General features: G+C 32.1%; 5 protein-coding genes and 1 long non-coding RNA gene across 9 annotated transcripts in view; 4 read left to right on the forward strand and 2 right to left on the reverse strand.

The window, feature by feature from the left end:
• The window catches only part of LOC145324233 (uncharacterized), a 5,133-nt gene extending 3,082 nt beyond the window's left edge, over positions 1 to 2,051 (reverse strand). Inside the window, exons 1-3 of one of the 2 annotated variants that reach the window (XM_080166852.1) lie at positions 1,553 to 2,051; positions 1,379 to 1,482; positions 396 to 853 (exon numbers count right to left, since the gene is read on the reverse strand). In XM_080166852.1, coding sequence (XP_080022978.1) covers positions 606 to 853; positions 1,379 to 1,482; positions 1,553 to 1,770 — 570 coding nt within the window. In that variant the 5' untranslated portion in view covers positions 1,771 to 2,051 and the 3' untranslated portion in view covers positions 396 to 605. Of the gene's footprint in view, positions 1 to 251; positions 854 to 1,378; positions 1,485 to 1,552 lie in introns of those variants that run through there. The other variant, XM_080166853.1, reaches the window with a different exon arrangement.
• On the forward strand, positions 1,381 to 2,613 carry LOC145324477 (uncharacterized). The gene is made up of 5 exons (XR_013881279.1): positions 1,381 to 1,505; positions 1,810 to 1,876; positions 2,109 to 2,169; positions 2,373 to 2,560; positions 2,601 to 2,613. It is a non-coding gene; the product is annotated as an uncharacterized LOC145324477 (long non-coding RNA).
• LOC145324234 (uncharacterized) lies at positions 2,610 to 4,138 on the forward strand. Its single transcript, XM_080166854.1, has 2 exons — positions 2,610 to 2,730; positions 2,995 to 4,138. The coding sequence occupies exons 1-2, from the start codon at positions 2,619 to 2,621 to the stop codon at positions 4,050 to 4,052; spliced, it is 1,170 nt and encodes a 389-aa protein (XP_080022980.1). The 5' UTR covers positions 2,610 to 2,618; the 3' UTR covers positions 4,053 to 4,138.
• Positions 4,139 to 37,125: 32,987 nt separating this feature from the next.
• Positions 37,126 to 116,220, forward strand: LOC145325161 (uncharacterized). The gene is made up of 18 exons (XM_080168021.1): positions 37,126 to 37,317; positions 44,891 to 44,958; positions 47,789 to 47,839; positions 57,891 to 57,946; positions 61,218 to 61,308; positions 61,557 to 61,650; positions 66,002 to 66,092; positions 77,189 to 77,257; positions 84,618 to 84,666; positions 88,238 to 88,295; positions 88,566 to 88,648; positions 89,025 to 89,080; positions 89,443 to 89,510; positions 92,293 to 92,527; positions 95,839 to 95,898; positions 97,747 to 97,882; positions 100,387 to 100,449; positions 114,248 to 116,220. The coding sequence occupies exons 1-18, from the start codon at positions 37,297 to 37,299 to the stop codon at positions 114,273 to 114,275; spliced, it is 1,377 nt and encodes a 458-aa protein (XP_080024147.1). The 5' UTR covers positions 37,126 to 37,296; the 3' UTR covers positions 114,276 to 116,220.
• LOC145325159 (uncharacterized) lies at positions 77,545 to 81,987 on the reverse strand. 3 transcript variants are annotated; one of them, XM_080168018.1, is made up of 2 exons: positions 81,912 to 81,987; positions 77,545 to 81,873 (listed from the first exon to the last, which is right to left on the reverse strand). In XM_080168018.1, exon 2 carries the CDS (start codon positions 81,369 to 81,371, stop codon positions 78,117 to 78,119), a length of 3,255 nt encoding a protein of 1,084 aa, XP_080024144.1. In that variant the 5' UTR covers positions 81,372 to 81,873; positions 81,912 to 81,987; the 3' UTR covers positions 77,545 to 78,116. The 3 variants fall into 3 exon arrangements, with proteins under 3 accessions (XP_080024144.1, XP_080024145.1, XP_080024146.1); XM_080168019.1 differs by having other exon boundaries at positions 77,545 to 81,862; positions 81,912 to 81,970; XM_080168020.1 differs by having other exon boundaries at positions 77,545 to 81,862; positions 81,893 to 81,937.
• On the forward strand, positions 102,599 to 106,952 carry LOC145324026 (uncharacterized). The gene is made up of 7 exons (XM_080166659.1): positions 102,599 to 102,644; positions 103,570 to 104,068; positions 105,059 to 105,314; positions 105,495 to 105,618; positions 106,045 to 106,108; positions 106,359 to 106,563; positions 106,701 to 106,952. Exons 1-7 carry the CDS (start codon positions 102,599 to 102,601, stop codon positions 106,902 to 106,904), a joined length of 1,398 nt encoding a protein of 465 aa, XP_080022785.1. The 3' UTR covers positions 106,905 to 106,952.
• Positions 116,221 to 144,179: the final 27,959 nt, after the last annotated feature.

The raw sequence follows: 144,179 nt of genomic DNA on the forward strand, positions 1-144,179 counted from the left end.
TACCTACGATAGGACGCTTAAATTTTTGTTAAAAGAGAAATACCTAACTAGATAAAATTCTTTTAACAACTTCTAATTATCTTAAGTATTTTAGAACTTTAACTATAGTTAAACTAAAATGTGTATAAGTTTTTTACATTAACAAAGTTAATCACGTGATTAATATCTGAGCTAAAAAAAGTAGAGTTTTTATCTTAGGACACTCGAGGACAAATATATCTAACTTAAGTAGCCAAAATATTTATTTTTACCTCAAGAACAAACAAAGACATGTGAGCGACAAAGTCGCTACATTAACTTTGGAACTCTCCAACGCAATGTCGATGTTCTCATTTTCCGGCTGGCCGATAAGATTCTTGAATGAGGACGAGCTCATGATTTTTAACTTTGCGAATCTGAAAAATAAAGAAAACCTCAGAATTTTTTATTAAAATATACATATAACACATTTCTTAATAATATGGTTCTACAATAAAGTTTTATAATAACTTCCTTAAAAACTAAAGATAAATAGAACAAATGAAGGCCTTTCAGAATAAGATAAAAATATAATTCTACTAGTAAATAGACTACATAATTTTATAAGGTAAAATTAACAGAACATTCTAAGTAAGGGGTACTTCTACAAAGTTACTATTTTGCAGCGAATTAGAAGTAGTTTTTTGTCCTAACAGTTCTGCCGCAACGGTGGACAAGGGATTTGAGTAGCCAGATGAACCCTGGGAAACAGTAGCTGCGCTTTGACCGTTTACATCGTTTCTTTCGTTAGAATCAGTAACAGAGCTGGCATTCGTAGACGTAATCAAGCGGTCATGGGTAGAACTCGAACGTTTATAACGGCAGCAAGCAATCACTAAAAAAAATAAAAGATATGGGGACATTTTTCTTTATAATATATAAAAAAAATAAACAATTTAAACACGAGTACTTCTAGCCATCACTAAAAATTGCGGGCGATTGTTGTATTTTTCAAGCATGATGTAAGAATCAGATAAAGGGTTACCAACTTTAATTTTCTTTTTATAAATTAATAAAAAAAAGCAGAAACAATATTTCTTTTTCTTTGAAATATAGATAAAGTTATTCTTTTTGGCAACAAAGTTTTTTTTTGAGTAAAAATGAAATTAACCAAAATAAATCTTTTATAACCCTGTCATAAACTTGAACTTGGAAGGCAAAAGGGTTGCCAAAACATATTATGTAATTAATTATTAATGTATATATATGATAAATGTTATATGTTTTTTCTAACTTTGAATGAAAAAGACTTAAAAGTGATAATGAAAATTTAAGACTTAGAAAAAACTTTCGTGAAATATAAAACTATTCAAACATGGCAACCTGTAAAACCTTATCAAAAGGGGAACTATTATTTTACCTGCTAAGCTTACAATAAGAGCCAAAAGAATAAGGACGGTGATTCCAAGGACAATCACAATCACATCACGCACGCAGTACAAATCGTTGAAGCAGGACATCAGACTGAATAATAAATATAAAAAAAAGTAAATCTATATAATTTTTCTATTTATTTTTAAAATCTTCAACTAACCTTTCCCAAAAACTTTTCTCCTCTAGAACATCCAAATTTTTCAAAGAGATATCAACCATTGTAGTTGTTTCAGGGGTACTGGGGGCATGAGTAACCACAGACGTAGTAGACAGAGTTGATGTACTTGACGTGTCACTTAAAATCTCAGGAATTTCCTCTATCACCTCTGAATCACCCCATTGAGAACGACTAATCACAAAGTTTGAAAGCATATCCATTTTCTCTAAAAGCCAATAATGAACTGTTTTTTTTTTTAGAGCTACGAGAAGATCTGGATAAGTGTGCAGACCCAGCTGTGATCTCAAGGCTTCTAGCAACTGCTATGTAAGTTAAAATAATTTTTCATTTTTATGACTAATACCTTTTTTATGCATAAAATAGAAAAATCAAGCAAGAACAAAAAGAAAATAAAATAAAGGAAAGACAAAAAAAAATTCTTTTCTAATTGAATGACAGAAACACCTTTTACAGCTTTCCAATATTGCTCTCTATATTAAAAATCAAAATACATATCACATGGATACAGGGATAATAAATTAATATTATTTTTTTTTAGTGACACATACCCCAATGAAGAAATGAGGAAACACATTCTATTTACAAAGAACAGAAATGATGTAAGTCTTAATTTTTTAATAAAAAAAAATATTTTATTGATCCCTCATCTACAGAAGAAAAGTGTATGTATATCATATTACTGGATCCAAAAAAAAAGACAAATTGTAATTAATTGGGATGTAAAACGACTTAGAAGATCACTATATCAATTAACACTTTATATAGAGATAAAAGGATAAATAAATATGTTTTCCTTTTTTAGGTAACAACTCTTCTTGCAATCGGGCTGGAAGCTAACTCCATACTCGTCGTGGAGTATTCAGAAGAAGGTACCTACTTCTTCAATCCAGACGACTTCATCGATCAAGATGATGTTGATGAATTGAGAGACAAACTAAAAGTTGAGGAAAACAAATGGATGTCTGCCCTGAAAAATCATTTACTGGAGATGCAAGGAAGTCAACAAATATTATTTGTTGCTAATTCCAAGATCATCAATGTAACCTCCATGACACATCCTGGAGGACGGAGGCTGTCGAGAAACAGGGGGAAAGCTGGAAAGAATACAGTGATGTTACAGGCTCTTTTTAAAGCACAACAAAACAAAGCTATACAAACAGGTGCAGTTTATATTTTCAAGTTCCTTTCTCCCTGACTATTTAGTACTGAAATAGTTTTTTTTTAACAAACATAAAAAAATATATGCAACTAAAACTAAAATTTATTATAATAAGATAAAATAAATATGGACATATCACACTCTAGAAAAAAAAAGATATAAAAAACAAGCAGAATCCATATGAATCATTCATGTAAAAAAAAATTAACATTTTCTAAACTATAAAGAAAATATAATAAAGGTTGCGTGAATTTTTTTCTTTTAGATGCCAGTTCTACAACAAATGAAAACATGATAATTGAAGAAAATAATGCACAAGAAATTGGAAACCCCGAGACCAACAATTTAGCTGTAAATGTAAGACATGGACATGTACCTGAAAACGGTACCAATCTTCAACAGCCAGTAAACAGACCAGAATTCTTAAATAACATTTCTGAAGGATATCGATTCCTGGTAGCTGACAGAACTCTATACCTGAACAGGCTTTTTGAAAACATGTTAAATAAGTTCTCGATAGAACCAAATACCTTCACAGAGACTGCATATGATATGCCCCCTCTTATATGCGACCTCCATATTGGAATGACCAGCAATCGTGTCATACACATCATCAAATGCAACAAACGCTATATTGGAGTCAATATTATTCGGAATTTTACCCTAGATCGATGTATCATTGATGGAGAGGGTAAACCATTAGAAACCATTGAAGTTACTAAAGATGATGATTACCCATGTCTATGTACAGAAACAGAGGAAGAGGATGTTAAAACTATACATGAGATGTGTGCAGTAATCAAAGTGGAGATTGGAAAAGCCAAAATTCTTGCTACAAAACCACCTCCAGCAGTACACAATATGAGTATTGGACCCAGAAACGTTGATACAATCGCCAAGATCAATGTATGTCCAAGAAGGAAGCTTACTAATGTAACCGCTATGGACTCACTTGAAAGCTTGATAAATATTTTAAGTCACTTCTCCATTGTTTATATCCTACCAAACAAATTGGAAAGAACACCATTAAGTTACATATTGAGTCAAGCCAATGCTATGGTATATATTGGGCGTTTCTGGGAAATTAATCATTTGAGCAGATGCATTGCTAACGAACAGGTATATAACCTGGAGGACGTACAGATATACCTAAAGTCAGCCACCACAACAATACAACAACTGCTTAGTTCCCTACGTTTTGGTCTTGTTGTCCTTACCACTAGAAATGGTGACGTGATCATGAACATCACTGACATCATCAATGCAACAGTTCAAGCTATCAGGATGAGTGGACAATCAATAGTTCTTGACAGTCTAGCTTAAACAATTATCATCAAGGTATGACTTAAAAAAATTTTTTTTTAATTATTTTTTTTCCTATTAATAGAGTGCATGTTAGGACAAAAACCGGTCCTAAATAAGGGCAGGACAAGAAAAATTGTAGAGAAGCTATGTACCTAACATAAAGAAAATTTTATTGCTAAACACTCCACATCACACACACACCCAGGGGAATATTTTCCTGGATAAATATACAGACAGAATTAGGTAAAGAAAAATCATAAGATAAAAATGTCTTTACAAAAACTGAAATCTATTTTTTTTAGGATAAACACAGACATCCAACTACTACGCGAGAAAATAGAAAACAAATAAGAACACTGAAAAACAAGAAAAGAAAATCAAACATATATTCTACAATTGTATTACATAAGATATCTAGCGCTCTAAAAGCTTTTCATTTTATAGTTTTTTTTACTATCATGACCTAAATTTAACCTGGATTTTACAAGCTAAAAGCTATGATGTCATAGCCAAAATTTAGTATAAAAAGGGCAAATCTCAAGACTTTTGTATCAGTCTTGGGAAGATTGTTCACTACTCAGCTTCTAGCTCTAATCCAGGTTAGCACTATAATTTAGGTTCAATAAGGTTTTTCTATTCAGTAGAGTGTAAAGGAGTTCTTAAGCAGATTTCATACTTTGCCATTTTCTTGCTTGAGTTTTCTTTAAATTTTCTAAGTACCATATTTTTCTTCTATTATTCCTGAAACTTAGAGAAATTTTAATATACATTTTTCCTTAAAGATTCTAAGTATCAAAACACTTGTATTTATTTTTAGTTCATAATTTACTTTAAAGGCCTAAGAATAAAAAGAACTTAGAAATATTTTATCTTACATTCTCCTTAAATATTCTAAGAGTCAAAACACTTGTATTTACTTTTAGTTCATAGTTTACTTTAAAGGCCTAAGAGTAAAAAGAACTTAGAAATATTTTATCTTACATTCTCCTTAAATATTCTAAGAGTCAAAACACTTGTACTTATTTTTAGTTCATAGTTTACTTTAAAGGCCTAAGAATAAAAAGAACTTAGAAAATATTTTATCTTACATTCTCCTTAAATATTCTAAGAGTCAAAACACTTGTATTTATTTTTAGTTCCTAATTTACTTTAAGCCCTAAGAACAAAAAGAACTTAGAAATATTTTATCTTACATTCTCTTTAAAGATTCTAAGTGTCAAAACACTTGTATTTATTTCTTAGCTTATACTTTACCTTAGAGTCTTAAGCATACATAAAAACTTAGAAACAATTTCAATTTAAAATTTTCTTTAAGCCTAAAATACCAAAAGACTTGGTGTAAATATAATATTCTAAATCTAAGAATATAGTCTTTAAGTAGTAATCATTTTATACAGTATATGCTCTGGTTATATTTACCAGGTATCTTATCCATTGTAATAATATTACTAATTAGTATATACTTGTGTGCTTGAATTTCTTATTTTTTTTGTAATATATATATTTTACTTTCTAATCAGATGTTTGCTTTGTATAACTGTAAGAAGTAAAATAAAAGAAAAGGAAACTTAATCAAATTTTACCTTTGTTGATTATTCATTTATTTCTTTGTCTCTACTAATACATAGTGGTACATTCTTGTATTTTCTTATCCATTTTAAACTTGGTAAAAACTTGAAATTTGCTTTGATCTGTTTGTTTGGTCTGTACTGCACCTCTCCCGTCTCCGAGCCGCCTTATTTAACACCTTAATAAAGAAAAAGAATATTAGAAAATTACAGTCTTAAAACTTTGGTGGCAGGGAAGTTTATTTACATCTAAGGACTTTTTTTTTCTACTGCTCAGGGATAATACTCCACTGAACCAACGAGCTATTTACCCGATAATTAAAGTATAAAGAGAAATTATTTGACAACACCTTAACATAGATTTTTCTTTTTCTCTGAGTAGAAATAAAATAGAATTTTCCCTATCTTGTTTGATAAAGGAACAAACCGTTTTTACAGCAATGATATTAGAATCGTAGCAATTCTATTTTCATTCTATAGTAAGTTTACATTAACTTCATAGTTAGGTATGCAATAATAATACATAGAAGTGTAGCAACTCTATATTTCATACTATAGTTATTAATTTTACATTAACTTCTGAATAGTTGATCCTTCCCCTTTTATATCAAAAATATATTTATTCATGTTATAAGATCATTTCAATTATAAGATCTCGATTAACGCGATTGAGTTCTCCTTATAATGGAAGTTTTATTTGGATACCTGGTTTTAAATATTGTTGATTATGCTACTTCGAGAAACATTGTCCCTGTTTATTGTGCTCTATTATAAACCACAGCTTGTTGTAAACATTTCATAACATAACACCAACATTTACAGTTGAACCTAGTGGTCATGTGATGACTTACAATTTAGTAAATGTTGACAGAGTAGCATTTAGAAAGTGTCATTATAGTATAACTTTTTGGTCTACTTAGCAGGAAGTGAGGGAGAGAACAACTGACTATAAATGAACCTACATAAAAACTTTTAACGAAATTTAGGAATTTTAAGGAATTTTACTTATAATTATTGAAGGTATTGGGGGATTTATGTATCGTCTGTTGTCCTAGTGTAGTATACCTCATGATTTGCCCTGCTATAAGCCAAAGCCTAAAACGCATTTCTGTATATGAATATCATATTCTAAAAATATATCAAATATTTTTGTTGATATAATTACAACGCCAAAGTTTAGTATTGATTTCAACATTCTTTTTCATTGAATTTGAAATCTGATAAGGTGGCCTTTGTGTCGTTTTACCTCTCTCATTCTATTTATTTATCTGTCTATCTATTTTGCTCTCTTTCTTTCATTATGTTATAATTTTTTTCTTTTCTTTTACACTAATTATATTTTTGTATACTATCTCTTTTTTATGCCCATTTTTTCAGTCATTTTTTTTTCGTTCGCTTTTTTTATTATACTAAGCTTTAATTTCTGTTTAAGTCTTAACTTTGCTTTTAATGAGAATGGATAACTGGTTCAATAATTATGAAAGCGACGCTTTAATACATTTTGAGTTGATAAATATTCTAAGCTCCCCTGTTTTGGGTGATAATATCGTTATTATCTTTTTTTTAAACTAACACAATTTCTTTTTAATATCCTTCAATGCGTTATAGAGTGAGTTTGGTTGTATATCCTAAGTACGCCCTTATGTTCATACATAAATAGATGTAAAATATGCACTGTAAAAAATGAACAATTTTTCAGGGAATTTTTTTTTTGTATATTTAGAGTCTGGCCGAACGTCCGTAATCGACAGTCTACCTATTTTTATGTCATATGAAGTCCCCTCCCCCCCCCCCCCTCAAAAAAATAGGCATGTTTCATGTTATTGTTAAGTTTCTTGAATTACTACAATTAGAATAGACTAAAACATTTTAGAAAGTTGTGGACGTTTTAGAGACATTAAGGAACATACCTACAAATAAAATTTCAATGGAAAGTTACTTCAAAGCAAAAAACAAAGCTTTGGTGAGATTTTTAAGGACAAATAATCTCAAAATTACTACATACATCTTAATGATAAAAATAAATATTTGCAAATTTTTTAAGAGTGTATTAAAAATGTTGTGTGTTTATTTTTCAATCTAGTATAACAAAGCATTCTATCAGCTAAATCTCTAACCTTCAAAAACTTTAGTGGTTCTAAATGTTGGTTAACAAAACAGGGTTGACAATTTAAACAAATAAAATAGAAAGCATGCCACCCTGTGTGATACTTTTCCTCAAAGTATCTGTTGAGCACTGAAACCTACCTATTTTGGTAGTATATTAAAAATAATTGAAATAGGTATTTTTTTCCTACGTCCAACCGCTGCGAGGTGTATAAATGCGGTGCCCAAAAAGATCTAACTATTACAGACTGACTGACAGACTGAGTAGCTTCCAGCAATAAATAGTAAATACAATAATTGAGATCTGGCAACGCTAATAAAATTAATATACAATATACCATCCTTAAAATAAACATACATGTAGATTTATATTTATTTTTTAACACAAAATAAAGCATGTTCTGTATAGCTTTGGTTTTGGTTGTGTGTATTTATGTTCAGTAAGATCTCGTAGACGACTGGAACGATTTCACTTAGTATTGATTCTGGGCAGGTATTGGGCTATTTTTGGCCTAGAAATCACATTATCTGACCATTAGAGTAAAACATCGAGGGAGAAAGGGTTGAATAACTGTATCTCCCCATTGCAATGTTCTTGTGTCGTCGCTCAATGGGTAAAGGAAAATCAACCAATAGTGTAGCTTGCGCTTATATTGAAACATTTTAGTAGCAGACGAAAGAGGTCATTGAAAAAGTTAGGGAGGTAGTAATCTTTCTATACATCTTACTATAGATCTGTTATCTGACCTAAAGTAAAAAAAACACAAATACTAACCCTATTCCTTTCTTTTTATTTATTTAAAATAGTTTTTGTGCTTGTTTATGTATTTTCAGGGAAACCGATTAAACTTTATCTTGGATGTAAAGTTTATCTTTTTTCTTAGTATTGTCACTTCTCTTACCTTAACCATGATGTGCAGTTTGAAGAGTAGCTTGGCTACTAAAATCAGATGAAAAGGCAGAAGTTTTTTTCTATTGTATTGTTATACAAGGCAAAGGATTAGGTGTGTATTCACTTCCGCATATTGTCACGTCCACAAAGTGTTCCATAATCGCAAGATTACACAATCTAGAAAGGTTTAATGTTGATTGTAAAGTTAGGTAAGTTAAATGGAAGGGACAGTTTAAGCTTGAGTAATAATTTTCGTTTGTGATGATTTTATACATGAAAATTTTGCGGAATTTATGGCTAACCAAAGGATTATGTCACCACTAATCTAATATCAAGGTTTGTACACTCAAGTTTGGTTTGAAATATTGCGCTTTTAAATCAGTAGTCACAGCTAATTATGGATGGATTTAATAGCATAGCTACTTAACAAATGCAAACAATTTAAAAACAAAAAAGCAATTTTTAAAATAGGAAAACTACATTTATGAAAAGCATCTTTATTGGCTTCTTTATTAATTGTGCCCTGTAAAATTTGTTAGACTTTTTATAATAATCTTGATATTAAAGCATCTAATTTTATCCTTTTTTGTATTCTTTTTTAGTATCGTAGCAACTCTGTAGCTCTGCAAGGACAAACTAAATCTAAAATCCTGATTATAAAAGTTGAATAAATATTTGGTTTTAACAAATCTTTATTTTATACATATAAAGGCTTTGAAAGAAAACTTGTAAAACTCGTGATTATCCAACCCTTTTCTGAATATATACTGTACAAATTCGAAGTCTAGAGTTTACTGTCATCATGCAAAACAGTCTATTTTAACACTGTATATTTTTACTGTATATCATCGTGGATATTTGTTGGCTTGCTATTGCTGCGCTACTAATAAACAAAACAGTCCATGTTATTCTAAAACACAAAACAAATGAATAAATTGTACAGGCTTAAGCTACAGATATTTTGAGTGATCGTTATTTTATTTTTATTTTGGTAAAAAAAACCTAAAGCCTAAGTTATTATCCCTTACATGAAAATGTAGTGAAAGTATGTTTTTTCCGTTAAACCACTCAAAAAAATCTCAAATTTAGATGTTGGGCCTTTTCAAATTGATAGATGGATAATTTATTTAATTTAAAATTCATAACAAGAAGGTAAAACTAAATAGATATTTAGATGATATAGAAAGGGAAAGGAAAGTACTACTAAGTATAACATATGTAAAATTAATCAGGGACAAATGGATAAGACAATGAACAATGATTAAATCTTTGCCTGTATTATCATGTAACGTGCTGCATTCCTGGCTTAAACCATTAGGGGAAAGAAAAGTTAAAGATTTTTGATTTATTGGTTTCCCCCCACCTCCCTGATTTAAACATATTGATGTAATGTAACACGTTTCAAACTTACTTAGATTGACATGAAAATATCCCTTTCATCAATAAATACAAGATAATAATAGTTAGAAGGATGAAAAGCAGCGGCGATTAGCTGCCATATATGGCGGCTGTAGCTGTGTAGGAAAGACATAGCTATCATTTGTTTGAATCAAAAGATTCACACATACAGATTAGAGACACAACTAACCTCTTTTATATATCATCCAAGTAAAACTAATTATATCCCTGCAGACGGACAGACTTCATCACTTGTTGAATGGCTTCACTTTACAAGAAAGTTCAACCAAATAACATTTCGTATATTTAACTCTAATAAATTTAAACAATTTTTAATTAATTTCCATTTTTAAAATCTCCCTTAAAGTAACCTTTTGCCCCCTTCCCCTTTATGTTCTTCCTCAAGATTTCTGGGGTGTCTTTTCAAAACTGTAAAATTCATCTGATTTTAAGCAGTGTTGTTGCCAAACCTTTAAAATCCATACAATAGATACAAAATGAAACCTAAATTTTGAGGGGTATGGTTTTTTTCTATGGATAATTTTTCATAGGAGGGTAGAGGTACCTTCCTCCAAAAATAAATAAGAATCTATACTATATATCGGGCCGTTAGGCTAGCGAGATATTTTGGCAAAAATACAGAGACAGAAACTGATAGACAAACAAGAATCCTGTTACTTTTATTTAAGGATTAAAAAGAGTGCACTTTTCAAATGTTGTTGATCCATAATTTATGTGTAGATTCTTGTCCATTAGGATAACAAACTACAATTGGGCCTTTTTATAAAAAATATTGCTATTCTAGCTTGAATGTATGGACACCTAATTCTAGATACAGATAAATGTAGAATTGTTAAGTAAATATTGTTTCAGATAATATTACAATTAGGTTAAGTCCCCAAAATTAGTTCTCTCTCTCTCTCTCCTTGCTTATATTGGACAGGGATATTTAATCCGATGAAAAACTCATTTGCATCAAGCTTTACCATCAGTCAAAATAAGTGTTCTTGCCTTACACATAAACAAGCAAAAAATAATACATTTTGTTGAAAAAAAATATTTTAAAAGCATTTGTTTTTAAGCTCTTTATAATGACGATAAAAAAGTGACGTCATACAATACAAATGATTAATGAGAGGTCAACACACATAATAAATTACCAATGGCAGGCCAGTATACATTTTAATTGACCAATGGTAAGCCAGTATAACGTCAATTTTTATTGGCACAAAAAAAACTTCTTGTTTTCTATAGCTGAGCTATTTATTTGTCCTCTTCTTAGTTAAGTGTATTTAGATAAGCAAAGCTACTCTTTAACATAAATTGTCTGCACGTCTGTATCAATTTTGTTTCGATCACCTGTCCATGTCTCTATGGCCTACTGAATATATTATTTATAAATTTTATTCTAATTTAGCGTGTCGAATTTAGCTGAGTCAATAAAAGTAAAGGTGTTCAATCAAATTCGCAAATAAGTATGTAAATTTAGTTATTATTACACTAGAAAAAAAGCATGTGCCAGAAAACCAACCGTTTCATTGGGATGTTCCTACAACTTTTACAAGTAATGTCTGATATATCATCTATAGTATGACAATTACCAATTGTAGATGTTTATACATCTATACTATAAATCTATTGTAAATATAGATAGATAGATTGATACACAATATTTAAATATCAGTGTACATTCTCTCCCGCAAAGAACCAAAATATCAGATTAAAAGAACAGCATAATGTTACTACTACAACAGTACAAACAGTCCCCCTCAGTCGTAGTAATAAACGCTTATTCATTTGATATTGTGTCATTTTGCGAACATAAATCACTATGCGAATTTTTTTATATGCGGAAATATATGTAAACCTTGAATTTAGGGACGGGGGGGGGGGGGGGGGGCAAGACATATAGATAATGATAAGATTTAAATTTAATTTTATCGTCTTCATGAAAATAAGATTATGTTTATTAACTTGAAGATTATAAAATCAAATGTGGTAATTTAAAAAGAATAATGATGCCCATAAGTAGCGCAGAAATAATAGCAAGCACAATTAGATAGTTGAAGGAGGTAAAAGTATTAAAGTAAGATCTTATGTGCTGTTTTTATATCAACATAAGTCTGAAAATCCTTTGACTATATACATAATGTTGAAGATATGTATTTTTAAAAGCGAAGCTTTTCTATAATTAGGGTTGGTCCGTACGTCCGTCCGTCCGTACGTCCGTCCGTCCGAGATAGATAGCTGTTATTCGTTAATTTAGGCACGTTAGAATTGTCCTATCGATTTCAAACTTTGCATGATGATTTCTGTAGCAGTTGGGTACGATTTAGTAAGCGTAGCAACTCTATAATTATTACCAGAATGCCCGTACGTTCATTTTAAACATGTTGATTTTGCTACTTTTTTAACAACAAATTTTTATGTGATTTAATTATCCGTTTGATCTGATTTTTTGTCTATTGATTCCTGGGACAACAAAGAACAATATTATAAGCGAAGCAACTCTATAATCCAGTTCTAAAAATGCAAGTATGCCATAAACATTATCCTATATTAAGCAGTTTTTCAACAAATTTACTTACAATTTTGATCGACTCTTATACTTTTATATTCTGATTATTCAGTTCAGACACTATACAAGTGTTAATGTCCGTTTGTCCGACCGTTTTAGTGCTTCGCTTTTATGGATGTTGTCATCCTTGTTAGGATTTAAATACGTTAATGTTAGCTATAAGCAGATGTAAATATTTGTCAAATTCGCTGTCCCTATAGAAGAAGCTTAAGATCTTTGCTCGACTGATTTTTAGCCGGCCCTGTCAGTAAAAGTGTCGTTATACTATCAACATAAGTATGTAGTTATAATCTCATTAGATATGTCGATTTTACATCAGCTCAAACCACTTTTATTATTAATTAAATGTGGCTAATGAACAATATAAAGGAAAGACGATCGAATGTTCGTACAATATATAGAGTAGCTTACACTTAATATATTTCTAAATAAACATCATGTATGTAATAAAATTAGAATCTGTAAGGTGCTAATAAAGAAAACATACCGACTAACATATGCTTTGGATAAAAAAGATATGACACATCTTAAAATTTCTCTTATTGTAATATCATGGTAAAAATAAAATGAAAATTTCCGTATCCTTTACAGATAGAATGACTTCATAAGGGTCCAATGTTTAAGTCCTAAAACAATTTTTTGAAATGTAAACTATTACCTCGTGGTTATAAACTTAATTATATATTAAAAGCATTTGAACGTGTATCTTTAATCAGCAGAACAACAGCACTTCAAAAAGTTGAGAAAAAAGTTGTAAACAGGCCAATTTTAAGTTTACAATATGATCCCCGCCTTCCCCATATTTCAAATATTTTATTTCGATTCTGGAAGGTTATGATACAACATCCCCAAATGAAAAAAGTTTTCCCAGAACCGCCAATGGTGTGCTGGTCTAGGCCAAAAAATTTAAGAGAATTTTTGAGTCGAGCACAATTGCCTAAAGACAATAGACCTTCCAGAAATAAACTAGGGTTTAAACAATGTGGTTTCAATTGTATGTTATGTAAATTTTCGCCTAAATTTGTTAATAATATTGTATCATCTGTAACACATGAAACTATTCCAATTTTATCTTATTTGACTTGTGACTCAGAGAATGTAATTTACTGTATAACATGTACCAAAGACAATGGAAACTGTAAAACACACCCACAATATATTGGACAGACTGGCCGCAAAGCAGTCAAAAGATTTTCTGAGCATAAAAATTCAATTTCACCTAATGCAATCACAGCAGTTGGCCAACATTCTCAGAAAGTGGCCATAATTTCAGTCATTTACAATTTATTCCTTTTGAACAAATTAAAAGCAATAATCCTTGGGTAAGATTAGCCAGAGAAAAATTTTATATTAGAAAACTTGAACCTTTGTTAAATCGCAGAATGTAAATTTGTTATTAAAATGCAGTTGCAATTTTTTTTAAAAAATCACCAGTTATAGAGCAGCTGTGCTACTATAAATACCCTACAAAACTCAAACCTTCCCCCTTCCCCTCTCAATTCACATTATTCCCCTTCATTTTTTGTACAACCATCTTATAGTAAAGTCATACATATTTTTTCTTAGTGAATTTTTAGTACCTAAATAATGCTTTTTATCATATTTTTTTGTTATCAAAGTTAGGTTTAAATGTTTTACCCTTAAAGAATGTTTTATCACATACTTATTTTGTTTGTTTTTTTCCAGGTGCGATTGATAATGAGTATTTTTTACTTAAAATATATTTCGGAATGATGAAATAGACTTTTTCTTTTAAATTGGGTTGAGAAAGATTTATAACTGAATAGTTTTTTTCTAAAACAATATATTAGACATTATTACATTAAAAGCGAGAAAATTGTGCAAAAACTGAATATCGTTTGAAACTCATATGACAGTAATTCGTTCATTAGCTTTTCAAATAATTTAAAATGTAAAATATTAAATAAAGGTATAAGCCCTTACCGAGGTTTTAAGTTACAAATAATTGTCCATATTCACTTTTTTTACTGCGTGAAAAATCACGCAACCTCACGGAGAAAATTGAAATGCATTTAAAAAGTAGGCGGAGATGGAAAATTAAGAGTGATATGGGTTAAGAGGAGAGGGCGGGGGGCGGGGGGTGTCCAGAGAGTTTTTCTAGCGAGTACACTCATCAGGTTCCTAACTTGCATTTCCCCGTCTGGAGCCACTTTCATTCCACGGGCTTACACTAACTCCCATAATCGGGAAAGGGTAATACATGGGGGGATTAGAGGTGTAGTTAGGAGCACACTAAAGGGAAGGGAGGAGAAAAATAGAGAGGTTGTCGGACGGATTGAAAATTTTGTAGTAATCCGTAGTCGCCAAGCAACTTAAAAGCTATGGAAATGTGACATACATTTAAATATTTAAAATAAAATAAATTATATAAACAGAGATTTTATTAAGTGATAAGAAAATATAATTATTAATATAGTTACGGTTATATACGTAGCACAAGTGTTTTTAAAGTTTAATGATCTGTTTCAGTGAAATATTTTTGTGATTTAATTAATTTGGTTTGTATTTTAAATTTTGCTAATTATATTTTATATCTACAGTTTAAAAAGTCAATTAAACTTTGAAAACTAAGGAAATTAGCACAAATGCAACCATAAGTAGCGCAGCCGTAGTTAACATTTTAAAATAAAAATCTTAAATGAATTGTCAAAACGTTACTATAAAAATAAAATTATAGATTTATTTGATTATGTCTATTTTTATCCTATTATATATATTAGTAAGCGTTTTTTTGTCTATCCCGAAGGATCTCGCTAACTGCTGAACCGATATTGTTCTCCTTTACAGTGAAGCTTCTTATAGGTCCTGGGAAGGTTTTAAACTATTTTAGGGGAGGGAGTTTTCACCTCCCTCCCCCCCAAAAATTATTTTTTTAGTCTTATGAAACTCAAATTTAAATTGGCTGATGTCGACTTTTCCCCTCAAACCTTAAGTGGCCCTAGAGGCTTCTAGAGGAGTAGCCGCTGGTTTTTTAAACATTAATAATGTTCTACCTAGTACTTTTTAACAATCTTGGACGTTCGTTTAAGCGTATACTATGTCTATGTTATAAAGTGTCTGCGCTACAAAAATAGTGAATTTCTCATTTCATTTTTGTCAATATTAGATCACTTGAAATTAGAAAAAAGTGTCATTGTCTCTAAAAAGGCTTAAACACTCTAAGTTAAAGAGTACATTTTGAAAATGAATCATAATTGAGACAAATTCTTCTAATTTTGTAAGTGATTAGAATTAAGTCAAAGATTTAATTTAAAGAAACTCTAATTTGATAAGAAAATAAGGAGGCAATAAAGGTTTCTTTAGTTGAAAAAAAAAACATTTTGCCATGTCTTTAAAGATTATTTTTGATGTGAAGAAGCTTAAAATTTCAGTTATAAATGACAAAAAGATAAATATTTGCTTTAAAACACGTATTTTAATGCCTTAAGATTTTAAAAATGTTTTTCGAAGAATTTCTTTAGATACTGTATGTTCGTTTGTCAGTCATAATTACAATTGACACACAAACCAACACACGCTAATTAAAGTCATGTTTTCAAATGTTTCTATTTTTATTTTGCTAGGTACTATGTATCATTCCATTTTTTTATAAAAAAAATTTTATTAAAGGTTTTTTATTGTTTGAAAATGAATATTACGTATTTATAAGTTCACTCACTTCCATAAATGCATTACATAAGAGCCGCCAATTGTTACAACAGCACAAACGGCGGTTTCCTTGATATTACAATTGAACCAAATACTATTATTTTGGTAAAACGTAACTTGTTGTGCTTATTGTAAGTTAGGTTAGGTTACATATAGGTAAAAGAGCCCGTATGGGAAAGGGCTTTAATGTAAAAGTAAAATTGAATAGTTTGTTGGAACTAAAGGCACAACATTAAATTTATCGAATCGTTGAATCATTGTTATGTAAATGCCGAAAAATGATTGCTTCACAAAAAGTTAATTGTCTATTTCCTTAATTTAAACATTCAACTGCTGCTAAAATTAAAACAAGATATTTTATAATAATATTTATAAGTAGACAAGCTAAACTGATAAAAACGGTCAAACGATCGGTTGAACAAATTGAGTTATACAGATGTTGCTTATTGGTTCAGAAAAGAAATAGACATCCATCTCTAACAAAAGCAGAGAAAATCACATACTTACCCTATAGTATGACAAAGACAAATCAAAGGACACAGTGATTTGTAGTTTATATGGACCGCACGACAAACAGAAAGACAAAGTAAATCATATAAGAGCTTTGCTACTAAAAAAGTCTCATTAATGTGTATATAAGACTTGAAGAAGAAAAAAATCCATCATTTATTTATTTATTTTATTTGATCTGCGGCGACAAAAGTGCAAAATTTGTCTCCTTTTCATTGCGTAACTTAGTTACAGAGTTAGGTTCACGAAAGGATAAATGACTACTAGACCTAAATTCCCTGGAGTCACTTTTCAGTCTAGTGCAGTTTGCTAAACAGATTTTTGGTTCAATAAAAACCTTGATTCTAGTAAATTTTACATTAAAATATAGCAGGAAAAAATTTTGAAGGCTGTTATTGGCTAAACTACTGAGCGCTAATGCTATGTTGGATCTTAGCTATTTCAGATCTGTAGACCTTAAAATGATTTGTGAGAAGAAAAAATGTACGTCCATCCATTAGGACACTACAGTCCTTTAAAGTTTCTTTTTTCTCATTATGTTTGATTCAAGTAACATCTTACCACATTCGAAGCTTTTTTTCCTAATTAAGCTATTCTGTGATTAGGATATGCCCCTCCTAAATATAAAATACAGGTTAGATTATTTTAATATACCATATTTGTGATTCGTTGCATGGACGCTACAAGATTTTAAAAAAAGATTCTTGTAACAATAAGGCATGGCAACTAACAGTACATCAGCTAATTTAGGTTTTGTACAAAATTATATTCAAGTAATACACAGTTATTGGTTCTATACCTAGCTCTAATCTAGTTACAGATGAAAGACGTAATTTTTTTACACTCAGATTTTTTTGTCATGTGTACTTTTTTCGGTTTGTTAGATATCTATACATATCTTTTGATTACAGGTTTTTCAAATATATTGTATTGATTTTTTGGGGCAAAAAAAGTTTTATATAAAATTTACTGTTTATTGTGTTAGAAGCAAAATATTAATTAGGGATGTTTCATCTAAAAAACATCCACATCCATACTACTATCTATATATTTCTTTGTTGATTACGATTACTGAATAATGTTTCATTTTCGTTGGAAAAAAAGAAACAGTTCTTCTTAAAAATCTTGTTAAAATCCATAATTCTAGATTACAATTTATGCTTAAAAATAAAATCTTTAATGCCTTTAAGATCCATTAAAAGGCAATTTTTATAGCAATGTAAAATTTTTGACATTAAGTAGCCTATCAAATGTTGTAAACATTTACAGCTTGTTTTCAACCGCAAAATTGGTGAAAAAGTGTTTAAAATGTAAAAATCATTGTAGATTTTTAGTAAACAAGAACAATTGTGTCTTAAAGTAGTTCTATAGTAACAAAAAGAAATGGCATTTCAAATGATATTAAAACAATAAATTATTTACATTGAATGAAAATAGAAAATTTAAATTTTTATAGTTAACAAATCACTGAATAATAGTTTTTGGAAGATTGTTATGATTAAAGTAAATTTACATATGAGACTAAGACTGGCGTACGTACGAACAGAACGTAATTATAGAGTAGCTGCGCTACTAAAAATCAGCTTAGAATTTAAGCAAATAATAGCTTTGTATTTGGGTACTTAGATATGCGTTAGGTTGTCCCATCAATTCTTCATAATTTTGTCGCATTGTCAAATCATCAGAATTGCACAATAATGTATAAACAGCACAATTCAACCTTTCTCTGGCTTATAGCCCTTTTATTTACTTGCTATTGTGTTTTTTTGCGAATATGAAACATTTGAAAATATGCAGAAGCGAAGGCTCACCCATATGTATGTTATGCTAGACATATTTATCTGATATCTTTAGTGGTGAATTTGGAATTTTAGATTTTAAGATTTACAAATAGTCCAAAATTGTTTGTTTTATGCCAGAGCAACATTAAAATGCTGTTTTAGGTTATGTTAAGTATATAGAGATTTATGCCAGGGTTTTGTTTATTTAGAAGCCTAGCTTCTCTGTCTGTGACCAATCTATAAAGTAGATTAGTTACAAATGACTTAGGCTGCTTTCCTAAATTCAAAAATACAAGTTGCTAAATTTTAATACAGATTTGTTATTGATTGACATTTCATTTAAAAAGTTGGACAAAACTATTTTTATGAGCTATATAAATTTACTAGCGGCTTCGCCCCTAGCCTCTAGGGGCTTTGCCCAAGAGGTGATAAAAAAAAATTATTGCGAGAGACCATAAAGGACCATGGAAAATAGCTTAAAACCACCACAGGACCAATAGGTAGATACCCTGAAGAGTAGAATCCGATCGGTTCAGTGGTTACCGAGATCTTAAGGGACAGACAGACAGACGGACGGACAGACGGACAGACGGACAGACAGACATCGTTCTACTTTGTATTATAGATTGTCCATTGTCTTATCCCTTAAGATCCATGAGTTTTGATCATCTCTATAATCTAGATACTTAAGAGAACTTTAGAAATTTAAATGACTTAAGAAAATTTATTTGTATAAAAATTTGAGCCACGCCCCTTGAATACTTGAAATAAAGTTGGTAAGAATTCAATAGAAAATTTAAATTTGTATAAAATAAGGGCAAAACAAGGATAACAAGAGACTAAATACGAAGCTCAACATTGAAACATGAAAAGAGAGAAAACATGAGTGAAACAATTTTAAAGTCCGAATAAAGTTTATATTTTGTTTGTGAGTTAACCCCTTAATCAAATCTTTCTGTATGTATTATTAATACGTTACCCCTTACAGACATTAAACACACCATTTAAGTAGAAAATCTTTGCTTTACAAAATGAATGTTAATTTACGATGGTTATGCTGCTATATTTTATTTACATATGGTGTATTTAATCACATATTTGTTAGGCTAAATACATAATAAAAAAGTTTGGATCATGTCAAACTTAAAAAAAAATTGTACCTATCTTTTTTCGCGTATTTTCTTACGCTGTGTGATTATTAAGTCTTGACTTTTCCATAATATGAGTTTTTTTTTGTGAAATGAGTACCTGTTCGTTTTGACGTTTTGCTGCCAAAAGACATTCCCACTTGTCCATAGGACTTTTTTCGTATATCCGAACTGATCCAAAGGTTTATGTGTAACAAATTATAATTATCCATTACCCCTATTCCTACCCTAATGAGGGTGTTTTCTCACTTGGGTGAAAAATGTTATTTTTGCAAAGTGTTTTATATTCGCGCAAATAATAATAAAATTGGGATAGGGAATAAATGTGGTTGCTTAATTGAGAGACAGCTTATGCTGTAGTAATAAATGGCGTTTCTAGTTTCTTACAAAATGTAGAAAAAAAACAAGATTTTCGGCAGAAATGAATGAATATGGCTAATGAAGTCATTATTACACTTATCTGATGATGGGCGAGTTTTTTACAACTTTTCTTTGACTTCCTTTTAGTTTTTATTGAAGACAAGAAGTTGTTGTTGTTTTAAAATTTATTTCAATGAAACAAATTAAACACATTTAATATATGGTATAATTATCATGTTATGATAATACAATATTGTAAATTATACTATCTAGCTAATGCGAAATAACTGGACATTATTTTTACTAAGCATCAAATAATCAATAAATTTATCAGTTAAGTTACTATTAATTCCAGTGTTATTAAGAATTTTAGAAGCAAATTGAGCAATAAACATTGTCTGAGCAAAACAATTAAAATCATTGAATTTCAATATTTGTTCATCCTTGCTTATTTTTAATGATCTGTCTTTTGCTATAAGTGTTAAAATACTAATTTGAATATATTCATCATTTTGATATACAGGAAAATGTATATTGAACAGATAAAAGTTTTCTTTCAAAAAAATAAAATCTGGTTTACCATCATTGTAGTAGTCATCAAGAAATAAAGCGAGACAATGCGTAAAATAACTAGGGAAGTAGCATTCCATAATTGAATGATCAGTGTCTGCTTTTAGAATAAGACATATTCAGTAAATATAATATGAATGATGAAATTCTATAATATTTACAGCTTATGTCATTTCAAAGCTGCCTTAGTGACAAACATACATTATAACACCGTATTTTTTTTTTTATAATTTTATGAATTGAATTCCGCCCGTCCCTCGCAAAAGCTATAAATTTGACAATATAAAGTCATTAGCAAAGTAGATTATTCTCCCTCTTTTTATAAAAAAGCAAAGCTCTTCTGTAACTTATGTATGTCTTAATTAATGGGAGACCAAGTCTCTAACGTGATTTTTGTTTTTAGCCGGTTTGTTCATTTTTCTTTGCATGAAATGTAATAAGCTACAGACGAAAGAAGCTTAATCTTTTTAATAAAATATATAACAAATGCTTACTATTGCTGTACTACTTCTGGACATGATTATTCTTGTTTTGAAAAAACCAAAAGAATTTATGGTGCTGCTGTTGCTTTGTAATATTAGAATAACAAAGACTTGTCTTTGGAATAAAAGCTGTTGGGAATTCTATCTGTTTAGCAGGGAGGTGGTGCTTTTTAGATAGCTGGACAAAGTGTCTCAAAAATCAGCCTTGCGACGTCGCAAAAATGAAGGATTATCTATCTTTTTTTAGAGGTTTTCTCTCCTACTTCTCCTCTCATCTCCTTCACTTTTATGACGTAACATGACTGATTTTTGAGACACTTTGTCCAGCTACCCTTTTAGCAACGAAGCAAATCTATAACTTACTTTGTCTACCTTTTTACAATCTTTATTTATTCAGTTGTTACCAGAGAGCATTTATAATGCAACTCTCCTGGTCCGTTGGTCTGTTTGTAATGCCCTTGGACACATCATATTTATATTAGAAAATTTGTATTTGCATATTATTTCATAGGTATACCTATTCAACAAATATTTAACCTAACTCTTAAATATGCAATTCTAAGATGTCAAGTCAAGCTCCACACCTCTGGCTTAAAGAGGCAATATGTATGCTAATTTGAAATTTAATGAATACAACTCTAATTTGTCCTTCTTTAAATGTAAACTTATTTACAGTTCATACATTGTTAAATTGTCTCGCCGAGAATTTAATTTCCTTCCTTTAGGTAGGTCTGCTACTCTATAATAAGGGTCTGTCTGTCCGTCAATAGAACTATATATAAATACTGAAGCTACACATTGACATCTACGGGATAGGTGTCAGTATTATAGAATGAAACCACCTCTTAAGATTTAAAATTATAAGTAAAACTTGTCTAGAGGAGAACTCGATCGGTTCAATGGTTAGCTAAAGCTTATTATTTACATAATAGCATATTTTAAATATAATAAATAAGACAAACAGTTTTTATGCACGTATTTGTTCATGTTAACTTTTAAAAACTGCAAAATTGTTTTATATTCTCCTTTGTAAAAGCGACAAAAACTGCCTATTGTCTTAAAATTTAGGCAGAAATAAAGTATTCCTAACTTGGACACTAGGATTAATTGTTTACTTTAAAAGCTGAAATAAAAGCAAATGCCACTTTTCATTTTGTGTCCTGTTTGCTTTTCATTGTTACAAGCCAAGTCTTTTTCTATATTATGGCGGGTTCGTTTTATTGATTTCAAACCTTGCATTTATATTTCTGTAATTGTTAGGTATTAGATAGAAACGTATCAACTCTATAGTTGTTATCAACGGGCCATACGTTCATTAGAAACATTAGCTGTTCTAACATCAAATTGAGATATGATAACTTTATTAGTTTTTATTTTTAAAATGGCGATTTCTATGGAAATTAGGCATTATATTGTTTGTATTTCAGTGTGTTTAAGTCTATACTTGCTTCATTAATTTAAAAGGAGCTAATAAATTTTTACTGTCATTACAGAAATCCAATTAATTTTATAAAATTTAATTTTATACTAGCGGCTTACTTAAATTGATGTCATCCTTGTTTCGTATTTGTTTGTAAGTAAAGATACATTGTCTAAAAGCTAAGATTACACTCAATTCTAAAATTTAATCTCAAAGGGGATTATATTCCAAACTAAATAAAAAAAGATTTTTTAATGGATTTTTATATGAATTTCAGAAGCCTAAGAAAAAAAATATAGGTCGCCAACAGGAATTATGAGGGAAGGGGGGGGGGGGTGAACATTTTTAAAAAGAATATAATTTTTTTATTCAAATGGTGTCAAACAATCATAAATAGCATAAAAACTGACCTGAAATTATATTTCTTAATAGACTCATCCGATCGGACATGCATACACAGACAAACCTCCTGTTACTTGCGTATATACATTCCTGAATTAGACTTTAAAGGGGAGTAAGAGTAAGATATTCTAGATTTACATGCAAGAGAGACAACAAGGATGGAAATATTCAAAATTTAATAAATTTAATTAATTATAACTGGCCAAGTATCGGGTTGTGCTTGTATGTTCGTTGCGATCTCTTAAACGACTGTAATTATTTTTTTAGAAGTTTTTTGCTCCAAGTGGTTGGTCTAACCCTTAAGCAGAAAAACACCCTTCCCCTCATCTTTTTCTCCTTTTGAAGGCATAAATTAAAGGGGGAGGGGGTGGTTACATATACACAAAGTAAAAATTATTATAGCTGCGCTATTTTGAATTTCTACTGCCTTGAGCGTAAAAAATATTTGTAAAATTTTCACCTTGTCACTAATTTATGCCATTCAATTAAAATCCTAGCCTGTCATTGAAGGTGTTTCATCATTTTCGCACAAAATACGTTTACCTAGAACCGCCAAATTAGAACAGCAAACGATTGTCTTATGTCTAATATATGCCATACCGTACTATAAATAGTAAATGATAACAATATAATTATAATTCTTCTTCATGCTTAAATAAAAAAAATTTGTATCGATATTTCTGTGGATATGATCGCACACTCTGTCACTGACATATTCGACACAAAAATTTTATCGGAAATTGTAAATTTGCAAATTGTCACACAAAATTTTCATGGAAGAAGGGATGGTACAATGGCTCAAAAAACAATTTTACTTAGAATTCAGATCATATTGATACCTCCCATAACTATTAGTAGAATTCTGACCCCCCCCCCCCTCTAAAAGGCAAAGATTTAAGACCCATTGTACACTATGCATGTATCTAACAATCTCAATAATTTCATAGACAAAAATATTTATTTGACCATAACTCTTTTTTATTTCAATTCAATGGCCTTGGAAATGCATTGTGATATAATATAGGCAGTTTAAAAATATTGCATTTACTAAGTAAAGAAATAAGATCATATTCAGTGATTTACTGATACTACCTATAACATCATACACCACATCTTTATTTTTTCTTCTCTATTACTAGAAATTGAAATAGTAACTGGACAAAGTCTCAAAAATCAGCCATGTGACGTTATAAAAATGAGGGAGATTATAGGAGACAGTTTTTCCAGTTACATAGAAATATTTTTACTTGTTTACAAAATATTTTCATATGATTTTCAAAATTTTCAAATGTGAAATTTCAACATTTAAAATTAAAAGCTCATGATAAATGAATATTTTAAAATAAACATTTATTTAAACGTGACTTTTTATTGATATGATCAGGGCTCGGTAGTTGTCCATTCGTTGTCGAGTAAGCACTATTTAAAAGAATGGTTGCCTACTTGTGGCTACATAAATATGTTGAAAAAGTAAGTGTTTTTTGGCATCAGAAAGCAATAAAAATATAGTTTTCCTCTCCACTAAAAATGTTACTAAACACAGCTTCGGCTGCCGAGCCCTAGATATGATATCATGCCCAAAATTAATGAATTTGCTATAAATAACATTTATGTACAAATTACATGATGATAGCAGCGCTTAAAAATAATTAAAAATGTTTTTATTAAATTATTAACTTCGCCTCCTGCCTCTAGGAAATGTGGGAAGGTTTATAAGGGCATTTTCTTGTTTGTTAATCTAACCTCTAAATAGCTTAAAACCTGCAGAGTATTCGAGATGCAACAAAATAGAGAATTATCCTATATAAAGTTTTCACTTAGTTTTGAAGGTGTTGAATTGACCTACATTCAAAGTTTACATACTATGGCAAACTTTTTTTTTTAAATCCATGCGAATGTTTTTAAATCTTTGCATACACAGAGAGTATTGCAGTTAGGAATTTGATACAACTTCTAGTTTTGCAACCTTCACTATCAGCATCAAGTGATCTAAAGGGATAAGACAATGGCTTATAAACTGATGTATTCCCCCAATGATGGTACACAAAATTACCCATTCTGCACATTAAAATTAGTGATTGAAACTTTTAAACACTCGAGTTAATGAATCAAGCAATCAAAATTAAAAAATTCCCTAAAGTTTTTAAGCCAACGAATAAGAAAACGTTATCATAACTTTAGGGACTAGTGTAATAAACAGCCCCTTTCTCTCTGCCTATATCAGTGATATATTGTGTATTACTATAGTCATAATTTCAACGTACAACTATTCGACATAAACTATTGAAATTGTTGATATAATGGTGTCCGATAAGTTAACATAATCATATTCATAACCCACTCTGTTATGCATTTTATCAATAGTGTGGATTAAATTCCGCACATTACATTATCAAATTATCACAATTGCATTTTATTTAAATTGCAAAATTGATCTTACATTAACATCAATTTATTTACATGATTTGTGTATTTTTAGTTTATTAAACACTATACAATTGTGATGATATGCAGAAGTGATTTCATACCTCTTACACTCATTCATAGATTTTTTACGGCGTAGATTTTCTTCGATTGTTTTAATTTTTTTAGTTTGTCAATCCATTTTTGAAAAGTATGTCATTTAAGGAGGGTGTAGACATTGAACTGGGAATAAAACTGTTACCCAACGTTTTGATAACATGTTCTCTAATTCTTTAGCTAAAAATCAATGGATACTTTAAATTGAATTTAGATTTGTTGGTTAAAACTAGTAGTGTACCAACTTTTCAATCATTAATCAAAATCCAAAGATCATATAATCGTATATAATATCATAACAAATATGCTAAAACAAGGAAGGTGTTATAGCTACGTTACTTACAATTGTTATTGTCCTTATTTTGTTAAAAGAATTCTCGCTTTGAACGCAATTGTAAAAAAGAAAACATTCACATGTGTTATACATGATTCAATTTGCACAACTGGGCAAATATGTGCAAAAAATAATATGCAAAAATATATACAGGCGTAAAAGACGTTTTATTGATACTCTTCCCAATTAAAAAGAGTAAACTGAGTTACTAATATTATGATTTATATAATGATACAATTTTCAGTGAAAATTGTAAGGAATTTAAAACAAATATGATGTTAGCTTTTTTGCTTCGCCACTAATGCGCAGTTATTGTCTTTGATTTTTGAACAAAAACAATAATCAATAAATCTTAATTTTAAAATCTATAGTACATTAAAAACAAAATTATATGGGCCCTATTTTTTGTCCATTTTAATTTATGAGCTTATTCAAATAAAGAGCTCTTTATTCAAATAAACTAAGAACAGTGCCGAATATTTTTATCTTCGTTTTTTCGCTTTTTCTCAATAGAGTTGTGGACGTTCTATCATTCTCTTACACATCTAGTTTTCTTTACAAAATAGCCCAAAACCTGTCCATCTAGCTTAACAAATACATCAAGCTACTTTCGTCTAAGGATGTTCTTAAAATTAGGACATTGCAAGAGATTTTTCTGTCAAAAATAAATAAATAAACAGATTAAAATGTTGTATAAAAACTGGCCTTGATTGGTCTTTTAGACTTAGCGTAGTAACATATTTTCAAGCTCACAATGTTTGTTTTAAGTGGAAACAAAAATAAACTTAATTGACTTCCCTAAAATCTGCAAATATCTAAACTTAAATTATTTCAATAAGAGCAACTTTGGAGAGGAAAAAAACGTTGAACTTTATCATTTCAAGTTTAAAAATTAAAATAATATTTATTTTAGAAAACATTTTTGTTTTTCACATTTATGTAAATATTTATTTTTGCAATAGATTTATTTTAAATGTTTTATTTAAAATTTTAAATATTTTGATCTAATTAAAATGTTTAGCATAGAGGGGCTTTATTTTTTTCGGTGAGGGGGGGGGGGAGATTATAATATGTAACCTTGCTAAAAAAAATAGCTTTAAAAGTAACAACAAAAATGATGAACAAATTGGTGATGCTATTTTAAGATACTATTGACACCAGTGGTGTGCACAGAGTTTTGCCTGGGAGGTGTATTTCTTGACATCCCCTTCCGAAACTCTTGATTGACAATCACACACACACATCCGGCTACTTGATTCTTGAACATGTTAAAATGAAAAAGATTTACAATGTCAAATATTGAGCAAATTATCGACAACATTTCCATCACTGTGACAAAAAGCGAGGGGTCAAAATACTTCTGGATAAATGTCCCTGGAAAACATAATAAAATCAGGGTTGTAAAATAGGTTTAGTTTTTAAGTTCAAGAACGATTAATATTTAAAAATTAAAGAGTGTTGTTCATCAAAGTAACATCTAATATAAGCAATTAAGTAACTAGACAAAGTGTCTCAAAAATCAGCCATGCGACGTCATAAAAATGAGGGATTATCCATCTCTATTAAAGTAGTTTTCTTTCTCAGCTCCCTCATTTTTATGACGTCACATGGCTGATTCTTGAGACTTTTTGTCCGGTTATGTGACTAATGTTGTTAAATTTTTCAACAAGAAAGACATCTTACACTTTTTATACTTAAATTATATGATAGCTGCTCTATAAAGAATGTAAACACTTTTTTCTACAACCTTGAATGTTAATATTGTATAAAAAATGCTAGACAAATTTAGACTGATTGGAATTTTTGTGTGTCGAGTTTTTAACACTTTAGCTAAGTTGGGAAAAAACTATTTTATTTAATTCGATAATTTTATCATATATAAATACATTTTTAAATCTAACAAGGACCAATTTCTTTGATAAATGCCATTACAGGGATCCAAAGGGATAAGACAATGGCCGAAACTTTTGGACACTTTACTAGATAAACCATCCAATCAAAGTTCAGTAAAAGTCCTCAAAGCTGTCGAGAAAACGTTATTATAAAACTTTGGGGACTAATGTAATAAACAGCCCAATGTCCCCTCCCTCACTGATACGATTACCAACCCAATAGCAAATAAATTTTCTTTTAACCGTATAAGAAGCGCCTTACATAGTTATTACAGATTAAACTACATATGCATTTAAACAATTGAGTAGCTCCGCTCGTAATTATAAGACAATGAGTTAAATTCTTTTTACATTTGTATAGATATGAGATACAAGAATTGTAAGGATCAAAAGAAACTTTTACTTTTATCCCCAGAAAGAATTTGTATTGTAAAGAATCATTGGGCTGTGCTCCTGAATTCACAAATCATATCAAGTCAAGCAGCAGGGAATTTGAATTGTTTCAGATACAGTAAAGTGGTTGTTTTAGTATTAGCCTTGATAGAATTTTAAATGGTATCATAAATTGGTGATTTGCAAACAAGATTCTTCTTTCTATTAAGCTTAATAATAGCCCTCTGTTTTAACTAAGATAACTTTAGAACAATTAAGTACACATTCATTTATTCAAACTCCTTACTATTAAAGAAAGAGAGAGAGAGAGAGAACAGAGAACTGCCCTTTGAGCAAATAAACATTTCAACCTGTCTCTACTTCTCACTATTTCTTTAAATCTTGACGTCTGCTGCCTAGAAATGTTTATATAAAGATGGATGGATGGCTAACCCTTTTCAACATTTCTTTTCACAAGTTTTCTAATCCCAGCGCTCACAGTTAATGCCATGTGCTGAAGAAATCACACAACAAACAAATCCTTCCCCCCAAATTTCTCTTCCCACCCTATTTTGTAATCTTTTCAAGATATGAGAGATGTTATTCGCCAGATAACAGAAAACTTTCACAGAGGATTAGTCTGTCACACACACTCTTTAAAATACATCAAAATCATTGAATATAACTGAATAAGAATTGGAGCATCTTGAATCAATTAATTCAAATAATTCAGAACTAGGAAGTTTAAACGATTTTCTTAAAAAATCTTGTTTTCTATATTGAATGAAAAAAATAGGATTAATTTAGAGTTTTATTATTGATTTTATTGTTTTAAATTGGAATGTAGAAGGGAAAGAATAGTTCCTGTTTTAACATGCATTTAGAGATTAAAATTTTAATCAACATTAGCCAACAAGTTTTTTGGTATTTTGACTTGCAACTGCACCAATCCACCTACTCTTCATAAGCTTAATTACAGTAATTTGAACATAATTCATTAAGACATTATATAAAAGTGCCCATTAAGTTCAATTGCTTGTGCAAATATCCATGAAATGCTTTAAAAGTTGATGACTTGCTATTTGAAAAATGAGCAGCTACCATTGATCATCATTTAAAAGACAATACAAATTTAGTGTATGTACTGAGTAAACTTTAGAGGTTGGGAAAAGTAAACTATTTAGCTAGTAAATTATTAGTCCCTAGCCTTGGTGGTCATTTCATTTTGAACTTGGACGGGGAAATGTGTAATTTACTACCTTCCTAACTTAAGTTGTAGCACTTCTATGATTTTAATAGTACTTTTAATTTTGGAGAGGATGCTAATACATTTCCTCCTTGAAATTGATACGGATAGCATAACCAATCTAATCATTCTAAAATATTCTGCGATCCTACCATCTTTTCATAAAGCTTATGAAAAAAATAAAGAAAACTAAGAAAAGATAAAGGAAACAATCAAATGGGTAATTATATAAGATTAGCTGAAATAATATGTGTTGTTAGATGATAACAAGCAACAAGCAATGTAATTGCAAAACATGTTCTATCATTCTCTGTTAATGATCAATTAATTTCAATTCCTATCCTATTTTGCAAGTTGTTTTAAACAACAAAGATCTAGCATTCCATTAATAAGACGTTTTGGCCAAAACAAATCTGTAAAAATATCCAAAAGCAAATACATAAAAAGTTCTTATTGTGTCTGTGTTTTGTTTTGTTGTGTTGAAAATTTATGTGAAACCTAAAATATCTTTGTGTTTCTTAGCTTTTAAAATTTTAGACAAATAATCAAGGATATTTGAGATTTTAAGATTAAGTTTTTAGAGTGAAGGACATTCTCGGTAAATTTAATCTTATTATTACTATAAAAAATATTTAAATTGAATAAGGATTTTGAAGTATATGTAAATGGCGAATTTTGTTATAAGCAACGGAGTATTTACCCCCACCTATGGCCTAAGAAAGGCATAAGATAAACCACCCTCTTAACTATCAACCCCTCCCCCCCCCCTCATATCTCCAAAATAAAATGTCTCTCCTGCCCCCCTGTGGTGATGGGAGAATAAGAAATTGTCGTAGCACACATAATCCATTTCTTGCTGTGCTCTGCCCCTAAACCAATATTGATCATACTTTTGTACAAATTTGTCAGGTCGTGAGTTATATTCTAGTGAGGATTTTGAGTAAATTAATGTGTGCTAAAGCAGATTTTCCAATAAGATTTTTGTTTTATCAAAATAATTAAGATTTTAAAATAAAAATGTTGCTTTAATAGATACATTTTACAATATACCTAATTCAAATATTTAAAATGAATAATTCTTAAATATATATTTACTATGGGGGTAGGGTAAAGCCCTAAACTATCCCGGGATTTATGAAAATTTTCCCTGAAAAAATCTGTTTGATTGTTGATTATATATTAACGAACAAACAAAATAAATTTAACTAAAGTTCAGCTACTAACATATTATTGAACTACAAATATAGGATTAATAGCATCAGCATAGAAATTGATTAATTTTATACCTCAAACAGCTATTACAGAAAATAAAGCCATTTTCATTGCTAGTCTATTTTAAAAATTTAACCGTCTCTTAAGAAATATGACCTTTTTTGAATATTGAAGGTAGAACATCCACTTTAGAGAAGACTGTCCAACTGAAATTCCAACTGTATATGACATGGATATTTCTTGTTGTCACAAGCTATGAAAATCTCACTTACACAATAGATAGGGTGGGAGTGATAGATGTCTATACACTGGTGTGCATACACTTACACAATAGATAGGGTGGGAGTGATAGATGTCTATACACTGGTGTGCATACACTTACACAATAGATAGGGTGGGAGTGATAGATGTCTATACACTGGTGTGCATACACTTACACAATAGATAGGGTGGGAGTGATAGATGTCTATACACTGGTGTGCATACACTTACACAATAGATAGGGTGGGAGTGATAGATGTCTATACACTGGTGTGCATACACTTACACAATAGATAGGGTGGGAGTGATAGATGTCTATACACTGGTGTGCATACACTTACACAATAGATAGGGTGGGAGTGATAGATGTCTATACACTGGTGTGCATACACTTACACAATAGATAGGGTGGGAGTGATAGATGTCTATACACTGGTGTGCATACACTTACACAATAGATAGGGTTGGAGTGATGGATGTCTATACACTGGTGTGCATACACTTACACAATAGATAGGGTGGGAGTGATAGATGTCTATACACTGGTGTGCATACACTTACACAATAGATAGGGTGGGTGTGATAGATGTCTATACACTGGTGTGCATACACTTACACAATAGATAGGGTTGGAGTGATGGATGTCTATACACTGGTGTGCATACACTTACACAATAGATAGGGTGGGAGTGATAGATGTCTATACACTGGTGTGCATACACATACACAATAGATAGGGTGGGAGTGGGATTAAATCATCATAAAATGCATACCGTTTTTCTACTATTAATACATGCCGCGCAATTTGAATTTTAAATATGTGCGCATTTCTTTCACAATCTGTAAATCCGCAAATTTTCAAAATTAAGGCTTTGGAAAAACCGGTTTTTATGGCATAATTTGTCAAAAAAGTAATTTTTAGATATTTAAAACATAAATGTCCCAGATTAGGTTTTCTAAATATATAAAGCATTTTATAAAATATAAATTAAGTTATACAGTAGCTTCACCTTGTAAAATAGGAAAATGGTAAAGAACAAAAACCATTATCTTTTATAAAGAAAGCAAGTAATTGTAAACAACATTTGGTAGAAATGATCTTCCAAAGAACAGGTCCATTAAACAAACAAATCAGAGTACATCAATTCATAGACACTCAGGGATTAGGGATATGAAAGGATCTTGGACAAAGTAGCTTCAGACAAAGTAGCTTCGGACAAAGTAGCTTCAGGACAAAGTAGCCTTCTTAGGAAAGTAGCCTCCACTGTTAATAAAGGTCATGGCCCCCGCGCTCTACCCCCTGGCCTGCCTAGGTTTGTCCTGAAGCTACTTTGTCCGAAGCTACTTTGTCAAAGATCCATATGAAACTAATGGATATAGGATATACGTGGACATATTAAAAGGGGGTAACTTGTCTTCATGTTAGGTAGCTGTTGTAGACTTCCTTTATTGGCCATTTCGTTATCCAGTAGAAGGAAAGGGGAGGGGTACCGTTATTTTAGCCAACTCAGAGTATCACTTTATTAGAGTAAATGAAAATCTAAACAAATGTAGATTAGCCCTATTTATTTAAACTTTGTTTAAAGATTCCTGGTACAATGAGGTATATTTTTAAAAAGATTTACTTTTAAACTCGTAAAGTTAGTTATCAATATTACTGATTTAATATGACAGAATGAATTTGATTTCCATGGCGTTTAGGAAAACTTTTTAACGCGTAGCATCTTCTAGATTTTTTCTTTTAGTAAATTATCCCTGATTCAATTTTATAAATCGTTTGGGATACGAAAGCTTTTTAGATATTAATGCAAGTACATATATCAGATATTGTTTTTTACTAAACTTTTTATCGATAAATTATATTTGGATGAATAATTATTGTATTCTTTATTTATCTATATCTATTAATACTTAATGAAACTCAGGAAGAGAGTGGACACTTGACTGTATAAATTATATTGGTACCCAAAGTTTTAAAATACGAGCTTTTATTCGTTGGCATTAAAACATTGGGTACTTTAATAGTTTTAAAGGGTAATTTCATTTATCATCATTGGGGATGTACATCAATTAATCATCCATTGTCTTATCTCTAAATATTACTGTTGATACTGCAATTGTTAAATAATGCTGTAATATTTAAAAGCTTATCAAAACCTCACGGTTGTGATTAAACCATTTTAAACATTGACGTATCACTGAAGTATAGAATCAGACTCTTAATTGCTCGACCTTTGTCTTATTTAATGTCTACGTTCTGCTGAAGTATAATAAATGAAAAATGCATTTGAACACTTGTTTTTTGACGCAGCTACTTTATGATTCTCAATCCAGCAGTTTGATCGCCTGAATAAAATAATGTGTGACATACAGATAAAACTTTTACGTTTCATTGTTACCTGTAAGAGTATGCATATCAGCTTATAGATGCTATTTTTTTATTAAGTATTTGTCCTTTTAACTTGATTTTGACATAGTGATTCCTTAGACTATTTGTTATAACATTATAAACATAGCAGCTCTATAATTACGTCTCAATATGTAAGTCCTCCATATCTTTTAAGAAGAGGTCATTATTTAGGTTATTAATTGTTATTGCTTGAATTGTTGAACTTTGCTTATATTATAGTTGTCATCCTTTTCTATTTTCATAGTTTTATCCACACACCTGATCATCTGCTAGGCTTCGCCAATAATCAAGGATCTTAAAGGATAAGACAATAGACGATAATTTATGTACATCCTAATATTAATGAACACCCTTCTGTAAAATAAATGTTTTGATATTGCTATTTTGAATCAACCAGATTAATAGAAGTACACAACGTTTTTAGCTAACAAATGAAAGAACGTGTTTTAGAAAGAGCAGACATTCGCCACGCTGTGAAGTATTGATTATTTAAATAAGATTATCTATATTTGTTATCAATATCCTAATTGAACGTTTAAATTGTAACAGAGCAGAATAAAGCTCTTTTATAGTTGTTAAAGGTGGACGGATATAAACACCTGTCGTCCTAGGGGTGTCCGTACGTTACACCTAAAATCACTTAGTCAACATATAGCTCTAATAATACATCAGCTAAAATATACACAATAACAACAAAAAAGGACAGTGGCAATAACTACTATTAATCGAGAAGGTGATTTATTGGTGTTCTGATAACCTTGTCCTTAGATATTAAGAAAAACCTAATCATTAATTGTTAGATAATTTTTTTTATAGTTATTTTGCGGAAGTGGTTGCACACCTTTTATTAAAACGATTAGGCACAATTAATTCATTTGTCATTGGTCAGCTTTAGTGTGCATTCATTTGCGCATTATTATTGCATTATCCAATTATTAGAACATCAAATTTTGATCACATAAGTACAGTTTGCGCATTTTTCTTCATTTTACAACCCCTCAATTTTTTTGCTAACATGCATTTTTAAAAGCAAAGACTGCCTTAACATGTAGCTCTATCCTTTATTTGCTATCATAATTATACTGTTAATAGTACCATGATTCCTGCTACAATTGGGTACAATTTAAGAAGTCTCAAAATTAAATAATGATCTTAATATTATCCTTTATTTATATAAATTTTCTTGACTTTGCTTGTTGAAAATATAACGTACTGCGGATGTGATAATATACCTCCAATTTTAAAGGAAATTAACTAATAAAGTTATTGCCTATCCTTTCATATAATTAATGTTTGTTATTAATTATTTAAAGATTTTGATAGGATTTAATATTATGACTAGCTATAGAAAACATTATACAATTAAGGAAGCTATTTGAATGAATCAAAACTTATCCAAAAAAAGTATAAAAATCTTTCTTTTTTAGGGTATTTTTGATGCAATCCATATTTTTGTTGTAAAAGTTTTGAGTAATGTAAAAAGTTGCAGTAATAAATTATTATATGGGACCCATAAAAGCAAGGCTTGCAGCTGCGACTAAGTTGCTTATTTACAGCCGTTTGGTTTCTTAAATGAATGATTAAGTCATTAGGGTTTGGGCAAAGAGTTCTCTCATTAGTTGGCTTTTAAACTTTGGGCACTTTTAAACAAGCATTGCCCAACTTTTCCACCAATAATTTTAATCTGCAGAATTTTTCAGTTTATCTTCCATTATCATGTCCCTTAAGTTTATCTGGGTGTGGAAATGGATTCACGCTAAAAATCCATCTCTTTTTTAGGGGTTTCCTTTCCCACCTCCCCTCTCATCCTTCGATTTTTGTTACGTCACAAAGATAAAAAGTTATACACTATTACTAGGTTCGCTTAAAGGACGCCTGCAAGAAATACTACGCTTTAACTGCTGAAAGACTGCCACAAGAAGACCCAATACCCCAAATTTAAAGCCTTCAGCTTCAATAACAAAAAAGTTCTAGGCATTTCAAAATAGCATTTTATGTACAATGGAATTTTTGAAAGATTTCCAATGCTCATAAAAGAAAAAACAATATTAAATTACGTTGCCTAGACATAAAATTATAACCTTATCTTTGTCAGAAACTTAGATTGCCTGTAACTGATTACATTTTTACAATAAAAACACCACATTTCATAGTCAAAATCTATGAAAAAAATTCGATTTAAATTGCATTTTTAAACGAAAATCATAGCGGAAACAAAGGGGTAAACTAATACAAGCTTTGCTGTGATTGGTTGTTAAGCTGATTCAGCCTTCTGATTGGCTACAGTACATTCGGTACAACGCAAGTAAAACTTATTTTTTTTTAATGATTTTGACTATTAAAATGGGTATTTTTATTGTAAAAATATAATTAGTTACTGGAAACCTAAATTTATGACAAAAATAAGCTTATAATTTTGTTTCTAGGCCACGTAGTTTAATTTCAAAGTTTTCAACATGAGCATTGCAATTCTTTCAAAATTTCCAGTGTACATAAAATGTCATTTTAAAATGCCTAGAACTTTTTTGTTATAGAAGCTGAAGGCTTCAAATTTGGGGTATTTGGTCTACTTGTGGCAGTCTTTCAGCAGTTAAAGCGTAGTATTTCTTGCAGGCTTCCTTTAAAGACTTGCAGTGTGACTTAAAATATTTAACAACATCATAAAAATATAAGGATGTACTGTACATATTATTATAACCGTTATAAGGACTTTATAAAAACTTGATGATCTTTTAAAGTTTATCTATTTAATAAGTCTCAAAAAATACTATAAAATTAAAAGATAACTAATTTAAATCTTAAATTGCATAAAGCATAACCACACGTTGTTATGTGTTTTGATAATCTAATATTTAGGTTGATGATTATGAGGAGTTTCATCACTACCACATAATATCACATCTGCCAAGTGCTGTATTTTTGAAAAAAATAAACATTATAGGGGGTGCTTAGTTGAGTACAGGGGGAAGAGACAGTTTGAACTGTTGTAATTTAATGTAGCGCTGATAATTTAACGATACATGTGTGGCACTGAATGCACACCACGATTATGATAATAAACATTTTTACAATAAGAGGGGTGGTTCCTGGATAAAATTGTTATTAGGTAGGGTGAAGGGATTTGACAATTGACCTAAAATTTGTATAATTAAGACTTTTACGAAGGTATTGAAATTTTCAAAGCAATTCATTAATTTTAGTTTCACAGCGCTACTTTATAACTAAAGTTTGTCTGAACGTCCGTCTATAAGCGAAGTATGTGATCTACTTATTGCCACGCAACTTTTAAATAAAATGTTATTTAGCATTACATAATTATTCAAGCTTTTTTGTTATAAAATTAACTAATATTGATACAGAATTTTTTGTTGTTTGATCGCCCCTATACGCCTGTCTATAACAAACCATCATTATATAACTTTAGAAGCCAACTGCGCAAATTTCTGGTGTGCATTCACTTTCACAAGTCATCAAAACTGCATATTATTACAACAGCACAAACTGCTCCTTTTCCTTTGTGTATTTCTAAATTAAACAAATACCAACTTTTAATTATTTGCAATTTTGTTTGTTTTTTTTCATAAATAAAACAAGTGTCATTGTGTCTTTTTACATACTTGAAACACATTGTACATGTTATGATATGCGCAAGTGATAAAACACCGACTTTCTTTGTCATGGAGGAAATAACAATTAAGTTTCAAAAAGACACTACAGAATTTTCTTGTAATAAACAAGGATGGCAACCGTAAGAAGCCACACATAAATTTATATGCAACAATTCATTAACAATTAAAATATAAAAAAAACTGGATAAGTAAGACATAAAGTAGATAACCAACATAATCTAACACTTAAAAAGTTTTTAAAAGTTTAAAATTTCATCATCGTAGACTGTCCTTTTAACTTAAAGATAATAATTCACGATATAATATTAATGATTTCTTTTATTTCAGATGTGACTTTTGATAATGATATTATTAATGACATAAAAATGAAAATGGCTAATGAAAATTAAAATGGTTCAACAGTTTTCAATGAAACAGAAAGTGAATGCCGCGTAGTGAGAATAGAGTGATTGATTGATTGTTTATCTTTGGTTCCCGCCTTTTTTCTTTGTTCATTACAATAATGGTTTCTTCATTTATACTCAGGAAAGAAAGATATTTGATTAAGATTACAAAACAGGATATAAAATATAATAAACAAAGATTACAATGTTTTACAGTTTTACTTATATTTTTGATGAAGTGTATAGCAGATAATGCATTAAATTTTCAAAATTTTATTTTTGGGCTGGGACTGATAATTTTTTTCAAGCAATCCATATTTTACAATTTAATTCCACAGAACATTAATTCTACGCTCTTTCCTAACAAACTTCGGCGGATGTATAAGCTCTATGTTTAAAAATGTAACTGCATTACTGACATCAATGGTTCTAACAATGTCCGTCCAGTTAAAAGCTGCGGAAAACAATTTTGTGTGCAAATCTGCAATTCCAGAAAGTTTTCTGGTAAAATCCCATAATTTGCATGTAAACAGTTACATCCTAATCCCCTATTTGGTATGTATTTGTGTCTAGGCTTGGGAAAACCATAGGTGAAATCTTCAATCATAGAGGCTATGATACTTAATTGATGTTAGGTTTTGTCAATGGATATCTAAGATATCCCCTCAGGGTAAAAACATGTAGCAGGGGCTAAAAATTTCTAAAATATTAATAGATGGGTGGTTGTTGACCCACTTGCAAAATATGCCATTTTATAAAAGTTTTCCTCTCCAATTCTGATTGTTCCAAACAAGGCGTGTTGCTTAAAAGATTGAAAACCAATCGGTTGGAAGATGATTAAAGTCCCTCCACAGATTATGACGTCATACGATAGAATGAGAGGCTAGTATACACTGTAATTGACCAATGATAAAATTTATGCTGGCCTATCATTGGTTATTTTATCATATGACGTCATAATCTGTGAAAAGACTTTAATCATCTTCAATCGGCTGTTCTACCTCCCCATCCCTCGAATTAATTAGCAGGTAAAGAGAATCATTGTAGAGTATGTTTGTTTTTAATAGAGAGAATAACTTTTTATGACTGATTTTGTTAATTTATGTACAATCTAAATAAATTATTGACTGACAATTCCTGCTAGAACTGATCTTTATTTTTAAAAAAAGATAAACATAATATCCCTAAACTTTTTGTATACTGCAAACTTTTATATTTGTGGCGAATAATTTTGAGATTTCTAACACACAATACTATAGCAAAGTGTAACAGCAGTTGGCCAAACTTTGAGCAGAAAGTGTGCGTGCAAAAACGCTAAATTTCTCATTATTGTTTGACTATTGTAGTAAAAAAGTATTAATAATGAACAAGTCTAATAGGTTATGTGCTTATTCAATATTAGTTATATTTATTAAGGATAATATTATAATTTGAAGTTTTAAATTAAAATGACTTTCCTCTAAGACATAGTAAAACAAGGATGACAACATCCATAAAAGCGAAGCTCTGAAACGGTAGGACAAACGGACATTATCACTTGTATAATGTCAGAACTGAATAATCAGAATGCGAATGTATAAGAGTCAAATCAAAATTGTAAGTAAATTTGTTGAAAAACTGCTTGATACAGGATAATGATTATGGACATACTTACATTTTTAGGACTTGATTATAGAGTTGCTTCGCTTATAATATTGTACTTTGTTGTCCCAGGAATCAGTATACCAAAAATCAGACCAATCGGATAATTAGGTCACGTACAAATTTGTTGTTAAAAATGTAAAAATCAACATGTTTAAAATGGACGTACGGACACTTTGGTGATGATTATAGAGTTGCTACGCTTTCTAAATCGTACCTAACTATTACAGGAACTACCATGCAAAATTTGAAATCGATAGGACAATTCTAACATGCCTAAATAAACGAAAAAAGCTATTTAAAAAAGTAAAAAAATCAACATGTTTAAAATGGACGTACGGACATTTTGGTAATGATTATAGAGTTGCTACGCTTTCTAAATCGTACCTAACTACTAAAGGAATCACCATGCAAAATTTGAAAGCGATAGGACAATTCTAACATGTCTAAATTAACGAAAAAAGCTATCCGTGACGGACGGACGGACGTACGGACGGACGGACCGACCCTAATTATAGAAAAGCTTCGCTTTTAAAAAGTTGTGATTTGAATATCAGCTGTTTTATAAGGATATAAATTGGTGAGTAAAGTTTTTGCCTAAGTTTTGTTGGTAAAAGTTTGCCTAACAAGTGCATACAATAATCATGCATGCTTAGGAATTGTTCAACAATACAGTTTGTTTCAATAATGATCATTTATAATTCAGTAGAATTGTATTTTTGCTATATAGAAGTAAAATCACCTATTTGTTTAAGCTACTTTTAAATTTATAATTTTGTAGTTATATTTGTATTTATTTATATTTTGCGAATTTTTTGGATATGCTAATTTTTTTTGCACACAATGACTTTTTTAAGCACTCCTGGCGCCACGAATATCTTGTAACCTTCAATTAAAGTTATTATTATTATTATTTGATTCTTTATTTGTCTTAACTATATACATAGAAAGTTAACATATGAATTATAGGAGTTATTATAACAATACTAAATAAGGACTAATCCAAGATATTCTCTTATAAAAAGTGTAAGTTCATTGTGAAGCAGAAGTAAGCAATACAAAGAAGGAAATTTTGCCGTTTAACATAAAAAGTGTACATTTAAATTAGGTCAATACTAATACAACATAATATCTTCTCAAAATATGTCCAATTTATACAAAAAAAATAAAACTTCAGTAAGTTCCAGAAAGAAAAATAATCGTCATCGAGAAGTAAAATATAATATTCATGATAAAAATAATAGGTCAATAGGTACTAATCCTTAATATAAAAATGTGTATAATGGATACACAGCTGAACTTAAAATTGTTAAGGAGGGATAAATAAGTGTGGCCTGTTAAATGAAAACTGCAGAATGCTTTAATGGGCAGATCACCAAAAGCTCCACCTCAAGATTATTGTTAAGGTTGTTTACTGACCCTCTATTGGATGAGGTAATTTTTCTTGAAGGTCTAAACGTCACCATATGAAAAACAGGCTTAAATTCATATGGTTAAAGTTAAGAATCACAAGAAATAATTATCCTCGGGATCATTCTTTTTTTTACTACACTTTATTTATCAATACCCACCTGTAGATTTTACAGGTGAGATGAAGTTAAGGTGAAATACTTAAGTGTGTCTAAAGATTTGGTGTGTTTGTTGTGTAAGTGTAGAGTATAGTATATATATATTACATACGAATTTAAATAAACAAACACTTTTTAAAAATGCCCTCATTTGCAGGTAGTTTTCTTTCTATACTCGAAACATGACATTTATCCCGGGTCAAATTGAAATGTTGTTAATTTTTCATATCCTAATCTATAATTTTTGTTTTTAAACAAAAATTTTCTTTGAAAGGAAATAAATTCAAGTAGATTTGAATTTAATGGGAGCTTTTTTTTCAGTCTTGACTGAAAGATAAAAAATAACACAAGTGTAATTTCAATATTAACTACATTAATAATATTACTGGTGAGCGATTTTGGGACTCCTACTAACAGCCAGCTTGAGTCGAAATTAAATTCCATATTCTGTAGAAATTCTGTGAAGTAGTTTGTTGTAAAGTTTGTGGTGACGGGACAGTCCAGAAAAAAGTGTTGTGTTGTTTCTCTCGGTGCGGGTAGATTCCGGTCCAGCTTACAAAGTGTACATTCTGGAGATTCTAGCCTAAAATTTGAGATATTAGCGTTAAAATAGTTATAATTGTTTATGGATCTAAATGCGAATTCTCGGATATTTATTGGTAAGAAGGAAAAAGTCCATACTTTTTGCCATTTACGCTCTCTCTCTATATCAAATTCTCTTATTTTCGCCCAGTTATACCTATTTAAGTAAGACTTACACTTTTCTATCCTCTGATCATCATTAGATAAGAAGTAACGAAAATGTTTTGACTTTACTTTTGGCTTTAAAAAAAGTGAACTGATTTTAGTTTGGGGTTTTGAAAGTTTACACCTATATAAAGCAATATTGTGCTGAACAAATCCTCGAAGTCTCAAAAATTCCATGTAATTGAAGTTGACCTTTGATTTGATGTTAAAGTTTCTATAATCTAGACATATATTATCAATATTTAACAGGTCTCCAAAACAAATTGACTTAATATCATTTTCATAGCGTACCCATGTTGTTTCTGTAAAAATTGCCCTGCTTACAATTTGTTTTTCACTATTACAAAAGAAATTATTTTTAAAAATTCTCATATCTTTTATGTTATCATGGTTTAGCCAAAATGAATTTGAAAATATTATATATGATTCAATAATTCTAGATAAAATAGGATTAATATTCTTATCTAAATTTTCATTGAAATAAAATGGATCATTTGCTTGACATCTAGTATTTTTTATTTCTAAAGCCCAAGTATCTACTATAGATAAGGATTTTTTATACATTAAAATATCTAAAGAGCGTAAAAAATCTATTACTTTTGGTATTCCTAAACCTCCATTTTCAACACTTGAAAAGATTTTAGATTTTGCAATTGGTCTACTTTGACATAAGAAGGAAATAATGAGATTTTCAATTTGCAAAATTATATCTTCAGATGGAAAGACAACTGCCCCTACATAATTCAGTAAAGGTAACATGAATCCCTTTATAATTGCAATTTTTCCAGGTGTAGTAAGGTAGAAAAGTGCCCAAAAATTTCTAACTTTTGACATTTTAGCGACAATTTTGTTCCAATTATTTTGCATATTAGACAGTTTTGAATCAAAATGTAAACCTAAAATATCAAAATCATCAACCAATTCAATACCAATTAAATCCAATTCCAGAAAAAAATCATTTGATGGCTTCCTTCCTATAATACAAATTTTGGTTTTGTTTACATTAGTTCTTAAATTAGAGACTTGTGCAAAGTAGGTAAGAATTTGAAAAATAGTTTGTAAAGCAATGGCAGTTGGAGTAAATGCAACATTACAATCATCGGCAAATGCTGATTCAGGGTCTGGCTGTGTATCTGTGTCTGTCAATTTAAAAGGTATAGCTCTTGGTATTACAATTTCATTGTTAATTGATAATATAAGTAATAAAGGGGTTAGGGCAATTTTAAAAATGTTAGGACTTGGCCTATCACCTTGCATATAACCAATTAAAGTTAAACAAAACATTTCTGTCATTACAGTGTCAAAAAATAGATGCTTATTAATTTTTAAAGGATTGGTTTGTTGCATTTTATCAAAACAATGACTGTTAAATCCAAAATAAGCGTAGCTATTTTAAATTGGAAAATTGTTGAGATTAATGAAAATTAGAAGAAAATTTCTTAAAACGGTTACAGCTTTGTCTAAAACTTATTTCATGGTCAAAGGAATTTAATAGATAAACATATCTTTTTTTTCTTGTATTCATTCGAAACCGATTAATATCCGGTTGATTAGAACTGGTTCTCATCCAAACGAAAAAATGATGTCTAGCATCGTATTATATCCAGTTTTCTACGAATATAAAAATGTAAGCCTTTTTTTGTACATTTTATATCCGCGGCAAGCTGTTTATAATACGATGCGAGAACGTTGCATATCATAATTTGATCCACTGAAAACAGTAAAAGTGTCTGACCATGACGTCAGAAAAAATTAACAATTGAACAATGAGAGGCCGCTATATATTTTACCATTGTGAATACTGGCTTCTCATTGGTTAATTATTAATTTTTTCTGACGTCATAGTCAGACACTTTTACTGTTTTCGATCCACTTTTTTATCTTAATAATTTGTTTATTATTCATGTGGTTCGCCTTAATTGATGAAATCGACCTTGTTTTTTTTTCTTGAAAAGTGCAAAGCTCACTGAATTGACAAGAATCTTATCGTTCTAATTACCCAATTTTGGACCAATACACGGAAAAAATCAAGTTTTGTTTCAGGGAACAGGTGATAATAAAAAATATAAAAAATCGCCAATTTCTTATGTATTAAATTTTGAGATTATAATTATGATGAAAAAATGTGTGTGTAAGTCATTAATGACATACAAGTCTACATGATATAATATAATCTAAATCTTTTTTTGCTCTACCCCAGATAAAATTTACACTTTAAAATTTTATTTGTCGTCCTATTGACTAATCCTTGAAACCCTGGTTTTATCTAAGTCCTTATCTTTGCTCTATATCGCCTAGCACTACCCATTAATCGCGATTTTTTTAACTAAAATATAAACGAATTATACAAAATTTACTTTATTTCTTTTTTAGATTTTTACTATAAGGTAGAATCAAATATGGTCTTTCGTTTTAATAGTCACATTTGATTATTTATTGAAAAAAAAGATTGATCAACTCCCTAGATATGTAGCTTTAAACCTGACAAGGTATAGAATACAAACAATGAGTGTAAATAAAATAGTATTTTCCATAAGCTAAATGATTAAAAAATTGCAATCCTATTAACTTATAATTGTACCATCCTTGTTTTTCTAACAAGCCTTTTGGTATCTTTTGTTCTATGATCAAGATCTTTTTTACACATTGCAAAAAATGCGGTTCCGTGTGCAGATTTTTCTGCAACCCGAGAATTGGATGTTCATACATTCCGCAAAAATGCAAGGATCTAAAGTGATTAGACAATGGCTGATTGATGTATATCCCTAATGATCATACACAAAATTACACCTTTTGTAGATTACAATTAGTGGTTAAAACGTATGGACACTCAACTTCATGAACCAACCAATCAAAATACAGTAAAAGTCCACAAAGTTGTTAAGCCAACGAATAAGAAAACGTTATTATTAAACTTTGGGGGTTAGTCAAATAAACAACTCAATGTCCCTTCCCTCCCTGATTTTGAAGTCTTTTGTGGAAACAATTTCACACCCCCCCCCCCCCCCCCCCAAGGATTGATAGCAAAGATATGTATGTGGTGGGAGTGGTCATAAATTAGCAAGTTTTAAAATTTAAAACACGAAGGTGTACTTCCATAGAGAAATATATATAAGCGGTATTTAGATAAACTAATTTTTTATTTAAAGAAACAGTATCTGTGTCTCTGAACCGAAAAAATACCAACAAAAAAATATTTTAAAGGGCCATTAATGGACTTCACTGACATAGAAAATTTACAGTGCTCCTAATAATTTTGATAAAATGAAGGGGTTCTTTAAAATATTTAATAATCGAAATGTTTGGAGAGGACCTAAGCATGCACAATAAAACAATAATTTCTTGAAAAATATAAAATAAAAACAAAACTGAAATTGAAATGCAATGATCTAATTGCAGAGAACAAATCTTCAAAGATTTTCAAAATTAAAGATTAGGCGATTTTTCATTTGATTTTTCATAGATTTTTTAGTTTTATAAAAGCCACACCCCTAAATTTCAAAGAACTATGGTTAACAATAACCAGGGGGGTAAAATTATCCTTTCATTTATGTAAAAAAAAGTAGAGGATGTGATGATTACTCTCGAGAAAGGGATGTAATTTACTTAGCTGCTATCGAAGATAGACAGTTGAACTTTCTATTCACCTTCTACTTTATTACTTAAAACTCTTACCTCGCTATTCTAATAATGACTATTTAATATTGATATGATCAAAAAAGTTTCTAACATATTTTTATGAATTATCTTTCGAAATAGTTTTGCTGTGTTTGCTGTCTCAACAGCTGCTGGTTCTGAAGTACGCTGTACGAGAGATCATTTCAAGTAAGTATTCCTATAGTGGTGTAGCTACTGTATAACTAGAAAATGTCCGGACGTCTGTTTATCCGTCTGTCTATACAGTCTTATTTATGTATACAAAGTTATTATATGTTTACCAAGCATAGCTCTTACTTGATCAATTGTATTTTAAACATAACATTTACCTCATATGTCTTAAGATTTTCCTAACTTATTGCTGTAATATAGTTTACTTTTCTATACTGTTTTAAACATTCTTATATAACATAGACGAAGAGAAGACTTGCTCCGACAATTTTTGAGTACGACAAATTAAACCCAAATTTATTTGATTACTTTAGATTATACAAAGTTTATATTTTAACTAGGGATAAAATGAAATGTAATATTCTTATCTTGAACACTGTATCTAAAACTTAAAGGTTTTAATCCCAGAGGGCTTCAAAGGTATAAGGTAAATTTTTCAAAGCATCTGTAAGTTGCAACTATTTAGCTGCACCTGAGACATTCCAGTGGGGGGGGGGGGGGAAGAGAACATTGCACTATAAATTGTACTGGTACCCAAAGTTTTAAAAAACTAAACACATTGTTTTATTCGTTTATAATAAGGGAGTTATTTCAAATATAAATAGAATTAAGATTATATTATTAAAGCCAAAAAGATACATTTATGTAATGATATTTTAAAAATCTTCGAATTCCTAACAAAACATATTATACCTTTATCCATGGCTATGTGTAGAATTTTGTAAATGACTTACCAACTTTTCTAAACAATTGAATTTAAAGTTTGGTAATGATGAGACATTCCAATTTTTCAAAAGAATCCCCCCCGACAATTTTACAAGATGAAAATACACCTGGAGTATCTTTGTTTTATAAAATAGGTAGTAGGTTGTTTGTCTGTTTTCTGTCCATTTAGATCTCTATAACTTCTGGGTTCATAAAATTCTCCTTTTAGGAAAAACTTGATATTTACCTATACTATCACCCTATAAAAAATTTCATTGTGTTTAGGGATAGTATTCCCACCCCCTATATTCCTTTTAGTTATTTGTCTGAAGCTTAAGATCTCAAAAAATGCTGGTTTGATTGGATTGTACTCTTCAGGGAAGTTTTCTTAATGCCTTTGGTTGGTAGTTGTCTATTTTTTTGACCTACCCCTATATGATATGATATTAAGTAATATACAATACAATTCGAAAATGTGCTACTTAAAATCTCAATAAATTGCATCAAAAGCTTTGTTAATGTCAAGCTATCTGAAAGTATGTACTTACAATTCTATTTATTGGTTATGACACTATTACAATAACAGTTGACATCCTTAGTTCTAGTGTGTCTGGTTGTAATTCTAGTCGTCTTTCTAGGTCAATGGATGTAATTTTTAGTAGCGAAGCTACTCTACACAACATACTTGTCGATAAATGTGTCGGTGTTTAAATGGACTTAATGATCCTTGTATAAAATAGTTGCGCTCTTAGCAAAAAGCGACAAAGTCTAAGAAAAGAGGCTACTAAAAAAGCCTAAAACCAAACATAGACATAGAAAAAGCTTTCCTGCATGGCACTTCTCATTCTGCCTCAGACAAAAACATCGTTCCACTTAATATTGAATATATTAATTTTAGATTTTGATTAAATTTAATGAATACATTTGATTTTAAAATATCGAGGGTAGCTTGAGTTTTAGACATTTCAAAAATGAATCATCTAATGCACCAATTACAGTTAGGCGCATCGATGGATAGCTATGTTTTTGTAAAGGTACTTTAATTGTATTAGTTTCTTCCCTAAAGATACTTGCTTTGTTAAATAAAAAAAGTATTTTCTACACATTTTTATCGTTTTTCACTAAAATGTTTATTAGAATTATTAATACAGATAAATACTGTGAAATGATCCTCCCAAGGCTGAATAATCCATCCATGCATCTTACTACATTGCTCTGAAGGCTGGAAAAGCTTGTTTTTTTTTGTGCTACAGGTTTTCAATATTTTATTGACATGATAAATGGTTTGACAGGTTGACGTGTCGTGTTAGGGAGCCAGTTCAATTAAAGTAACCCGATCATGAAATACTGGTGCATCTCAAAAATAGCGCTTGTCTAAAAGTGCTTACACAATATGTGTATTTCACAAACAAATTGTATGTTAACAAGGACAAAATTGTCTATAAAAAGGACATAAACTTTAACCAACACCATTTTAAATGCAAAAATATAGTCATGTTTAGGATACTTCTTCAAAAAATCTCTTAATTTGACATCTTTGACAGTGACATAATTTTTCGTGCATAATTTAAAATTCGCAAATAATGAGTGAGACCAATATCAATAGCATTTCAATTTTGCATCCAGACTTAACAGTTTTGTTACACAGTCTAAATAATATCTTTTTGAGCAGCTAAGCTTTTCTGTAATCCGTCCGTACATCTAATAGTAAAAGTGTTTCAATTATAGTTTACACAGTGAATTAATTAGTGCACCAAATTTAAGTAGCATATTACTATATTGCAGTTTTATATCTATGACAAATTGCTAATGCTTTGCTATATATGAACAAATTTGTTTTTGTTTTCTCTATCTATTCATTATTTGATTGATTGATTGATATCAAAAGGATTTAGTTATTATACTTGATAGACAATGATTTTCATTTCGAGGTTGGTATTTATTTTTAGGAATAAACCTTTTCTCTATTAGGTAGGATATGATCTTTAGAGATAAAAATTATCTTTTCTGTTTTCTGGGGGATTTTAACCATTTTAAAATAAACTTCCAAAAATTGAACACTCTAATGCTATGCCATATTTAATGCTTTATTGACAGTTCATTGATTTGATTTACTTTTCAGTTCTGCTCTGACGTCATCAGCAACATGCAGACCAAGAGACAAAGTTATAAGGTAAGCAAATTATTTATATATAGTTTTAATGGGTATGTATTAATTTGTAGTTCTGTTGATGAAGGTTCGAGTCTATTTGAATATTTGTATTCAACTGATCCTTACTTTTTGGTTCCGATTATTAGGGTAGATAAAGTATAACATCTGTCACGCTCATAGAAAAGAAAACCAATAAAAGACCAATGGTTCTTTTAGGGTCTAATTTTCTATACTTTTAAAACTAACGTACATTTTCTGACAACTGTATATTCGTCACCTAAAACTGGAACAAAATGGGGTCAACACAACTGTGTGTACTTGCAATCCAATATTTAGAACTTTACAAGTATAGATATTACACAAGTACATATACAGATGGGTGTACATTCATTTCCGCATATCATCACATGCGCAATAGGTCTATTATTCGCAAAAAAAGACAATGCATTAATTATATAGTAAGAGGTACGGTATCAAATGATAAAATGATGCTAAATGCAAAAAGCAGTTTTGTCTGTTGATTTAATATGCGTTTCCGGGGATTGAATAATGTAAAGCATGCGAGGAATTGATTGCACACTAGCTACAGAGATATTCTCCGTGCAAAAACTTTACCACATAATCAACATGAGAATATAGGGAATAAAGTTCCTTGATAAAAAAATAACGTCATTTGTTTGTATGTTAAGATATTATTAACCACTAAACTGGTTGAGTTCTTTATTTTACAAAATACTATTTTAGGTTCTGGGATGGTTTTAGTCTTTTTTTTATTTTAAATTCCAATCTTGGGAAGTATTAAGACTAGTTTTCTCCCCCCTTACGAAAGAGTCCCCCGACGCTAGGGGCGTACTGTAATTTATAGGCTGAATAGTAAAATATAACTTATATAAGGCCAGTATAATGATATCCCATGGGATTCTATTAATAAAACATTTCTATAGAATTTAAAAATTTTATAAGGCTAGAATTTTTAACAACATCTAGTAAATCTAACTAAGATAAAATTGTGTTTATAAAATTCATTAAACTAAACAAAACTAATTTATCTAATCATCTTAAAGCCATCAGCTCAGGTTTTAAAATATTTGATGAAATGAAAGCACTTAACAAGAAACAAAATCCAAACTTTTTGCGCCCAAATTTAGAGTGAAATGTTTACAAATGTCCAATCCTTTTAACACTGATTTGGTATTATTGCAAAATCTTTATATAATTCCCGCAAATTTCATATACATAAAACTTCTGCACATATTTGAATATAGTGCATTTTTTTTACAGGACTCGGCTGCCGATTGTTTATAATGAAGCGTTTGATAAAGGAAAAGGCATCCTTTATTGGATGTATTGCGTCGGGCTGCAGACGACATGTTATCGTTTCTGGCATCTTCAATTTAAATTTTCCGCCAAAATAGTATGACAGATGAAAACAGCATTGTACAAACTGTAAATAGAAACAATAGCAAAGCAATGGTTTAAATATCTTCAATCCATATTTCAATTTAGTGTATTCTATCAAAATATTGAGTAGAAACTGTATCAGACTACAAAGTATAAAATTTATCTGTGAATCAAAATAATATCAGTCTACATAACACTCCTAACAGTTGAATATTATTGATGTTTTATCATTATTGTTGTGTTTATATTATTCACCTGTTCTAACTATTTGCATTATATGTGCTATCATGTTTTTAACTATATTATAACATTGTGTCCACAGTTTTTTCCACTGTGACTATCTTATCTATTTATGTTTATAAATATAAGAAGGTGTAAACCCTCTCTTAAGTGACATGTGTATGTCATTAATTATTAACCTGTATAACAACTCATTATTATAACTATTTAGCTATTTAATATTTTGTGTTGTATTAAATAGTTTATGATTACACAGTAATTTTATGTATATGTAGAATGTTCATGATTTTTATTTTAATATGTATGATATCTTTTCCTAAAGTTGAAATATATCATTTAAAACAACAAAAAGGACGGCTGGTTATTTAACTAGAAGCTAATAAAAAAGAGCGAGGAGCAAAAAAGCGGCTGCTATTAACTTTGGGCATTTTAACAGGAATTTTAAATTTCTTTGAATATTTTTGGCGGCTGATTAGCATGTTATAACAGCCGTCTACAGTCATATTGTAGTAAAATTTTCTGGAAAAAACAGCAGCTGACCAAAGCTACGGCTGACGAGCCCTGCAATTTTATGCAAATAAAATAGAGTTTTATTTTGCCGAGGTGTTGAGTATCTAAACATAGTAGTAATTTTATGCCTTTATTGCCTATAAATATACAAAATAACATGGACAATGATGCACATTAGTAGCGCAGCAATGAGAATCTAGCAATATTTTTTTTAGAGATATCGACAAAGTATTGTATGTGCATAAAATGTTTTCAGCAAAATATCAAATAATATTTTTTATTTAATTATTTTTAAAAAATACACTATTTTATAAGTCAACAAAAAAGCAAGTGAGACGAACTGGTGGACTTATGAAATACCCCAGAAAAGAGTAGTTGCACTTACACTTTTATTGAGATAGCAATAATATTCAAATATCTTTCTCTAGATTTATAGGAATTTCGAAATTGGGCGAAAAAGTTTTTTCCTTCTAACTTTTTAGAAATGCCAAAATCATACCTAGAAATAGTAACATTTTAAAACCAGACATAAACAATTTTAACTTTTTGTTATTTAGGTTTTCTTGTTATTTTTCATAACTCTGAACATAAATAAGGATATAAGTAGCTCATCAGCTTAATTGGCCTAGTCCACTAAAATTTCTAAGGCTAGTTCAGGAGTTTGGGTTTCCTTAAGGAATATGTAAGATTTAGGAAACCTTAACTCCTAAAATAGTCTAAGAAGCTTTAAAAGAAAAGTAAATGCAATGCAGTAGAAAATACATTGAATAAGTTATATTATGAAAACAGAATAAAGTTAAAGGAAAGCCTTTTGAACTTAAAACTGGATCGTTATCGGAATTTTCAATGCCTCACTTCCAAAAAGAAAATAATAATCTAATTATGAGATTTATTTTGAGACACTTAATGTCACAAATCTGACCAAAACGGGAAGAAAAAACTTATTATTAAAAAACTGTTAGAAAAAAACTGTCAACACTTTTGTCGGTGTGCATTAACTTCCGCATATATTGAAATCCACATTGTTTAATTTCCAAATAAAACAGGATAGCAAAAATTTCATATGGGCGAATCACCAGTTTCCCTTAAAGTGTCTGGTGTTTGAAATATTTTGTTTTTACCTTAAGCTAGGTTAGTTCTTAATAGTTATTCATGAGCGGAAATGAGAGCACACCCTGGCCCTTTGTCAACTCTTATGTCTAACTTGTGAAAGATTGAGAGCAGGGGAGGGAAATACAGGGATGGGAAATGTACGTTAAATTTGTCACTAAAAAATTCAAAATTATGTATTATTTTGGAAGAAATTCCTCTCAAAGTTTTACAATTTTGGTTATGACTCAATATTTCAATGGGTTATTTTGATATTATGCATTTTACATTTAATAGAGTTAACAGCTATAGACATAACTTGAACATAAGATAAAAGACATTTATCTACAATGCCTAATCCCTGTATTCATGGAATGTAGAGGGGTTGTTAAAAAAAGTTGTCACCTTGTTACAAAATAAATCTACAGAGGAGTTTATAAAAATCCGCCAATTACAATGAAAAGACAATTTTTAAATCTAATTAATCAATCAATTACCTGTAGAGTTTTAATAAAAAGCGATGTTTTAGCAAAAAATAAGGGCAACTTGGCAATACATTTATAAGAACTTTTAGACAAAGGTTGAAAATAAGTTCTGTATATAATTCATTAATCTTTTGGTTACTTTGAATATGCACCATTTCAATCTACAGATGAGTTTATGTCGCGTTGAGTGGTACACTTTAAATACAACTTTTAAGGAGTGCAACTTTTCTCTATAAAAACAAAAGATTTTGACCTTCAGATGGATATGTTGTATAAAAAGATTGAAAATAATGACAGTAATAATTATATGTTGCAAATTAATGAACTTATTCTAACACAGCAGCAATACTTCAAAACGTTAGTTAATTATAGAGCAGAGACATACTACATGAGAAATTTAATTCTAGATGGAATGCCGAATTCTTTGACATATCAAAATGTAAGGCCTTTTAAAAAAAGGAATTACAATTTGATAATAGACAATGAATTGACTAATTGTAGAGAAAAAATTGCAGATAAACTGTGTGATATCCATGCGGAAAATGTGTGTCCAAATGAAATACCAAAAGCTGATTTAAGTGGTCTTTTAAAAACATTTGATCTAAAAATAGATGACATATTTCCAAAAATACAAGATATAATTTCCCCATACAGTTCTTGTGATGAATTTCTTAAAGTTATTAAATCTATGAAAAACAGTTCTAGCCCAGGCCCAACCTCTGAACCGAAAGCCCTATATCTATTTTTATTTCAAAATGTTCCTAAGTTTGCCACAAATGCCTTTAATCAAATTTATGATATTGAAAATATTGATAATTCAGACTTCGCATTTATTAAATTAAAAAATGTTTGTTTTCTTCCTAAAAAAGATTTAGACTCATCAGAGCCTAACAATTTAAGACCAATTTATTTATCAGAAGTAAGTCAAAAAATTTTGGACAAGGCACTTAACAATAAAATATCAAACTACATGACAAAAATAGTACATGCGGATCAATTTGGTTTTATTAAACAAAGGCATATGGCTACTGCAACTATTTCTATAACTGCTATTATGAACTATATAAAAACCAAAGAAATAGATTCCCAATTAGTATTTTTTGATTTGAAAAAAGCATATGATAAAACATTATACGAAGTATCTGATGCAATATTAGGTCATATATTCTCAAAAAACTTTGCCAAAATTTGGGCATCTATTTCAAACGGTGGCAAATTTAGGGTAGTCGTAGATAATTATGTTTCCAAAGTACGTGAAATAAAATTAGGTTTTGCACAAGGAGCACCAAGCAGCGCTAATAAATTTGTTATATATAACCATTTATTTTTTTCATGTTTGAATAGCAATCTGCTATCTCATTTAATGCTAAAAATAAACAAGCAAAATCTTCCAGCAATATTTTTCGCAGATGATGGTTTCAAAGGTCTCAAATTAAAGTCAGAAAATGATGTTCACACCATTTCTAATGTTCTTAAAAAATTAAAATCAACAGTAAATATAGAAGTCAATTTTAAAAAGACAAAAATACTCGTTTATGGAAATAGCCCTGCAAACCTTAATATTTTGGGTGCACCCTGTAGCCATGTAAAACATTTAGGCGTATATCTTTCCTTTGACTTTAAAAATGCATATGAATTAACATACAAGGAATTATTAGAAAAGTTTTCAAACCGTTCTCGACAGATATCTTTCAAATATGGATCAAACATATTTAAAAGAAGAAATGTTTGCCTTGCTTTCATGAATTCATTAGCATTTCATATTTATAGAATTTATAGTCCAAATGAAGCAATGAACAAACAAATTTGGAAACATACATCTAAATTTCTTTGGTCAAGTCCTTCTGGCTATAGATTTAAAGTAGCTAAAAAAAGAATAGAGTTAGATTTTATTGATGGGGGACTTAATATGCTGTTACCAGAACAACAGAGCTTTTCAATCTGGTTAACTAGTTTTTTTAATGTATTAAAACATGCTGAGAAGTACCCAAAATCAAATCTAGCTATAATTCTTGCAAACAAGCATGTTCCAATTTCTTCCATAACTAAAAATTTTGGCTCTAAGACTATTAGAAAGTACAGAACAAAATTCGATTTGCTATATCCAATGCAGGATAAAAAAAACTTCAGAAAACTATGTGTTTTTATGGAAGAATTGGAAAAGAAGCCTTTAACATTTCTTAACTCAACTATCTCAACATCTTATTGGTCTAAAGATATTAAATTTACTAACGCAGAAAATAGAATACTCACTAACTCTAATATTGTTACATTAGCATCAATTATTAAATGCATGCCAATTAAACATAAATTTCTCTATCTTCCTATTATAAACGAAAATTTAATGCAAACCTTGTCTGGACATAACCAATTATATGAGAAAATAGCAAAAATAATTAAAAATATATCAAATGAATTTGAGTTTAATACTTTAGAATGTATTTCTTCAAAACAAAGCAAAAACTCAAATAAAACTATTATGACAATGTCATTTAATTCTCCTTCCATTTTTGCCCTTTATTTTAAGCAAATGCACAAGAAAAAGATTTGGTCAGCACATCCTTCTTTGAATTCACGAAAAATTGACAAAAAATGGTTCCCAGACATGGAAAGTTTTAAATATAGTTTTAATATAATACTTAACTTGCCCATAACTATGTATTTTAAGAGTTTTCTTTTTGAACAATTTACTCGTACATTAGTTAGCTCTAACAAACTTTTTAAATGGAATATTATTGAAAGCAATTTATGCAAATCATGCAAAGTTATAAATGACAGTGAGCATGCAATTTTTGAATGCAAGTTTGCAAAATATTTTGCTCACTGTATGGCCACATTTTTGGATAAAATATATAATAATGAATGTCCTGAATTTATCTTTCTAAAAGAAAATTTTTATTTATTTAATATTTATTATGATTGTTTTAAAGGGGATGACTTCACACAAATAACTTTACTTATACTGATAGCAAAAGATAGGGCTTTAAAAGCAAGCAAGGAAGAATGTATTATAAGATGGAATGAGGATAACTTTTTCTCTCAAACTTTACTGTTAGCACAATTTACCATAAAACTACTTAATTCCATCGGATTAAATTACAGTTTAGTAACTAATTTTATAGATTTTGTTTTAGGATATAAGGACAATACAAAGTATTTTAGCTGTTAGATAACGTCCGATCTCCATTGTTTTAAAAAAAGTAATATGAAATCAATATAAATCAAAATATAACATTATGTTTTAACATGTATATATATAAATATGTTTATAATATGTAATATTATCATATTTAATTTGTCTATGATTTGTTTAATAAGAAAAATAAATCATTTAAAACACACTTCATTGATGTCTGTCTGTAATAATAACAAGACCTATGTTTCATTTTATACATCTATCTCTATCTTATCAACTATCTTTCTTTGAACATGGTTACAAAAAGCAACGCTATTATTGGCATTTTCGACCTTGCTTACATTTTTAACTATTTAACTCTAACTGGTGCCCTTTCATCAGTTCTTTGACTAATTTCTTAAAAAAGTTTTGCTGCAATTTGGCGTTTTACTAATTTAATTCACATTTCATTAAAGAGGTGCAAAATTAAAATTTTTATACATATATGACACAAAAACAAAACCTATTAAAACAAAATTAAATTAGCATAAATAATTTGATATACATATATTCATCAATTTAAATTCAACTAATTAGTAGCAAAGTTATTTTGTAGCTCCATATGTCTGTCTGTTTATCCATTTATTTGGAGGAAAAGTAGTTTTCTTGGCTGCTAGTAGTAATAGATGTCTGATTTTACTAGTAAAGATTTACTTGACTATTAAGACTTTATTTGTGTCTACACTATATATCATATGCTATTCTAGACTGTTTAGATATGGCTATTTTATGAGCTTTGATACTTATGGATGTTGTCATCCTTGTTAATTTAGTTTTCCATCAATTTAATTATCTTCCTAGAATTATATTATGTTTTTTGTATAATTTTGTTAAAATGTGATGACTCCCTTATTTTTTGAATAGTATAATTTAATTTTAATTAAAAATGAATTCATGTGTGCTATGTGTTTTTAGCAGAGCAGCTGGTCTAAAACTTTAGGACACTTTTTTGGAGTACAGCTACTCTTTAAATGGGTTTGTGTTTATACCACTTAAAAGCATTTAATTAGATAGATGAGTATACCTAATTTTCATGTCATTAAGACTGTAATTTTGTACTTTTTAAACTTGACCATCTCTGTATTCCTTCTATGTCCAGAGTACAATTATAATTTGTGTGTGTGTGTGTGTGTTTATGCCAGGAAGTAGCATGTTAGCATAAATTGATAACCTTATTTAGTATGTATGTACAGGGTGAGTCAGAAAAAACTGAGTTTTTCGATTTTCATAAACAACCAGAAGGAATACAGAAAAAATAATTATATGTCCTTGTTCTCTATACAAAACCACATCAAACTTGTAAAAGGTGTTTTTCATTATCTCTAAAAATGTGGCCTCTATGATAGGTGTATGGTGTCAAAAAATGCCTTGTGTGAAAAATGTTGATCAAGAAAAATTAAAATAATTCATCTATTTTGTATAAAAAAATCTTGAAATTTCAATATTTATTTTAAAAAAGATCTAAGAAAAGTACTTTAATGAGTTTTAAAGGTGAAATGCTTTTTGGCTCCTCTCAAAAGCATTTTTAGAATACTGCAATTTGTCATTTTTTCATATTTCTTGATTGTGATGCATGTGGTTTAAAAGAATCTTCTATAATAACGTAGCTTATAGTTAAAAGAAAAAAAACCTTTTTATTTGACAAAAAAATCTCTTAAGATAAAAAAGTTATCAAGGTTTGAATTTTTGAAATATAAATGCCTTTTAGAAACCCTACTCTATTTAAATGAATTTATTAAGATGGATTATAACACACAAGCATAATTTGTCAAAAGGGGGCAGATATATTGGAGATTAAATCCAGTCTTGCACCAAATATAGAGGAAATTCAGGGGGAAAGGGGAGGAACTTAGGTAACAAGATGAAATATTTCCGGTCATGAGCTGGTTTTCCAGTCATGGGGTGGTTAAATCTTAACAATAGATTACAACAAAACGCTTGATTTATAATGTGATAATTTAATTTAAATAAGTTGTATTTTTAAGATGTTAAATATTTACAATCTGTTGAATAAAAATTTTAATTATCAAAAAATATGTTTGTTTACCTTTTTAGAATGGTAGACATTTTTTATTATTAATAAATCTACCTAAAAAGTACAAAATAATGGCCAAAAAAGTCATCACACACACTTTTTGAAATCTTTATGCTCTAAAAAGCGCCGTTGTTTTCAGAGATATTCAAAAACACCTTTTCTAAGTTTAATGTATATTTTTATAGAGAACAAGAACCTATAATTGTTTTTTCCATATTCCTTTTGGTTCTATCAGAAAATCGGAAAACTCAGTTTTTTCTGACTCACCCTGTATGTGTGTGTGTGTGTGTGTGTATTTGTGTAAATGTAATAGGCATTTATATCTAGGCTAACCATTAGATATAAAACAAGAATAATACACTTATAGTAGCGCAGCTACTTTAAATAAGAATATCTCAATCGGTTCAGTGGTTAGTAAGATAGACAAACAAAAAAACCTTCTATTATTTTAAAGGGATAATAATATGTATATAAATATCATAATGAATACTTTTATAATACTGAATGTTATTCTGATAATGACTATATATCTATCTTATAATATCTATTACCTAGACATGTATTAAATAGGCTTACTATTTTACCAATGTCTACTGTAATGTCGAATGTTTTTTGTTTTTTTTGTTCGTGGATTTTTCTTTATTATCGATCTAGGATTTTAGAATAAATATACTACTAGAGTTTTACAGAATGTTGACTTAAATAACAAAGAAACTAGCTTTATGCTTATAAAAAGTACCAGAATGTCTATCTGGCTATCTGTACTGAAGAATTTCGCTAACAACTGAACCGATATGGTTCTCCTTTACAATGCAGCTTATCAATGGTTCAGGAAAGTTTTATTACTTTATAGGGGAGGGTTCCACCACACTCCCAAGTGAAAATATATTCTGGAAAAAATGCCCATCCAACAAAATTTTTAAAAACTAAAGTTAAAAAATAGACAGGGGTCAACTTGTCCCCCTCCACACTCCAAAAGAAACTCTAGTGGCTTCTAGGGGGGTGGGATAGCCTCTAGATGATAATTTATTAGCCATAGGGCATAGAGCCAATGTTAACCATTGAAATTCTATGCTAATTTCGATATAATACCAGGTTTAAAGTTCAACAGGATATAACCTTGTATAAATATTTCAGGCTAGACCCTCCCGGGAATTTAACAGTGGAAACCATGACGCCTCTCTATATATCAGGTAATTAATTTAACATCTAACCACTTCTTTCTTTCTTATATTATACTTTTGTTAGTAGCGCAGGTACTTAGTAAGTTATGTCTTTCCGTCAGTCCGTTCGAGTCACTCATATAAATTTTCAATAGGTCCAATAATTAAGAAAATTATTTAAAATTTGGGAGAGGATGGGGGGGGGGGGAAGAAAACTTTTTTCAGTTGGGCTTCGTCCTATAGTGTGTTGGTGGTTACCCCAACCAGATTAATTTTTTATTAAATTTTTATGAGGGGAGGAGGGGATATTTTTATTTTTTGTGAGGTGGGTTGTCCAACATTCCCAAGAAATAGCTGAAAACCACCGCAGGACCAGTAGCTTTATTCCCTGAAGAGTAGAGCCTAAGCGGTTACCGAGACATTAGAATAAAGCACTAGAGAGAGAAAGGGTTGAATAACTTTATTTTCCAATTAAAATTACCTGTATATACATCAATACTGTAGATCTGTTACCAAGACCTTAAGCTTCAGACAGTTGGACATACTTTTTTTATCGCTTCGCTACTTATGGATAACTAAATATAGTTCTATTTAATAACGTTTTATGCCCTTTTTCATCTGAAAAATATTAATCTTAAAAAATCTAAACATTCTAAAGGCCTAACAAGCTCTTTTATAAATGAAATAGGATCCCAAAAAATGATTTTTAAAAACAAACAAGGATGAGTACATCCATAAATATATATTTTCTCAAACAATTTTGTCCATAAGAAACAACCAGCTATATTTTAGAGGAAAAAAAGAAGTAAAATATGGTACAATAAGAAACTTCATAAAGCTAAAGAGTTTTATTGTTTAGTAACTGAGTATTTTGTGTCAGGCGGACGTACGGAAGATCATAATCATAGAATAGCTATGCTTTTTATCAAGGACACATAATCTGATATTCCTTGTTACTTCTTTGTTTGTCACAAAAGCAATCGTCTTTATATGGTGTCCTTATAAGTTAGTTAAGTTGATTAAGTAGCAAATCTATGGTACAAAGCGCCCCTGAAGACAGCCAACCCTTTAATTTTGCGAAATTTGTCCCAATTTGCATTCCCATCAATTTCGTCCTCCTTTAAGTCACAATATTAGAAATCATTGCCTCCCCGAAAACAAGCGCTTTTAAATAAACACCTTTTTTTAGAGGATTATATTTCTAAATTGGAATTATTGAATCAAAGATTATAAATGCACTTAATTTTGTTTTCCATATAAGGCAGGTATAAGAATAAAGTCATTGTAAACAAGGTTCAGGGTTTATAAAGGATAAGACAATGGAGGTGTACGTAATTAATTATAATAGACAAAAATATCTCTTCTAAAGACTAAAAATAATTGTGTTAAGTCCTAATACTTTAAAGTTTAAACCATTAATAAAATATCCAAAGTTACAAGGCCAACTAATAATATAACTTGTTTATAAAACTTTGGGTACCAGTTTAGATTACGATTCTATGCCCCGTCTTACTCCCTGACAAAATCGTAGACGTGGTTTTTTTTTGTGTGCATTTGTGTCCATTTATCCCTGATCTTTTGACACATGTAGGCTGATTGGCGCCATTTATTTCAGTGGGATTAAGTTACTTTATGCTTTATGCATTAAATAAAATTTGGTGCTTTCACTCTTACCTCAAATGGACCGTAGGGCTCTTCTAAACATTACATAGGCTAACCTAACCTAAAATATGCGAAAAAAATCATTTTTTCATAAATTTAGTGTTGCAAAAACTAGTAATAAAAACTCAAAGAAAAAATATAAATCAAACATTATAATGATTGTTATTTATAATTCTGAAGTTGGTTCAATCAATTTAAATCGAAGATTAACAAATATTTCATAGATTAAACTTGTATAGAAGCTACGCTCAAAAAAATAACTTGCAATAATTGTATTTCACTTTCATATTCTTATTGGATTAAGCGATTAAATGCAAATTTTAGATCTTCTGGGATCATAAGGGATGGAACAATGGACAATAAATTCAAGTAATCTAAATAATTTTTAGAAATATTACAACTTTAGTAGATTATTGGTTGAAAAGTTTGGATAAACTGTTAAAGCCAACAAATGCCAGAACGTGTTCCTTCCCTCTCTGAAGATTTCAAATCCTTTTCAATTAAAATGAAAATATGAAGAGTTAAGAAGTGTCGCCAACTATCTATTATGCTTTGATCTTTTAACCTGTTTAAAAAATGAGATAATTTTTATATAAAACAGAAAAATTAATAAATTCCTATATTACAAAGGATCTAGTTCTATGCATGTTTCTATTTTGACTTTTTTCAGGTTTTAGGCTATTTTGATCACTCTCTTACACCTTTCCCAACATATGTAGAACTAAATAATAACCCCTCCTTCCCCCTACCCGAAAATGTCTTTCAAAAGTAATTGTTTCCATTTAAGTATATGAATGGTGAGTCCTGTGCTACATTTTGTTCTTTATTAAACCCGATCCTTTCCTGTGAACTTTTTTTACTTTAATTAACCTTTTAACCCCTTATCATCTCGCATGGGCGTAGCATGAGTTTTACTTTCTTTTATAACTTTATATTTAATTTCCATCTAAAGAATAAACCTAAATTATGACACACAGAAAACTGTCCCGAATTTGTATTAATTTTGAGGAACAAGACTTAGTGTCGTCATATTTTTCTTTTCCGAAAAAGGGAAGGGGGGAAGAAAATCTCTTCAAAAGAGATGGGGAAAACCCCCTTTTCTCCCATCTCTTTTTTCTTCCCCCCTTCCCTTTTTTTTCCCCCCTTCCCTTTTTCGGGAAAGAAAAATATGACGTAACTGGAGTCTTGTTCCTCAAAATTAATACAAATTCGGGACAGTTTTCTCTGTGTCTATGTTGTCAACATTGAATTACACAGTGTGTCTACTCTATAGGTTGCTTTGTCTGTTAGTCTTGGGAACAACTGCCTACAATTGTCTGATTTATATTAGAAGGCGTATCTGCTCTATAATTCGTTTTGCCTGTCTTTCATATGATTTTAGTGCATTTGTACATTGAGTCGATCTAAGAATTTTCATTTATAACACAGTTCCTAACCCTTTGTAAGTCTTTCATGGCGAACCATGGTATCATAATAGCTAAACATAAGCATACTCAAATATTAGACGTTCTAAATTTTAGAAATATTACAAGATTTTAAATCAATAGGACAATTCTAAAAAGCTCTATTACGACCAATATACTCTCGGACACGTCCTTAAAAGTTGTCCTTTGATATGTCTTGCTATTTATTGTTTTAGTGCAAAAATGCGGAGGTGCTTGCAGTTCAACGTCACAGAGTTGTGTACCGACCAAACAGAGGAAAAGAATTGTTCCTGTCATTATTGGAAGGTATATATATTTTTAGAGTTTAATCGGTTAACGAGATCCTAAGTTTCAGACAGACAGACGGACGGATGAATAGACACTGTTCTGCTTTGTATTAAAGATTTAGAGCAAAATACAAGTGAGCCATGGAGGTTTTTGCTGACATAAAATACAATTGTATCTATTCTTTTTAAAACATATAACCATTTGAAACAAGAACAACAGTGTTCATAGCTAGCGAAGATTACAAATCGTAATGAAATTGTTTTTAGTTGTGGAGTGGAGAGTGGAATTTGCGACAAACAATGTCATCAGCTAGAAATCATGGAGGATGAAGAATGTCATTGTAACTGTCTTGAAGAACAGGTAGACAGATAGATAGATAGATAGACAGCCAGCCAGCCACCCATCCATCCATCCATCCATCCATCCATCCATCCAGACAGACAGACAGACAAATAATGACATCAGCTAGAAATCATGGAGGATGAAGAATGCCATTGTAACTGTCTTGAAGAACAGGTAGACAGATAGATAGATAGACAGACAGACAGACAGACTGACAGAAAAACAATGACCTCAGCTAGAAATCATGGAGGATGAAAAATGCCATTGTAACTGTCTTGAAGAACAGGTAGACAGATAGATAGATAGACAGACAGACAGACAGACAGACAGACAAACAATGTCATCAACTGAAAATTATGGAGGATGAAGAATGTTATTGTAACTGTCTTGAAGAATAGGTAGAAAGACAGACAGAAAGACAGACAGACAAACAGACAGACAGACAGACAGACAGACAGACAGACAGACAGACAGACAAACAGACAGATAGACAGATCAGCTAGAAATCATGGAGGTTAGATAGATAGATAGATAGATAGATAGACAGACAGACAGATGGACAGATAGAGAGACAGACAGACAATCAGACAAAAAGACAGATTTCATATATTTAGATAGATAGATGGATCTATTTCTAAATGTTATCAGTATATAAGCTTTTATAAATACCACACTAAACAATATCCCTTAAAAGTTTATGTGCATTCAAATCCGCTTAGTGTTTTATATTTCTAAAATCACACAATAGCGAAAGTTGGAGTGTTTAATGATAAGTGTAGAACAAGCATAATAAAAAGGAATTTGGGATTATACAATCAACAAGGATGACAACATCCATAAGTAGCGAAGCTCAAAAATTATGAACGGATCTCTGGAAAAAATGTACTATAGAGCAATGTCATACAAAAATCATTAAACTTGATAAAATAGAGAAATCACGAAACTTTTTAAATCACGAAAGCTTAAAAATCTAGGAATCGATCTAGCATCGTTATTAATACACAAATCTGAATGAAACTCGGTGATGTATGTAGAATATAAAATTGATTAATCTCTAAAAATTTCAGCTCTCTATCTTGAAAAGGAGTTGCAAAGATTAAGAAAACTTGAAAATCTAGAAATCGATCTAGCACCCCAAACAACAGACAGATGGACAAAACAATGTTTAGATTAGATGGGTATATGACATAGAAATCTTCACTAAAAATTTCAGCTGTTTATCTTGAATAGGAGCCAAGAAAATCACGTTTCCCACATTTCCATTAATTATGGACAGACGGACGGACGGACATTTGGAATTATAAAGTAGCTTCGCTACTAAAATTGTGATACATGTGCGGAAGTGAATGCACATCCTTAATGTTACAATATATGATTTGCTGTGTTCAGCTTTTGTTAAACTAATATTTAACAAGGATAACATTTATTCCAATGCAATGGCATGGCATAGCAGCTACTCTATAATTGAGATTAGTCTGTGCTAATTAAGTTGACTATCATTATTGGCCATACCAAATGATAATAAACAGTTTTACCACATCTGTGTTTTTAAAATTTTGGTTTGAAAGATTGTATTTTAAAAAGTACACAAATTGTTTAGGTATTTTTATTTCTATAAAGCTTTGAGTACCAGCATAATTTATATTCTAATGCGCTTATCCTCCCTTACAAATTTAAGGACTATCTTTTTAATATAATAAAGAGTAGCTTCGCTACTAATAAGAACTCATTTGTATAGAAAAATTCCCTCATCATTTTAGATATTTCTTTCAGTGTTATAGGGAAAAGTTTTTTTTGTTAATAAAGTGCGGAATCACATTGTTATAAAAAGTATTATTATATTGATTTACGTTGATAAATTGTCACAGCCCTTAAACTATCGATATGTTGAATTATTTTATCAATGACCACTTTGATAAAAGCCATATAGTTGACTTAAACCCTTGAAATTGCATATTGATATTAAGCCAACAGTTTTGACAGCTGATACACAAAAGCTGATAATTTAATGTAAAGGTGATACACAGATTTAACCTAATAATAGAAAAGATGCTCAAATATTTTTTCTATCCCTTAATTCCTGCTATTTTTGCAGACTTTGTATTCTAACTTCCTTGATTGACAGACACACAGAGATTGAAAGGTGTGCATTCAGTTTAGCATATTTTCACCTGAACTAATAATTACAATGCTTTACTTGAAATCAAAGGTATGGGACAGTTTGTGCTGTTGTAACAATTTTCGGATCTGATTATTTAATAAATTAATATATGCGCGGAAATGAATAAACACCCAGAGAAACAGAAAACAATACTAAATCATTTAATTGGCATTTTATATATCTTTTGTTAGCAGGACAGATACTCAATAGTTTTATTAATATGTCTGTCAAACTGTAATTCTCTAGGTATTACACAGTCTCTTTGCAGTTTTTCTAAAAGAATTCAAAAATAATTCAACAAACCAAATTATATTAAAATACACGTATAACATATCAAATACATAGTTTTCATACATTTACTGAATATTTCGTTCTCTATTTTTACTGTATTTCAGTCTACTGTAAAATTTTCTTATGATTTTATGCTCGCGTTATTATGATTTCTCTCGTCCTTGTTTATTTTCTTGTATTTGGAATCAATTGTTGTTGTAAATAGTTATAGACAGACAACAGATATCATATGTTTTCATAGCCCCAATATATCTAGAAATTACAGTAAAGTTTTGTCTTCAGTTGACCTAATAATGAGTTGTAATTATACTGTTTTATATGTTTTGGGAATCCGCTTGATTGCTATAGACATCAAAAGTTTTTATCATTTGATTTCTTTCTTTATATTTTCAAATCTTTGACCCCTTATTTATGTCTACTTAATAGATATAACTTGTTAGATCAATCTTTCCATTGTTCCTTACCTTATGTTTAAAAGATAAACAAAGATAATAACAATCATATAAAAGCAAAGCTCGCCAAATTAGACAGTCTGAAACTAGATATTTTTAAAATTTATTATAAAATTGCATACAATACATGATGCTTTGAATAGACGTATTTACATGGCCAACATCATCCTAATCACAGTTAAATATCATATGCATATTACATAGATTTAAAAATTTACAGTATGTAATGAGAAAAGTATTTTTTATGTACGGAAAATTGCAGGCAAAAATATAGGCTTTTGATCTATAATTTATATCGACTACCCGTACTCTAATCTCTAGTTGAGTTAATCTTTGTTATCAAACATCAAGATTAGGAAGAGATCAAAAAAAACGAAGGGTAAAAGTTTTATTGCTCAAGGGGACAGGTAGTGTTTAAGTAGTTTCTTTCTTGAATACAGGGATAGGACAATGGATTGGAATATTTATTCGTAGGATCTAAGCAAAAGCAATGACTGATAATAATTTAAGGCCTTTAGCAAATAAAATAAAAATTAGAGTGCCTATATATTTAATACAGGAAGTGCCTATACCTGCAGTGTCCTAACCCTTCAGGGCTACCTAGTAACCAATATAACCTTATCTGACATAGAAAACTGGAAATTTAACATTCATAAGATTCATAGGCTTATTCTTACCAGAGGTGAATTCTTTTTAAAAAATCGCCCAACTAATCGATTTTCATGGCAAAATTGTTTTCGTGAAAAACCTCCAAAACATCAAAAATCTACAAAAAATTTAAAATCATAGAAGGGTTATTAAAATAAGATTTTTTTTGTATTTTTTATGTGACTTTGGAGGATTTTTCACGAAAACAATTTTGCCCCACTAAGCGATTAGTGGAGCAAACTTTTTAAAGAATCCACCTCAGGATTTTCAATTTAATGCCCATATCATATTCCTATTTCCCTGGGTTTCTGCACTAATGTACTTCTTATGCACAATACTTCTTTATATGCTTTTGAAAGATTTCAACTTTCTTTATTCATATGCTTTTTATTTGTACTCTCATTTAGTTTGTTTTTGCCTTTTTAAATCTTACATTTTTAGTTTAAAAAGTGCTACACAGAAATAAATTATAAAAATGATCTTGTTACGAGTAAAATGGTGCACTATTTAAAGATTACATTTCCTGAACGTTTTACAAGATTTTCCCTTTTTTACTTTATTGCAGTTTACTGTTTTTTTGGCAAATTGCTTATGTCACATATTTAAAGAGTATACTATGACAAGACAGAGAACTACCTGCCTAGCTTTTCCAAGGACCTTTTTCGTCTGCTAGCAAATTATTTTTTGTTACTTAATATTCCCAACACTAAGACCCAATTAAAAGCGTTACAAGGTCACTGGGATGAGGACATACAGTTTTTAACCCTTTCCCTCTCTAGTGTTTTACTCTAATTATGACAAGAACAAATAATTTCAGAAGCAGTGTGGCCCCGGGAAAGAGTTTAAAATAGACTCGTGTAGCTGTATGTGCCAGGATGTTGATGCTGCCAAAAGCTGTAAAGATTCAGGTATTCAGTTTATTTATGGTTTAACCAGTTAAAAAAGTCAACTAACGACCCCTTCCATAAACTTTCGAAATAATGTATTTTGGTAGCTAATTAGTTTAGGTTAGGTAAAGTAAGGGTTTGGGCATTAGAGCAAGTGCCCTGCAGGTTTAGCTTCCCACAGGGACTAAAAACCCAATTTCAAAACATAAAAATATGGTATGAAGGTCTAACGATCGAATCTTTGATCCTTTTACCGTTTTACAAGTTTAAGTTTAATCTAGAGATTTTAATCTGATATCTGAGTTTGGTTTTAATACCATTAAAAATTAAGGAAAAATGCTGTTCTAATAATTGAAGTCTATGTATTTCTATTATGGAGTAGCTGCGCTACAAATAAACATTATTTGCAAAGGTTAGATATGATCTAAAAATGTTGAATTGACTTATCTGGTGTAATTAAAATTGTGACGTCTTTGATAATGAAGTCCAGACATGCGGCGGGTTTTAGGGACATATTGTAATGTAGAATCGCAACAAGTTATATATCTTATGACATACCTAAGTATGATATATGATAAAGTCTCTGGAACCAGCGAAATATTGCATTTGAATTCCACAACGTTTATAATAAGTGCAATGCATAGTGTTACTTTAAAATAGCAAGCTTTTTTAATAAAACTTTTATGAATTTTTTCTGTTTCCTTTTTAGAATTCTTGCTAAAATTAAAAAGAATATATAAATCAAAGATCAAAGATAAATATACTGCTCTTAAGTGAGTTGCTCATTCTAAGCTTAATTTAACGTCTGAAGGTACGAACGAACACGTCATAATTATAAAGTAGTTGCACTACCAAATACTGATTTATTGATTAAAATCATCAAAAATGTAAAGTCGCTGAGTCTAAGACGCTGTAATATTTAATAAGATGTTATCTCAGATAATGAACTAATCTCACTAGTTAGCAGAATTATCCCGTGTTAAACTAGAAGAAATTCTGTTGACATGCTAAAACAATTATTTTTATATAGATCTGTAATGGCAAAGGTTGACTTTAATCATAGTAATGAATTTAACAACTAGCATTTCAACTTAAACCGAGTACCTAAAAATATGATGACATAATATAAGCACTAAAGCTCAAATGAGTATTAATCATATGATCATATCTTTATGGCAGGAATATCGGCGTAGACTTGCATTTTTTAGCAGTACAGCTAATCTATAAATCGTATATGTTAGTCCATCTTTTTGATCTAGTGGAGTTCACGATAAAATTTTCCTGGAAATGATTATCTCCAAAATTGTAAGGACCTTAAATGGAGCTAACGGCCAAACGGTGGAACAAAATTTTAAAATGAGGCCTACAAAGAAGGCTCCAATAAACTGAAAAAGTTAATATTCAATAATTCACAGTTATCTTGCAGTGCACATAAATGCGCGAAAAATACTTATTTTACGCGTTTTCTCTTTGCATCATTGCTTCTTAGCTATTATAGATTATTTATAGGCCTCCTTATAACGCTTAGCCGTTTGAAGCTAACAGCTTTTAGAGTTCGTGTTCCTAGCTTTTCTTGTCATGTTAATATTTATCCTTGTTTTTAATTAGAAGGTATTTATATCAACATTGTTGTCGCATGTCTCTCAATTGAGGTCAATTAACAATCTTTTCCTGTAAATCAGTCGGTAATCTGTCAACATTGACCTACTCTACTCATGTTTTAATTTCTCTTGAAAGTGATTAAATCTGAATAACACTTTTTGTCTTAATAATTTCTAAACTTAATGAGCTTATAAATATCTTCATTTTTTGTTCTTGATTTCTTGTAAAATAAAGAACACGAAGCTGAGCTTACAATTTGATAAGCGGTCTTGTATTTTGATGGTAAAAGTTAAGGTAAAGCTTCGCTTTGAAAAAGCAGACCAAGTAAATCTTTTTTTCTCTCGCAGATTTTTTTCTTTTGAGAAAAGATTTTGAGGATTTCTTTGATCTAAAATTTCCTTCTGCTATGTAGATCAAAGATTTAGATAAATATTGTAAAAATAGAATAGATAAACTCAGTGATGTCCAGGCTTTTTTATTTTGAGGGGGATGGAATGATGCGTTTTTTTTTTGAAGGTTTGACGGAAAAATCTAATGTTTTTTATATAAATTTTCATGTGGTTTAAATGAGGGATTACAAAGTTTGAAGGGGGTAAACACTAAACACCTCTTTTACCCCTTCCTGAATATAATTTTTGTTAAAGACTAGCTTAAACCCTGCCTTTAAATAATACTAGCTTTCCTGAAAATTAACTCAAAGACACACATACATCACCAATGCAATGGTGGGTGTGCACAGGCTTTTGCCAGGTGGTTGTATACCTTAAGGGAATGAAAAATAGGAAGTCAAGCCTTTTTAATTCCAATTTCAACCTTACAACCCCCTTCTGCACTCTTCGCTTATGTCAATTATTTTTACTAATTCCTTTTTAAAAGCGAAGCTTTTCTATAATTAGGGTCGGTCCGTACGTCCGTCCGTACGTCCGTCTGTCCGTCCGAGATAGATAGCTTTTATTCGTTAATTTAGGCATGTTAGAAATGTCCTATTGCTTTCAAACTTTGCATGATGATTCCTGTAGTGGTTAAGTACGATTTAGACAGCGCACATTGGGGCAAATCAAGCAAAAAGGGGATTTAATTATTTAGTACCCTTAAAATTCATCCCACAAAAATTTTATACTTTTTTGTAGGCAACTTAACAACGAACAAATTTGCTTTTATGTTTTTTTCTGTCATTTGAAAGGAACATGGAGATAAAGGTCATTTAATGAAGGTAGATAGAAAATTACCGGAATAACACCCCACGAAAATAGCCCCCCTTTACCCTATCCATCTATCTATTAATCTCTCTATCCATCCGTCTATCTATTCATCTATCTATCCATCTATCTATCCATCTATATATCCATCTATCTATCCATCTGTCTATCCATCTATCTATCCATCTATCTATCCATCTATCTATCCATCTATCTATCCTTCTATCTATCCATCTTTCTATCCATCTGTCTATCTATCTATCTATCCATCTATCGATCCATCTATCTATCCATCAACTATTTATCTATCTATCCATCTATCCATCCATCTATCTATCCATCTATCTAACCATCTATCTATCCATCTGTCTATCCATCTATCTATCCATCTGTCTATCCATTTACTCATCATCTATCTATCCATCTATCTATCCATCTATCTATCCATCTGTCTATCCATCTATCTATCCATCTATCTATCCATCTATCTATCCATCTATCTATCTATCCATCTTTCTATCCATCTGTCTATCTATCTATCTATCCATCTATCGATCCATCTATCTATCCATCAACTTTTTATCTATCTATCCATCAACTATCCATCTATCCATCCATCTATCTATCCATCTATCTATCCATCTATATATCCATCTATCTATCCATCTGTTTATCCATTTACTCATCCATCTATCTATCCATCTATCTATCCATCTATCTATCCATCTGTCTATCCATCTATCTATCCATCTATCTATCCATCTATCTATCCATTTATCTATCCATCTATCTATCCATCTATCTATCCATCTATCTATCCACCTATCTATCTATCCATCTTTCTATCCATCTGTCTATCTATCTATCTATCCATCTATCGATCCATCTATCGATCCATCTATCTACCCATCAACTATTTATCTATCTATCCATCAACTATCCATCTATCTATCCATCCATCTATCTATCCATCTATCTATCCATCTATCTATCCATCTGTCTATCCATCTATCTATCCATCTGTCTATCCATTTACTCATCCATCTATCTATCGATATATGTATTCATCTACCTATCCATCTAACTATCCATCAAAGTGTTCAAAGTGTCAAATTTGGGGTCATAGAATTCATTTCAGTAGAAGGGGAGAGGATGGTGTAAAGGGGGTGGATGGGGATTCTTATTTTAACAAGCTACAAGTTTCACTTAATAATAAATCCATTATAAATGTGGGCATTATTGACATAGATTTTTATTAGCTAATATCTATATTTATAATGATATTATGATTCTTGTTTACTGTTTATATGTATACTAGCGGCTTCGCCCCTAGCCTCTATGGGCTTTGCTCCAAGAGGTAATTAAACAAGGATGACAACATCCATAGAAGCGAATCTCTGAAATGGAAGGACAAACGAACATTAACACTTGTGAAGTGTAAGAACTGAATATTAATGCATGTCTATAAAAGATTGTAATTAAAACTGATTAAATACATGTTACTGTTTAAGGACATACTGACGTTTTTAGGGCTTGATTATAGAGATGCTTCGCTTATAACACTATACCTTAATGTACTAAGAATAAGTACTGAGTATTCAGTAAATCAGATGAATAGGATATTTTTAACATTCAAAACCATTATTTGTTGTCATAAAAGTAAAAAATCAGCTTGTTATAAAGGACCAGTAGATATATTCCCTGAAGAGTAGAATCTAATCGGTGTTGTGGTTACCGAGATCTATTGGTACGGACGGACAGACAAACATACATCAAGCTACTTTGTATTATAGATTAACATCCAGGGATCTAAGGAACAAAACAATAACCGATTAATGTATGTACTTGTACATCCCCAATATAGATACATTTAATAATAAATTATTTTACAAAATTGATTGTCTGTAGATGACAATTAGTGGTTGAAAAGTTTTGATACTCATCTTAATGAACCAACCAATAAAAAATCAATCAAATTTCCTAAAGTTGTTATGCCAACGAATACAAAAACGTTATTATAAAACTTTGAAGTTTGGGGACTAGTGTAATGTCCCCTCCCTTTCTAAATAAAACTGAAGACGCTAAACATGAAGACCATGTAACTACAAAACTTAAAAACAAAGCATTACCAATAGACAGACAGATAGACTACTTGCTAATTCATATTTAAAATGATTATAAGAACACTACGTTATTTGAATGTTAGCTTTACCTTTCCGCAGTGAGGGAGGGGACATTGGGCTGTTTATAACACTAGTCCCCAAAGTTTTACAGTTGTGTGTTCAAACATTTTAACTACTAACTTTGATCTACACAAGGGGTAATTTTGTGTATTATCATTGGGGATGTACATCAATTTATTGACCTTTGTCTTCTCCCTTTAGATCCCTGATATTTGTAATAATCCATAGAAACGCTTATTTAGTTACATTAAAACATCAAACATAAAGAGGTTTAGAACTAGGTTTAGCACCCCCCCTTCCCTCCCCTCCCCATCATTTAGTCAATAGAACTTGAAAATATTCATTATCAACTTATATTCAAAGTCTGATCAAATAAATATTTCTCATAACTATGTTTTTGCGTCTTTTATTTATATGTATTACATCTTACATTTGACTTTAAAAGCGCATTTAAAAGCTTTTTCTTACAATCTTTTCTTGCATCCACCTTTAGAAAACGGGCTAAAAACCCCTACGGGGGCGCGGGGGGGTAAATGAAACCAGTACAGGCGATTATAATATGTCTTTGGGCAATCAAATATCGTTTTTTTAGTCGGTGGCAACCAGTGAAAACATGTTTCCTGATACTGTCTACTTAAATGTTGATTTTAAAACAAACAAAAATAAACTAAAATCTTGACTTAAACTAGAATTATTTAGGACTAATTTCTTCAATTTGTGTTTTTTTCTTTTATACTGTCAAAATATATGTAATGCATGACTCATCAAAAGTTATTTTGTCTAATTACGTTAATTCTAAGAGATTTTATAATACTTTTAAAATTGTTGGTGAAACACAAAAAGTATGCCTTTTTCTGTAAGAAAATTTTTGCATTTCTTGACTTCCATGCATTAGAATGCTTACTTGAAAAGCGTATTTTTACGATTCCTTTGAAATCTGATGTACATTGGGTATGATATAACTCATAGAATGTTTAAAACTTGATTTGGGGGTGGTGAATTGATGCCCCTTGTTGCCCCTATGTGCAGCGTAGCAACTCTAAATCATTATCAGAATGTCCGTATGTCCAATTTAAATAGTTGATATTTCTACTTTTTTAACAACAAATTTTTATGTGATCTAATTATCCGTTTGATCTGATTTTTGGTATATTGATTCCTGGGACAACAAAAAACAATCAAGTCCTAAAAATGTAAGTATGTCCATAAAAGCAGTTTTTCAACAAATTTACTTACTATTTTGCTTCGATTTATACTTTTATATTCTGATTATTCAGTTTAGACACTATACAAGTGTTAATGTCCGTTTGTCCTACCGTTTCAGTGCTTCGCTTTTATGGATGTTGTCATCCTTGTTAGAATACTTTTCTTTCACTCTGTGTATGTGAATGATATATATTTGAGCAAAGTTTTTCTCTTTATCAGAAGCAGATATGTTGTTATGTTGATGCGAATTCTTTGCTTTTCGTGGATTTTTTTTCTCGTTTTGGAAAGCTGGCTTTTACATATGTATAAAGTCTAGAACAAAAATATGATATCTAGGTTTATGCTCTGAAAAAAAGTTGCCTCGCGAATAACTAAATTTTATACAAATAAATAATGTACAAAGTTAGCTTCAAAATTTAAACAAAAAATATTTGAATTTTCCTTGATTTGAGATAATTGATGTGGCGTCTAACAGTTCACTTTTATTCAAAAAGTTTATTCAGACAATGAATTTTATGATCTGATATTAAAACACTTTATTAATCTTTAAAAATCAATACTGCGCCACTAAAGGGTAGAAGGGAGGGATGAATCTGCTCTATCAACTTGAATTTTATAATATTTTGATAAAGTATCTATATAGAGATTCTCTAAAAAGAAAAACCTTTGATGAAGCTTCTTTGTTTTTGATTGTTTTGATTATTAACGATGTTAAAAATAACATAAAAATCGGCTGAATATATTTTGACAAATAAAATGGAAGAAAAACATCTTTATATTCTAATTTGAAGAGAAATTGAGTGACAAAAAATTCTTGAATATGATGGATTTTACAAAATTTGTCATTTTAATTAAACAAAGAAATAGACAGCTAAAAGATTTTTTTCTTAGCATTTTTATAAGAAAAGCAAATTTACAAAATTTGATTTTAGGTTTGTTTGTCTGTGATTACTTGAATTATTTTCAAGAAAGCTATGTTTGAAAAATGGAAATTCAATTGCCCTGAATTTATGGGTGTAGTTTGTTGAACAGTAAATCATAATACAGTAAGAATACAGGATATTATTAAACTTCAATGATTTAGAGTAAAGACGTCAGAAATGTAGAAAGAAAAGTGTTCTTTGAATTTGATTATTAGTTTTAAAAAATATATCTATATTTTTGTTCTACTTTATACAATGTTTACTAATATTGATTATTAAAAGAAAATTTTAATTCCCTAATGAATAACACCCATAATAACCATATGGTTCCCTAATAGTTATCTGATAGAGTAGCTTTTAAAAACTTTACTTGTATATTAATAACAATCTAATGGTGGGGAATTTCCTCTTTATCTTTAATTGATTTTTCCTACAGGCTAGCCTTAGAAATTTTAAAGGATTTAGCCCATTGTTTTTTTGAAGAATGTTGTTACAACATTTTCAATTTTTCAACTCTATAATAGGAAAATATTTTCAAAATGCCTAAATTTCAAGGAAATAATATTTGGAACGTTTTTGTTTTAATAAATTAGGTGAAAATTTGCGTATTAGATAGAAAATGAGACAGTGAGCAAAAAGCTAAAAAGTCTTCAAGTAAGGTCATCTTATTACGTTTCATAAGATATCATCTTTACTAGGAATATGAGTTCAACAAGTAAGATTGTTTCCAAAGTTAAAGAAAACTTGGTGGTTTCTCGCAAAGTGCGAGGTCGAGCACAGAAACCCCACCTCCCCTTGTTTTTTTAATATATTGAAAAATATTAAGTTAAATATGAAAATAAATAAAAATAAACTAAATTTTCAATATGAAAATATTTTTTGTAAGTATTATTTACATTCACATTACCAAAAAAAGGGCCAACAATTTTAGACTTCAGAGTAGCTTGTGCTTATTATCACAAAAGAAAATTGTTTTTATGAAGTCATCAAGAAACGCATTTTGTTTATATTATGCCCCAGGAAAAACTTTATTAAAACCTGTCTTTATGCTTGTAAGACATTGATTTATAAATTTTAAGTGGCGATACTACTGTATAATTTCAGTACATTAGTCATACTGCTTTGTGAAAGTTAAAAACACAATATCTATGCAGCCGAAATTCTATCTTATATAATATCTACTTTGCTTTATGATCTTTATTCTAATATTCGAGGAAAATTTTCTGTAATACGATGCAACACATGATTTTTCAGTATGTCTGAAAACCGGTTCTATTCCCGCGAATATTAATCGGTTTCGAAGCCATACTTGAAAAACTGTTCTTGCCTCTCATATAAATCTTTGAAGCTTTACAAAGTGTCTCAAAAATCAGCCATGTGACGTCATTTAAATGAGGATTTATCCTTTTTAGGGGTTTTTAGATTTCCCAATTCTCCTCTTATTCCTCATTTCTATGACGTAATATGGCTGAGACATTTTGTAAAGCTTCTTAATCATTGCATATCATTCCTAATATGTTGTAATATTATTACTGTTAAACATAATTTTCCTTGTTTTATATTTCATGAAAATGCGATGCATTGAAAATTCTAAAATGTTTTATAAAACTTACTTTTGATAAACAAGTATGCCTTCACTTCTGCATAATCACATTATTAATCGCTAAAAATGTATATTTGAATAAAACAAATAGTCCTTTTTTCTTTGCTTTACCGGCATCATTAATAAACCCTACAATATTTTAGCCATTGTATCTTTTTTACAGAAATGAAACGCTATGTGAATTTTAAATTATGCGGAATTGGATGTACACCAGTTAACAAAGCTGTAAGCTAGACATGTCTCTGAATAAATAACAAGTCACCACAATGTTCTAAGTTCAATTCTTAAAATTTTAAAGGAATATTCCGAAGTTTCCAAGAAAAATTGTGTTATTAAAACTAGCAATAAACTGTACTGCAGATACTGTAAAGTCTGTTAAGTCTAGATTATCTAGAGTTTAAAGTAGACTTTTTATGTAGACTAGACTAAGTTGATACTGTACTATAATTAGCTTCTAATTCTAGTTTTTCAAATTTTACTTGAATTTATCACAACTTTTAAGGATTGACTATTGGACAGTTTAGCTGAATAGCTAATCAATGTTTTATATGCTGATCATTAGAATGTTATTAAAATGATTAATAAACAGTTTTTATTGGCAAAGCTTCTCCATATTCTACTCATTTAGCATCTTGTTTTTTGAGTAATTTTACAGATACCCTCAATTATGATACACAGAATGACCCCTAAAATTAGTATTGGAAAAGTTTGGATACAGCTAGTTTTTAAGCCAACGAGTGTGAGCATGTGATTAAACCTAGTTTTTGTTTTTCCAGCATAAATTGTTAAGCTTTATCTTTTTGGATGTTATTATCCTTGCTAAATTTGAAATTTTAATTACTATTTTAATGAAGCAACTAGGAAGCAATAAAAGTACATTATGCTTTTATAATTATCTTTTTTAGTAGCGGAGCTTCTTTATAATAGTTAAAGTCCGTCAGTCAGAGTATTTAAGCAAAGTATTTTTTGTTGGATTTTAATGCTCTAAAACATAACCTGGTTAAAATAGAATGAGCTATCTAAGATTTATTTCATTTAATCAATATATCTATTAATCTTTGTTAATATAACGGACATAATTGTCCTTGTTCATATATATGGTCATTGAATTTATAAAATAAATAAATAATGGCATGATTTCAATATTTTCGTGTCATTTTTACCATGAACATATCAAAAGTTTTGACATGAATATCAGACAAAACAAGGATAAAAACATCTTAAAAAGCAAAGCTTTGAAACCACAGAGTCAAACAAACAAAAAGTGAGAAATATTGTGTTATAGCACTCTTAATATTGACGAAATTTATGTCAATTTCCGTACGTACTTTCTTGTAATGATTATAAAGTTAACGGATATAAATACATATGTATATGTACATACGGACAAGCAACAAGTGTAGAAAATCTCCATTTAAAAAAAAAACAGGCAGAAAATCAACGCTTTTTGCACGGCCGTGTTTAATGGCAAAGTTTAAGTTAGTTATTTTATATTTTTGGCAAAAAGTGACAATATGTGAAATATCTTTAAATCTGGCAGCAAAGGTTAAGCTTTTTTTGTAGCACAACTTCTTTAAAAGTTGCTCGTTCGTATGTACGTTATATACAAATTAATTTGACTTTCTTAGTCTGAAACATCTAATTACACACATTTCTCTAAATTAGCTTTTCTATCGAATGAAAATGTTTCTTGTACTACTTTATTCATAAAACTTGCAAAATCATACCCCTATATTAATGGATTTATTGTTACTTGGATCTTGCACCATGATATATGATATAGTAAAACTTGTAGCGGGCTAAACTTTCCTTTCTTTACCCCATCACCTCCCCTTCTACTGAATTAACGAACTGACCAATAAATAGCAACCTAAATTGATGAAAATTTCCCCCTGCCATAAGATCCACAATTACATTCATTCCTTTTGCCAGTTATTTTTTCCCTACATGTGAAAAAAATTATCCTTGTTAAAATTAAAGATAAAATGAAATAGAATTAACGTCGAACCCATTCCCATTGCTAGCAAAATGATTTAAAACGCGTTATATAAAGTTATAATTTTGTCACATTAAACTTGTAATTTTGGCCAAATCACAAAAAGTTAAAATTTTTACCAGTCAACCATGGCTTTTTATTAAACTTAAAGAAAAAGACATAAAACTTTACATAACAGTAATAGGATGTCTATCTGTATCGAAGATTCTCACTAATCGCTCATTCAATATGTTTCTTCTTTACAGTGAAGCTTTTTATAGGTCAAGGAAATGTTTATAACTAGGTTTTTGAAGGGTACCTCCAGAAATAATCGAAACCAAAAAACTCCCCACCACCACTAAGAAAAGAGGCCCCTAGAAGCGTAGCCGCTTGTATCTTATATTCATATCTTTTTTTTAATTTCAGGAAGAGTATGGAATACAGATTCTTGTACATGTGGCTGTCCTCTCAGATCTGTTGTCCCATGTTCTTTAGGTAAAACTTTCTAGTTTATTGACGGACTTTGTAAACTTAAAAGCATTAACTACTGAACCTATATTAGTGCCCGTTAAAAATGTAGTATCTTATTTATGTGGTATCTGCCTAGGGTAAATGGCAGACACCAGAGTTCGAATAAAGACTACGGCAGTGTGAACAGATGTGGACACCTTACTATAGAGAAGCTACGCTTCTCTAGCATTCACTAGACAAGAATCAACATCTATTTCAGTTGTCACTTTATTGAAGGTGTAAAGGATACTAAAGCTATATACAACAAACAATAACTACATGGATAGGAATAAATGATCATAACATAAAAGCATTATAATACATATACAATAGTCAGTTTGGGCAATCATGATTCCCCATCCCTGGAAAGGGTGGGGGGGATTAAGAATACAGTTAACCATAATATAAATACATATGGATTAGGAATAAAGATGGTTAAAGATAAATCATACAGTAAAACATAGATAATTGCAATGGTTAGGTAGATGGCTATCCCTGTCTGGGGCAGGCAGGATAGCCCATGGAGCAGCACAATAGGTAGATAAGCATAGAGGGGTTGAGTGGTAGGTCTGGGTACTAAAGAGGGAAGGTTTGATGATTACTTGTGACAACAACAGTCTGTGTGGGGGCAGGTTTAGATCCTTTATCCTCAGGGTTGAGGTGGTGCTGATAACTTGGTGGTTGAAGGGGAAGGTTCCGGTGCTTAAGATGGGAGAGGGAGGGGTAACACCCCTCCCTCCATTTGCAGGACAACTGAGAGATAAAATCAGTACCGTTATCTGACATCTTTTCAGGTGGCTTCATAATTGTAGAATAACAGGATTTAACTAGGTGCGTAGCATCACTATAATGTCTTGGTTTCTGCATGGTCCAGAGCTGCCGCATACCACAACTCTCCCCTCGGAAGGCTGGAGGGGTTGTCTGCACCGCCAGACTTCCGACAGTGGTTGCGCCCTTCAGTTTGTTGTCCTTGTGGAATGGGTCCGCCAGGATACCAGTTGCTGGACGGTGGTGGACTCCAGCCCTCCCCAGGTCTAACGGAATCGGCTATATCTGCTGGAGTAGCTGGTCCTGTTGGATCTTCTGGCCGTTGGATGTGTACCTCTGAGGCCACCCTGGCAACCTCCAGGGGTGGCACAGCACATGAGGGGGCTTGGACCAACAGCCGCCTGGTGTACACCTCTGCAGGTTTCTCCACTGGGCTGGTGGTCTCCATCGTGTTGGTCACCTTGCTGCTGGCAGGCTGGCTACTGGATGCAGGCGCAGTTTCTTCGCCCTCGGGGCTGGTCAGGTTCATTCGGCTTCCAGGGTCTCTGTCAACGCGGGCAGGTGGTGGTTGGCATACTGTAGGAGCGTTGCCTCCTTCAGGCTCATTCTGGACATTGGCAGGGTGGTGCATGGCAATCCGACCTGCGGGGTAGGGAAAGGTAACAGTCCACCCTTTATGCCGGAGGCTGTCTTGGATCTGCAAGGGTGGCTCCGCTCTAGTTGGCTGGGAGACAGGCCCATCCACGGACACTGCTGCTAGTGGACTGGAGGCACAAGGCTCCGGATTTCCTCCCCTAGCCTGAAGGGGTCCAGGCACATTGTCTCCATCTTGGGTAGACATAATTGTTGGGGATCCTCTACTTCTATGGTTAGGCTCGGCACTTGGCGCATCTAGTTGTGTTACTCCCCAGGCAGCGGTCAAAGCTTCTTCAGTTTGGCTGGTAATGGCTGATACCCTGGCTCCTGGGGCAGATGCAGGGGGCGCAGGCAAGTTTGGCCCAGCCCAAACTTCCTGGTACACCAGTGCAATACAATTACCCTGGCTTGGTTGAGGGAGGTAGACAGCTGGATGCAGTTGAAGGTGAGGGACAGCTGGACTCTCCCTGCTGGCTGGGGGCTCTGGCTGGCTGGGGGTGACGGGTGTCACCCCTTCCTCTGGGGCTGCGGGCTCATTCCGGGGTCCAGGTATCTCGGTGGCGGCGACGGTTGTCGCCCCAGGCACCAGTGTGGGGGCGCTGGATAGCACCCCCCAGTCTTCACAGGGGTCCAGGTCTCTCGGTGGCGGCGACGGTTGTCGCCCCAGGCACCAGCGTGGGGCGCTGGATAGCACCCCCCAGTCTTCACAGGTGGCGGCGACGGTTGTCGCCCCAGACATCAGCTTGGTGGTGCAGGGAAGCACCTCTCGTTCCTTCCAGGTGGCGACGCCGGTTGGCGTCCCATACAGCGACTCAGACTCGCTGGCTAGCGCCTCTTGCCTCTCCCACTCGGCGGCCGCCAGGGCCTCCCCGTACACCGTCCCGGTGGCGCTGGGTAGCGCCCCTCGGCTCTTGCTGGGGGTGACAGGGGTTACGGACACCGGTCCCCTGTGGTTGCGGCTGAGGTCCAGGCCAACCCGGTTGGGTTCAGCCGCTCCTCCCAGCACGTTGATCCTGGCCACCATGGTCCCAATCTGAGCCACAGACTCCTGGGTAGCCGCGGCCCCAGCGGCGGCAGCTAGTTGGGGTGACGGCTGGGCATCTCCCTCCAGGTGGACCTGGGTGGCAGACTGGTTGCATGCAGGTTGTTGGGCGGCCTGGTGTTTCTTCGTTGCCCGGTCCCAACCGGTTCTACACTTGGCGGCTGTGTGGCCGTTGAAGCGGCAGCGCCCCTTCGTCCAGCTGGGTCCCATCAGGCCGGCTTCCCCAGGGTGTATCAACCTGCCAGGTCTCTCCTCCTCCAGTTGGGGCACCAGCTGACAAACAGGGTCTCCCCTACTAGGGGTCAGGCGGTGCTGGGCTGCTTGTGGTGGCTCCTTGGTTACATTCAGCCTCCTCCCCATACACACAGGTTCCTTCCATCCAACAGCGGCTCTCCTCCCCTGGGTGGCGAGGCCAGCCTCGGCCTTAGCTTCTGCAGGTGCTTCTCCACATGAGGGATCCTGCCTCTGGGTATGCCAGGTGGTTGGTAGCAAAGGCTGTTGATGGTGCCAGTCGGAAAGGGGGCTATGATCTCTGGGGGGTACCTGTGGCCAGTGTGTGGACAGGTACCCACAGGTGGACCAGCAAGGCCCAGAAGATGCCATACTGATGGTAGCCTGAACTGTATTCCGGACTGTCAGCAGACTGTTGGTAGCCACCTGAGTTGGGCCAGAGTTGCCAGCTAGTATTGCGTCCCTGCCAGGCTCCGTCAGCGGCTGGTGGGGAGCCCCTGCGGTGGTTCTGGTTTTGGCAAGGGGTGGCCTTCTTATTGACTTTCCTAGTTGGAGCTCTGCATCCTGGTGGGCCTCCATCTTCAGCAGCATGGGGGAACTTGGCTGGGACATGTGCAGTGGTTCAACAGAGTAGCGGCATCTGGTCTTGGAATGTGGGGGAACAGCCTCACTGCTGCTGGTCAACCCTGCTCTCTCCGTGCTGGGTAAAGTCTTCCACTGCAGCAGGTCACCAGTCCCCATCCTTAGGCCGGTCCCCAGTCGTTCCATGCCTGGGGGCTCCCAGGGAGGCTTGGGTGGCGGCTCCCCCACCCCCAGGTACGCGTCGGGCATCTGGGTGAAGAGCCTATTCCCCTGGGACAGCTCCCCATCCTCCAGATTGGTGAGGCCAGTGCCAGGGAGGACCTTTCCACCCCAGAAACAGGTGGTACTGGCCCTAGGGCTGGGCCCCTTTGAAATCTCAGTTCTGGTAGTAGTGTCCATCTTGGGGCTGGCCACTAAGTCTCTGAAGCTTGTCACCTTCTCATTAGGCTCAGTTGCATCGTTCAACACCCCCAGGAGGACACCTACAGGTTCAGCAACCCCCAGTCCAGTATTGCTATTTCTCGTACGTTGAGCACCAACTGAACAGGAGCTGTGCAGCGGACATTCAGTCACCCTTCCAGACAAGGGCATCTCAGGGACCAGGGGTCTGTGACCTGGCATGTGTTTGATGTTCACTGTACTCGACACAGTAGGCCAAAGTAATAACAGAAGCAGTATCTTGTAGATATAGGAGCAGAGTAGAGTAGCCGCACCGCAAGGAGGTTCGAGCCGGCTCACCCCTAGTATAAATACTATAGCTGTGTAATTAGGGTGGTAGTCCACGTAGCCGTAGGCTCGGTCCTCCTGGCTCAAGAGTTTCTGTGGCTGGCGCGCCCCCATGATAAGTAGTAGGGGGTTGGTCTGTTGGTGCCAGCGTCTTGTTTAACTGTTGAGCCTGAGTTGTTCTCCTTTCCAGTATAGCTCTTGATTTCTGTGGCAACCAGCGGATCTTAGCTTAAAGGTAACAGGGAATATGTTAGGTATCACAGATGTCTCTAGGAGCGTATCCGCTAGTGGATATATGGATAGGTAGGTTATCTATATATATACATGGCTACACGCCCATATATATATATATACGTGTATAGGAATATCCCCAGAGCTAGATAGCTTTTCCTCCTTGCTTCAAAAAAATCACGCTTCCTCTGTATATAGTTCACAACTATGAAGGTCGATGGTCCAGGTACACACCACCACTGCCCAGTGTGGGGCAGCAAGTCAGGCTATGTCCACAGGGTGGGCGTACTTTCGTTCAGTTATCATATCAGTTTCCAGTGTTGTTTGGTGAGGTTAGTATTCACTTACTTGTACCCATGATACAAAAAAACAACCTTATTTATCACTTGGGTATTTATATATACATATATTTGTTTCACTAACCATTCAGCTTTGAAGTAGGGTTGGCAGGCTAGGAAGATGTTGAGGGTCTGAGCGGGTTTAAGGAACTGGTTTAGTTTTCTTTATCACACTGTAGACAGGGAGGGAGGAGCTTGCAAGTTTTTCTCCTAAAAAAATATCTCTGATGTATGCTATAGAATGGCCCCTCTCCTGTGTGGGTGTGTGTGTGTGTGTGTGTGCGTGGAATCTCCTGTCCTTGTAACGCGCGTCCGCGCCGTCAAATCCGCGCACACGGGGAAAACGCGCTCTCACCCCTCAACTCGCTCTCTCATTGGTCCGCTTCGTCCGTTGGATTTATGATATTTTCCGCACTCTGTTGCGCTATCCGTGAATGGCGCTCTGTGTGTCCGATCGCTAGCCCCACACTACAGACGGACTTAGTCTAGTGTGGGTAGGAAGGGGGAAGCGCGTGAGGGGACGGGGGTAACTCCGTCCGTTCCCCCTGTGAGGGAGGGGGGTAACTGTGTGCTGGTGTAATAGGGCCTTTTCTTCTTAATCCTAGGTTTATCTATTATATCACCCTGATTGTATTTGCCTTCAATGGAGAGGGGCCCCTCCCCTTCCCTTGGAATAAGGGGTGTATTGTTGTTGTTGTGCTGTGGGCTTGAGATTGTTTTGATTGTATATCAGGGTCTTTATTATGTTACATCTAGCTTCTATTTCTGTCCTTATCACAATTGCATAACAGATTTGTTTACCAACTCTGTTCTATTTTTAGCTGTTATCACAATACACAATAATCCAAGCCTGTTCTATTCTTAGATTTATCACAACACAACAATTTGTTTGCCAAGCTTTGCTCATAAATCTATTGTTTGGCCATCACACTAGGGTGGTAATCCCTGAAAATGTGATATAATATCTGTTTTCTAGATGGGTGGCTGCGTTGTAGCCTCTCAGGATACTCGGGGTTGACGTAGTTTTTCTCTGTTCTGGTGCACTACACTCGTATGTTAGCTCGCAGCTTGCAGCTATGTGGCATGTTTCAGCCTATCGGCGGCAGGGAATGTCCCGTCCTGCTAGCGCCGCTTGCAGCTATGTGGCGTGTTTCAGCCTATCGGCGGCAGGGAATGTCCCGTCCTGCTAGCGCCGCTTATCCAAATCCAGCTGATGGCGGCAGGGAATGTCCCGTCCTGCTAGCGCCACTGGTTCGGATCCTGCTATCTCTTGCAGTAAAATTGGCCTATTTTCAGCCGTTTACACTTATTTGGCTTGTTTCAGCCGGTCCGCAGGCCTGTTTCAGCCCTTTTGGCGCTCAATTCTCCGTTAGATATCAGCGCTGCTCGCGGTTATTCATCAAATTTCGCTGTCTCGCTTCCACAACTGCCGGATGCAGAGTTAAACTTTGCTGTCCAGGGTGGGTAATTCAGGTTGCTTGCGTCAGTTTTGCCAGATTCACTGCTGGGAGTACCTTAGCCTCAGATGCGCGTCTGCTCTACACTTGTGGTTCGCCGTAATCTCACACAGCTGTCACCAAAGTTGTGGTATCTGCCTAGGGTAAATGGCAGACACCAGAGTTCGAATAAAGACTACGGCAGTGTGAACAGATGTGGACACCTTACTATAGAGAAGCTACGCTTCTCTAGCATTCACTAGACAAGAATCAACATCTATTTCAGTTGTCACTTTATTGAAGGTGTAAAGGATACTAAAGCTATATACAACAAACAATAACTACATGGATAGGAATAAATGATCATAACATAAAAGCATTATAATACATATACAATAGTCAGTTTGGGCAATCATGATTCCCCATCCCTGGAAAGGGTGGGGGGGATTAAGAATACAGTTAACCATAATATAAATACATATGGATTAGGAATAAAGATGGTTAAAGATAAATCATACAGTAAAACATAGATAATTGCAATGGTTAGGTAGATGGCTATCCCTGTCTGGGGCAGGCAGGATAGCCCATGGAGCAGCACAATAGGTAGATAAGCATAGAGGGGTTGAGTGGTAGGTCTGGGTACTAAAGAGGGAAGGTTTGATGATTACTTGTGACAACAACAGTCTGTGTGGGGGCAGGTTTAGATCCTTTATCCTCAGGGTTGAGGTGGTGCTGATAACTTGGTGGTTGAAGGGGAAGGTTCCGGTGCTTAAGATGGGAGAGGGAGGGGTAACACCCCTCCCTCCATTTGCAGGACAACTGAGAGATAAAATCAGTACCGTTATCTGACATCTTTTCAGGTGGCTTCATAATTGTAGAATAACAGGATTTAACTAGGTGCGTAGCATCACTATAATGTCTTGGTTTCTGCATGGTCCAGAGCTGCCGCATACCACATTTACAATATTTGTCGAAGTTATAACTTCTCTTTAATAATTACATTTTTACTTATAACCTTTTTTATATTTTCACTGTACGTCAATATATTTTGTTAAATTCTGTATAAATCAAAAGTACTTTAGTTATATTAAAATAAAGTTTCAACGAGCTCAATTACGTCCATAAGTCACAAATGAAACCTAGAAGGTAAAAAACGATCTGTTTACAAAATTAAAACATAAAATCATAAGATACATTTGGTAAACTTAATGTTAATTATTGGTATCATCAGCTGAATCGCATTTTATCAATCATATAATTATTTGAATAGAGTTATTATTATGGACTTACGGACAGGCTATAATTGCACTGTTGCTGCGCTTAAAATATGATTGTAATCAGAAAATATATTTTAGGCTTATCATTCGACAATGAGACGTGCACCTGTACAGATGTTATTATCAGGTAGGTTCCACAATATTTTCATTTAGAACACATTTACCCCCCTCTTCTATCTTTTTTTTTGAAGTGTTAGGGAGGGGGAGGGTACTAACTAAATGTTGTATTAAACGGTCCTACCCCAAACGTAAGAGTCCCAAACGTCAGAGTGGACAAACGCAAGAGTCCCAAACGCAAGAGTCCCAAACGCAAGAGTCCCAAACGTCAGAGTGGGACAAACGTCAGAGTGGGACAAACGTCAGAGTGGACATTGCTTAAGTAAAACATCAGAGTCTATGCTATTTTAATTATATGACAAAAAATAGACAGTTAGGCCCCCTAGCCTGCCTAGCCGCGGGCGCTCGGCCCCCTAGCCTATAACCTAACCTAACCTAATCATAAAGAAAATGACTCTGGCTGCAGCACTCAGCACCCTGGCCTACCTAGCCGCAGCGCTCGGCCCCCTAGCCTGCCTAGCCGCGGGCGCTCGGCCCCCTAGCCTATAACCTAACCTAACCTAATCATAAAGAAAATGACTCTGGCTGCAGCACTCAGCACCCTGGCCTACCTAGCCGCAGCGCTTTAATGATTATAAAATCGAGACTCATACGTTTTACTTATAAAATGTCCACTCTGACGTTTGTCCCAAAAATCCTGCGTTTGTCCACTCTGACGTTTGTCCCACTCTGACGTTTGGGACTCTTGCGTTTGTCCACTCTGATGTTTTTCCACTCTGACGTTTGGGACTCTTACGTTTGTCGTGGAACCGTATTAAACCAATATACTACACGAAGATATAATTACAGAGGAAATATTGTTGTCAAGTTAGGTCGCTAAAATGGACATCATTTATTGGTCAGTTCTTTCATCCATGAGAGAAAATAAGATAGGGTAAAGGGGGTGGATTCGGAAATCGTTATTTTAGCTAGCTAAAAGTTTCTCTTTAATAGAGTTAATGATAATCTGGTGTAAGATCAAAGTAATAATAAATTCATGTAATTAAACCTCAACTAAAAAATGCATACAAAAATTGAAGGTTGTTTATGATCCATTTTAAATACAAGTAAAATTGCCGTTAATTTCAATTAAAATAGACAACAGATTTAAAGTATTGCATAGTTTAAGTCTAATATTTTCATTGCATAAATAGTAAGAAATGCAAATAGTTAAATATTTATTAAAATTTACAACTTTTGGGGGTCAATTCAATATTGCCTATTTTGCACCTTAAATTTTAAATAAAACAAGAATGATAAACTTCGAAGTAGTGCAGCTTTTAAATAAAAAAGGCGTGTTTTTTTTACATGGAAGTTAATAGGTTGAACTGACTAAGATGTTTTTTTTAACGCAGAAAATTTAAATAATTCAGTTGTCATTTGTACTTTAGGACAGCAAAAATTGTTTTGTGTGTCTTTTTTCGCAATTTGGAATATTTTTTCGCAAATGTAGTGTTTGAAAAAGTGCAATTTAGAGTATTTTCCATAAATTTATAAAATATACACAAGAAATTTGGCTTGCAGGGAAGTAGAGACGGTTAATGTAAGATTTTTAATTTTTTTCTTTCCATTTAATGCCCCCATGCCAATTATATCTAATACTAAAATTAAAAACGAAAAGTATTGGGGAATTATTGATTTATTATCCATTACCATATCCCTGTATATCATTGCATGCCGCAAATTATTTGCATCTTTGTATCTCATGTATGGCTATTATTTTCAATTTATAACAATAAATGCATACATGTTAGATTTTTATCATATTTAAGGAACTAAAGGAATAAGACAATAGGCAATGAATTGATGTACATACTGTTGATTGATGTTGAAAAGTTTGGACACTTCTAGTTTGAACCACCCAATCCCTATATAATATGGAAGTCAAAGGTTTAGAAGTAAAACCAACCATTGAGAAAGGGTTCTAGTAAGATTTACAGTCCAGTGTCCTACACCTCCCTAATTATATGTATTTCATCACATTTTGTCTTAGTAATATTGTTTATATCCCCACTATATTCCTAGTTCACTTTTCATGTTCGGGCCACAGCCATAATCTTATAAGCACAGTATTATGTTTATTTACATAACTACGAACAAAGAGCACACTATTAGGTTTTCATTTTTAAATTTTACTAAATATTTTTAGTACATTATTTTAAGTATTGTAGATGATGTATGTAAGACTGTGCGTCACTTAGAAAGTAATGCACTTTTCGCAATCTCATATACATACATGCATACTTTAGAGTTAATGTAGTGCCATTGCTCCGCTACTTGTGGACATAATTGTTCTTGTATGATCTCATTTGCTCAATTTGCATCATGACAAAACCAAATATATATTCAAATATTGTACAGAGTGCTCCACAAAAATGTCTTTGCTTATAAACTTAATGAACTGATCTAATGCTCCGAATCCTCTCCATTTCCACTGGATTGAAACGGTTTTTCAGGGCTACCAAAAAATCTTGTATCGTTTCGACTAAAACAGAATGTAAAATAAAAATCATAAAATTAGTTCCTGTTTTCCCATCTTGAATTGATTTTATATATTTCATTTTATAATCCGCGGAAAACTGCCAATATTGCTATGCAATAATTTACTTTTTTGCTATGTAGGTTTTTGTTTAAATTAGAAAAAAAATATTTTTTGGGACACCCTGTATTTAGAAATACATGTAAATATTGTAATTTGTATATTTAGTGTCCTCTTGTCTACATATTTGATCTAAATCTATCCATATTTTAGATTATATCAATAAATAAATAAAATTTGTATATTATATTATAGAATTATCAAATTAAATATTTCTAAACTAGAGAAATTTGGAATTATGTCGAAAATACGAAAAAGGTTTTTTTTCTGAAATCTTTAAGCTACAAGCGGCCAAACAATTGAACAAACATTAATCCATTATTTGTTTATTTATTATGCGTTTTGACTGACTGACAAGTCTTGGCTATTTCAGATTATAAGTATCTAAGCCTCCTTATCTCTGTTATTTAGTATAACCCTCATCCCTTTTCCAGCTTTCTTTGTCGTATCATACATGATCCGAAATTAGATAAAGTATACTGACTAATCAAAATATACAATATAATAAATAATACACAATACAATATTTAATTGATATACATTTTTGATAGTAAGCTGTGTCTACTTAATGTAGCAAATATTTAAAATATGCCTTTATAAAATGTATATGGTGCTATTGTTAAGTTTCTTTTAGGGCAGTCCGTCAGTCCATAACACTTAGCTGATTTTCTAGTCTTCTGTTTAAGATAGACTTCTGATTTTTGTGTGAATACTCCCTTACAAAATAGTAAAACAATAGATGGGGAATGGTTTAAATAACTGTGTGTTCCCACCCCCAATTTCAATTGGATCTTTGAAAATCAACCAATAGCGTCGGGAATATTTGCTAGTAAACGAAAAAGTCCCCAACAAAGGGATCTAGGTAGTTGTCTGGTTATACATTATATTTATAGATTTTTTTTTAAAGAGCATCTAGTATACAACTAACATAGTCTGTCGGTATGTCTGCCATGCTATAAAAGACATATATTGATATGCATTGATTGTAATATATTTATTTTAGGGAGGATAGACAATCAGCACCAGCTATTGAAACAAGAGTTCCAAGAAGTCAAGAATTGGTAATTTATTTTGTATCTATTGCAGGGATCTAAAGGGATAAGACAATAGATTTATATTGATGTAAATATCCAATAATGATTCACAAAATTTTTCCTTCTGCAAATTTAATGGTAGGAAAAAATAGAACACTTCTAATTTAAACAAACTATTTAATAAAGTTTGGTGTCTGATAATTTACAGTCAAAAGTCCACTTCCTCCCTGGCTATTACTAAAATTTTCGTACAATTAACCAACAAACCAACACAAATCAAAGACTTATTATTTTTAGATTGGTAATGTTCCCTACGTGATCATAGCTGTTATGAGCGGAGCTTTACTCATACTAATCATTGCTCTTGTCGCTGTCATAAGGTAATTATTTTTTTTACGCATTTACGTTGAACATGCAAAGTGAAATTATATATAACTTTAAATGGGGGTTAAATGAGGGTTTTCATTGGGTCATGGAGGGGGGGGGGGGGTGTTGCTAATCTAAGGAATTTCCAAAAAACACCCCTTAGACCTCCTTGCTCTTTTTGTCTCTATGTATGTAACGTTACTTTTCTTTACATACCTAAGCTGTTTTATATTCAAGTTAACATGCTCGTCAAATATTTTCATCGACGCTAAATTTTAAAAAGTACCTAACCTTTCATTAACATAATGTATGTATGGATTTCAGGCATATCATTTTAAATTTTATTTCTAACTTGTAGTTTTCTCTTTAAAATAATTAATTTACGTTCAGGACAAATTGTGTTTTGAGAAGTAAGCTCGAGGCTAAGAATTTGCGTTATGATCCAGGTTAGAATAAAACTATCTACTTCTTCATCATTTATCCATTCTATCTTTCTTTCTATCTTTCTATCTATTCTATATGTCTATTTATCTTTCTATCTATTCTATCTTTCTATCTATTCTATTTGTCTATCTATCTGTCTATTTTTCTATTTGTATGTATATCTATCTGTCTTTCTAGCTGTGTATGTATCTGTCTTTATATCGGTCTATCTATCTCTCTATATATCTGTCTATCTATCTGTCTATCGTTCTGTCTATCGTTCTGTATATCTATCTTCTATAATTATATCTATTTATCTGCCTGCCTATCTACATATCAGCCTATCTACATATCAGCCTATCTATCTATCTACCTATCTATCCAGGTACTGATCCAAGTTATGTAAGATGTGCCAACCCCATACCAGATGAATCTAAGTCCTACATGTCCCACCAGGAATGTTCAGTGATCATAGCTATACAGATTGTAACAAATGATAGGAAGTAACACAGAAATAACGTACAACATTGGACGATAGATTGATGTACATCCCCAAAAATGATACCTAAAATTGTTGTAAAAATCCTTCTTTAGATTACAATTAGTGGTTAAAAACATTTGGACACTTAGTTTAATGAACCAACCAAAATCAATAAAAGTCCCCAAAGTTATTGAGTCAACGAATAATAAATCGTTATTATAAACTTAAAGGACCCCAATGTTCCCTCCCTCCCTGGCAATAACAAGCTCAAATTAAAGAAAATAACAGTAAGGTTTAAAAGACTTCCCTCACACCATTTTTTTAATTATTAAAAAATTTATATCAAGTGGGCACTAGAAAGAGGCACCATGTAGGGCTTTTTATCTTACTTAACCTCACCGAAAATGAGGAAGGAAAAGAAAATGAAAAAATAAGAGGAAAATCGCCATCCTATATATTGTATTTTCATTAAAGCAATCTCTTTTTTAAACATAAGTGTTGATATCAGATTTTATTTTATGGTAGAATTAATGAGTGGTAGAGAATTGTTTGTTAGTATTTCTTACATTAGTGTTAAATCTATCTGTCAACCATCAAACCAAAAACTAACAATCTCAAGAATGGACTATGCCTAAAAAGTATTTCCATTTTTTTGAAGCATTGGTATTCACTTTAAAATTTCGTTCATTGATTAGTTAAACTTTTTAAAGATTTTTAATGCTATGCAAAATGAAATTTAAATTTTTAAGAACTTTTCATTGTTTTGGTTTAAATTAATCTGTGGTGATTTAACAGTGTTTTTGAGCACTTTGTAAGCGGGGTTACTCCATAAATGTTACTATAGGTTAACTTCTGACAATCTCAAATGTATTGTATCTTTTTTAGGCAATTCTCCTTAATAATAAGGGACAAGACAATGGAAGAAAATTGAAATACTCCCCCCCCCCCCCTTCAAAAAATTTAAATGAGACAATTATTAACTCTGTGGACTAATCAGCTTTTACTTTGTGCAAAATAATCAAGATCTAATATAAACCCCCCATTTTTTTATGCCAACGAATAGGAGAATGAGTTCCAAAGTATCCTTCCTACATGGACATAATTGTCCTTGTTGTTTTTTGGCAATCTAACATTGTGTATAAACTGTTGATAAATAATGAGTTGTCACAGATAAAAAGATACAATTCAACCTTTTTTGGTAAGTCATTGTTCCTTAGCATTTAGGGATAGGCCATTGGAAGATTTTCCAAATTTAAAATTAATTAGTAGGATAATGTAATTTTATTTATAAGATATATGACAATACCTAATGCTTTAAAGTTTGGTTATGATAATATTTCTTTAATTTCAACATATGAAGCAAAATATTTAGGGCTTTTTGAATGGTGGAAAAATTTCTATCCTTTTATTTTTGTAAAGCTAATTACGGGGGGGGGGGGGGGGGGTATTAAATCTATTTTATGGTGCTAGCAATGTTTAATTGGTTTGGATCAAAAAGAGTCTAATTGAATCATTGAGAGGTTGCAAAGTGTTAAATCTGAACGTAACAAAGGACTTTTTGCATTTATTTTGTCATAAAGAGTGTTTTTTATTAATGCAAGCCATAAATTTGTTTGTCCTCACTCTATAAATTGCCAGACAGAAAGCATTGCTGAATTTAATTATTAGATGAAAGATAATATGCTTAATTTTGATATTGTCCTTTAAAAGGTTAGATTAACAATTAACAGTATGGTAAAAAGTGTGAAAGATGAAAAAATGGTTAGTTGGTAAAATTCAATTAATATAACTAGTTTTATAGCAGACAATCAGACAAAGGCAATTATATTTGCAACTAGTGAGTAATAGTATACTCAATCTACCCCATGGCGTTGCATTGCAGACCAACGGGCGGACTGACAGACAAAGTGAATTGTCATCAATACTTTTGATATATTGATTTTAATTTGAGTTAAAAATATGTTCTTACTCTTAAACCAAACGTTCCCGATTTAGATTATCAAATACTCTTTGACCTAACTACATAATCTCTTTGTTTTGGTTATCACGTCCACAACTCTTTGTTATCAAAACAACATAATTGAAAAAAAGAGGGGCTTTCCCTCAAGTGCCTAGTGAGCACAGAACCCCCCCCCCCCCTAAGTTGAAATGAATTGAAAATAAGGTAGAGGTAGTTTTAATTCTTTATGCCTAACCCCAGCGGGTCTTTCTTACCTTCCCTGAAGTGAATTAGTTTTAACTTATTTTAAAATAAATACGGGAGGAGGGGGGTTCTGTGCTCTGCAGGGCACTTTGAAGAAAACTACCAAAAATTGAGTTATAGATATGTAAATGACATTGATAAAAGCTGACTGTAGCACGCGCCCACCTTGTTTTGAAAAAAGTTTTGATGGATTATTGACACATCATTTTATAAATCCTTTCAAAACATCATTTTCTAGACACTAAATAATTCAAAGAAAGTTGATTAGGTTATGAAAGGATAAAGTCGAAGCATATAAAAACATTCATAAGAAATAAATTCTTTAGATAAAAATAAAACTATTTATACAGAGAGGGATGGGATTGGGACTGGTACCCAAACTTTTATAAACACGTTCTTTCATTAGATGGCTTTGGAGAGTTAAACCTTGATTGCTTGTCACAAACTAGAATTACTCAAACTTTCTCTTATTGGTTGGCTTTATAACTTTGGAGAATTAAACCATGATTAGTTTTCCTACTAAAATATTTGATCACTGACATGTAACCCAACAGGACAAGTATGAGCAACTGAGTCTGCTGGCAGAATTACGCGGGAACAGCTGTGTCGAGACAAAGCTGTCAATGGAGAACGCGGCATCCTGCGCACCCCACCACTCGCCGCTGACAGCCGAGAGCCCAGTGTACAGCTCTATTCAACGTGTTCCACGAGCCGATGCTGGGATGTCGCCCAAGGGTGGACTTTGCCTGTCCAGCTTCCAGGATGATCCTTATACAAAACTTTTGGGTGAGTATTTATTTTAACTCAGAGTCAGCTTTTCTGTATTAAGTGTCTTCCCATTCGTCCGTTTAAGATTTTTGGACTAATGAATTCTGGGACGACAAGGTAAACTATTATAAGCAAAGAATCTAGTCCAAAAAATTTAAATAGCAATTGTATTTAAGTAATTTTGAAACAAATTTATAAACAATATTGTTTAGACTACAAATACTCTACAAATGTTATTGTTTGTTTCTCCTACTGTCTTATTTCAGATCTACGCTTTTATGAATGTTGCCATACTTGTTTTTATTTATTTATATTGAAATCTTGATTTGCTTAAGATTAGGTCAAAAAATATTTGTTTATAAATGCCATATGATTATTTTTTGCTTAGAAATTAAATAACTGGTCTCATTAGAAAGTTCAGTTTAAAGATTGATTTCTTTCTACTTTAACAAGGTCAGCTACTTCCAAAAAACAAATCATTATGAAATTTAAAAGATAACCTTTAACCATTCAGCACAGATACATTTATTAAAATGTTCCCTATCAAATACTATGACAAAGTACAAATTTAGTAGATATATACATTTGTTATAGAGTGGCTACGAAAAAGAGAAAGGTTTGATATAAACTTTAGCATGAGTTCAATAATTATATTCCAAAGCAGTTAAGCTTATGCAAGATTAGATTTCATCGTTTTAAAATGAATACATTAATTTTGACTTGACATACGTATAATCTTTGCAAAAAAGAATATACCATGATTTTTCTAACGTTCATATAGTTCATACACCAAATAAATCTTTTAACTTAAATAATTCTGAAAGTCAAAAGCATGTTGATAATATGCCCTACACATCTGTGGATGACAAAATAGCATAAACCCATCTTAAAATAAATTTTAATCTTTCCTGAAAAACACACCTCAATACGACTGACAATTTTTGAGAACTTTAGATTTAAACTAAATAATAATTGTTACTTAGTGATGCTGTTTATGTCATTATAACGTCTTGTGTTAATATAATAATAGCACAAAAAATAAACAGGGTGCCCTATAAATAACAGGATTAAATAGTGTACAATAAAACAACATTCCAAAATTCTGACTTCAAATTTACAAAGAATTTAAAGGGGCAAGAACAACAAGGAGAAAACAATTTAATGCCAAAAATAGAACATTGATATGAGCAATATAGTAATAGAAAATCATACTTTCCCTCAAATTTCCTAGCGAGTACTGAAACCCCTCTCTCTTCTTTTATTTACACCTAACCCCATGCGGGTTCAAACTGTACGCAATATAACCTAACCTATTATTAGGTAAAAAAACAACTTCGAATACTTTTAGATTAGAAGGGGGGCAATCTGTGCTCTAAATGCATTTTAAGGGCAACCGCCTAAAATTAATTTTTATAGGACTTCTTTTGTATACATAGTAATTGTATATTGATTGATTTTTTTGTTATACCAATTTATTTTTAGAACACTCATATCTGCCTCAGTTTAAAGGCTGGTCAAGATTTAAAAGCCAAAGCGTTGAAGGCTAAAATGGCTATCTTGATTTGTCAAGTTTAGGGTTAAGACGATTTATCATAATTTTCCTACATTTTCTACATAAAGTTTATGTCCGTACAGCGCGGTGTATTCATATTAGCATCGTCCCATTGATTTCAAACTTCGCAAAACGACAGTATAATAAATAAACTAAATGTGTTCTAAACGTGTGTTCTTTTTTGAGCTTCGTTTTTGTGGATGTTTTCATTCTTTTTATATCTTACACTTAATTTTCTTTTAACTAGATTGTGTTTTTGTTATCATATCTTTATGATAAGCATAAGAATAGAAATCAAGATTATCAAGAAATTAAACACCCACATACAGTGATTAAGTGTTAGAAGGCCCTTTTAGCCAACGACTAGCCCTAGTTTTTAATTCTGCTATACATTGATATAAAGTTGTTCTTCAAAATAGACAAATTTAATTTTGCATTACTAGCATAGCGCCATTAGCATCTAAGTATTAAACCTTACAAGTTCCAAAGACTTAATAATGAAAGTAAAAAAAAACTTTGTAAAGCTTTCCTAAAATAGAGAAATCAATTGGTTTAATAAAATAACATTTTTTGTTGTAAAATCAACTTCAATTTTTTTCTTCTAAATACTATTTTTTTAAATGTTAGTTTTTAAAGATTCACACTATTTTAAATAAAGGACATGCTTAATGCTATTTTTAACTAAGTTTTCGCTATTAGTTTTATTGGCGAATTTATATGATAATTTAGGTCTAGACGTCAAGTGTGATAATAATCTCACTCTTTAATTTTTTTTGCCTAATCCAACCAAGAATTACTAGTTACTCTCTTAGACTGTGTTGCTGTTATTATATCAATAATTTGTTGCAAGGTAGATACTAGTTTCTGTTAGTAATGCTTAAAGTTGATAATAATGTTGGCAAAAATATCAAAAACGCTTTTATATCTGAGATATGGTTAAAGTAGCACTGATGGCATACTTAAATAAAAAGTGGTGGTTGCAGACATAATAATGCCACTATAACTGCATATATAATAATTTTGTTGACATAAAAACGACACGAATTTTAGACAGGGAGCAAATTCTAATTAACATAGAATTGTCGATGTACCAATTACATATTGAATGTCAGTGCCATAATTCATTTCAACAGGGTAGAGAACAAGTCCCAATTTTATTTCTATAATTTTATAGGTCAATTTATGCATTTTTGGTAGTATTAGCTTGATTTTTTTTGGAGGCGACTATATACTTGTTTGTGCTTGTATGTCTATTTACTGTAATGATATGAACAATATTAGGTTTAATGTATCAAGTACATTGTATATAGAATAGTAAGATTCTTGTTTGTCCGCTAAGATCTCACAAACAGATGAACCGATTGAGTCCTCCATTTTAACGGAGCATCGGACGAATATACTTTAGTTATTGAGTAGCTACGCTCCTAACAAGATTAACATTTTAAACGTGCAGAGACAGATAGATAGATAGACACATGTTGACATACATTTTTAAATTGGTGTCATGATCCGTAGTTTAATCCATTAATTTTAGCATAAATTTAATATTAATATACATTTTCAAAAGCATAGCAATTTTCAACTAAATATCAACATAGATTTATTTTCAAATTTTTCATTTTAACTTAAATAAAAACTCATCAGATAACTTTGGTTAGATTAGATAAAGTAAATTCTTTCCAAACTATTGTCTTAGAATAATAATGCATTAAATGAAACAGACAGAACTTATTATATCATTTTAACTTTTTACTAACATTCTTTTTTTAAATTTCAGATAGTGAACGCCAGGACAAGTCTAACTCCATAGATTCTAATGATTCGAACCCAGAATCAGGTGAGTTTTATCGTTATATATAAAAGTAACATGATGTTTGTCTCTGTGTTTGTCTATATTAAAGGATATATGAGCCGATATGGTTCTCTTTTACAATAAAACTTCTCTTAGGTCCTAGTTTATAACTACTTTTAGGGAGGTTACCACCACCCTCCAAGGAAATTTTTGTACATTTTTTCTTTTTAAAACTATTTTTGAGAAGGGGAGAGTCGCAATCGAAATTCTCAAGTGCCCCTAGATAGTACCTCTAGGGGGGATCTACACTTTATATCCTTTTTGCTGGTTAGTTTGTCCGTCCCTGATGTAATAACATACAATTGATAATTATAAAGTAGCTTCGCTACAAAATCTAAAAACCGCATTGATCTTTAGAGTGATCTGTCAGAAAATTTTCTAGATTTGTTTTGATAAGGAATCTTAAAAACTACCATATTAGCCTTATCTCATTCAAAATTAGAGGTGGGTATTCAATTCTGCATATTGTTAAATCAACATTGTGTTAAATATTAAAGACACAATAGCAAATAGGTAAATAACCAAAGAATCTTGTAAGATTTAAGGGAAACAAAATTAAAAGGGCTATTTATGCTGTTGTAATAATATTTGGTTCTTATGAATTAATAATGCATGTGTAGAAGTGATTCCACAACTAAATTAGAAGCAAGCTTGTTAACGGATTAGTTCTTTAGTATTTTGTAGTATCTAATGTAATACCACACGTCTGTCCATTCAAGTATTTTAACAAAAATCACCGAAATGAAATGGACGGATTTTAAGATTTAAAATTGTAACATTAGCTGATATCAGATTTATTTTTTATTACTTCATCTAAATTGATGTAAACTTTTTGTCACTGTGCTAGTTATGGATATCAGTATCCTTGTTAAATAAAAATAACATTTTTATATAATTCCTAATGAACCACCTTTTTTCCACTTGGCTACCCATTTCTAAATCAGATAAAATGACCATGCACTATAAGATATTGGAAAAGAGAAAAATAAGTTTCAGTTTTTTGCCTTTTTTAATGTATTCTATTTACTCTTCCATGTGAATTTATTCAATAATAATATTTCTTTGAATAAAAACCAATTAAAAAATCATTTTAGTATTAAGTTTCAGTTTACTGTTATATGTAATTGTTGAATCATCTTATTATATAATACTTTAGTTTTTTTTGATTTATTTACATTTCCTTTTATCTAGATAAAAAAGTAAGGCCTCTTAAAGTAGCCATAGTTTCTCATCAAAATGCTCAAATTAATAACGCCTCATTGGGGCCTAATGATGTATGAAAGGAATTTAAAAAGCTCTGATTTTTACATTATTTTTCAATTTACATCTAATTATAGATAAACATCCAAAAAAGTCAATTCTAGACAAACAGCAGTGGAAAAAAGTAAAGTATTTTGCCTACAGAAATAAAAATTTTATGTTTTACCAGTAAAATCATTTTGGCCTTCTGTAGCTATTTAAGTTTGTAAAAATAAATGGAATAGTTATTTATTACGTTATAAACAGCTTTCCGCTGATATTATATAAAAAATCTAAGACTAGCTCCAGATAGATTAACAAAACCGGGCTAACAAAACTGGTATGAATAATAATATTATTATTTTTATTTTCGTGGATAGCTGTCTGTGTTACGATTCTATACATGATTTTTCTCTGTGGCTTAGAACTTGTTCTAATCCGGCGGATAATAATCGGTTTCGAAGCCATACTGGAAAATTATTTAAAACTGCATTCTTTCCTACCTGCCTTTTTGTTACACAAACAATATCTTTTGAAGACCTTAGGGGGCTATTAAGACGCCGTTTAATGATCTTAATCAACATTTTCATTTAGGTTTTGACAGTGTTGGAGGAAGCGGCAACGGCTCGACCAAATCCGACGACGGGGTGGGGGGAGGGGTACACCACCCACACTCCCGTAAACATGAACAACATCTTGGGGTCCATCACCATAATAATCCCAATGACAGGCAATTTTACATGTCCAATAATTACGTTATAATGTTAGTAACGCAGTTACTCAATAAACCAACTTTTGAAATTCTCTAATAGGATACTTATGCTTGTTAAAAATAGTCCTATAGAATTAAACTCCTCTTAAAACATTGCACTAAAATTCTTGTTTTATTTAAGTCTGCTCTGATTTTTTTTACAAAGAAGTTCATGAAAATTTTTTTGTTTCGCTGTAGTTTATTTTTTTTACATAAATTGTCCTATTAAATAGATTCCTAATATAACAAGGCAAATTATTTTAATATTTTGAATTAATATTGCATTTCACATTATAAGCGCTGACTTTATTTGTTAATGTTCGTTAGTATGTAGTCATCCTTATTCTAATAATCCATAACTTTATATAATTGGGTATGAATCTTAATGTCACTGCAATTGTATTATCCATCTATTTTAAATATCTCCATACGTGTTAAATATTTCGGAACAAAATATTTCATTTTATTTGAAAATAAAATTCAATATTTAAATTGATCTTAAAAGGGGCATAACGACTTTAAATTAACCCCATTAAACACACAATAGACAAAAAATCAGGGGAATAGGGAAATGTTTTTATGGCGTTGCTACAAAAGACCAACTCTACAAAAGACCAACGCCTACAAAAGACCAACAAATACATTGTTATATAAACATAAAATTTATTAATAAAGTAATACATTATCAATCCATGGCCGCAGCGCTTGGCCCTCTGGCCTGCCTAGCCGCGGGCGCTCGGCCCCCTTGCCTATAACCTACCCTAACCTTACCTAAATATTGTAAAAAAATATTAAAAATTTAAAGAAAAAAATCTACCAACCACTTTTTGTAAATCCACGAAATTCTAAACTATAATTAAGTAAATGTACATTAAACATTCATACATTATTACATATAGGTTAGGTTAGGTTATAGGCAAGGGGTCCGAGCGCCCGCGGCTAGGCAGGCCAGGGGGCCGAGCTCTGCGGCCATGACCTTCTAGCATTACGATTTTTTGTAGTCGTTGGTCTTTTGTAGTCGTTGGTCTTTTGTAGAGTTGGTCTTTTGTTTAGTTGGTCTTTTGTAGAACCGACTAGTTGGTCTTTTGTAGGCGTTGGTCTTTTGTAGAGTTGGTCTTTTGTAGCAACGCCGTTTTTATGCCTTTAAAAAAAAAGTAATTACTGCTGCTATGCCAGATATAAGACATCCTTATTTTTAGGAATGCCTTTGGATTGTAACCAAGCACAACATATTAGCATACGAAAATGAAAAATAGGACTCTAGACAAAGAAATTGCAATCTAATGGTTGGTTTTTTATTCGGTGACTTATTTATGATACATATTTAAAGGAAACTTATCAACAATAAATTAACCTACTTTAAACGCTTTTCTCGTAACATTTATTAGGCAGATTTCTACAAATAAAAATTTTAGAAATTTAAACTTTTCCCCAATATCTTATCCCTCTCACTCTGGAACAATAAGCACTAAGTGGTAAATACAATAAGACATATGCATATATATAGATGTGCAATCACTTCATCATATTATCACAATTGCAAGGTGTTTCATATTTGCAATAATAACACAATATCAAATAAATGTAAGGGGATAATTGAATATAAGTAAAGCAGCTGTGAAGGGGCTAGTTTGTATTATTGTATTTTTATGCAGTTGTGATGTTTTGATAATGTAACACGTGTTGTGCGGGAATGAATGCACATTGCATATTTAAAACAATTTAAAACGAGCACATGCTGAAGTGTCTTTAGTCTGTAGTTTCATCATTTGTTCTTACATTAAACAGATTATATAGCGACGCCACTTTTAAATATCATAACTAAACTGACCATTTTAAACACATTAGTCCAAAAATGCAAAGGATGAATGCACTCATAAAAGCAAAGCTGAGCAAACCTTTACAATTATAGATTGACTGCAATTTTATTGTAATTTCATTATCTTAGCGACTAAAATGGACGCATTTACATGATGCCACTTTCATATTTATGCCTGTTTATCACAGGAATTGCCATCTGATATAGCTAAGAATGTAAGTATTTAAGTGAGTAGATGCTTAAAAGATTTAATTTATTTTATTTTAAATATAAACTAATTTAAAACTCCCAAGTACATGAATATCAAATTTAGAAACATGTGACTTCAATAAAAATGATTAAACTGAATTATCAATGATTTTCAACCCATTCCCATATTAAAATCAGAGATATAGGCAAAATTTAATAACTTTATTTTGTATATCAAACACTACATTTTTGAAATAAAATAGATAATTAAATGCTGAACTACTTATAAACTTAATTTCTCTTGTTAAAAAAATAGTGTTTGTGTACCTCATAGCACATTTGGACCAAATTCTAATTCTAGGTTTTTTTTAATCCATTTTTTTTACTCCATTCTTTTTCAAATATTAGATTTTAAGACTTTTTAGCAATCACTTGCTTCTGATATTAAATATGAGACATGTGATAAATATTATAGTTTGTCTGTTCTCAGCAATACATTGATTTCTACACACAGCAACTCAAACCCAAGCGTTTACAGGTAATTTCTATTTTTTTTAAGGATTGGGATCTTCTACAAAGAATTTTTGAGGACTTTGTTTCATGTTTGACTAAGCAGGCGGTAATTTGGGACATTTTGAAATGTTTACTTTTAATGATTAAGATTTAATTATTTTTAAGAATTTGACTTTAGGATGTTCATCTCAAAAAGTAGTGCAAATCTATAAGCTTTTTTGTTTTCTCGTCTGTAATTCATACCAGAGTGTTTAAGCTTTAACTTTATTTCAAGAATTGGGGTTTACTTTAAAATGAAAGTAAGTTACGAATTTAGAAATAAACAAAAAAATTTACAACGATTTCCTAATCCTAATTCAAATAAAGATTTGTTATTGCTGCGCTTCTTGTTCTCGTTAATCACTATCAAATTATTGAATTATCACCTTTGTACTGTCTAAAAGCTATATACTGTCTATATTTTTGTAAACAAATAAAAATCTGCTTAGCTCACCTTTTTAAATCCCTCTAGATCTTTTTATATACATTTGTGATTTATAGGTCTTAATATTTTGAAACCAATTTACGGTGATTAGCAAGATTTATGGGCAGACAGAGCCATTTGAGACTTGCTGTGCATTTACTGCCGCATATTATAACATTGCACATAGGGGCAACAAGGGGATTCAATTCACCACCCCCAAATCAAGTTTCAATCATTCTATGAGTATTATCATACCCAATGTACATCAGATTTCAAAGGAATCGGAAAAATACTCTTTTTAAGTAAGCTTTCTAATGCCTGAAAGTCAGGAAATGCAAAAATTTTCGTTCAGAAAAAGACATATTTTTCGTGTTTCACCAACAATTTTAAAAGTATTATAAAATCTCTTAGAATTAACGTAATTAGACAAAATAACTTCAGGTGAGTCATGCACTACATGTATTTTGACAATATAAAAGAAAAAAACAAAAATTAAAGAGATAAGTCCTAAATAATTCTAGTTGAAGTTAAGATTTTAGTTTTATTTTGTTTGTTTTATAATCAACATTTGAGTAGACAGTAAGCGGAAACATGTTTTCACAGGTTGCCACCGGCTAAAAATACGATATTTGATTACCCATAGACATATTATAATCGCCTGTACTGGTTTCACTTACCCCCCCGCGCCCCCGTAGGGGTTTTTAGCGCGTTTTCTGAGGGTGGGTGCACGAAAAGTTTGTTAGGAAAATCTTTTAAACGCGCTTTTAAAGTCAAAATGTGAGATTTAATACATATAAATAAAAGACGCAAAATATAGGAAATATTTATTCAGACTTTGAAATAAAGTTAGTAATGAATATTTTCAATTTCTATCGCACCAAATGATGAGGGGGGGAGGGGGTAAGCCTAAATATAAACCTCTTTATGTTCGAGATTTTAATGTAACTAAATAATCGTTTCTATAGATTATTACAGATATTCAATGAAAAACTATTTTCATGCTAATTTATCATTAAAGCTTATAATTGTAGTGAAACAAGAAGGACAACATCTATAAAAGCGAAGCTCTGAAATGAAAGGACAATTGAATATTAACACTTGCAGATTGTCCGAACTGAATATTCAGAATAATAATGCATAAGTACAAACAATATTGTAATTAAATTTGTTGCAAAACTGCATAAATAGATGATACTGTAATATGGGGCATACTTTTATTTTTAGGACTTGTTTATAGATATGCTTCGCTTATAACATAGAACCTTGTTGTAATAGGATTACTTGGTAATGATTATAGATTTGCTGGGCTTTCTAAATCGTACCTAACTGTTATAGGAAACATCATACAAAGTTTGAAATCGATAGGACCCTAATTTTGGAAAAGCTTCACTTTTAAACAGAGTATTTTGCTTCTGGCTGCTGGAGTACGTTATGCTCTTTTTTCTTCAATAGTAAACCAAATAAATTAAAGTTTACAACATTCTTAACAGCAAACCTCAAAAATTAAAATAGTCCGTCACGGAGAAAGGGAAAGATTAATGAGTTATGGATAGGAAAAATTGTCCGTCTGTTTTTAGCTTTCTTTTTAAAGCGCATGCGTTTTATGCTTCATGAAAATCATTTCTGCTCGCAAACCAAAACAAATAAACTATTTAAACAGTAAACACAAACAGCTAAATTCAAAGAATAAAAAAAGTGTTATTTAATTGAAATGGAACCTCAAAACCAAGTGAAACTTAAAAAAGATGTTATACAAAGTATTTTTAATGAACAAAAACAAAAAAGTGTACAGATTTTTAATTATAAAAATACTGTTGATTTGTTAACAAAAAAGTATAACCTGGAACAAAGAAAAGCAGAAAGTTTTGCAAAAGTAATTTCAAGGAAATATAAAGCAGCAAAGAACAACTTAAATCGACTATTGGAACTGAAAAAGAATCATGAATTTCTAAATGAATTAATTACAGGTTAGTTATTAAAAAATCGAAACAGTTTTATTTACAATATTATAAAGTAGTAAGTTTTTTTTGTCTGAAACTTTATAATACAAAGTAGAACGATGCCTGTCGTCTATCTGACTGTCTGTTTGTTTATTTGTTTGTACCGAAGGATCACACTAACCGCTGATCCGATCGGGTTCTCCTTAAAAGGGTAGCTTTTAATTGGTTCCGGGAAGGTTTATAACTATTTGGGGGGAGGGTACCACCCCCCCCCCTCCCCTAAAAAATTATGTTTACTTCTTTTTAAAAATTTAAATTGAAAAATGGGTTTTGGGATTTAACTCCCCCTTCCTCAAGTGCCCCTAGAAGCCTCTGGGGGCGAAGCCGCTAGTTCATTCTATAGTAGTGTAGTGGAAGGAAAAAATAACCATTGAATATTTTAATACACATACTAATTTGTAATTAGTGTATATTCATGTGTCATATTTCTTATTTTGATAATTCTAGCACAGCTACTCTATATATGCTGTATATTTCATGGGTCTATACATCAATTTTTATAATATGAGATAAATTTTATTTTTGTAAATTAAGCTATTTGATAACTGGCAAACACTCCCCTTGTATACTGGCTTTAAATTAGTTAATATTTTATATTAAAAAATTGATAGGGTAATAGATTGATAAATAATTTGCATACAATTTTTCAAAAAAAAACATAATTGTTGTGTTGGTAATTTAGATACTCCCATACCTTCTCGAGCTGCTTCCCCTTTATCAAGACCAGAATCAAATGACTCATCAAGATCACATTCTAGAAGAAGTTCTCGAGCTGCATCCCCTATATCAAGACCAGAATCAAATAATTCATCAAAATCACAATCTAGAAGAAGTTCCCCAAAATCTTCTAGAGAAAATTCACCAGATTATAGTCCTGAAAATGATGTTACAACACCAAAATCAAGAAAATCTGGTAGGCCTAGAGTGTCACCAAAAGAAGCCAAATCAAAGCATATAATAAGAAAATTAACATCGAATTTAAAGAATGATTATTCTCTTCAACAATTACTTTGGGCTGCGGAGAAAAAATTGAGACGAGTTAACAGGGAGGAAGACGCTAATATTCTTAAAAATATGCGCATGAAAAAACAAACAAATCCTCTGAAATCCTACAATAGTGTAGAAGCCCTGAACCTAGTTATAGAAGGTGATTTTTCTAGAGAAACCTACCAGACTGTAAGGTAATATATTGAATACCTATAATAACAACATGGATGACAACATCCATAAGAAGCGAAGCTCAAAATTATTTATAGATATCCGAAAAAAATGAACTATAGAGCAGTTTCATAAAATAACTTTAAACTAAAAAAAATACAAAATCTTGTTAACAAATCTTAATGAAATTTTAGTGAGTATATGAAGAATGTTAATATATTTAATCCCTAAAAATATTAGCCTTCTATCTCTTATAGGGGCCGAGAAAATCGCATTTCCCCCTTTCTGTCTCTAACAGACAGACGGACATTTCGAATTATAGAGTAGCTTCGCCACAAAAAAATTAATAGTACTTAAGGCTTTAATGAAACTAAATAAAGACTACTTCATTCCAACTTTTTAAAAGTTAAATATAGGAATTAGATGCTAACATAACTTTTTTTTTGTAAGGTGACAATATTTTAGTTAGTGAAAGTCAAAATGAAATATGTTTTTCTTGTCTTTGTTGTTATGTCCTTAACAAGTTATTTAGTTTCCTGAATTTATCTTTAAAGTGAATATAATTTATATCTAACATGTTGTCAATGTCCTGAGAAAAATCTTGTTAACTTAAAAGACAAAAAATAAAATTTCTAACCTTATGTCTGTCAGTCAGTTTAAGTGTTATTCATAATTTGTCTTTAAAAAATATATATCATTTATGTAGGGTTATGCTATATGAACTTAATAGCGGCTTCGCCCCTAGCCTCTAGGGGCTTTGCCCCAAGAGGTTTAATAAGAAAAATCAAAAAAAAAAAAAATTGGGGGGGGAGAAATTTTTTTTTTCGGGGGGGGGGTCCCACCCCCCAAGAATATAGTTATAAACCTTTCTGAGACCTATGAGAAGCTACCCTGTAAAGGAGAACCCGATCGGTTCAGCGGTTAGCGAGATCCTTCGCTACAAACAGACAGACAAACAGACAGACATCGTTCTACTTTGTATTATAGATATTACAGTTTTGCATTTTTATTAGGAATGGCGCAAGTGAAAAGGGAGCAGGTACTCTATACCCCTCGTGGAAAAGAATTCAAGAGGCAAAAAAAAGATGTTCTTGCAAATTTAAAGCTGATGTGGATAGCGCTGAAACAGACACACAAGACTTGTTTGACCAAACTGCAAATAAAATTTTTGATCATCTAGTTGAGGATGATATAAAAGAAAAGATTCAGCCAACAGATACTCTTGTGCTTGAATATAAGGCAGGATTCGACGGAAGCTCAGGACAACAGGTACAGGAATATTAAAGACAGACAAAATCTAAGCTGCAAGTATCTGAGTGTTCAATTAGTAAAATGTTTATTTTTGTTTATATTTTATAAAAAAAATTTACATATCTTAGTATTGAATTATTTTCTTATGAGATTTATTTTTTATTTGCAAAGAAAAAATTCTAATATAATTTCATTTAGGTATTTACACACAAACCTGAGCATGAACAAATTGAAGATGGTGATAACATTGTTGCTAAAGCATGCACAGAAACTCTATTTCTAACTGCTATGGTTCCTTTACAGTTATCAGTAAAAGCTTCAGGTAATTATTTTGTCATAAACGTTGTGTTTATATATAGCAAAAACTTGAATAGAAAGAAAAAAATGATTATAAACAAAAAAACGTATATCTATGGTTTTCCTTAAACTGTATTAGAACTAGAAACAAACTTTCTACAACAAAAACATGATTTAAAATGTAAAAGAGTAAAAAATTTAGAGTAGGAGGGTGGGGGAGAGATCGGGTTAATTCTATAATTTTAAGCTTACTATCTATGGTTAATGGTCATAGTCAAAAAGTGGATATAAACATCTTCATATATAAACAGTTTGAATTAAGAAGAACATTTGATAAACAAATATTGAACCAAGTTTTACTCCTTTTTAGATGTTAAGTTACAAATATAATTGTTACAAATAGATCATACACGATTTAAAAGTTGCTCTTATTCATATTTAATATTTTTAGGCCAAATTATATGGAGAAACCAAAAACCTTCAAGCACCAGGATGTGTCGCCCCCTTAGATTTAAGTAAGCTATTTTTTATTTAAACATAGTTTATGTAATACTAAATATATGTACTTATTATCATCAATACGTGACGTGATATTTACAGCTTGAATTGAATGATTATATGATATTAGAATTGGTCCTATAGTTTGATTTCCCCAGAGACATTACAAGAGCATAAGCTTTAGATTTTTGTAAGAAATATTGGATTTATTTGTTGAAAATATTAAATGCCTAATATTTAATTATATATGTATCAATTTTTCTATAGGTTTGTGAAGGAAACACAAGATATTAACATAGAAGAAGATGAATACCTTGACTCCCTGCAGCTGGAGCCCACAGTATTGAGTTTGAAAACTACTGAAAAGAATATAGAAACTGCTCTATCCACCCTCGCTGTTGATGACAACAACCTACATGAAAGAAAAGTGGATTGCCATCATGCTATTAAAAAAACTATGACAGATGGCAAGGTAACATATTGAGATATTAAAGATTTATTTTAACTGATCTAATTTAGCAGTCTAACTTAAAATGAGCATCAAAATACATTCTTTTTTAAAAAGTTATTTGGTTATCCTTTTTGGCTTTTAGTATAATTGTTTTGCAGGTACACACCCATCTAAGCAAACTGACAAATTCCTACAGATGTTGCGCTATCTGTGGAGCTAAACCGAAAGAAATGAATTCGTTGACCACAAGCTTAGAGTTGGCAAAGAAACAAACAACAAATTTTGAATGGGGAATTTCTATTATGCACAAATGGATCAAGTGTATGGAATTTATTCTGCATGTTGCCTACAGGTATAGTTAAAGCTCCTTGCTCATAAAAATAGAGAAATACAATATAAAAAAGGCATGAATTTGCCTTCTTCATAGCAAATATCTTTTCTGTTGCGTCAAATGGCTTTAACATGAAGCTGGTATCTGCCAATTACCTTTAGAAGGAGAGGGGGTTCACATATTAGGATGATTAAAAGCCCAATTGAATATAAGATATAGTTTATAAACTCCTGTATAAAAAAATTATTGTGTACATTTCTTAAAAGCGAAGCTTTTCTATAATTAAGGTCAGTCTGTCCGTCCGTCCGTCCTTCCGTCCGTGGCGGATAGCTTTTTTGTTAATTTAGGCTTCTTAGAAATGTCCTATCAATTTCAAACTTGGCATGGTGATTCCTGTAGTAGTTAGGTATGATTTAGAAAGCTTAGCAGAATGTCCCTACATCCATTTTAAACATGTTGATTTTTTTACTTTTTTAGCAACACATTTATATGTGATTTGATTTTGGTATACTGACTCCTGGGACAATAAAGTACAGTATTACAATTCTTTAATCAAGTCCTGAAAATGTAAGTATGTCCAGAAACATTATTCTGTATCAAGTTTTTCAACAAATTTACGTTAAATTTTGCTTACACTCTTATTTATTTGCTTACACATTTATATTCCGATTATCCAGTTCTGACACTATACAAGTGTTAATGTCAGTTTGTCCTATAGTTTCAGTGCTTCGCTTTTATGGATTCTGTCATCCTTGTTGATAATCAAATCAAACAAATTTAATAACAATTCTTAATTATAATTTTTAGGTTCAGTTTTAAAAAGTTCGGCTCCTACACTTCTGAGGACAAAATCACCATGGAGAAGACCAAGAAGCGTATAAGAAATGAACTTTTTGCCAAACTTGGAATTTTAGTTGACACGCCAAAACAAGGGGGCGCTGGCAACAGCAATGCAGGGAACACAGGGAGAAGGTTTTTGAAGCATGCTGACGAAGTTGCTCAAATCCTTCACCCTGAGTTCCCTGCTGAGGTAATCCATAGACTGAGAATAGTCATGGTTGCCATATCTTGCCAGCAGCCCCTTAACTGCGACAAATTTGAGAACTTCTGTTTAGAGACATTTGAGTTGATAAGAAAGGAATTTCCTTGGTATGATGTGCCTCAAGGAGTTCATGTTTTATTAATCCATTCACACCAAGTTGCTAGGGAATTAAACCTGCCATTAGGCATGTACTCTGAAGAGGCTCAGGAATCCAGTAATAAAGTGGTGAAAAAGTTTAGAAAATTTAATATACGTCGTAGTTCACAAATTGACGGAAATTTTGACCTTATGAGGAGGCTGCTAAATGCTTCAGACCCAGAATTGTGTACATATGAAAGATCAAAAAAGCCAGATACTGACCTTCCAGATGAGGTCAAAAACTTGCTTGAAGGAAATTAAATGGCAATAATTATTATTTGTTCTTTAATCTTTTTTTCTACTTGCATAAATAAAATTTTGTATTATTCAGAGACTAATTGAACTTTAACGAATAATATTACTCATTGTGCTTAATTATCTATAATACAAAGTAGAATGATGTCTACATGTCTTTGTTTGTTTGTACCAAATGATTTAACTAACCACTGAACCGATTGGATTCTCCTTATCAGGGTAGCTTCTCATAGGTCCCGGGAAGGTTTATAACTATTTAAGGGGAGGGTACCACAACCCTCCCATGAGAATTCGTCTCTATAAAAAAATTAACCCCCAGAATTACTCTTTTTTTAAAATCTAAATTAAAAAATGGTTTTGGGTCTCAACTCTCCCATCCTCAAGTGCCCCGAGAAACCTCTAGGGGCAATAATTTTATCCTTTTTATACTGCACTTCTTATAGATGTAAACGTTTTTACTCTGAAAAGTGTTTGGAGTTAAGTATTTCAAAGAAAAGATGTGCTCTATAACTAAAATTTGATGTTCTATTGCCAATATTTTTTCGTCCTAAACGTGTTAATACAATATTAAACTTTTGCTTAATTGCTTGAAATTGCCTATGCTTAAATTATTTGATGTATGGGCTTTATTGAATCATAATTCATTTATTTTTATAAGTTTAATACAAAAATATGATACACAATAGCTGCGATCCTAAAAAAATATCATAAGGCTAATAATTTGACACTTTGAACACTAAAATCGGTCTACTATTGACAAAGATGCACTTTGAAGGGTCCCAAAAGCGAAATATATGGCAGCTGCTCTACTGAAATAATCTTCTAATACTCTGATAAGTTTATCAATGAATTCCTTGACCCCAAAAACCTCTAATTTGACACCTTGAACAATAACATCGGACAATAATTGACAAAGATGCACTTTAAATGGCCCTAAAAGCTAAATATATGGTAGCTGCGCCAATGAAGAATTCTCATATTGCTCTAATAAGTTTATAAATGAATTCCTTGACCCCAAAAACCCCTAATATGACACTTTGAACACTAAAATCGGACTACAATTGACATAGATACACTTTAAAGGGCCCAAAAAGCTAGTTATAGGGTAGCTGCGCTACTAAAAAATTCTCATATTGCTCTGATAAGTTTAGAAATGCATTCCCTGTCCTCAAAAACCCCTAATTTGACATTTTGAACACGAAATTCGGGCTCTAAATAATTAAATCCCCTTTTTGTTTGATTTGCCCCAATGTGCATTGGCATGGTGATTGAGTTTCATATTCGCAAAAAAATCTTTACTTAAAATTTACTTTCATATTCGCAAAAAAATCCTTATTCAAAATTATCATGATCTGTTTCTGTATGTACCGAAAGATCTGGCTTACCGACGAACAGATATGGTTCTCCTTTACAGTGTAGCTTCTTCTAGAACCCGGGATGTTTTATAACTTATTTTGGGAAGGATACCGACAACCTCTCAAGAGAAAAAGTCCACAACAAAATAGGGTCCACCCACCCACTCAAACAATTCTTTCACTTTTTGTTTCAAAACTAAAATTTAAATTGATGTAAGGGGGGGGTGTGGGGGCGGTAGTGAAAACACACTATTTCAGACTCATATATCTTTTAGGCCTTAAAAGACTGATTGATATATTAGGATTTGAAAGAAAAAAAGGGTTGCAAATAACTGCAGGGAGGGAGGGGTCAATGGCGCTAAAATTTATCTTCATCTTACAACTTAAAATTAAAAGGTAAATTTTCATAGATAAACTTGAGGGGGGGGGGGGAGATAAGACACTAATATATCATCCATTGCTCTATCCATGTGTCCTTGAATTAAACATCCGGGTGATTTTAAATAGCAAAACCAAGTCTTTATCTGCTTTACTTTTGAAAAACAGCTGCCCTTAAAGATCATTTATTTATCTAAAATGAATATTATGTAAAAGTTCTTAATTATTATGCTTGTTTACAAATAAACAAGAACGAATATGTCTCAAAGAACAAAACCAACTTAAAGAAAAAAACATTTGAAATTTTTGGTTTTTAAGTTTATACATTGAGAAAGTCGTTATAAAGTCACTGACCTCAGGACAAACAAACATTGCATAGACAAACAGACAACAACAAAAATGCATTTATTTTAGCTGCGCTTTCCAAAAAAAAGTGCGTGAAGAGAGATGTTTTGACAGGATCTTGAAAAGTTTGAGACAACTTTTGCACCTGTTTAGTATGTTAATATCAAAATAAACACATACAATCTAGTATTAATATTTGATTAAGATAAACAATAGAAAACAATTGAAAGAAACACAGCTTTTTACATTATTCTACAGTCCTAATTTGCTCCCAAATATATGTATCCATTAGCTACAGAATCCAATCCATGAAGTTTAGAAAGGCAAATAAATTTACTCATTGTCCAATCCCTGAATCATCATGAAAATGTGTCCTTTCTGGCAGTTAGGCATGACCAACTAACAGACAACCCATCATTTGTAGAGTGTCTTTAGTTCTTTACCCAGGAATCTTAAAAAGCCTAAGTAAATGAAACTTATGAAACTTACAATTATGATGGACATAATTATCCCTAATTCTTTACTTTTAATGGTTCAACTTTGGACACTGATAACTTGTACCAACCAAACAAGATTTATTAAATACATAACAAATCTGTTTTGCTTCTTCTGTTAATCAGGGTTAGTCAGTTGGAGGATAAATTTATTCTCACTTATATCTCGAAGTAAAAAAATACCTTGATAAAATAATGAATTTTCTTTCAGTTACCTATTCCTGTAAAACTCCCAATAATATGGCACCTATTATTACTATGCATTTCCAAACCAAGCAATGTCCTAAATACCCAACCTATTATACTTTTGAGCTGCTGTTATATCGACACATTTATATTACATAACCAGCATTCGACTCCAAATATTAACAATTAAACAATGGATTAGAATATGTGGATATTGCAGGGCTTTCTTGCATACACTGATAAAACAATACCCTCCTCCTCCTCCTCATCTTTACCCAGACCATAAACATCTAGGACTTTATTAGCAAACAATATTGACCACAAAGTTCCACAGTCACAATATCCACGTATTTTACAGCCATTAATTTGGCCAATATATTAATAAATAGGGATGTTATGTCATTAATTATCACTTTTATCAAACACTATATATTCGAGTTCATAGTCAATACAATGCTCCTAGTACAACAGGGGGTGTGCAAAAAAGTGCAACCAATTATCCAGTTTTGTGGCCAATAATAACAACTTTAATAGACTGTCATCTTTGACCTTCATTATCATTATGACAACCTATCAAATAACAGTTAACTGTCATACAGTAAAAATGAAAAATCTTGACAGACATGCGGACGAATAGAAGACCTTAGTTGTAAAATAATATAATGACCTATGGTTGGATTATTAGGCACTTAGTTTTCAAGATTAAAGTAAAATCTAAAAATTAGGATTTTTGAATTTTGATTTTAAAACAAAAAGTTTAGAAAATTATACATTAAAATACAGCCTATATCATTAGCATACTTTAATACATCCTATTATTTTGTTAACAAAACAAGAATGTCCACAAAAAGCGCAGCAATGAGAAGCTATCATGAGTTTTTTTAAATTAAATCATAAAAATATATACTCTATAAAACTGCAACTTTAAAATAGTCAGAATATAGGTGCTAAACGGTTAAATCCCAGTTGTAGAGCAGCTTCGCTTCTAGAAATTGTATACATATTAATCCTTAATATTTTTTTGGGAACTTACAGGTCAATGTTAAAAGGTCTTTCTCTGTAGTTGATGTTATAAAAATTAGGATATTTTCCACAAAGGTTTAAAAAGTCTAAACTTTTTTATCTTATATATTTCTCTGCTTTTTTAATCAATCCTATTCAGACTTCTAAATGGTAGCTAAACCCTTGTGGGACTCTTCTTACATTTATCTAGCCTAACCTTAAATAAGAATAAAAATAAATATTTTTAAAAGTTGTTTTGTGGACTGCTTTCGATTGAAGTCGAATTATTGTATTTTATTTCTTTTAAATGCAACACAATATTGTACTCTAAAATGCAGAAAACAATACATTTCATTTTTATAATAAGCATTTTGATTAAAAGTTATAGACCAACCGATATTTGTGTAGTCCTTGAAAGTGACCGCATCAAGTGTTTTTGTCCGCCAAACCACCCAACAGTTAAGAAATTGAAAATTGCAGGGGATTTTGCAAAAATATTCTGGTACCTGTCAAATACAGCCCAGAGAATAGTGATAGGTCATTTGAAGCGAAAAACGGAAAAACATAAGGACAGTTATGAACATTAGCAGCGCAGCAATGATAAACTAAAACTAAATATTTTAAAATACGTTTGTTTTGTTATTCTAATTACATTGGTTTTTATATTATGGCTATTGTTGCAGTTGCATTATATGTAGTAGATGTAGGTTTCCAGAAGTAATGCTTTATATTTTACACGTCAAAGTGAATATTCTGTAATAAATTTCTTACGGTCATGTCAATCACATGCAAAGCTATGACCACTTTAGTATATCGTGAAGTTAATAAAAACAAGGAAATTTTATTGATGTCAATGCCTTTCAACAGGATATATTTGAATTTTTTAGTTTTAATTTAATTTTTTTCCCTGAAATATAAAAGATAATTGTTTTTGACAGGAGGGCATATCTTACTCAAATGTTTAATTTTAATACAAAATAAAAATAAATGTTTATATTTAGATGCATCGATGATAAGTTGTTTTATTTTGAAATGTTATTTTTTTTAAATCAAGTTTTTCAAAAAACTTCATAAATAAAGTGCAATTTTACACATACTTATTATGCCAAATAATTTTGAAAAAAAGAACCGAGAATTAAAAGGGCATTAATATATATCAATTTAGGTAGCCATCGGAAAAAAGAATATTTTAACAATTTTGACCAACATTTATCCAACGATTGACCACAAAAAATCCACGTTTTTCCTCTCAAATAGTTTGTTTGTGGCCCAGTTTGAGTTGTAGGGAAATTGCCAATACGCTTTCTATGGTAAGAAGAAATAAACCTAACTAGAATGACCAAAAAATCTTTTTGTTGAGGTGTGAATTCACTTCCACAAATATTCACATTATCAAATTGACAGAACCGCTAGTCACGCATAAAGCAAAAATAAATTTCCTTTACAATTTCAATCATTCATCGCTCCATTTTATAAAATTAAAAGGATGTTTGTCTGTGGTTATCCTTTATAGAAAAGATTCCTATAGGTCCAGGGAAGGTTTTTAAACATTTATGACAAGGATACCTTAACCCTCACAATAGATACCACTCCTTCTTTTCTTTTTAGAGCTAAAATTAAAAGTGGAGGGTCAACCTTCCTTCAAGAGTCCAAAAAGGCCTCTAGTGGCGTAACCACTAGTATGTATTATGTTTATTACACGAAGGGTATGTGATAATGATTGCACACTTTTTGTTGATGCGTATCAGTTATCAGTCACCTTTCTTATGGCTCCTCCTACCATATACGGTCATGCAGACGGACTTTATTGCCCAAAATTAGGGAAAAAGAACCTTAATGTCAAATAATAAAAAGTCATAGTAAAAAGTTACAGGGAAACCTATTATGAATAAAATAAAAGCCACCTTTTTGCTTTAATTGTATCTTAAAATTACATAAATTTTAAAGATGATCGAAAACAGTCTTACAGACAGACAGACTTTTATTTATATTCTTTTGTTCCTCTTCTAAAAAATCGTTTTTGTTTTATGTCTTCAAAAAATATATCATCAAGAAGCTAACACAATTTTAATTAAATTTTTAACCGTGCTCAAAATTCTCAAAATGGCCAACGTAGTTACAGAACAGCTGTACTTTCTTAAAACCTTTAATAAAGCCAATAACCTTTTCTTTATTTCAGTGTTGTATCTCGAGAGACCCCTGTGTAAACTATGGAAACACAAACAATACAAGATTTCAATACAAACTTTAACTAAAAAATCTGGTGAACAAGAAAACAAACAATTTTAATGCACAGAGTGAATATATTTAATCTAGTGATGTTACAACCAAGTCATATATTTATTATAAAACTATAGAATAGCTCTGCGCTAATAATTACTAAACATTAGTGATTTAAATATCCAAGTTTAATGTCTCAAATTTATTGTTAACATTGATATTATGTGAACTAAATACTGCCATTAGCTTTAGCTAAAAAGACAAGTTTATGTTGTGAAAAAATGCTATGAATAGGCCAGTGAAAAAAGTGAATTTACAAAAAAATTGTACAAAAAAAATACTACAAAGCAATACAAATACAATATAAAAACAGAAAATCTAATAAAAAGTGAAAAAAAATGCTGATTTGTGTAGCAAAAAGATCTCAAATAATTATTGATATTAAGCTTAAAGTAAAATTATTTACAAAATTATATATAGAGTTTTTAGATTATGCTTATTGTAGCCTTTTTATATGCTTGCTTTTTAAGAAGTATTACATAAATTATTAAAATTTGAAGTAAATTTTTCATCACATTTAAAGTTTTCCTGATAAAAATGTAAACAATTAAAAGTTCTTCCAATAAATTAGTGCATAGCTTAATATAAAGTTTAATTGTCCTTTGTTTTAAAATCTACTAATATTTATCAAACATCGAAGCACTGGAAAGTGTTTTGTGTGACGTCATAAAATACGTCTAAAAAGGAGGGATGAGAGAAGAAGTGGGAAAAAATCTCTAAAAAAGAGGTGGAGCTAAACGTATTTTTATGACGTCACACATGACATTTTCCAGCGCTTCTCAAATAATCAAGGCTTAGATAAATCTAATCAATGTAAGGCCATATCAAAATGATAATAGATCTAGAAGACTTTCAAAAGCCATATTGAGCTACCTCCTAAGTTTTAAACTTTATGTACAACACCTATGAAAAGCATGAGTAAAACAATTTTTTTTACAATTGTTACTTTTTTGCAATTATAGTATATCTTTTTAAAATAATGCATTAATGTAATTTATTATAATTCTTTTTATTAAAAAAGATAGATATATTTAAATTAAGTCTCTAAAATTCAAGTATAATTCAGCTTATAACTAAATATAAAGAAAAATAATTTAAATAGAAACCATTTTTGGAACCATTAGTTAGATACACGAAAGGATTACTGTGTAACGGTATAGTATTTTTTCCAATTCCTTTAATATTGTATTACGAAGGTATTTAGATTTAATTGATATCTTTTAATGAATTGTCAAATCTTTAGTTCTAATTTTGTATAGTACAGAAACCTACTCAATTTACAGAAACCCATTCGTGTATCCAACTGTTTATGCTCTAATTCATGCTGTTTTAATGACCAAAATTTCTTTATGTGTATTCACTACCGCAGATTTTTTTTTAAATATCTACACAAGTTTCATATTTGCAAAAGAAGATATAATATCAATAAAGTAAGATTTTTATTTGTGTAAGTTCAACGAAGGGAAAGGACAGAGTGTGGTAATAATATACAATTCTTATTATTTACTAAAAGATTCAATTGCGGAGGTGAAAGCACACACAATTTGTTATTGTAATAAATTTACTACAGGAAATATCACTTTTTATGATGCTTGCGTTATTCTACAGATTCAAATTCATCCAATAACAAACAAAGTATGAAAAGCAAGGATTGACAGCCGCCAAAAAAATAACGTCAGTTTGACAGCTTATAGGATAAGGAACACTTAATATTAAAGATAGGTTATATTGCGGCTGGATGCTGGCAGTTGGCGGCTGACAAGTCCTGATTGAGGTGTAATGTTATTTAGATGTATTGTTTTTATCATTATTTTAATGTTAAATGTTTAAATTTTAACTTTGAATAGATTTAGAATAAATAACTACTTTATATGTTTGTTCTTTATTTGTAGCGAAGCAGCTCTATAACTCTCTATGTCTGTTAGTCTGTCCTTTTAAAAATATTTTTTTTGTGGAAAACGTATTTTTCTCAGCTGATTGATCTGATTTGATGTGTCGGTCTGTTGGTAATGCTATGGAAGACATGAAATTTCTCTGAAGATAAAAGAAACAAAGCTAATAAATACATAGTCTATTATATACTTTAATTGTCTATCAGTAATAACTTTTAATCTTTTGGGTGATTATTCTCACCAATGAATTCTGGTCTACAATTTTCATCCGTCTGAAAGTAAATTATGATTTTCATAAGAGAGAAATATGATTTGCAGAGTGACAAATCAAATCACTGAAAGAAAACTTTTCGACATACTCGTTCTTTTTTAAATGAGAAAATAAAACAATTAATTTTAATCAGAAAAGGAATTTCAATGATTTCATTAATTTGAAATTAATCAAGAGTTGATTCGATGCCAAATGGGTTTGATAATGTTCTTTGATTATAATTATCAACTTGAATTTTTAAAAGCGAAGCTTTTCTATAATTAGGGTCGGTCCGTCCGTCGGTACGTCCGTCCGTACGTCCGTCCGAGATAGATAGCTTTTATTCGTTAATTTAGGCATGTTAGAATTGTCCTATCGATTTCAAACTTTGCATGATGATTCCTGTAGTAGTTGGGTACGATTTAGAAAGCGTAGCAACTCTATAATCATTACCAGAATGTCCGTACGTCCATTTTAAACATGTTGATTTTCCTTTTTTTTTAACAACAAATTTTTAAGTGTTTTAATTATCCGTTTGATCTGATTTTTGGTATATTGATTCCTGGGACAACAAAGAACAATATTATAAGCGAAGCAACTCTATAATCAAGTCCCAAAATGTAAGTATGTCCATAAACATTATCCTGTTTTTAAGCAGTTTTTCAACAATTTAACCTACAATTTTGATTCGACATTTATACATTTATGTTCCGATTTTTCAGTTCAGATACTATACAAGTGTTAATGTCCGTTTGTCCTACCGTTTCAGTGCTTCGCTTTTATGGATGTTGTCATCCTTGTTTTATAGATAGATATTATTGAAAATTATTGATTTTAGTCTCAAAAATTTTTAGTCCTACGAAAGAGAGAACAAGTTTATAAAATTGATGGTCCATTGTACCCTCCCTGCCAACAAACACACTTTATCACAGCTAAAAATAGTTAGATAGCAATTCATGTTTGACAAATGAACTTTACACCTATTTCATTGCATGATAAACATCATTTTTTTAAAGCGCAGGTTTTCTAAAACTAGACTTTACTGTTACTGCATTGTTCACTAAAGAATTTTTATAATCATAAAAATTACTTGGATATTGCACCAGATTATCATGTACTCAAATAAAGTGATACTCACAGCTGGCTAAAATAACGATACACTCCATCCACCCTTTTTAGAACTTCCCCTCCCCTTCATATGTGAACAAACTGACCAATATGTGAGATCCATATTAGCAACAAATAATAATTTCTACTATAATATTTTTTTGAGAACCATAATCCGAAATTGTTGTTAGCTTTCTATTGCTACAGTACATATGAATAAAAATGTCCTTGTAGAAAAGCAACTAAAATTCACAGCTTCATATCTTAATGATTCTAAAAACAACATTTTTTTTGTGTTAATTATCAGATATTATGATTTTACAACCATTACGTTATTTTTTTTTACAACATTAATAGAATACAGAAATATGAAGTAACGCCTATATTCATTGAAGACAAATTCAAAGTCACTGAACTATGCAATCAGCTGCATTTGTTTCTTGGCAGTTTGCAGCCGGAGTTAACAAGATATAGAATGAAACAAATTCCATTATTTATATCATTTACAGCAACCAGACGGTAAATAATCGTTGTCCATCCAACCTTGGCCAGCCGTCAAGAGTATATGCGACTGCTGACTATAAAACCTTAGATTATAGCTAGCTGTAATAATTTTCTTTTTATCCTTTAATCCTTATATAAAAGTAACAGGATCAGTGTCTGTGTAAGCGTCTGTATGACCCAAAGGACTGCTGAACCGATTTGGTTCTCCTTTATAGTGTAGCTTCATATAGGTCCTGGAAAACTTTATTATGGGGCCGGGAAGTAACGTGCCTCTAGGGGCTTAGCCGCTAGTTCAATATATATTGCAAGATTTTCCTTTAACACTTTCTACAATTTTTTGTAACCAAAACATAATAAAATATACTAGGGATTTAATGAATAATTAGTAACAGTAAATATAAACTATTTGTATTCAAATTCATTAAAAAAATTAATTATAATGGTGTCTTAATTCATACTTTAAGTACAGTGTTATAATTAATTACTTGTCTTAAAGGTTCCTAAATTATAACTGCTTCATTAATTACAACAAAGTATGAGATAACTTTTCACAACCCTTGTCTTGTTTCCTTAAACATTTAATAGTGATACAAAATTACACTGGTTTTGTAAAATACATTGGCTTTGAATTTAAAAAATCATGAATATCCTGATTGTAATTAAGACCTATCTACATCCCATCTTTTGTAGAAAACAAATCCTTTGATTGTAGAACTTTTGTCTAGAAATGCTTGATTGGCTTAAAGAGTGGCACCTTGTTTCGGCCAATGTATTCCCTCTACTCTAATTAAATGAAAAATCAGAAGTAACTTGGAACAAAGTAAAATGTCTTTAGTTTGAGGTAGAGATACGAACCCATTACCTCCTGACTATGGATGAATGCAATACATATAATAAGGTTTTAGGATTTACAGATACACAGACCAAGTAAGTAATAAAAAGATACTTTTGTTGTCTATCTAAGAAACCATAGGCGACGCCCCTACATGCCTCTTGGGGCCTTTTGTGGGAGGGAAGGGGAGTCAACCCAACACCTTCAATTGTAGTTTTATAAAGAAAAAGTAAAATAAAGTTTTGGTGGATAATTTTTTTCTTGGGGCGATTTCTTTTGAAAAGGTGGTGGTTAGCGATATCCTACGATAATCAGATCATATTACTTTATTATAAGGATGTAGATTTAAAAGATTTTGATACTACTTTTATCCAACCGAAAATATTAAACCTGTGTGAAAAATCAAGTTATTTATATTTCTATTTAATTTCTATCTTAACTTATCTAAAAGTAAGAAGTTGTCTTAACCATAACACTTTGGTTAAGTGTGACTTCCGAATTTGCGGGAAGTTCTAGAGATCTTAGTCTGTCTCAACCATGACACTTTGGTTGAGCTTGACTTCCGAATTAGCGGGAAGTTCACGAGATCAGTTGGCGAACATACAAACCCCCAATACCAGGAACCATCAAGTTTCAACAGCAGGTTTGAATATAGATTTATTGATGAAATTATTTCAAAGACCTGAAATTACAATATCAATTAATTCATAATTCCAGTTATTTATAACCACGTAATCTTATTTGCTTTTTAAAAATCATTTTTCTCTACGGTAAAAAATCTTTGGAAACTTTGGCTTTAAAGGAAAATTATTTGGTTTAATAAATCATTGTTAAATGCAACAATAAGGCACATAAAAATTACTAAAACATATATTAATCATAATTAAGTTTCATGCTTAGCTGGCTAAAGCCCTTTTAAAACTACATATAATCGCCCTATACACCATACTTCCCAATAAAATTAACAAATTCTACCTGAAGCTCTTATGGTTTCAAATCCCTGATATACTAGGGTCGTTCACACACAATGAGACCAATGATAGGCCCAATTTTGTTCTCCGAAATCTTCACACTCTCATATCTCATTCAAAAGTAAAGAACGTGCGCATCCAAAATAAACAAACACTCTATGCCGCGCCACATTATGAAAGGAAAGCCCTAAAAGACGACATTTGCGCTTTGTTTTTGGTTAATGATAAGGAATTTAATTTCGAACTTGATAAACACAAAGCTTCCTCGAAAAGAGGTTAAGACACACCCCCCGTTTGAAAGTCAAATTAACTTCCTTAACGAGATTCAAGGTTTTTTTGCGCTGAGCACTAGCAACATTTCTCACTAAACTCAACTCACCATAATCACATGAGAATGGCCACATCCCGAAAACGTGACAATTTTGCTCCTAACTAAATGAAACCCCGTGAAATGCATACACAATATTACACTCCTCACTAGGACTCATAATACCTCACATTTTAGGATAGAAGGATGGGGATTGGTTTGTACCATACAACATTCCGTGCACATGACAATCACAAGATCACATACACAAATCCTAAAATAGATAATCCTATTAATCATGATGTTGTAATATAACAACTATACTAAATAATAATCATTTCATAATCAATAGGTAATAAATCATTATTAATAAATCAATAAGTACCTACGAAATCAGGTTGAAATGTAAATGTAAACAAATAATGGTAAAAATAAAACGAAATAAATCTTAGACAAGAAAATTAAGATTTATAGGTACTTAAAACTAAATTTGTTAAGCATCAAAAAGAGTAGTAAGAAAAAATTTTTCAAATCCTTGGGCAGAAAGTTTTTCAAACCTAATGAATAAGAACTGTAATATCTTAATCAACAATAAAACTTTTTAATACTTAAAGAATAGCAAAATAATAATATCTTCGTTAGAATTTTCATTGAAATTATGAAAAAAATACCAATTTTTCTTTGTAAAAAAAAACTTTAAATATGAATTTTCAATCATTCCTTGATCTGAATAAAAATGTTTTACTTGATTGAAATTCATATATAATTTAAAAAAAATCTGCTAAAAAAAATACTTGATTTTTTCTTAGAATAAATATCGAATCACGCAACCTCGACACATTTATTCCTTTTTGTTAAACTTTTCAGGTAAGTTTTTAAAATGAATTGTACTTTTGAAAAGAAATTAAACTCAATAAAATTAAATTTGAGCATATGAAATAGAAGAATATTTAATCGCATTTCATTTGATTCTTATTTTAGGCATAAAAATAGGCATATGAAAAATGTGGCTTTTTACTAAAAAAAATCTCAATTTCCATAAAATAAGAATCAATTATTAATCATAATTTTTAACAACTGCCTGACTGATACAGCATGTTCTTCTAGGGGAGATTTATCTGTCAGTCTGAACAAGACTCTTGCAGTCTTTCTTCCATCCTCAATTCTCGTCACTCGGCCCATCCTCAAACATCTCATCAGTGGATTGGTACTCGTAACCAGAACTATATCTCCGTCAGCTAGTGGCTCCGCCATCTCATCCTTCCACTTGGACATCCGTAATATCTTCGGTAGGATCTCCTGGCGGTAGGCAGTCCAAAACTGGGCAGATAAATCTTCCAACAACTTCAACCTGGAGGAAATTTGGTCCTCCGGTTTCATCGCCACATTGCACAACGGCTGGCGGTCAACATTTCCCAGCAGCTGGCCAGGGGTAATCAGCCGCCAATTCTCCACGTCGTTCGCAGCTTCAATCGTCAGTGGTCTGCTATTCATAATTTTGCTGACCTCCGCCAACAGCACCAGGAGCTCGTTGAAATTAACAGAACTATTCACCAACTTCTTGGACAGCAATCTCTTGGTTAATCCCACCATTTTCTCAGCCTGCCCAATATAATGGTGGGCTCGGGCCGGGATCTGAGACCAAGAAAATTCTACCTGGCTGCCCAACTTCTGCTCTAAAACTTTGCGAGCACCGGATAATTGTGTGCCCATGTCGCTTACTATGATCTTCGGCAGACAATGAACAGCTTCCAACTTGCGCAGGGACAACAGGATACTGCTGGTATCATACTTTTCCAAGGCATCTAACCACAACGCCCCTGAGAATCTGCAGACCACCACGAACACCCACACCTTCTTCGTTGCTGTCTGACTCCTCGTTTTGGCGGCAGCTCTCCTCGTAACCAGCGGACCCATCAGGTCGACTTGCACAGCTTCAAAAGGCCTGCTCGGGACCAACTTGTCAGGTAACACCTCCTTCATGGTAGTACGACATTCCTTAGCCCTCTCAACACTGCAGGGCCAACATTTCTTCACTTCCATGATGGCCAACCTCCTTGCCTTCACAATCCAGCACCAACGGCGGCTCTCAGCTAAAGTTCCACGGACACCAGAGTGAAGCTCAACATGCGCTTCTCTCATAAAAACAGCAGCTAACCAATTACCAGGCTCCAAAATTATTAAACCTGGCATGTCTTCAAATATCATTTTACGGCCGCCAGTAATGGCGTCAATGACTGGCTGTCCACGACCAACCATTTTAAGAATCCTCATCTCCCTGGTCACATAATTTCCTCCGGGACCAACGACAGGCCAGGTCAATGATACTTCATGCACTAATGGATTTAATGACGCATAATTGCCTTTAGCGTCATTTATCCACTCATCTTCTTGGCTTCGTGACACAATGAAAAGTTCCGCCGCCGCCATAAAATTGTACAAAGACGGCTTGTACACAGAATCCGCGGCTGCTACATGACTACCAGCGGCTGTAGTCTTACCTTGTCTGCTCTTTAGCTTCTTCAACCAGGTGTTCGCAACTTGCAGGACAGCTGCCATAATACGTTTGGCCTGTCCAAATGATCTCCTGTGCTTAAACCTAAAGACATCTTCAGCGGCTTCTCCGGCAACTTTCATTGAACATAACTTAACCATTTTGGTATTCAACTCTTCAGGGGGTAAAACCTGCTTGACTTCTTCGGCAGTTTTCACCGGCCACGCACTTTCATCCTGGCGCAACCATTCTGGGCCCAATCTGTACCTGGAACCTGGTCCCAAATCTGATACCTTGCAGGTGCTTCTGGTGCCCAAATCTGCAACGTTGTGCGTCCCCGGGACCCACCTCCAGTCATCCTTGTTGGTTGCAGATTGAATTTCTCCAATACGATGAGAATTAAATGTGTTCAGCATAGCACTGTTGGAAACTATTTGTGATAAAACACACGATGAATCAGTAAAGTACATCACTCTGATAATATCAAAGGGCAGGGCATCTCTGACTGACTTTGCCAACCTTGTGGACATTTGGCATCCCATCAACTCAAGGCGTGGAATTGACTCACACTTGACCGGCGCAACTCTTGACTTAGTGGCTAGCAGAAACGTTTCAAATCCTTGTCTAGTTGGCCACCTCAAATACGCATTAGATGCATAAGCCTCTGATGACCCATCCGAAAACATCATCAAGGATGGAAGGCCAGTTGGTTCATCCGGGACCACACAACGGTCAAACTCCAATTTAGCGACCTCAGCTCTGTCCTCCAGCGACTGAACAAGTTCATCCCGTAGACTTTTTGGAATGAAATCTTGCCAGCCCAAATTCAGCAAACATGTTTTCCGCAGGACAAGTTTAATTCTCAACAGAATAGGGCTGCAAAGCCCGATCGGGTCGAAGGTTTGGGCGGCGAACCTGTGAACCATCTTTTTTGTCAGATTCTCGTCCAAGGCGTCCTGGAGGTTGTACAAATCAGCATCCTCTTTCACCTTCCTTCCCTTGACTTTACCATCTTGGTTGACTCTTGTGGCGATGGACAACACATCGGTGGCTGGCTTCCATATCAGCCCGAGAACCTTGGTAGGCTGGCAATCATCTCCAGAATAAATGACTTGTTTGAAGGAAAAACTACCTTTGCCGATAATCCTGTCGGCCTCTTTCATCATCTCCTTGGCTTCTGGCTTCGATCCTGCTCCCGAAATAACGTCATCTATGAAGCTGTGCTTCTCAAGCTTGACTGCAACTGGAATCTGAGGTAACTTGAATTCCTCATCAGGGTAGGTAGGTATTTGTGGCTCCTTCCATAATTCAGGTTTGGCAACAATTTCACTACCGTTTATTTGTCCCTCTCCATACATCTCCTTGACCTCTGCTTCACTCTTTCCGCCGAACAGGCGGGACGTCAACTTCAGGGCTGTAACTGCCAAATTTCCCGCAGCTAACTCGCCGAAATTCACAACTTTGGTCAGGTAAATTTCAAGTGGACCATCAGGCGTCGGGGAAAATAAAACTCTCTTCATCTGGCTGTCGAACTCTGTGGCCAGGATGGAGTTATAAAACTTGGAGATATCCGCGGTTATACCAACCTTGTAACCGCGGAAAAGCATCAAATGATAAAAAATCTTCTGCATTGGCGGCGGGCCTCCCAGCATTATGTTATTAAAACTGGTACCCTTGAACGTCAGAGAACTATTTGCACACAATCGCATGGGTGTGGAACTTGAATCCTCCTTGAAAGCAACCACTATTGATGAACAAGACTTAGGTCCTTCATACTGCAATTCTTCAGGCGTGGCTTTTTGAAAAACGCCTCTTCTTATGGCGTCGTTGAATACCTCCACATACATTCCATAGGTACCTTCCTTGACCATCCTGGCACGATCCTTTTCAGCAATTTTGCGGGCTAAACTTTCATTGTAGGGTAAAGTGTGAGGATCTTCAATATAAGCATATTGACCTGTCCACTTGTTGGACTGCAAGTCTAGTGTTAAACCTGCCTCAATTATCCTCTGCCTCTCACGCTGGTCCCAGGTAGTGCCGTCGGCCATAGCCTTGCACTCTTGACAAGCAGTACATCCTGGACAAAGTGCCTGCGGCTGTATGCCAAACGATTCAGACGTCAGAAAGTCTGGCAAAGTGCCTCCACTGACACTGACAGCCTTATAAGCTGACTTTTGATCTCCAGCTCCACCATCAGCACTCGTACAGATAAAACCACTACCAAAAATGGTTCGCCACAACATAGACTGGCCCACTTTCTGGTAGGTTGAAGGAAACACGTCAGGATGTGTATTTCCAATGATGATATCTAAGCCTCCACTAATATATGTAAACCTTTCTGGCGGCAATTTAAATATCTCGGCGGCGGTTTCGGGGTGGACCGAGCGCATCTCGTTGGCCCCGCCGAGGGTAGGCATGACAGCTGCCTCAAACTCCCTCAGATTGCCGTCCCTATCCTTCAGATAAAACACAACATTGCGGCAGGAAGACTCACTGCCATCAGCTACAGAGATAGTTGTATATCTGCCGGTAGATTTCAGCTTCAACTTGTTGGATAACTTCTCAGACACAAGTGGCAAATTTGCCCCGGAGTCAAACATTACCGTGGCGTGGCAGGTGCCGCCGCCAGGTGCTACAACAGGAACTAACTGAAGTAAGAAGGTACAGGGGCTGGGTGCAGAACTTGACTTGTAGACTGTATTCACACCAGCACTAGCCTCATGGAGTAACCTGGAATGGTACCTGTCGCAATTATTGGTACCACAAACACCAAGCTTATCAGATTTATTACACTTGTCAGCAGTATGGCCGTCGCACAAACAGAGTTCACATAACTTCTTCTGCTGGACAACTTTCTTTCGGTCAACCACATCCATCTTCTTAAACATGAGGCAACGGAAAATCGGGTGTTTCTCCTTGCAGTTCTCCACAGGACATGCACTGTTCCACTTGGAAGCCTTGTCCTTCCCAGCCTTTCCATTCTTATTGTCGCTGCGGCCAGATACTTGCGCGGCGGCAGCTCTGTCACGATTTCTCTTGCCGGCGCCACTGTCATAGGACATATCACCGGCCAACATGGCACCCCTGGTCCTCTCCAGCAGTTCAACAATCTTCGGGATGTTAGGTTGGTTCATGCTACCTAGCTCCATCATAATTTTGTCTCTCAAATTTTCAGGGCACTTGTCTTTAAAAATATGAATGAGAGTTAGGTGGTTGTAATCCTTAGCTGCAGAACCAACGATGGCTTCTACCTCCTGCATCATGCTCTTGAAGGTAGCAATTGCACTAACCACGTCCACAGGTTTATCCACAGGTTTCATCTTGTTCAACTTAGTTAAAATCCTCATGAACCGGCGAGTGTTTGATAAAAACATCTGATCAAGAAACGCCCATTGTTCATTATGATCTCTGATCGCTGACACTTGCTTGCGTAGTTCCGGGTTGGTTATCACCTTCTCCATACACAACATCAGACTTAACCTCTGGTCAGCAAATCCATAACCAGAGCATAGATCCTTAAAGACCTGTTTAAAGTTTGGGTAATCCGTGTCAGTACCGTCGAACGACGGCAACAAACTGTTGTCCCAGCGCCCATACTGCGGGTTGGAACTCCGAATATCCACAGCAGACATACTTCTGGAGAGCATGGCAGGTGTCCCACTCTCATCCAGATTAGATGAACGACGTTCCATCTCTCTAAGCCTTCGGTACATATCACGTACTTCTTGGCGCAACTCCACGGAAATTTTAAGCACTCCCATGTCCATCTTCACCTTCTCAATGACGTCAAGGTTCCTGGCGACAGTGCTTGACCTCGCGTCATCTGAATCATTGTCAAGCCAGTACAGAATTTTTGTACACTGCTCCAACGACGCATAAACTTTATCTGCAACAGTTTTCTGCTCACTAGCTTCATCCAAATCACGCTTGAACTCGCGCAGCTCACTAGTCTCCACGGCAGGTTTTAGACTTTTTATTGACCTCACTAAAAATGTCACGAATTGATTTTACAGTCACATTTTCACATGAATTAAAACTTTGGCAGGCTTTTAGATTGTCATAAAACACTTTTAACTGTTCATCAAAAACTTCTAGCCTTTCACTGCCAATAGCGATAGCTCGCTCAATTTTCTGCTTTTTGGTTAGTGGCATATTGATTCACTAGGTACTTATTTCACAGAAAAATTGTCACAGTTTATTGCATCAATAATTCACTGGATGCTATTGATCTCTTGATGAATGCTAACGCCTATTCATCAGATACTTTGAAATTGTCTCAACCATGACACTTTGGTTGAGCTTGACTTCCGAATTAGCGGGAAGTTCACGAGATCAGTTGGCGAACATACAAACCCCCAATACCAGGAACCATCAAGTTTCAACAGCAGGTTTGAATATAGATTTATTGATGAAATTATTTCAAAGACCTGAAATTACAATATCAATTAATTCATAATTCCAGTTATTTATAACCACGTAATCTTATTTGCTTTTTAAAAATCATTTTTCTCTACGGTAAAAAATCTTTGGAAACTTTGGCTTTAAAGGAAAATTATTTGGTTTAATAAATCATTGTTAAATGCAACAATAAGGCACATAAAAATTACTAAAACATATATTAATCATAATTAAGTTTCATGCTTAGCTGGCTAAAGCCCTTTTAAAACTACATATAATCGCCCTATACACCATACTTCCCAATAAAATTAACAAATTCTACCTGAAGCTCTTATGGTTTCAAATCCCTGATATACTAGGGTCGTTCACACACAATGAGACCAATGATAGGCCCAATTTTGTTCTCCGAAATCTTCACACTCTCATATCTCATTCAAAAGTAAAGAACGTGCGCATCCAAAATAAACAAACACTCTATGCCGCGCCACATTATGAAAGGAAAGCCCTAAAAGACGACATTTGCGCTTTGTTTTTGGTTAATGATAAGGAATTTAATTTCGAACTTGATAAACACAAAGCTTCCTCGAAAAGAGGTTAAGACATTTCAAGGCAAAACCCCCAATACCAGGAACCATCAAGTTCAACAGCAGGTTTGAGTATAGATTTATTGACACAAACTATTTCAAAGTCCTGAAATTACAAGATCAATTAATAAACAGAATAAAATATTACTCGTTAACTTAAAACTTTGAGCACTAAAAAAAATCTTTTTTTCTTATGGTTAAAGAATCTTTGGGTACTTTGGCTTTAAAGGAAAATTATTTGGTTTATAGACCATTGTTAAATGCATAAATATAAGCACATAAAATTACTAAAACATAATATTTGAATCATAATAAAGTTTCTTGTGTAGCTGGCTAAAGCCTTAAAACTTAATAATCGGTCCTATATGCCATACAATTATATCTGAAAACGAAGAAAAAACTACCTGAAGTTCTTATGGTTTAAGCACCTGGCATACTAGGGTAATTCACGCACTCTGAGACTAATGTTAGGCCCGACTCAATTCTCCGAATGTCTTTATCCACACACATGTAAATCAGAAGTGCATGGCGCTACCAAAACATAAACAATCTTACAATGCCGCAACTCGAAAAGAGGTTAAGACAGAAATTTATCAATCAACGCTTTGAAAATCTTCTAAAAGCCACACCAAAAACATCATAGACAAAACATTTCCATAAAAAATGTAGCACCTTCCAATAAAGTTTAGCCTAGAATTCCCACAATAAAATTACAAATTCACCTAAATGCAGAAACCGCACTTAACCGCAGTACATTCTAATAAAACATGCACTGTAAAAAAAGATTTGCAATAATTGGAGATTCTCGAAAGATCATCAAGGTTATATACTTGATCAATAAAATTGTATTTTTAGCATTAGAAAAATTAGACTAAACCCCCCCACTTGGGCTAGCAAAGCCAGAATTATGTCAATGAATATATTTTTACTTGGATCTTATTATCCATCAACAGATTATCATGTACTCTAATAATGTAAAACTTTTAGCTGGCTAGAATAACTATCCCTCGCATCCACCTACTTTACCCTATCACCTCCTACTGGTTGAATGAACTGACCAATAAGTGATGTCCAGTAAGTAACCTAAATTAAAACAATTTATCCACGTATTTTCTATATCCATGATAAGGTCTGTAATGAATCAAAAATCAGTTTTTTATCCCTCGTCGACCAGCGAAACTACACTTTAACCCTATCTGTGCATTAGTTTATGCAGACTATATGGAATCAAATAAAACCTTCATTTCTGACGTATCATCGACAAAATTAAATAACATCAAAACGAAATACTCCTGAAGTTGCAATAAATATACACTATATTTTGATTAAGTGGTCATGTTTTATGCAATTTCAATAAGAAATTATGTAAAATCCTTATGAGCCTATAAACCTCAATTGTTCTTAAGAGTACCAAAGAGATACAAAAACTAAAGACTATAAAAAAAAAATTTTCTTATTTTTAAGAGTGCAGGATAATCCTGCATGTAAATTGTAATTAACAAAGTTAATGTTGGTAATTAGTGAAACAAGGGTTTGTAATTATATTTTGCATATTTCTAAGTTCTCTTGAATTAGAAGCTGCTGTGTACAGAATTACTAGGGAAGTAGGGAACATTGGAATGTAAAGATTTAAAATGGTACCCAAAGTTTTATATCCAAGGTTTTTGGTTAATTTAATAAACCTTGATAGATTAGTTTATACTACCAGAGTCTGATAGTTGCAACCAATGATTTAATCTTGTTAAAAGGTAATTTTATATATCAACATTGGGAATGTGTAACAAATTAACGCCCATTGATTTATCCCCTTATATCCCTGAAAATTATAAATGTGGTGTTAGTTTTGTTTCTAACCACGTTAATGACCTTTAGCAGTTGGGGATCTCAATAAGTTTGTCTTAAATTGGACTTTAAATTTTTTTTTTCATTCGAACAAAAATAGATTTTTTTAATAAGAAGTGGACTTTACTTGCTAGGAAGTGATTTTATGCTATTCACTCCCAACATTCTAAAACAAGATATTATATATTATTAACCTTTTATTATTTATAATTTAGACAATTAGTTCAACTTAAGATATAAAAGATTTAGGAAAATTATACAAATTACTTTTGAATATGCTAATGCAATCTCATTAGGTAGCATATTTTAAAACTCTAAAAGTATGTTTTGCTAATAGAATACGTTGCAAAAAATGAGGCCAGAATCATTAGGTTCAATTGTTAAGTATTTATCTTGTCATCACCTACATATAGAGTCTGTAAAAATAATACAATTTGTATGTAAATAAAAAGTTCAACGTCACTGAAATATAGAGAATGATATTTAAACAAACAAAAAATGGTATAAGAGGTAACAAAAAGTAAGTTGTAAAAAGTAAACAAAGAGAGACAAACAAAATAAAAAAAAAGAAAAACAGAAAAAAAAACATTACACATAATGAGTTAAATAACTGAAATAGATAAGCTATAATGCAATTATGAAACAAGTGCATATTTCTCTTTCATTTTCTTTTTTGTTAACAAAGGTGTTTAGAAAATAATAAGTAACCTTAAATTGTAAAACAGCAACAAAAAGTAATTTGTTGATTAGATTTATTAAATATTAATAGTTTCATAATTGAGCAATCTTATTGCAAAAGTGTTGTGTGTCATTTCCTTAATTAAAGCTCCTTCTGTTGATTAACATCTAAAGATGCATTTAACACAAAGCAAATAATTGTCCTAATCTATGGCTAAACAAACACTAGACAGGCTAGATGTAGACAATTCAATATCTGTTTAGAATTAAACATATTTTTAAATTTTCACTTTGAATCAGGTAATTATTTAAATAGTGTGCTAGATATATTTTGCAAAAAGCTTCATACAGACAGACATCATTCTTCTTGGTATAAACAAAACTCTCTAAATGTTTTGTACTTAATATCTAAAATTATTTAAATATGTAACAAATATTATGCTGTCAACTTTGATAAATTGCTCATCAAAAAAATGCCTTGTTTCACTTAGCTTTCATTTTGGGTCATTTTGCATGCTAATTTTCATTTAGAGGTGACAAAATATCTTTGAAACATATTTTTAGCATAGAAAATAAATAATAACTCAAGAGGATTTAGATTTGGAATGTCTAAATCAGTGAAAAATAAAATACCAGTAATTTAAAAAAAGGTGTTTCAAATAAAACCTGGTAAAGCAAAAACAAACAAACAAAGATTCTAATTTATTTCATCGTAGCAAATATCTTGAACAATTAACCACAAATTTTCTAGGAATTGAGTGAGCAATTATCACATTGAAGGATTACAAGAAACTAATTATCCAGGCTCTCAACTGTTAGCTTTTACTCACGAATTTAGGAGATATTTTATTGAAATAATAGTGGCTTTGTGAAAGGAAATTTAAACAAGGATGACAACAGGCATCACAGCAAAGCTCTTTTAATTCAAATAACTAAAGGATATCCCAACCTTTAGGCTTACAAGCATTTCAATTCTTCTAAAATATTGATGATAATTGGCAAAAAGCATACAATTTTTAGAGAAATGTAAAACAATAAAACAAAATCGTAACTGATATATGTACTTACGTTTTAATTGTCCTTGTTTTCAAGAATATTGTAAAATCCTTTGCAATCCATGGCTTTTACCAAGATCTGACGCTTAGCAGGACCTGAAATTTGCAATTTCATTCTGCATTGTCAGAGGCAAAATACAGGTAGATGCATAAATATAATTCTGTGCAATAGGAGAGTAGTAAACTTTTGTTTTAATGGATAAGGAAGTTTACAAATTTAGTGTCGCAGAGTTACGTTTCAGGTGAGTTGTTAGGTGATCGAATACAGCTCTGTTGGTAGATGGTTTGATTATATTAACATTAGGGTTAAGGTAGGACACTTGGAAAAACCAGGCAGGGGTTAGGTTATTTTCACTTTTAAACATGTGCTTTATTGCGTTGTGCAACCGCTTACTGTCAGGTAGGTGATAGATTTGATTCTTTAAATCTAGGCCCGACACTGCTTCATAACTAAAGACGTGAAAAATAGGCCTTACTACTGTTAGATGTGTAACATTATTAGTTCGAATTGGGAATTAGCTACCTTGGTCAAAACAGGCGTAAAATTACTATTTACAGTTAAGACTTCCAGACAAAGGTCATTAAATCAAAGAGTTAGATGTACGAATATTTGGCTGTGTAATCACTCTGAAACTTTTGTAATCGTCACAATTCACCGATATCCATTCCTTTATCTAACTGTAATAAATACACAAATTCGAGGAAGGATTAATGAATTTTTTCACTATACAATACATTTAACATAAATGCTTTTAATTTTTTTGTGAAACCGCATGTTAGAAAGGTTTTATAGGAAATTAGTGGGAAAATATATAATGTATTCGTAAACTAGAATGACAACATCCATATGCAGCGAAGCATTGAAATATAAAAAGAACTGATATTATCATCACAGAAAATTCTGCACATAAAGACAGACAAACCAAGTACCTGGAAAATTTGCTTTCCCCTATTTAAATACAATTTCTTTCTTGCATTACAGATTGACATAATGAATAATAGAGTAGATAGTAGATGCTATTTTAGAAATAATCTCCCATTGTATCGACAAACTGACATACAATTAGAATTATAAAGTAGATATTTATAGATCTTAACAAAAAAGTCATCCGCCTATCATAAAGTCATCTGGGTAAATCACAAATTTTATAAAAAAAAATCGATGTATCCTAGATATTTACCTATTATCTAACAGACGAAGGAAAACTGTGAATTAACTATTTAGAAGCTTAACTACTAACAAAATCAAAAAACATGCAAATAGAAAGAATATGTATAAATAGCAAGCTAATCTATTAAGATTAAGATTTTAAAAATAGTTTTCTTATTATTTCGGATGCATTTTTTTATCTTTTCATCCATTACAGTAGAAGTTTCCCGTCCATTTTATTCTGAACAAATTTAACACTTTTCTAGCTAGGTTACATCAGATTATGCTGTCCTTGTTAAATCTTTTATCCGCTGAAATTACAGAAAGGATAAATTGTAAGTGTATTTATGTAATCTGCAAAGCATTTCAACAATAGAGTTACCTAAAGTGATCAAATCCATTTTCCAATTTACAATTTTCTTATTTGAAAATGTAAAAAAATAGCTAATTTGCCTAAAAGAATTCAAAAGTTACAAATCTTGCAAAATGGCCAATGTTTCAGGATTCAAAATTGTGGTTAATACTCATCAACCCTGACATAGCATTAGGATCTACTGCAGTTCACGGTAAAATATTGCTGGTAACGAATATTGCCAAAAATCTATGAATTTTAAAGGCGGCTAGCTGCCAAATGGCGGAACGTACAGATCATGCCCGCACACTGTTTTAAGCGGCATAAGAAGGCCTACAAATAATCTGGAATAGCCATAAATCAATAATGCATAATTATCTCGCAGTGCAGAGAAACGCGCGAAAAAGACCTATTTTACGCGGTTTTTCTTTAGTGAAGCTTTCCCTGTGCATCATTGGATCTTGGCTATTCCAGATTATTTGTAGACCTTTTTATGCCGCTTAAAAGGGTGTGCGGGACTGATCTGTACGTTCAGCCGTTTGGCAGCTAGCTTTTAAAATTCATAGATTTTTGGCAATATTCGTTACCAGCAATATTTTACCGTGAACTGCAGTAGATCCTAACATTATACCATTTCACAGTACTTCTTTGTTCACGAAATTTAAGAGCTTCTGAAGGCTGGATAAAATAATTCATAAACTTCAGGGGAAAGGTTAATGGTTCGACTCTTGTATTATATGTAAAACACTCCTAAATGTAAATAACCTATCTTTGTTAATATTTACAGAATTTCTTACCCAATCTAGCTATTGTCAGCAATCTATTTATTTTAAATCTATAATTCAAACATTTCTCAGTTTAATAGAAAAATTCTCTGAATTATTGGAATCATGTGGATTTTTTCACAATTCTCTACACATTAGAGTGTCTAGAATAGAGTATTTTTTTATATTTCAACTTGACAGATCTATTGTCCCATTTCAACTTTTCTTCTTCTCCATAGTGCAATCAAATAAATAGTATTCTAATTTAGGTTTAATAGTAACTAAAGCTTAGAATAAGTATGTATATCTTTTAAAGTATATCATTATACTAGAAAAAGTATATCTATGTGTAAGATAGATATTCATAATAAATTTTAGTAAATAAGGTTAAGCAAATTAACAATAAGAAAATTACAAAAACGATGGGACATTTGGTTTAGTAATAATTTTGAAAATTTATATTTTGATATTAAATCTATTATAGACAGTTGTGAAGGAATACAGTATTCTTACAAAAAAGATAAGTTATTGATGAATTATAATCAAACATCTGGCAACTGAAACATAAAATCATAAGTAAAATTTTATATGTATGTGTTGCAATATTTTTATTTTTGTACCTATCCATTTACATATATTTCTATTCTTTAATCTTAAAAGTAATGATTGTTGTTACTTACGTAATCGCAGATAAGTGTCTCTCAAACGTTTCGAGTGAAAAATTATAATAGTGTAAAAACACCATAAAATAAATCCTTCAATCCTTTGCCTTACATAATAAAATATTAGATTACAAAACTGAAATCAAAATATTCAACATAAATGTTTTCTTTTTTGTCTCGATAGTTGTTATGAAACTTTAATAATTCAAGTACTTTTTGTTCTGATAATGTTTATGTAAAATCAAAACAGACGGTGTAAAGCTTAATAACCCAACATTAGAGTAAAACACTAGAGGGAGAAAGGGTTAAATAACTGTATCTCCCAATCGCAACTGTCTTGTGCAACCTTTCTATTGGGTTCTTGAAAATCAACCAATGGTATCGCTTATATTACACAGCCAAGTAGCAGAAAATAATTTAGAAGCAGACGAAAGAGGTCTTTGAAAAATGAAGGGAGGTAGTTGTCTGTATTTATCTATACTATGGATCTGGTACTGAACCGATTGGGTTTTCTTTTTTAGTTAAAATGGTTTTAATCTATTTCAAATCTCTGTCTTCTCTTTTCCCACAGGCTAGGAACGTAGCCGCTAGTAATAGTAAAAAGTAAATGTAAGCTAAAGTTTATTTTTAGTCTTTTGATTTTTGCAGTAGAAAGCAATATTGACAAAGGTTGACAGACTTTAAGATTACCATTTAATTTGAATTAAACTTTTGTGAAAGGGTAGCTACTCTACAGGTGTTCATGTCTGTATGTCTTTTTGTAATACTAAAGTGTTCTGTGTGCTATCTTTTTCCCCCATTTTCTTCTTCTTTATTTCTTCATATATTTTTCAATGTAATTATCATTGTTGGCTTTTCATTTCCAACAAATCTTTTCGTTATCGTCTTGTTTCTTTATACAAAGTTAATTGTGATGTATTTGTTGTCATTGAAATCTGTTTTTTGCTCTTGTTTAAATCCAGCCATCTTTACAGAATTAATTAACAATTAATTAGATGAAACCAGCTGCATATAGTTTTTGCTGTATGTCAGACATAAAAAAAATTATCAGGGATTAAGATATTAATAATATTGGTTTATATATTTACTAGCGGCTTCGCCCCTAGCCTCTAGGGGCTTCGCCCTATGAAGTAATGGGAAGTTAACCCTCCTAAATAGAAATATTCAAAAAAATTATTCTTTGTTTAATAACTCTGTGGTAAAATTAAACCCAGGTTGTGCGTTTTATGCACAAAAAATTTAATTTGTACAAATTAAACCCAGGTTGTGCGTTTTATGCACAAAAATTTTAATTTGTACAAATTAAACCCAGGTTGTTTGCCGTACACACAAAAATTTCAATTCGTAAAAATTAAACCTAGGTTGTTCGCATACACAAAAATTAAAATTAAAAAAAAAATATTTAAATTTTTTTTTTTTGGGGGGGGGGGATTCATGGGGGCTTCGCCCCATGTTGCATTTGGGTTCCCCCACCCCAATTACTGGTTTTTGTTTACAAAAATTTTAAAAAATTAAAAATTTTGGAAGTGGGGATTTTTTTATTTTTGGGGAGGTTGGGGTGTCCCACCCCCAAGAAAATAGCTTAAAACCACCAGAGGACCAGTAGGTATATTCCCAGAAGGATAGAGCCCAATTTGATCAGCAGTTACTGAGATTTTACAAAAAATGTAAAAAAAAATTTTTTGGGGGTGGGTTTTTTTTACTTTTTGGGGGGTTGGGGGTGTCCCACCCCCTAAGAAAATAACCTAAAACCACCACAGGACCAGTAGGTATATTCCCTGAAGAGTAGAATCCGATCGGTTCAGTGGTTACCGAGATCTTAAGGGACGGACGGACAGACAGACGGACAGACGGTCAGACGGACAGACGGACAGACATCAAGCTACTTTGTATTATAGATTGTAATGTACCATAGACAGTTGTTCGTGGATAAAAAACATAAATCATAGGATTACTTGGTTTGCTTTGTTGGCCGAAGAACTAATAATATTTAATAAGGTTAACTCTAATATCTAATCAGAAACCTTAAGTTGAAAGGATGTTTACCCCTCCCTCCTCTTTTATCCTTCCCCTTCTCTAGGAAAAACCAATGCACGCGTCATGATTAATTGCATACTTTTTCTGACACCCCCTTTTTATAATTTTTTTTGTAAGCTTGCATGCTTGGAAAATTTAGTTTAAGCAGGTCATGTAATACCAATTAAAAATCTTAACACATTAGATTTGAGTTTTTTTTCTTTACATTTAATGAAACTTTTTGACTCCATAAAAATTTCCTTGACAAATGCATTGGCATGTATAATTATTCTCAAATATAAAATATTGAGTTAAAAAATTTGAGGCTATATTTTGTAATTTTAGTTTAAATATTGGCGCCATTGTGATTTTTTTCTTAATCTAATAAGCTGTACTTAAACATTGTACGAATATAGATTTTAATCTAGTCGTTCAACAAAATATTACAAAGTTTGCTTAAGACCTGCGCAAAGCTTCTTTTACTTTAATTAGAGGGGGTGTTATCACCCAAATCACTTTTAACAACATATTCTTCCTTTAAAAAATACATTTAAAATCTAAAAATTAACTAGATCCACAGTAAAAAAGTTAAATGAGTAGCGAAGCACGAATAACCAAGAATAGGAATGCAGACATGGAGATTTAAAAGGAATTACAATAAACAATAGCTTTATTGGAGAAACAATTTAAGGATATTTCGAAGTATAGAGTAGCCTCTCTACTAAAAAACATATAAAGAAGCCTTTATTGTAAATCTTTATGTAAGAATAGATGAAAACATTTCTTATTTAATTGACATATTGTAGTCTGTAAGACAAGGAAAAAACTAGATTTTTAATATTGCAGCTACTCTATGAGTTTATTATGCCCAGATGGTTGTCTATACGCCATCATGTTATATTCACTTACAAAGAATGACTGTATTTTCATTGTCAATTAATAAGACAAAATTGTCCTATCGAGTGGTTTATTGACAATACTTGTAAAATTGTTATTGCAGCGCAACTTATGGAAATTATTGTTTTTGTTAATTAGCTGCAAATGCAAGAAAATATAGGTTATCCTGCAAAAATATCTAAAGATATAACTCCCATGATTTTTTTGCGTCAAAATGGCAGTATAGAACTAGTATACATGCCACGTTGGTTAACAGTAATTCAATGTTGAAGAAAGATAAATGTATGTCTGTCTCTCCGTCTTACGCTTAAGATCTGGTAACCAAAGACTTTGTTTTTATTATGAAACTACAGTACTCTTGATGTTATAATGCTTTTTGTAGAGGAGGGGGGGGGGGGGGGGAGACAAATCCCTAAAAATATATATCCTCCCTAAATCTTTTAAGACAATTCTCTAGAGTCTAGGGTCTACTCCGCTGTTATATAATAAATATCTGCCCTGTCCTGAATGTTATAAAAACACTGCATATTCATAACCTTTATCAACATCTTATAAAAATTGGTAGAATCCCATGATGTATGAATGACCCAGTCTATAACCACCCCTCTGTGCAGTGTAAATCAATCTAAAGTGCATCAATAGCAAAATTTAGAATATTTTAAAATCATTTTTATCTCAGTTTCATTTAATCATGAAGTATTACTTTAACTAATTCAATTGTATATTTGTATATTTCAAATCGAATTTCAAAAAGAAGGTTGTAGGGACTCTTAGGGGACAACGGTTATCATTTCTATAACTTTATCATTTGTGATGTGATTGGCGGTGTTCGGTCCATTTACAGAAGAGGATATTTGCTAAAAATTATGCAAACTATTATGTTAACAAAGAATGTGTTCAAAATGGTATGCTATCTATTCTGCTTATTTTTTGTATTAATAAGGTGATTATCATAGGAACAAGGATGACAACATCTGAAACGTAAGGACAAACGAACATTAATACTTGTAGAGTGTCAGAACTGAATAAGCAGAATATTAATACATATGTGTAAACAAAATTGTTACTGTGGTCACGATTATAGAGTTGCTACGCTTCCTAAATCGAACCTAATTGTTATAGAATCGCCATGCAAAGTTTGGAAACGATAGGACTATTCTAACCTGTCTAATCTAACGAAAAGGACGGACTCACTTACAGACGGACCAATCATAATAATAGAAAAGATTCACTTTTATAAAGACACGACGTCTGTGCTATGATAATTGTATGATCTAAAACTGTAGGTATGGTATATTTGCGGATGTGGAGGCACACCTTTAAAAATTGAATAAAAATATAAAAAATAACTCAATATGTTTTCTTTCTGTTTCTTTGTTCAGAAAGAATGGTTCAAAATGAAAGAAATTTCTAAGATTAATCAAACAAAAGTATGTCCATAAGAAACGAAGTTAAAAAAAAAGTTTTATAGAAGATCAGTAAACTAGTATCCAGTAATAAAATATAGATAAGAAAATCGTATGGAAAATTAATTTAAATGAAATAAATTTAAGAAACAAAAAGATAGATGAAAGATTTAAAATAATTAATTAAAATATTTGACATATTTTTGGCTTTTCATTTGATTAAATAATTTCTCTACGTTTTTTGGCACAAAAAAATCTTGAAAGTACAAATTAAAACATTTATTCTAAAATTTCCTCATCAACTTTTATTTTAATAGTTGATTCGCCCCTAGCATCCATTAGAGAGGAAAATCTAGGACGGATGTCTGTTGTTAATTATCTGGAATTGCGATTAAGTGCCAATCATACACTGAACTCCCCCCTTCATAGTTTTTGAACAAAAATCAAATTTAAGTGAAGGTGTAGAATTTCTTTCATATGTCTATTCTCTGCGTGGAGCTTTAGCTTCAATATAAAATAATTGAACACAGTAAAAGTGTCTGACTGATTATGACGTGACAAAAAAATTAGCCAATGAGAGGCCACTATAAATTTTACCATTGGTCAATAATGGCCTCTAATTGGCTAATTTTTTTGTTACGTCATAATCAGTCAGACACTTTTACTGTGTTCATTTATGAAGTGCAGTAAATAATACTAATTGAACTGTCCAAAAAAATAATTTGAAATAAAGTTGATCTATCTTTTCCCAAATATCTTTTATGCAAAAATAATGAAGAAAACAACATTCCACCATTTCATCATGACATTCAAAACATTTTGGCTTGCATCTCAAATATTTCAATAAATTTCATATGCTCTATTTTATCGCTTTAAGAAATCTGATGATATGTATATATACTTAATCAAGTTTACAAAGTTCCCAGGAATCTAAAGGGATAAGACAAGAGCCAATAAATCTATGTTCATCCCCAATGATGATACACAAATTACCCCTTCTGTAGATTACAAATAGTGATTGAAAGCTTTGGACACTCAACTAAATGAAGCAACCAAACAAAAATTCCATAAAAGTCCACAACGAATAATATATGTTTATTTAAAACTTTGGGGATTAGTGTAATAAACAGCATAATGCCAAGTTCCATACAGTTCATAATTCATAGTTAAAAAAAACTATATCAATGCATGAGACATTTCATTAGAAAAGTTTCATTAGGTCAATAATTATCCGCTAACTGTAAAAATCTAAGGTCTGATAGCGAAAAAATCATTTCACAAAATTATAAAGTAGCTCTGCTACCAAAATTTACATTTTCAGCAAAAAAGATGTTTTGATACCTCTGACCATTTAAATTGATCTGTGAAAACAATGAAAAATAAAACAACAAAAAATATGTATTGATAATACAGTTGAAAATTAATTACAAGATTTTTTTTTGCACTTTTTGCGTTTTTTTTTTTATTAGCACAAGCTACTTTATTACTTGTGTTGGTCCCACTGACATGCAAACTTATTTGTATTTTGGGGGGTGGAGAGGGAAAAATAAAATTATGGGTTTCAAAGGTTTGGGGTAAGAGGAAATAATCTAAGGTACTTCCATTTTTTTTTTTGGGGGGGGGGGAGGGGTTAGGGGTTGTACCCCTCTTTGGACGTCCCTGGTACATAGTTATTGCTCTGATTGGCTAACCAAACAGAGATTTTTACCCTGACAAAATTGTTGACAAACTTTTAATAAGCACTTTTAATTGTTTAAATCGCGTCGACTAAATTGATTTAATTTTAAAAAAGACGATATAGACTTCCAATCAAAAAATAAGAATAAAATAAAAGTTTACATAGTTGACATAATAAATACTTGTATTTATATAAGTAAATATAAAAAAAATTAAAGAGTCAAAATTCTATTAGATTTCACTTTAATTTTATGACCTAATTTAAATCATTCTTGTTAAAAAAAACATTTTACTGTAGATAAAATCAAATAATTAATATGAATTAAAATCTAAAAACGTATATAGATAATATACAATTACATTAGTTGAAATACATTTCACTAATTAATTTACATCACTTATGCTTCACAACATTTAAAAAACAACAATATTAATTATTTGATATCCTATTTGTCTGAAGCTTAAGATATCAATAACTACTGAACCGATTGGGTTTTCTTTTTTTAGGAAAGCTTCTCATAGTCCTCTTACAAAAAGTAGTATAAGATTTAGATAACTAGTGGAGCGATTTGAGTTCTTTATTTTAGGGAAGCTACCCAAAGGCACGGGAAAGTTTTTGGATATACTAGTTTTAGATTGAAGATTTAGGATGAATTTAGGTTATTTTCTTTTTTTCCTAACCTTTAAGATACGGAACCCTTAGATACTAGGGGTTCAGCCACAAGTATGTAGCTTCATGTTTATCTGTCTTTATTTTGTGCCCATATGTTGATTTTAAACTTGTACATATAAACCTAAAGTTGAAAGGTTGAGTTATTGCTAACATTTGCAAGCTATTTATTTTACATTTTATCGATATACATTTATATCAGGGGTGTTAAGGATATTTATGTATATTTTCTTTCGTGACAACGCCTCTTAAGGGGCGTTTCGTCGATTTTCCCAGTAGCTTTGGATAGGTTATTTTAGGTTAGGTTAAGTTATGTTAGGTAAGGTGATTGGTGAGGGTCAGGCTATTGGCCCCACAGGGTTAGAGCCCCCCAGAGGCTAAAAATAGGAGAAAAGGGACTATACTCGGAAATTGTCGTTACATTATTTGGAATATCTTGACTCAAAAAAGGTGCAACTCGAGCAAAACCATTCATAATTAGAACTTACAGACAAAGTTCGTGTAAACAAAACGTTATTTGTCTGTATTGAAACATTTAAAACATGCATCAATGAATAATACACATATAATCCTTTGCTTGAAATACTTAGATAGCCTTAATGTACAAGTAAAAGTCACCTCAAAAAGCAATAATCCTTATGTATGTATGCCTTGCCCATTCCCAATTATCCCTGTATAGATATAAAGTCGTTTATGTGCAAAATATACATCTGAATTTTGCCAACATATGATTGTCGGAGATATGATGAATCAAAAATAAAAGTTGACTTATCTTGTTGGGTCGTAATAAATTTATAAATTTTCTTACTAATGCTTGCAGTCTTTAGGAAGTTGATATGTAATGCTAAAATACCAAATGTATAGATAATATAATATAGATTTTACATTTTTTTATAGACTATTGGCTCTCATGTAGAGGCTCTGTATTCTAAGATTTAAAAATAGCCTAAAACCATCCCAATTATTAAATTAAAATTAAGATAACCTTAATCCATCCCGGGAAGTATGTGAAACATTCCTAGAATGGAGAACTCAATCAGTTTAGTAGTTATTGAGTTCTAAAGCTTCAGACAAAAAAACCTTACTACCTAATATTATAGGATTAGCTTAAAGAATAACAGATGGTCAAAATAATTATATATTTACCTTGCATATGTTTGTCCTTGTTATGTATTGTCCATGAATACCTAATATCAAGGGTTTTCACCTGCAAACCTTTGTGACCATATTAGTAGACCTTTTACAAAAAGGTGGCATGTAGTGACTGGATAGATTTTGTATAAGTTTGGCGGTGGCTGTTGTTACCACCGGCAATATCTATTTTGCGGCTTAATATATTAATTTGTGTATCAACTGCGGCTGCCGAGCCCGTCTAAATATACAAAAAAACAGTTAGGTAATTCTAAATATTTGTAAATTTATGCCTAGCTCATACAGTCCTCGCCATTGTATGTAAATACCAAAGACAATTTGTTTCTTATGTTACACTATTGTTTTCTACTTGTTTTTGAAAGCAGAGTTTCTCTACAATAAACATTGATCATGTGTCTGTGTTTTAATGCAATTCGATGGATCTATAGAATTGGCCCTACTTTAGACAATGGGTACTAGTGTAATTTACAATCCAACCTCTCCCTCGCAGAAGTTTAGTTTTCAAGGAAACTCAATACGGCTCCTGTACAGGGGCGTCCAAGCTTTTTATTTTGGGGGGGGTAAAAAATTTTGAAGGGGGGGTAAAATGTCGCGCGAAGCGCGCTGCAAATTTTTTTTACCCCCCCCAAAATTTTTACCCCGGGGGTAAAATTTGCTTGGGGGGGTAATTACCCCCCCTGAAATCTGTTGGCAGAGGTAAATTTAGTTTACCCCCCCCCCTAAATTTACCCCCGGGGTAAAATTTTTGAGGGGAGTAATTTAAATTTTATTAAATATATAGTATTAAAAATGCGCGCGAAGCGCGCAAAATTTTTTTTATTAGAGATTTTTTATTTTGGGGGGGGGTATTTACCCCCCCAAAATTGTTTGGGGGGGGGGGTAAATGCCCCCTCCTAAATGATTGGGGGTGCCTACGGCACCTCCAGGGTAGGGGTAAATTTTAAATGGGGGGGTAAAAATAGTTTGGGGGGGGGTAATCGCCCCATTACCCCTTCCCCTTGGACGTCTATGCTCCTGTAGCTGTGTTTTAAATTAAATTTGACATAATAATAAACTATTATCCATGTACTTTAAAAGAACTCACACAAAATAAGATACTCACTAAGAAATGGCATTGAATTTAAAAGATAATTGTCACTAGCGAAGTTGATATACTATTCGGGTGTATTCGAAGGTTTGCCTGTTTTTCCAAAAATCTGACTGTTGAATAAAGATCTAAGGATTCAGTCTCTTAAGTATTATATTGGTCTATGAAATGTTCCGAGATTTTTTTTTTACTTTTTTTGCTGTATTTTTTACTATTTTCATAGAACTGTAATTTGCTTTTCTTCTTCTATTTACAATTACTTGTGAACATAATCAACCTTGTTTTTGTATTTCATACTCGGGACACAACCCAATCTTTCCCGATTTTGTATAATTTTTACGGAACACGATTCCAGTGACGTCATATTTTTCTTTCCCGAAAAAGGGAAGGGAGGAAGAAAAAAGAGATGGGAGGAAAGGGGGTTTTCCCCATCTCTTTTGAAGAGATTTTCTTCCCCCCTTCCCTTTTTCGGGAAAGAAAAATATGACGTCACTGGAATCGTGTTCCGTAAAAATTATACAAAATCGGGAAAGATTGGGTTGTGTCCATACTGGGTAATATTGTTGGCACGATGAAATGCTTATGGACAAAAATGTCCTTGTTTTTAAAATTGTTTTATTATTTTGCCATTTCTGCATAAGTTGTTTAACTAGTTTAGATAAATAATGATTGGAAACTTAATTTAAAAGATATTCCGCCCTAACTGTTAAACAAGGATGAAGGGGTTAGTAGATTTTAATTATATAAAATATTGTATTTGTTAGGTATAATATTAGCAAAATGTGTATTATTCTTTCAAAACAACAAAGTCATTAATGATACTGTTTGTACAAACGGCCAATGGATTGCACGAATTTTGTCTGTTAATTCTTAAAGCTTAATAATAAAGTGGAAATTTTTAAAGCAAATACATTCTTTTTCTAACATTCTTATTGGTATTAATTTCAGGAATCTGACTTTGGTACATTAATTCTTATAAAGTGTTAATATAAAAGTAACAGGATTTATGTCTGTGTGGATGTGCCGAAGGAACTTGCTAACCGCTGAACCGATATGGTTCTCATTTGCAGTGTAGCTTTTCATA

Source organism: Acartia tonsa, chromosome 7 (genome assembly GCF_053477335.1).
Source record: "Acartia tonsa isolate MP-2025a chromosome 7, ASM5347733v1, whole genome shotgun sequence".
In the NCBI taxonomy this organism is placed as follows: Eukaryota; Metazoa; Arthropoda; class Copepoda; order Calanoida; family Acartiidae; genus Acartia; species Acartia tonsa.

Coding starts and splice junctions, on each gene's coding strand:
- LOC145324234 (XM_080166854.1), top strand. CDS start 2,619: ATGACACATCCTGGAGGACGGAGGCTGTCGAGAAACAGGGGGAAAGCT. Junction 2,731..2,994: donor AAACAAAGCTATACAAACAG/GTGCAGTTTATA, acceptor TTTTTCTTTTAG/ATGCCAGTTCTACAACAAAT.
- LOC145325161 (XM_080168021.1), top strand. CDS start 37,297: ATGGTTTCTTCATTTATACTC. Junction 47,840..57,890: donor CCAAGAGACAAAGTTATAAG/GTAAGCAAATTA, acceptor TAAATATTTCAG/GCTAGACCCTCCCGGGAATT. Junction 61,651..66,001: donor GTAACTGTCTTGAAGAACAG/GTAGACAGATAG, acceptor AAATAATTTCAG/AAGCAGTGTGGCCCCGGGAA.
- LOC145324026 (XM_080166659.1), top strand. CDS start 102,599: ATGGAACCTCAAAACCAAGTGAAACTTAAAAAAGATGTTATACAAA. Junction 104,069..105,058: donor GAAACCTACCAGACTGTAAG/GTAATATATTGA, acceptor CATTTTTATTAG/GAATGGCGCAAGTGAAAAGG. Junction 105,315..105,494: donor ACGGAAGCTCAGGACAACAG/GTACAGGAATAT, acceptor AATTTCATTTAG/GTATTTACACACAAACCTGA.
- LOC145325159 (XM_080168018.1), bottom strand. CDS start 81,371: ATGGGGGCGCGCCAGCCACAGAAACTCTTGAGCCAGGAGGACCGAGCC.